Raw genomic sequence first — 119,470 nt, 5'->3', positions numbered from 1 at the left:
TGGAATGACAGTACAAGAACCCGTATAAAGCAGTAGTGCAAATATGGTTTAGCTATATAGCTATATCATATATCTATATCTACATAGCTATATCTATACCATAGCTATATAGCTATGGTATAGATATAGCTTAAGCTACTTTAGTTAACATCGTATATGTTCAGAAAGAGGGCAGGTAGAGCGGCAATTAATTATTATTGTACATTCCTTAATTTACCTGTGATGGGAAGCTGAAATTATAGCTTTTATTTATTTATTTTTTATTAATTTTTCAGTTCACCTTAAAAGCTGCAGACTCTGATGTCTTGTTTCACCAATTTAAGGTGGAATGGAATAGCTAGCTACTGATATGATTTACTTATGATTTTTTTTAAGGTTGTTGCAAAGTAAAAGTGATTCTTTTATCTCTCTGTTTGTAGTGTTCCTCTGAAAAATCTCTGTTTAAAGGAATCTAACCCCAGCTAGCACTGTTGGCGCAGCATTAGCATTAGCCCCTAATCACGTGAATGGCTAGTTCTTTCATCATTCATTGGTTAGAATATTGGACTGTAGTCTGCTGCATGTTTACCGTGTTGAAACAAGCTACGTCGGACAGACCGCTTGCTTATATCACCCTGACTTACCAGAACATTCAGGGTTTCTTAGTGTAGCGCTGTGGCGTAGCATTAGCCGCTAACCACAGCTAGCCTTAGTGGAAATCTGCAAATCTAAGCTTGCTATAAATAAACAGAAGCGCTTTACTCTTTTCTTAGGAGAGAAATCTTTGTAGATTAACATCCAGCGCTCATTTTACTTTAAAAGATGTTACAGTTTTGTTTACTTAGCTTTACATGTTTACAGGAAGGAAAATATGGCCACACTCCTGTTCCTTACTAGTCACATAATGCTCCTTATAATCTGGTGCGCCTTATAGTATGAAAAATACTGTAGTGAACAGTCGGCTGTACACTCATATAGAGAAGTGGAAGACCAGAATCAAAGATTTATTCTGATTTTAAGACAGATAAAGGTTTACAGATGCTGTAGTTTTAGAAAACCCTGCATATAATTTGATTATTACGAAGTTATGCTGTTTCTCCGCTTTGACTACTATTAGGTCATAATCTTGACTCATATAAAGGACACAAGTTATTAAAATTAAACAAATAGAAGGATTTAGTCTTTTAAATGGTATTTGATGGTGAATCCGAAGTTTATTCTGTGTTCAGTTTGATAGTCTGTCTTTTTTCTCTGATCTTTATAAGCGCAGTGTTTCCAGGGTTTGTATTCTGAGTGAGTTTATTTAGTGATCATGTCTGTAGTGACCTCTTCACCTTTTTACCCGTAGGAATGTGTTCCTGACCAGAGGATCTGCTCATTATTCAGGCTTTGGGATTTGTACGATAGGCTCGTATCTCACTCTGCTGATGGAGATTCTGAAATCGGTCCAGTTCAGCTAATATAAGCAGACAGAAACAGAGATAGAGGAGGAATTTCTCACATTACGATGCTGTGGAATGTGTTTTTTCCTGCAAACTCAGTGTTGATTTAGTGGCGATTCCGTGATCAGACTCTCAAAAACATGACCATTAACTAATACACTGCACTGCAACAGTTTCAGCACGACTGACTTTCTGGAGGTCCAACACAACTTAATACAACTTGCTTAACATGCAGTACTGAAGAAAGTATAGGTGCATTTAAACATTTGAAAATTATTGAAAAGTAATAAACAGAAAAAAAAATAAGAGACTGCTTCAGAATTGAGTTTCTTTGATTTTACCAAATTGAAAACCTCTGGAATATAATCAAGAGGAAGATGGATGATCACAAGCCATCAAACCACCAAACTGAACTGCTTGAATTTTTGCACCAGGAGTAAAGCAGCATAAAGTTATCCAAAAGCAGTGTGTAAGACTGGTGGAGGAGAACATGATGTCAAGATGCATGAAAAAAAAACTGTGATTAAAAACCACCAGAGTTATTCCACCAAATATTGATTTCTAAACTCTTGAAGCTCTGCATCTTAAATATGAACTTGTTTTCTTTGCATTATTTGAGGTCTGAAAGCTCTGCATCTTTTTTGTTATTTCAGCCATTTCTCATTTTCTGTAAATAAATGCTCTAAATGAGAATATTTTTTATTTGGAATTTGGGAGAAATGTTGTCTGTAGTTTATAGAATAAAACAACAATGTTCATTTTACTCAAACATAAACCTATAAATAGCAAAATCAGAGAAACTGATTTAAACACTTTATAAACTCTGTTTTACATAAGACCAATTGGTACTTTTGTCAGTGTGGGCAGTGTGCCAAGTCCTGCTGGAAAATGAAATCCTCATCTCTATTAAAGTTGTTATCAGCAGAGGAAAGCATGAGCAAGTGCTGTACGATTTTGTGGGAAAACAAAACTGCACTGACTTTAGACTTGATAATAAAACACAGTGGATCAACACCAGCAGATGACAGACATGTCTCTCCAAACCATCACTGACTGTGGAAACTAAAACCTGTAGAAATTATGAGGTGTTATCTTGTGAGTGACTGAGGCTCGGTCTGATCAGGACGGGATGATTTCAGTTATTTTAGTACAGTATCTGTACTGTACTCTGTGTGTAATTTACTCATCAGGGAAACATAATTATTCACTGGCTCTCTGAGTCACATGGTGTCCGAAAGCCCCTCTGACCACATGCACTGCCGGTCAGCTCTATCACACAGAGCCTGATTGTTCTCCAGAGCAACAGAAGGACTTTGAGCGCTGACCCTTTTATCTCCCAGCAGCACAGCGGCTTTATAACAGTGCGTACCAAAAGAACAGAACCGAAAAAATCACTGAACTGATTTCACTTTCTCTCTCTGACAATACCACAATAACAAATACTTTCACTTTATCAGAAACACCCACCATACCTGGTGTTTCCACCTTATCAGAAACACCTACTGTAGCATTGGGCTTTCACCCACTGGCCACTACAGGGGTTGGAGAATGAAACTGGAACACCTGGTTTTAGAGCACAATAATTTATTGTGGTGACGGACAGTTCTGGTGGAAACAGGAGAGTTGAGGTGCACATTGAATTCTGCGTGATTTTTTTGGATACAATCCGGGTTAGCACCCGAACATCCCTTTCAGACAGCGTCCACAGTTAATCCTGTTGGATGTGGTCGGTCCTTCTTGGTGGTATGCTGACATTACCCTGGATGCCGCGGCTCTTGATGCATCACAAAGACTTGCAAACACCTACTGTAACATTGGGCTTTCATTTACTGGCCACTTTATTACAGTGATTAATACCACTTGGTAGTATTTTTTCTAGTTTTAAGTAAGGTCATTAGTTTTAGGAATATCAGTAAATAATTATATGAATTTTTTGCTGTTATTATGTCATTCAATATTTCGGCACACCCCCAGTTTATAGCGACTATGGTTCAATAAAAAAATATTAATATTTGACGCCACAAATCGATAATGTATCAGATATTTTGTGATATCTGTATTTTGTCCCACTGGTATCCAGTATTTTTGAGTTCAGTACATTTCCTCCACCTGTGCTCTGCTGTGTTGTACTGTGCTGTACTTTACTGTATTGTGCTGTGTTGTGCTAATGTACTAAAGTGTACTGTACTGTATTGTGCTGTGCTGTGATTTTCTATGTTGTGCGGTGTTGTACTGCACTCTACTGTGTTGTACTGTGCTGTACTATACTGTATTGTGCTGTGTTGTGCTGATGTACTGAAGTGTACGGTACTGTGTTTTGCTGTGCTGTGTTGTGCTGTACTGTGCTGTGCTGTGTTGGGCTGTGCTGAGCTGTGTTGAGCTGTGCTGTACTCTGTTTTGTTTAGCTTTGCTGTGCTGTACTGTGCTGTGCTGTGTTGTACTGTAATGTACTGTGTTTAGCTGTGTTGCTGAACCCGGCTCTCTGTAGTGTATGGTACTCTGAGCTGTGTGTGGAATGTGCCAACGAGGCCTTCCTTGTTTTTCCGTCTGAAGGAAAGCCGAGAAACTTTTTCAGGGTTTGGGATTATTCTGTGTGAGTGTGTGTGTGTGTGTGTGTGTGTGTGTGTGTGTGTGTGTGTGTGTGTGTGTATGTGTGTGGATGCATGCCAAACACAATATACACACTCCATGTTTCCTCCTTATGGTTCATACAACACCAGAGACCTTCACTATTTACACAATATTATACACACACACTCCTAAAGCATGACTCACACTCGGCCAAGTCTGAATAAAGTGTGTGTGTGTGTGTGTGTGTGTGTGTGTGTGTGTGTGTCAGACTGTCTGAGCCTGAGCTCAAACCATTAAAGTCCAGCCATTAAAAGCTCTGAGTTACTGACCACACCCTGTTATTATTATTGTTGTTGCTGCTGTTCTTATAAATATAATAAATAATACAACTTTTTTTCAAGAGAGATTTAAAGTTTTAATCAGATATAATATATTTTAGTGAAATTTTATTTTAATTTGAGTCAATTTCAAAACTGATACAGGGTTGTATAGAACATTCAGTGATGAGCGTATGTTCCTTATTATCATTGTGATAATTATTTTTGAAACTAATAATAAACAGCAATTGTTAAAAACTATGCTCATTATGGGATGATGATTCAATAAATCAATTAATGGCACTGCATGTAGCAGACTGCCATATATTAAAAAAACTCATTATCATTATGTTATTTAAATTGTATATATAAAACTCATTCTCATTATGTTATTTAAATTGTATATATAGATTACATAACATAAAGAAAACAAAATTATTGTGTTGATAAATTAGTATTGTTATTATTGTTTATTTTATTTATTTTTTAAAAAGCAAATATTATTTGTATTATTATTTTTTTTAAATTTGTAAATAAACATAAATCAATGTCATCTTACAGCACTTCATGCTTCCCTCTGCTGACAACCTTTATAGAGATGCGGATTTTATTTTCCAGCAGGACTTGGCACACTGCCCACACTGCCGAAAGATCTTACATAATATTCAAATTTTCTGAGACACGGATTTTTGGGTTTTCATTTGCTGTAAGCCATAATCATCAACAACAAAATAAATAAACGCTTAAAATAGATCACTATGTGTGTTTAATACATCTATATAATATATGAGTTTCACATTTTTAACTGAATTACTGAAATAAAGTAACTTTTTTTTCAATGATATTTCATTTTTTGAGATCCAGTACTGTATATATTTATGCATCTACAGCTCTGGAAAAAAATAAGAGACTACTTTAATTTTGACAAATTAAAAAACCTCTGAAATATAATCAAGAGGAAGATGGATGCATTTAAAGTGGCAGGAGTTGCATAAAGTTCTCCAAAAGCAGTGTGTAAGACTGGTGGAGGAGAACATGATGCCAAAATTCATGAAAAAAAAAAAACTGTGATTAAAAACCAGGATTATTCCACCAAATATTTATTTCTGAACTCTTAAAACTTTATGAATATGAACTTGTTTGTTTTCTTTGCATTATTTGAGGTCTGAAAGCTCTGCATTTTTTTTTGTTATTTCAGCTATTTCTCATTTTCTGCAAATAAATACTCTTTTATTTCCTCTTTTCTCCAGAGCTGTATATATACACAGCCTGACAGTAGGGGGAGAAATATACAATAAAATCACCAAAAACGTGAAAAGAAGCAACAGAAACATCATAAATAGTTTTTTTTTTACTAAAACTTCTGAGTCTAGACTGGATCAGTCCTTATGTGGAGATGGAGGAAGTCCCCGTGACGTCACAGAAATTGTCACATCCTGTTTAATCGTCTCCACCCCCGGCTAACATCAACATCAGCGGAGCAGAGCCCAGAACACGCACCTCAACACACACTCCATAACACACTCCTCCATAACACTGGAGCAGCGCGCGCCGGCGAGACGCTACACTGGGACGCTTTGATGTCTTTGATGTAGCGCGCGAGACTGTCTATGAGTGTCTATGGGTGTATGCGGCTGTGTGAGTGTGTGTGAGTGTATATGAGAGTGTGTGTGTGCACTGATTAGAGCTTCTGGACTCTTCTGAAGCTGAAAGCCCGGCAGAACCATGGAGTACCATCTCTTCTGGATCTCCCTAACACTAACCTTGTATCTCCAGCCCGGAACCTCCTTTAATCTGGACATAGAGAACCCGTACGTGTTCTCCGGACCGCAGGGAAGCTACTTTGGGTTCTCTGTGGATTTCTTCTTCAAGCCTTCTGATAAACAGTAAGTGTGTTTAAAAAATGTTGGGGTTCTGATTGTTGTTGTAACTCTGCGGTCCACCTTAAATGCTTAAATGGTCCAAAGAGTACCAAGTACCAAGTACAAAGAAACTTACAGTCAGAGAGTTGGTTGTTGTTGGAACTCTCCAGTCCACCTTAAATGATGCAGAAAGTTCCAAGTCTAAAGGAACTTGTAGTTGAGCCTCAGGCGCTACAGTGCAACTTCTGCACCACTTAAGGTGGAATGGGCATTTACATCAACTTGATCTACAGCTTTCTAGTGAAGAAATGTGTAAAAGCAGACTTTGGCTGTTGTTGGAACTCTCCGATCCACCTTAAATGGTCCAGAGAGTACCAAGTACCAGGTATAAAGAAACTTATAGTCAGATCTAAAGTGGAGCTACAGTGCAACTTCTGCACAGTTTAAGGTGGACTAGGCATTTCCACCAACTTGATCTACAGCTTTCTAGTGAAGAATTGTGTAATAGCAGACTTTGGCTGTTGTTGGAACTCACCGGTCCACCTTAAATGGTCCATAGAGTACTAAGTATCAGGTATAAAGGAACTTATGGTCAGACCCAAAGTGGGTTTTTTAGTTAAGCCTCAGGCTCTAGAGTGCTAATTCTGCACAGTTTAAGGAGGACTGGGCATTTCCACAAACTTTTAAAACAACGTTTTTTTTGTAAAAAAAGTGTCAGAAAGCTTGAGGGTTTGGTTGTTGTTGGAACTCTCCGGTCCACCTTAAATGGTCCAGAGAGTACCAATTACCAAGTATAAAGAAACTTGTGGACCCAAATTAGAGTTTTTAGTTAAGCCTCAGGCTCTAGAGTGCAACTTCTGCACAGTTTAAGGTGGACTGGGCATTTCCACTGACTTTTAGAACCACATGATCTACAGCTTTCTAGTAAAGAAGTGTGTAAAAGCAGAGTTTCGTTGTTGGAACTCTCCAGTCCATCTTAAATGGTCCAGATAGTACCAATTACCAAGTATAAAGAAATTTGTAGATCCACAATGAAGTTTCTAGCTCAGCATTGAGTGCTAATTCTACACAGTTTAAGGTGAACTGGGCATTTCCACTGACATTTAGAACAGCATGATCTACAGCTTACTTATGAAGAAGTGTCTAAAAAGCTTAGTGGTTTGCTTGTTGGATCTATCTGGTCCACCTTAAATGATACAGAGTGTACCAAAGAGTACCAAAGAGTACCAAGTATTAAGGAACTTGTAGTTAGACACAGTGGAGTTTCTAGTTGAGCCTCAGGCATATAAAGTGCAACTTCTTCCCCATTTAAGGTGGACTGGGCAGTTCCACCAACTTTTAGAACAGTATGATCTACAGATGTGGTTTGGTTGTTGTTGGAACTATCTGGTCCATCTTAAATGATACAGAAAGTACCAATTACCAAATATAAGGAACTTGTAGACCCAAAGTGAAAGTCTTTGGCGCTAGAGTGCAGCTAGTTCACCATTTAAGGTGGACTGGGCATTTACACCAACTTTTAGAACCATATGATCTACAGCTTTCTTTTGAAATGTTTTAACTCTGTTGCTTTTGAAACTTTTCGGTCCACCTTAAATGGTCCAGACTGTACCAATTGACAAGTATTAAGAAACTTGTTGACCCACAGTGGAGTCATTTTAAACACATTTTACCCCCTAGTATTACTCAGGAGATACAACACAACACATTCAATCCAAACCCACTATGATTATGTAAAATAAATCAGTAATGGAGTATTTAATCATACTTTTAAAGGAAGCCCAGTGCAGAAGAGTTGTTGTGAAAGCATCAGACTGAATTTATTTCAGTGCAGAATGAAACTGCCCACAGCTATGCTGATGTTTTAAGACTCCGCCCATCACCCACCACATTTTATACCACTAAAAAAGCAAAACATGTCCTGACTCTTACAGGATTAGAACTTTTAATCTTATGTGTTAATTGCTGTACATTGTGATAGAGAACTAATACTGTCACTGTAGTAGAATTACTGCTCTTTTAATTGAGTTAGACTGTGATACATGAGCTATATTTTAGTATAGCATAGTTACTGCTCTTTTAATTGAGTTGCATTGTGATACAGTACTAATACTCTTATTATAGTACAGTTGCTGCTTGTTTTATTGAATTAGACTGTAAAACAGTACCCATATTACCACTTTAGTGCAGTTACTGCTATATTAATTGAGTTACATTGAGATACAGTACCTGTATTTTCAATTTAGTACAGTTTATTTTTTGTTTTGTTTTATTGAGTTAGACTGTGATACAGTATCTACACTTTCAATATAGTACAGTTAGTGTTCTTTTAATTGAGTTAGACTGTGGTACAGTACCCATATTTTCAATATAGTACAGTTACTGCTCTTTTAATTGAGTTACATTGTGATACAGTACTAATACTGTCACTGTAGTGCAGTTTATTCTATTTTAATGTAGTTATATTGTAGTACATTACCTATACTTTCAATATAGTAGATTTACTGCTATTTTAATTGAGTTAGACTGTGATAAAGTACTAATGCTCTCATTATAGTACAATGTCTGCTCTTTTAATTGATTTACATTGTGATACAGTACCTATACTTTCAATATAGTACAGTTACTGCTCTTTTAATTTAGTTACCCATACGTTTACTATAGTACAATTCCTTTTCGTTATTTGAGTTTTATAGAGTATTACTTTAATATTTTTTAATATTAAGTTATTTTTAACTCTAATGTATTGTCATTTTTTTGTCTATATCTTTATTTTTGTGTAATTATATGTACATTACATTAAATCTTATTTTATTTGATACCATTGTAATTGCTCTATACTAATCGATATGTGGACATTATTATTCCTTTATTTTTTTATTTATTCATGTATTTATTTGTATTTTTTCAGGTCAAATGTTCTGATCGGCGCTCCGAAAGCCAACTCCTCATCCTCCTCTTCCTCAGTGACGGAGAGAGGGGTGGTCTACAGCTGTCCGTGGGGGCAGGTTGGGGATTGCAAACAGCTCCTGTTTGATAACACTGGTGAGCAGAACCCACAGTTTTATGTGTCCTTACACACTGGCAGTGTATGTGTGTGTGTTAGTGTAGTGTTATTGCAGAAAGTGTGTGTGTTGGTGCAGTGCTGGGATGGCCTGGGGGGCTGTAGTGATTTATGGGGTTGTGGATCAGCTCTGGCCCAGATATTTAGACTGTGTGGTTTAGAGCAGTTTACTGGAGGCTGAGTTTGTAGTCGAGTCCAGACTCATCCCAGAACTCCGACTTACAGCAGGAGAACAAATTCTACACTGATTATACTGAAATTAATGCTTTTTAATAAGATTTACAATGTAAAAATACACACAGTCCATAAAAATAAGTGCCAAAACTGCCAAATCATTAGCTCAAATACTTTGTTTCCTTACTAATTATCTGATTATCTGTACTTCACTGGAGTAATTATTTTACATTTTCACACAATTATCTGAACTTACATTTTAATAAAAACAGCCTTGTTTCTCCTGTTTCATTTCAGCTGGTTTTCATTCCGGCTTCTCATCATTCAGTAAAACCCCTATCCAGATAAATCTCTCCATCCAGATAGAGTGAATCTGATTGTGATTTGATGTAGAAAAGTATAAACATATAGCATTCCGACTCCCTATTGGTTTATAATGTGATCCATCACACCTGCACACTAACATAGTCATTATAGCTTTTAGAAAAATGTGTTTTGGGGAGGGTGGGGGGGGGGGGGGGATTGCACTATAGGACTCTGTGGGCGTGGCTTAAGCTTTTATTCTTAATGGCTTTATTTTTTTCTCCTTACATTACGTTTACTTTTTTACTTTAAGTAGTTTTGAATCCAGTACTTTTTTTAAAAACACTTTTACTTAAAGAGTAAAAATCTTGAGTTGATTCTTCTTCAACTTCTATAGAAGTATTTTATTCAACTTTATTATCTATAGAGGATTGAGCAGCATTTTCAAGCAAGACATTTGGAGAAAGTGAAAATTAGAAAAACAAAACTGTGAAGAGAAATTTGGGGTAAAACTTTAGTCTTAGCCGATTGACAGTATTTTGGGTGGGTGTTTTTTTTTTTTTTTGAGATCCTGAAAGAACAAAGCCCCATTACAAACCTTCACCAGCCTGGCTCAGCCAATCAGCAGACTCTAATTGTTTTTGTTGTTGTGTGAATGTGAACCCAAAGCCCTTTAATGAAGATCTCATTGGTATTCAGGGAGTGAGAGAGACCTAGTTCAGCTCTATGCAGCTCTGCAATCTCTCTCTCTCTCTCTCTCTCTCTCTCTCTCTCTCTCTCTCTCTCTGTATCTCTCTCTCTCTGTATCTCTATCTCCCCCTTTCTCTGTATCTCTCTCTCTCTCTCTCTCTCTGTGTATCGCGCTCTCTCTCTCTCCCTCTCTCTGTATCTCTCTCTCTCTCTCTCTCTCTCTCTCTGTGTATCGCGCTCTCTCTCTCTCCCTCTCTCTGTATCTCTCTCTCTCTCTCTCTCTCTCTCTGTGTATCGCGCTCTCTCTCTCTCCCTCTCTCTGTATCTCTCTCTCTCTCTCTCAGGAATGTGTGGGGAGTGAGACTGTGTTATCAGTAATACGGTGAATACAGATATCGCTCTTGTTTTTTTTTATTTTCAGTGTTTTTATATTAATCAGCCCATTTTTTGTCTGTTTGAAAACAAGATCTGATAATACTGGTGTGTGTGAGTGTGTGAGTGTGTGAGTGTGTGAGTGTGTGAGTGTGTGAGTGTGTGAGTGTGTGAGTGTGTGAGTGTGTGAGTGAGTGTGTGTGGTGAGGGTGTTAGTTCTCGGATGTCTGTAACATTGTATTTACTCGATGTTCAGCATTCCACTAAGCAGCAGCTTAACTGCACTGTTTTTTGTAGATTCAGCTGTGGACTCGGAAAGACTAGGTCGGCCTGGATGAGCATCAACATTGAGTTTGATATGAATAATTGTAATTGGGATGGATATTGAAATAGATGTGTGTTGATTAGGTATGATTATTGATGAGCATGGTTTGGTATGGATGGGCATGGATTGGTCCATACCAGTGTGTATGATTTGATATGGGTATTGATTAATATAGATGGGTGTGAATTAGTATAGATGATATTGGTGTAGATAGCTATGTGTTTGGATGGGTTTATACAGGTGTGGATTGTTTTGGATTGGTATAGATGGGTAAGGATTGGTATTGGTATAGATGGGTACTGATGGGTATAGATGGATGTGGATTGGTATTGGTATAGATGGGTATGGGTATGAATGGGTACTGATTGGTATAGATGGGAGTGGATTTGTATTGGTATAGATGGGGTGGATTGGTATAGATGGGTACTGATGGGTATAGATGGGAGTGGATTGGTATTGGTATAGATGGGTAGTGATGGGTATAGATGGGGGTGGATTGGTATTGGTATAGATGAGTCTGAGTAGGTATGGGTATGGATGATATTGATTGATTTTGATAGCTGTGTATTTGGATTGGTTTATGTAGGTGTGGATTGTTATGGTGTAGATGGGTATGGGTATAAATTCTCATCTTTAATGGACACCAACAGCACATTCAGGACAGATCTGTAGTTATCGCACAGGGGTGTGTGTCCCTCACATCCTGCCTGTACTGGTCAGGGCAGGGCTACGGGTGGTGTGTAATGACAGTAAAGTGGAGATGTGGTGTTTAACCAGCTGTGTGTGTGTGTGTGTGTAGGGCATATATTGTGGGGAATTTCCCACTGCAGGGGAAGAACAGGGGGCAGCTGGGCTGTATGATACCATCCAAGGTCAGAGTGAGGATACATATTACACAAACTGTTGGAGGGTGTTCACTAGTGTGTGTGTGTGTATGTGTGTGTGTGTGTGTGTGTGTTCACTGAAGGCATGGGCTAGTCAGGATTTTTTAAAGTTATTTAATATTTCTTTTATAGCCAAACTGATAAAAACAAATAGTTGGAATTTTTATTTGTTGCCATTTTTTTAATAACCTATGTGATTTATTTTTTTATTAATACAAAATGACACTTACCCCCTACATTCCCCCAAAGATATATAAAATAAACTGCAACAAAACTAAAGATGCAAACTGAGTGTGCAGTGGATGTGCAGGAGCTGGTCTGAGCAGGAAATTTTTCCAGGTCATGAAAGGGGAGGAGCTCTAGATGTCTCTCCAGGTCAGGTGTCTTCTTGCTCTGTTATAGAGAGCTTAGTTGGTCAGTTGCGGGACTGTACACTACAAAAATAAACACGTAAGAGAACAGCAGACAACAAAAATGGAATATTACTCCCAAAGGTCATAAAACAAGCGTAATTCACTCGAATTCACGCTAAATCAAGAGTTAATTACTTGAATTTCTTGTCTCTTAATAAAGTGTTTGAGAGCATCAGTTAAAGTAAAGTAGTGAAGAGGTAGAGTTACAGGTATACAGTGAATAGTGAATATTTGAGTAATGCTCTAATCCAGATTATGAGAAGGAAAAACTACTCAACTAAGTAAAGAAACAAATACCTTAAGTCAATCTGAAACATTTAAAGAATTTTGAAAGTATCCTCAAGTGAAATCGCATAGACCATCAAAAATGTTTTGATGAAACTGGCACTTATCAGGATCGCTCCATGAAAAGAAGAGCGAGAGTTTCATCAGAGTTACCAGCCTCAGAAACTGCAAGTTATCAGAGTATTTTAGTTTGTTTAACACTTTTAAGTTACTACATGATTCCTTATGTGATTATTTATACTCTAGCCAGCATGCTTATGGTAAGGCCAGGTGAATTATGGGAGTTGTAGGAAGAAAATCCTGTGATCCAGTAGTCCTGTGTTTAAAGCAGTGGTTCTGCTCGGTTCAGGTTGTGGTTGTGTGTAGTTCGTGCTGCTGATTGCTGACTGAGCTCGCACGCTTTGTTTGAGATGTTTTGGACCACAGGCTAATCAGCACAGAGAAACAAGCTGTGACTAATCCCGAGAGCTTTATTTGCTTCTCTCGCTCGGTTCCAGCGCTGGTGAGGTCAGGGTACAGGCCCGGGGGCGTCGGCTCTGCAGTTCAGCTCTTAAACAGAGAGAGTAATCAGTTAAGAATGTCAGCAGCAGCAGCAGTCAGATTGGGTTATGGACTTTATAAACGTGTAATGAATATAAACACCATGTTCACGTTCAGAACCAAACCACAATCAGAACTGGAGTCAGAGACAGCAAACATGTAATCATGAGCGGTAAACTGCTGATTACTGCGCGAGATACAGCGCTTATAATGAAAACTGCTGTTTGTATTTAAGCTCTGATCTTATTTGGTCAAACGGAACCAGTCAAAGCTTTGGACACACCTTCTCATTCAATGCTTGGTAACTCTTGCTCTTCCTTTCCTGGGGCGGTCCTGATGAGTGCCAGTTTCAACATTATCATGTTTAAACATCCCTGTGGTGACTGCACGTGAAGATGCTTTCTTGAAGTTCTTGAAATTCTCTTTTTTTCAGATTGAATTGTCTCTTATTTTATTTTGTGTTTTTTTTTCATCTTTATTTAGATGAAGTATTTATTTATTTCTTCTCATAATCTGGATTCGAACATTACTCAAATATTCACTATTCACTGTATCACTGTAACTCTACCTCTTCACTACTTTACTTTAACTGATGCTCTCAAACACTTTATTAAGAGACAAGAAATTCAAGTAATTAACTCTTGATGAGTTCAGCACAGCTGTTAACTGAAAGCCTGAATTCCAGGTGACTCTACCTTATAAAACTGACTGAGAAAATCCAGCGTTCTTTAAAGAATGTAAAATATAAAACATATTCTGGTTTGTTAAACACTTTTTTTAGATTTATTAAATAATTCCATATGTTTTTCTTCATAGTTTGAATGACATTAGCCACTTTCCTATAGGCTATTTAAAGAAATGGGCGTGGCCAATTTATGGTTCCTATTATCCAGTGGTCTGGAACTCATTCTCGGTGATGTGCTCAGCTGCAGATACTGGAACTTCTCGATGGCTCCTGTGATGCTGGAGAAGATGAAACCGAAACTTCTGGTGAAGCGCTGCTCCTTAGCTCTGTAGTGCATTAGTTTCAGTTTAGGCGTGTGAAAAGTTTAGACCAATGCTGAATATAGATCAATGAGAAAATGGGATTTGTGTTACCTGAACCTGCAGTATTAAAAAACTTTTGAGTCTGCAAATTTCTGTATTAGAGGTCACCTGAGGTATAATATTGGGATGCTTCATGTAGGAGGATTTGATTGTATTGATCCACAACTCATCCCAACATTTATTGAACTCATTACTCTAGAGAACACAGTTCTACTGCTTTATAGCTCCAGGCTGGGGGGCTTTATATTATTCAGGGCTTTTCTGTGGAGTTAGAGTGCATTATTGGCTGGATCAGTAATGGGAGAACATTAAAGCAGCAGAGTTCCCTCATTAGAAATGTATGTACAATTTGTGTGTGTGTATGTGTGTGTGTGTACGAGGCCTAGGCTGTGGAGGTGTGTGTGTGTGTGTGTTGCCTTTTATGGTGTTATTTCAGGCATGACTTTCTCTCTGTTTGGTGAGCAGTTACTTCTTGGCATGTCTGGACTGGATGACGCCACGTTCCTCTCTAAATGGAGCGAGAATTCATCATGCTTTTCCTTTACACTGTCTTTATGTTGAGCCTAGGAACGTTCCATAGGAATAAATGTACAATATATGCTATATATGTCATTAGTCATGGGACAGGACCGGTATGATACCTTGAATTCGGTACCCAAATGGTACTTTTTTCAATAGCTTTTTCTAAATTGCAACCAAAAAATACAAAAAGCAATAATTAAAACATATTTTTTTAAACTAGCGACATGAGATAATCTTATTCTCATACTGTTATCGTGAGAGGGCACCATACTTTTGGATTTTTTTGGAACAAACAAACAATGAGCATGAAGATTGTGGCACTTTATGAAGAAGAAAGCACAAAAACAACAGCGTTATTTTAACTGCTTAAACTACGGATGTTTTTGTTTTTTTCCCCGAAGCATATTACAGGATGCATCTCAGTTTTAAGAGTTCTTTCTAAGAAATATCAGAATTAGATTGTCAAAATTAAATTATATTAGTGGTGTCAATCACTTAAAAATGAAACATTTAACATGAAGGGACAGTAATAATAGTGTGGTGTGGTTTAGGTCTGGCAGACTAGATCATTTTGTACTGTATTATAATATCTTATGAGAGACAAAAATGGAGATATTTGGTTTTCTGACATTACAATTATAAAACCTGCAAAGAACCACCCTGGCTTCACCCATCAGAGCCCCTCCCACTAGATCAGTTGAAGAAAAAACATTTAGGTCATTTAGTTCTGCTGCTTGAGAACCTCAGACAGTACACGGCAGGATTAGCCAGTAGACTTCGTCTGAGGGAGGGATCTGTACCTACTGTCCGTGGCAAGTCATCATATAATGTGTTTTGAGCTTCTAGTTTACAGTTTAGCATAAAGTAGTTTGTTTGTGTATTGCCTTTAGCACAAGCTAACACTAACGTGTGATGGGTAAACGCTCAGCGTAAACATGGGGAGTGGCCAACAACAGCTTATTTGCGTTAAAGTGACGGAGCCCTTAAACGGCTCATTCTGAAAGGGACTGAAACTGGATAGAGTAGAGAAGAATAGAGCTGGTGAGATCTCTTTATCTTTATGTGATAGTGGTTTTGTGTAAAGAACATGTTACATAGACCTCTTCTAAGTATAAGAAGGGAAAGAAACTGTTTCTCAGGGCTAAAGTGATTGAGCTGACTCGGCTCTTGGCTCTGTTGTTTGTCAATCTGTGTTGACTCAGCACCTTCACTTCAGACTGGAAGAGAAGCTGAATCTTCAACGGCATGAAAAACCAGAGTAAAACCACAGAGAAACAGAAGTGCCAAAGCCAAGATCAGCCTTAACCTCTTAGATCATTAATAAAACCGAGTTCTAACAGCCAAAAACAAAGATCTGCAGTGCAGCTCAGTTTCTTTGTTTTTACCAAATTGAAAACCTCTGGAATATAATCCAGAGGAAGATGGATGATCACAAGCCATCAAACCACCAAACTGAACTGCTTGAATTAGTAAAGCAGCATAAAGTTATCCAAAAGCAGTGTGTAAGACTGGTGGAGGAGAACATGATGCCAAGATGCATATAAAGTAAACTGTGATTAAAAACCAGGGTTATTCCACCAAATATTGATTTCTGAACTCTTAAAACTTTATGAATATGAACTTGTTTTCTTTGCATTATTAAAGGTCTGAAAGCTCTGCATCTTTTTTTTTTCAGCCATTTTTCATTTTCTGTAAATAAATGCTCTAAATGAGAATATTTTTATTTGTAATTTGGGAAAAATGTTGTCTGTAGTTTATAGAATAAAACAACAATGTTTATTTTACTCAAACATAAACCTATAAATAGGAGAATGCAGTGTAACACACATGAAATGTCCTTATTATCTTTTTTTTTACTTTTTAGATTAGGGCTTTTTTTCTTTTTTATTGTCTTCTGTTTTGATCTGCAGTGAATATTTGGCTCTGTTTGAAGTTCGGCTCCTTCAGTTCTCTGTTATTGTCCCTCAGGGAGTTTTTATGATTATTTCAGTGTCGGTTTGGATCCGATGCTTCATCCAGTTCCGTTGGCTGCTGTTAGAAACAGCTGGGGTGTTTTATGGGATGTTTGATTGTCTCTGAGTTGAACAGTGATGTAACAGAAAGTTGTCTTTATTCAGCCCAAAACAACAGGAGTACCTCTTTCTTTTTTTCCCCCTTAAATACACCAAACATCCCCATCTCTGAGCACTGATGACCAAATCTGGCAGAAATATGTAGACCAGCCTTGAGCGGGAATCACACTGACTTCTTTGATTTCTATTTAATTCAGTGTTTTAGCTTTAAAGATCTCCTTCCGCTAAAATCCACTTGTTCTTGTTCTTTGTGAAATACTATAGATTAAACTCTTCCTCAATCTCCATTAGTGCTGTGCGATATGATGATAAATATTGTGGGGATGATAGAAAAGTGTTTATCGTGCATCTATTGTCCCTATCGTTTCTGCAGTAATTTCATCAATTATTCATGCAGATATATAAAGTAGGCTACGATTAAATGTATTGGTGTGGTCACTTTGCATAAACTCGGTTTATATAAGTGATAATAAAGTAATCTTTGCAAAAAAAAAGCTTCATAATGTGGTTTTGCGACGTGGCGCTGCTTTACGTTATTTGACGGTCACTTTAAAAAATGTTAATTAAGTTTATTTTGATAACTCAATTTAAATACCTGTATAAAATCTGTTTTCATTTGATACATATATATATATATATATATATTGCTGCACTAAAAGGTAGTAATTCTGATTTGTGAAAGTTTGGTTTAATGTCACTTTGAAATAAAGTTGGAAAAAAAGTAAGCAATGACATTATTTTGTCCTATTTTTCAAAGAATAACTGAAAACATATTTAAATGTGATATATCATGATGTATGTCGTTATGGTGATATAAAAAATTCTATACCGTGATATATGATTTTTCCCATATCGCCCAGCACTAACCTCCATTGTCTGCAGTAACTAGTAAAAAAAAAAAATAGAAAAACGAGTCGATCAGGAAAAACGCTGTGTCTACGTCAACCCGTGAATTAGCATTCATGGCCACGCCCACCTCGGCTCGCGACCGCCTGCTGGTGGTGCTGCTGGTGATTTGATGGCTGGATGTGAGGCAATACAGGAAATGGAGTTAAGAGGTTTTGCTGTGTTAAGGAACACGCTTTCACAACTCTTTTACACTCAGACAGTGACTGGGTGTGGATTACAGGTGTGTGGTCAGAGCGGATATGGGTGAGGTCAGAAGATGAATTTTGTCAGATTATGAAGTTAGATTACAGTGTGTTTAATTCTGTGGCTTCAACAATTAACAGTGATGAAGATATTGAAGTATTAATAAGTAATAATATTAAAATGAGTATTTTATTTATTTCTCTGTCTCTGTCTCAGATGATCGGCAGGAGAATGGCGTCCAGATGGAGTTTAAATCCAATCAGTGGTTTGGAGCTACAGTTCGCTCTGATGGAGAACACATTCTGGTAAACCCACACTGCCTCATGTTTAACAGCACAGTAGCTTCATATTTGATCATCGTATCAGTTTATCCATTATTATTATTATTTAGTTGTGTATATCATTGGAATGGTATAGCACATTATATACATACAGTGCATTTTTTTAATATAAATTGCTTATAAATGCTTATAAAAAGAAATTATTCATAATTAGGGGTGGGCAATATGAAAACATACATTTAAAAAAAAAATGACTGCAAGAATATACTACTGCAACAAAATATTAAATATATATATATATATAACTTTTTTTAATATGATCTACAGTATTTCATAAATAGTAACTTACCAACTTACCACTTTTTTAAGTGCAGCATATTTAGTGCCTAAATAAATATTTAAACAAACAGTAAATAGTGACACAAATGTGGGTTTTTATCTGTTATCACCATAATTGATATTTTTTGATTGTGTCAATTGATTTTTTTTAAGATATGATCTGAAACAGCCACACTCTTATACTAATAATTCAATTTCTTATGAAGGCGATTATGCTGTGTAAAATAAAGCAAAAAAAAAAAACAAAAAACAAAGTAATTGTAAATATGTTTGCATGTACTCATTGCTTTTAGAATTAATTTGAAGTATTTAGCTTTAGGCATTTATCTTAAAACATATATATTTAGTGCAGTGTGTCCAAACTAGGGCTGGGCAATATGGAGCAAAAATAAATATCCCTATTTTTTTCTTATATATATATATATATATATAAGAAATAACACATATATACATACGTATATATATATATATACGTATGTATATATCCTAATTGTTTTTATCCCATAAGATAATAACAAAAAGAAACTTCAGAGAAAAAGCTACATGTTTCATATTTTAAACAACCACTTTCATCTATTGGTTTCAAATCCTGTTTATTACAGTATAACCGTAGGCTAGTAGTTCTAGCATAATTTTATATCCTTAACAACTAAAAGGCAGAATTCAAATTACAATAATAAAAATAATTATGTTATATATATTTTCACGTCAAGAAGCATAAAAACAAGGTACACAAAATAAAATAGTGTGTTTTGGGCAATTGTTTAATCTAAAGTGCTTGAGAAAACGTAAATAAGCAAATAAAAAGTGAATTTTAAGTTTCAGTTTTACTATTTAATTTTCTTTAAATCTAGAATAAAGCGATGTCAGGTCTAATTCTCATAAATATGTAAAGATAAGGAAAAGAAGACCTTTTGGAGCTAATTGGAATGCAGCACATACCGTATTTTTCGGACTATAAGGCGCACTTAAAAACTTTTAATTTTCACAAAAATTGACAGTGCGTCTTATAATACGGTGCGCCTTTTGTATGGATTTTACTCGTCAGGTTGTAAGGAGCAGTAAACACACACTCCGTGCAGCGTTATAGAGAGTTTCAGTGCTATACAGAGTCCAGAGCCGTGCAGCTCCGAGGCTGAGCAGCAATAGCATTAGCTAGATGCTAACCGCTTAGCTAGCTAGCTTATTCACTGTTCAGAGATCAGTATTATCTAAATTTAGCACTTTTAATACTGCTGGAGCAGTATTATTAGAGTTAGATGCTAATCGCTAAGCGTTCACCGTTCAGAGGTGAGTTATCGGCCTGTAAGTCTGTGCTGCTTTGCCTGGCTAGCATTAGCTAGATGCTAAGCGCTAACTCTCTCAGAGGTGAGTTTTATCAGCCTGTAATCTGCTTGTTTACCGTGTTAAAACAAGCTACGGGGGACGAATCGCTAGCTAATATCTCACTGTCTTACCAGAACACGCAGGATTACTCAGTGTAACGCTGTCGTTTAAGTTTGGGTTAACTTTACTAGTTTAGGTGACTAGCTAGCGTGCTAGCGGATAGCTATGCTAACGCTGGTGCAGCAAGCCTTAGTGGACATCTGGAAATCTAAGCTTACTGTAAATAAACTGAAGCACGTTACTCACCCAAATAAACAGTTTTCAGGAGAGGAATCTGTGTAGATTAATATCCAGCACTCGTTTGACTTTGAAAGAGCTAACGTTAGATTTGTATATTGAGACGCTCCACCGGCAAGCGACCACCCCCGGTGGGGGAAGGGAAACATGGCGCCACCCCTGTTCACTTTGATATAGGCACCCTTTCTAGTGTCACTTAACGCGCCTTATAATGCGATGCGCCCTATGTATGGAAAAATAGCAGAAAATAGGCGTTCTTTGATAGTGCGTCTTATAATACGGTGCGCCTTATAGTCTGAAAAATACGGTATATATATATATAAACACATCAATATAAACAATATTTATATTGTCTTCATTTATCTTAAGTTAAATATATACATTTTTGCCAAAAACTTAATGTAAATCGCTCAGCTTTAGTCCAAACTACTCTCTGGTTCAGTAAATCAGTGTGAAAAATGCAGTGTGTCAGGTGAGTGATGGTGTGTAATTATAGTGTGTGTGTGTGTGTGTGTGTGCGTGCTGGTCTTGTGCAGGCGTGTGCGCCGCTGTATCAGTGGAGCACGTACAGTTTTAAGGAACGCGAGCCTGTCGGGACCTGCTACCTGAAGAAAGGATCCACAGTGGTGGAGTATTCACCCTGCCGCTCAGGTAACCACCCACGCACATACATCAGGGGGAGGGGGCGGGGCTACCGGGTCATTGCTGCAGGAAGGAAATGAGGAAATGAGGAAATGGGGCGGGGTTTAGTGTTAGAAGTTTAAATATTATTATATTTTAGCTTAGTGAAGAGATTGTTTAATTCTAAATATATTAAACATTATCACAAGTCACAGTACCTGTTCAGGTGACGTGAGCGGTGATGTCACACTTTCTCACCTGGATGATTAAAGAGGTCACTACAGCTTATATACCATATTTTTCTGACTATAAGGCGCAATTAAAACCCTTTTACAGTGCGCCATATGTATAAATTCTACCAGTCAGGTATTAAGGAGCAGCAGGAGTTTCAGTGAAGTCTCTCCAGCACTAAGGCTGGGTGCAGCAGCATTAGCGTTAGCCGCTAACAGCACTGTTAAGTCTTTTGTCATTCAGAGGTGAGAATATTGGACTGTAGTCTGTAGTGTGTTTACTGTGTTAAAACAAGCTATGCGTGACGAACTGCTAGCTGATATCGCCCAGGCTTATCGGAACACTCAGGGTTCCTCAGTCTAGCGCTAGCGGCTAATGCTAATGCTGCTGCTCCCAGCCTTAGTGCTGGAGAAACTTTACTGAAAACTCTCTCTTAGACAAAATCCTGGAAATCTAAGCTTACTGTAAATAAACGGAAGCGCTTTACTCAATCAAATAAACAGTTTTCAGAAAAGAAATCTGTGTAGATTAACATCCAGCACTTCATTTACTTTGAAAGAATTTTTTGTTTTAAGAATTACAGTTTTGTTTACTTAGGCTAGCTTCCCCCAGCTAGATGTTTACATGTCGTATTTTAGCTGTGTGAAGTAGTAATGGTGGTGTCATGTGACTCGTTAGTGTTACAGGGTTACTGGGTTCAATTTTCTCATGGATATTCAATTGATATTCAACATGCCTCCTCATGGCAAGGAACTCTCTGGGGATGTGAGAAACAGAATTGTTGGCCTAGGCTATAGGAGATTTGGAAAAAAAAAAAATAATAATAATAATTACATTATGTTATTCAGGCTATACACTGACTACATTATATTGTATGAAAGATTGTGGCAGCCAAATTTGAAGATGTGATTTAATCTGCATTAAAAAAAATGGTCTAAAGGTTTTAAATGGCATAATTGATCACTGACCTCAATTGCCAAAAAAATGAGACAAAATTGTGTAAAATTAGTTAATTAGTAAATGTAAATTAAAACACAAATAAAAATAAAATTTGGGTTATGATGCACATTATGTTAATAACACACACACACACACACACACATGCACACACCTGTCTCAGTGTGGTTAAGACGTTAGGCCTGACTGTGGTTTTAAGGGATTATACAGTGGGTAGGAGTCTGATGATAAACAGTGACTCTGGATCAGTGTGTGACTCAGTTCCTCTGTCTGTCGTGTGTTTGATTTGATCTGTGTGTGTGTGTGTGTGTCTTTGATTGTGTGTTGTTTTTTGTCTTCTAGAGCGTTCTATAACACCTGAAGGTCAGGGTTTCTGCCAGGCTGGATTCAGTGCTGATATTATAAAGGTAAGAACTTTATCCTTAAAATCACAACCCAGATAAGCTGAGTTAGTTAATACAGAGCGCGGGCCAAATATATAATATATAGTTTTATCCGAATAATATTTAAATTATTTGTGAAATTACATTAATTTATATCCCAAAGCTGTCGAAATTTACAGGGTTAGACAATGAAACTGAAACACCTGTCATTTTAGTGTTTAATTGGAGCAGCCTGGTGATCAATCTTCATTAATTGCACATTGCACCAGTAAGAGCAGAGTGTGAAGGTTCAATTAGCAGGGTAAGAGCACAGTTCTGCTCTAAATATTACAATGCACACAACATTATGGGAGACATACCAGAGTTCAAAAGAGGACAAATTGTTGGTGCACGTCTTGCTGGAGCATCTGTGACCAAGACAGCAAGTCTTTGTGATGCATCAAGAGCCACGGTATCCAGGGTAATGTCAGCATACCACCAAGAAGAACCAACCACATCCAACAGGATTAACTGTGGACGCTGTAAGAGGAAGCTGTCTGAAAGGGATGTTCGGGTGCTAACCCGGATTGTATCCAAAAAACATAAAACCACGGCTGATCAAATCACGCAGAATTCAACGTGCACCTCAACTCTCCTGTTTCCACCAGAACTGTCCGTCACCACAATCAATTATTGTACTCTAAAACCAGGTGTTTCAGTTTCATTGTCCAACCCCTGTACCTGCTACAGATGGAAACCTTAACTATGTTTTCATCTTTAAAGAGGCACTAAACACTAAACCATATTAATATTTTCATTAATAGCTGAAATGTGTTTCTTTGAAGTAAAAAAAACATACCTGTCCTGCTTAGATTATAAACATTTCCTAACCTTTAGAAAACGCTTTTATTGTAGTGTATTTAATTTCAATCATCACAATATGCAAATCAGTCAATAATCAATAATACCACTCCCCTGCTGACGACGTCCATTCATCTGCATCTCACCCAATGCTATCAGAGGCATACTGCTGCTGCTGCAGCTCAGCCAATCAGCTCTCCCTCCTGCATCACCCCTAAACCCATACATCACCTATTTTATCCCAGTGCTCCGTATGGCTGGTTCATCTTTGTGGCAGGGTTGTTTATTGTTCATGTTTAGCTAAAGGGGGTCTTAGTTCCAGTAACAGTGTGAGAAACTACCTCTACCATGTTTAAAAGCTGTCTTTAAAGGCAAAGTTCATGGTATAAGGAATGAGATTACAAGCAAATAAAAGTAAAAATTAGTCTTCATTTATAGAAAAGAGTTTTTTTAAGGGGCTGTAAACAGACTGTGTAGACTTGCATAGAAATTAGCTTAATACTGTATATATGCATATATTCTAAATATGTGTGATTAATTAACACAAACACAAAATATGTTCAGTTAGTAACACCTAAACTGTTTGTCTCTTCTGTCTGTGCAAGTTATATAATTCTAGATTGATCATTAAGTATAATTAATGCACGATTTCTTATTTTTGGTAGAATAAGCGTGTGGTTGTGGGAGGACCTGGAAGCTTCTACTGGCAAGGTAAGTTTGTATAGTTTTGTATCTTTATAGAAAAGCCCTATACACAGAATATACCAATACACTTTACATCCAAATGGTTGTGCGCATTTAGAGGGAGAAGTTGGGTAGACAGTAGTGTTAGGTTGGGTAAGGATCTCAGTTTAATATCAGCGTATTGATCCCTACATGTTAAAGCCTAATACTGTTTAATATACTAAGATTAATAAAATGTCTGTATCACAGTCAGTGGTCTCTGTCTCTGGGTTCAGTAATAGTTTCCTCTTGCTGTGGAATGGGTGGAATGGGACAGGCTGGTGACTCTGTTCACCACGAGGCTCAGAATGAGGGAAGTTTTATTTAGAGTGAAGTCTAGTCTTTAGTTTTCAGCCTGTTTCCTCTTTCCTCTCATCTGTGTGGCTTTTTATCACACACAGCTTTACATCACACTTCCCACAAGAGCAGTTTCTAATGAAGCCTGGTGCTATAGTGTATATACAGCGTGCAGAAGTGTGTGCACACCTGCTGTCAATACTGTTCAACTGAATTAAAGGGTACTGGATGAATGGAGTTACTGTTTATGACTTAAATACAGTGCAGTTTTTCTATGAATTCATCAAAATTCAAGATTTTCTTACTGTGAACTCTATTCAAGCCAGCCATGGTAACAATTTGATACAGTATGACTGTATGAAAAATTGAAAAGATGATGATATATATTTCTTATATATTCTTTATCAAACCAAATCTTCTTAAAATGGAGACTTTAGCTGGGTCCTGTAGAATATTTGATCATTTGAGTAATGAATGAACTTCTTCTCCAATCAGGTCAGCTGATCTCGGACGATATCTCTGAAGTCATCAATCGAAATAATCAGAAGTTCGTTACACCATACAGCAACCAGATGGCCACCAAGTCGGCCAGCGCCCAGTATGATGACAGCTATTTGGGTAAGTGTGTGTGTGTGTGTGTGTGTGGTATTACAGTGTGTGAGGTGGTCATTATGCTGCAGGTGTTGTAGCTCTGGGTTCTGAGTCATAAGAAAGATGATGAGCCCTATTAATAGTGATCTAACAATCGTGCGAGCTGTCAATCGTCCCCCGTGTCGCTTGCTTTAAAGTGTGTCTTTGCTATCGAAACAGTGGGAAAAGTACTCATTGCATGGTTCGAAATGTACTAATTCTGCATTTGAGCAATGTGACTTGTAATGTGAACGTAGCCTAAGATAAGATAGGGTCCAAAGTGTATTGTGACTTACTCTCCACTCCTGTAGGGGGAGCCCAAGAGCAACAACAACAAAAAAAAAACACACTTTAAACATATTAAAGTTAAAATTGTGCACTTTCTGTGGTAAATGTGGTAAAACTTGGTGTTACTTTAAAAGCATTAATTGATGGCCCAGTTAATCTTAAAATTAAAGTGTTGTCGAAACATTATTTATTTAATTGATCTTTCTGCTTTTTTTAGGGTACTCTGTGGCGGTGGGGGATTTTAATGCAGACGGTACAGATGGTAAGAAAACTATATTCTGTATTTTATACCATAATCACAGTTACTGCAATATGTGTTTGAGTGTGTCTTTCACCAAGAGGTTCACTAGCATGAAGTAGCTGCTCAGAGTCTCCACATTTTAAAGTATATAACATTTTTATATTGAGAACATTATGACATATTTATTATTTAATTCTAAAGCGAGACCAGCAGTGATTTTTATTTAGTTTAATCTTCTGCAGATTCCAATAATATATGCGAAAGCTTATGTATAACTGTAATAAAATATGAATCTTATCTTTTCTATTCTTTTTTTATCTCTTCAGATTACGCCACCGGCGTCCCGAGAGGAGAGAAAGCTCTGGGATATGTGAGTACATGACTTTTTAATAGATTTTAATGCAACCGATGTTTTATTTTTGTGGAATGTTCTGGTTCTGCCTTGTATCTCATTTTATTTTATCTTGTCCTGTCAGGTAAACATTTTTAACGGGAAGAATATGGAGTCAATGTTAAATTTCACTGGCCAGCAGGTGAGTAAACCCCACTTTTACTCACTTATCACTGTCTGTTTCCCTGGTGCTTATGTACTGTATATTCCCAAAACTATAAGCTTATTCACCATTGCACAAATAGATCCCATTCTTAATTCATTGGGTTTAATATGATGTTGGACCACCCTTTACAGCTATAATATCTTCAACTCTCCTGGGAAGGCTTTCTACAAGGTTTAGGAGTGTGTTTATGGGAACTGTGTGTACTGGTGTGCAGTAGATCAGTGACGAACTCTGAAACTACATGAAGTTTGGAGGTGTGTAGTGATGATGTAGTAACTCTGAAGCTACATGAAGCAATCCCAGCATGCCTTGCTGCTGCTTTTATTAAACACCTGTGATCACGGAAGTGATTGGTGAAATAGTAAATATAGTGTATTTAAAGAATAAATGCACGGCTGGGTGATGGTGATGGTGATGGTGATAGTGCTAGTCTGCACTGTGGCTTTCGCAGGTCTGCCTCAGCTTCCCCTCACTATTTGTTCACAAGCCAGCAGTGCATGTCCTAAATCTGCTCACACATCTGGAAACTATTTACAGCCATGTTTCTGGGAGGCGAACGAATGAGTGATGGAGGGAGGGAATGAGAGAAAAAGAGAGAGAGAGCGAAAGAGGCAGTAATGCTGAGTCAGGAGTTAGCATGGAGCCCAGAGTCTGAATGTGGGAGTGCTACTGAATTACTGAACCAGATAGAGCTGATTCACTGTGAGTGTTAGTGTTAGTGTTAGTGTGAGTGTGTGAGTGTGTGAGTGTGTGTTAGTGTGTGTCTCTTTATCTGGGATGAAGCCCAGCGTTCAGGCGGACCACAGGAACAGTGCCAGGCTCAGATATCACAGCCCAACTGGCCGTAGCGTTTTTATCATTACTGTGGTTTAGAAACATTAACAAACTTCTTATGTGGTATTTATTTTTAGTGCAGAAGAAAAACATTATTTCCACTCTTGAACTCTGCAGGCTCCGCCCCAACGAATGGGTCTCTTATATTAAATATTAAATATAATGAGAGGCTGTAGGTCCCCTTCAGTGTATAATATCATGTTTATTCACCTTCCTCCTTCGTGTCTGTTTTCTTTTCCCATGTGCTCCCCTGCACGTGGCCCTGTGTGTTCCTTAACATTTCTGCCCAAGCCCTATGTTCCTCTCTAGACTATCTATAGCTCCGCCCCCTTGTTACCTATTTCCAGGTGTTTCCTTTTTGGAAAAAACTTAGAGAGCACTTCAGTTTCTGAATCAGTTTCTCTGATTTTGCTATTTATAGGTTTATGTTTGAGTGAAATGAACATTGTTGTTTTATTCTATAAACTACAGACAACATTTCTCCCAAATTCCAAATAAAAATATTCTCATTTAGAGCATTTATTTACAGAAAATGAGAAATGGCTGAAATAACAAAAAAAAAAGATGCAGAGCTTTCAGACCTCAAATAATGCAAAGAAAACAAGTTCATATTCATAAAGTAGTTTTAAGAGTTCAGAAATTAATATTTGGTGAAATAATCATGTTTTTAATCACATTTTTTCATGCATCTTGGCATCATGTTCTCCTCCACCAGTCTTACATACTGCTTTTGGATAACTTTATGCTGCTTTACTCCTGGTGTAAAAATTCAAGCAGTTCAGTTTGGTGGTTTGATGGTTTGTGATCATCCATCTTCCTCTTGATTATATTCCAGAGGTTTTCAATTTAGTAAAATCAAAGAAACTCATCTTTTCTAAGTGCTTTTTTTTCCAGAGCTGTATAAAGCCCTTCTACCTACAGTTAGAGTGTTATTAATATATAGAGAAAATAAGTCTTAAATTAGAAACTCCAACAGACTGATCTAAGACTATAATCTGAATTCAAAACAGCTTTTAAAATAGACTGAATAAAAACATCAGCACTGTAATAACCTTGAGCTGCCATCTCTGTGCTTATCTCTCTCAGATGGCGGCTTATTTCGGTAACGCGGTGGAGGTGACTGATATCAATAATGACGGGTGAGTAATGCATGATTCATACTTTCATATTTACTCTCAGACAGAGAGGAGCTGCTCATTAGTTTTAATATTACTGAGTGTTTTTATGTGCATTTCATAATCTGATTATTACAGATTAATAATCTGATGCATGTGGTTACATGAACTTCGTCAATCAGATAATAGGAAAACCTGATAATTCTATTTTTGATTTGCAACCAGCCAATAAAATCACAGATTAAAACCCAAACTTAATCTTAGAGTGTACGGATTATGTTTGGCCCATGTGTTAGTAATGTGTGTATGTGTGTTTCCTACAGGAAGATGGATCTGTTGGTTGGAGCTCCTCTCTTCATGGAGCGAGGTTCTGATGGGAAGCTGCGGGAGGTGGGACAGGTGTATGTTTACCTGGGCAAAGATGGATTCGCCTTCCTGCCCCCGATAAAGCTCACCGGCTCTGAGATTTACGCTCGATTCGGCAGCGCCATCACCAGCCTGGGCGACCTGGACATGGACGGCTTTAACGGTAAACTCACTCTTCACATAATTCATAATTATATTCACTCATCATTGATTTAGAGCATGTCAGTGTGTCTTTTATATCGTAACGACGGGAAAAGTACACCTTACACAAAAGTCATGCACTAATTCTCTTGGTTAATCATGAGTGTGGTTAATTTTGGGCGTAAAGTGAAATAATATAAACCAACCAGAGCGTCACTTGCTCATCATTCTCTTTAAGAGTAGATCAGGTGAGCTCTGACTTTGTTAGCGGATTGCTATTTTAACGGCGCAGCTACCTGGACGTGTTCAATGCTTCTCTTAAAGCAGAGGAAACTGAGCTGCTGCAATTTAGCAGTATTCACAGGAACAGCAATGCTATTTTATTTAGTATTCTGTTTATTGTGTTGCCAAGATAGCAATGAACGTCTGACTGTTGGCGTCTGTCTAGGTTGTATTCAGTCAGTGGAGCTCCTGAGTTTTTCATAGCCAAGATAGAGATAGCAAAATTTACCTGAACACACCTCATTTCCAGAACACCATGTCCATCACTGTAGATATATTCAGAAGCACTGCTGCTATTTAAGAGATGCAGGTGGAATGCTTAAAAAAAAAGACTTTTGGCAGGGTGTAAGATAGCAATGAGCATCACAGCGCACCTCACGCAGGTTGTAAGACGCAATAATTAATATCACACTCAGACTGCTGAGTCCTGACTCTTCTTTTCTTCTCAATGTTTCAGACGTGGCCATCGCTGCTCCGTACGGCGGTTCCTCACGGCAGGGTCTGATCTACATCCATAACGGGCGTCCCTCAGGTCCCGATACTCAGCCCTCTCAGGTTCTGGAAGGGAGGTGGGCGTCGGCCTCAATGCCTCCCAGCTTCGGATACTCCATGAACGGAGCCACGGATATAGATGAGAACGGATACCCTGGTGAGATCCACAGCAGTATTAGGGTTCTCATTGGTGCAAATAGATTAATCTCATCAATTATAGTGATAATTAATATGATACTTTAATTGAGAAGTCTAAAAATCTTATTTCTTAAGCTTATTCTACGTTTTAAGAGTCAGAAATCAATATTTGCTGGAATAACCCTGGTTTCCATGCAACTCTGCATCATGTTCTCCTCCACCAGTCTTACATACTGCTTTTGGATAACTTTAAGCCTTTGAGCTTGGTTTGATGGCTTAAGATCATCCATCTTCCTCTTGATTATATTCCAGAGGTTTTCAATTTGGTAAAATCAAGGAAACACATCATTTTTTATAGCCCTTCTGTTTCTGTATTCAGTTGTCGGTTCTTATGTGTTTAACCTCATCAATTATAGTGATAATTAAAGTGATATTTTAATTGAGGGGTCTAAAAATCAAGCTTATCCTACATTTTTCTCTTCTCTCTCTCTCTCTCTCACTCTCTTTCTCTCGTTTTCTGCAGATCTGCTGGTTGGTGTGTTCGGAGCTGACAAAGCTGTTCTGTACAGGTACGCTCCCAGTTTGAAGCAACATGTGCTGGTTTATGACCAGGAGCCGGATAAGCTGTGAAATGTGTTTCCTATTTAATCCAACGGCGTTTCATTTGTTTTTATGTGCAATTAGTGAGTTTTTGGTAGCAGACACTGCTTCTGTTATAAAATCTGACCTGAAACTGAAGGAAACACACACAGCCTTCCGTTACTCGCTGTGTTACTCAGCCGTGTTACTCAGCCATGGCCCTGTCTGCAGGATTATGCGTTGGTAGCACCAACTGTTTAACCACTTTCTGAAAAAAATATATAATATGCAAAATGTTTTGCATGCTTTTGTATTTCCACTCCAAAAATCCATCCATCCATTTTCTATGAATCACCTGAAAGAGTTTGGTGTCAGGAACCATTTGATCAATAGATCGGTTAAAAACCTCAGACAGTATCATTGCAGGAACAGCCAGTAGACTTCACCTGAGGGAGGCATCTGTACCTGCTGAAGCAGATAAACTTGGGGCATGACCGGTAACAGCTTATTTGCATAAACGTGACAAAGCCCTTAAAAGCCTTTGAACTGAAACTGATAATAAGAGGTATAATACGTCCCCATTAATCATATTTGTGTAAACTGAAACCTGTTCCTTTTGTCGTTTTATTAATAATACTAATATAAGAAGTAGTAGTATAGTATTTTTATCATTTATTAATATTAGTATAGAGCTTTAATAGAGTCGTACAGCTTTAATCAACCAGAATGATATGGTAGGTTTAATGCTAACTTTAAAAATAAATAAGTAATGTTCTGTTTAAATCAAATTTTCTTCTTACATTATTTCCAAAAATGTACATTGTTTTTGTAATGCTATTTATGTGTCACCTGTACTGTAGTATTTGTGTGTAAGAGTTTATTGTATATGTATCACAATATTTTAAAAATATTTAAAAACCCAGTATTAACTTAATTATTGGTTTAATTATGTAAAGATTATTGTCAGGCATTGGTTAATTTGTTAATTGTTATGTTTAAACCCCACCAACTACATAGCAGTGTGGTACTTGTTACTTTATTTTACTCTCTCTCTTTACTATCTCTCGATCTCTCTTTCTCTCTCTCTCTCTCTCTCTCTCTCTCTCTCTCTCTCTCTCTCTTGTGTGATTACAGGGCTCGGCCGGTTATCAGTGTGAACGCCACTCTGGACATCACTCCACAGATCCTGAGCCCAGAGGATAAGAAGTGCCAGTTACCTGGAACCAGCACCCCGGTGTCCTGGTGAGGAACTCTGCACATCTAATACAGCTGGACTTAGACCTGTAGCACCGAGCATGCCGCTGAGCATAGCGCTGAACATAGCGCTGAACATAGCACTGAACATAGCACTGAACATAGCACTGAACATAGCACTGAGCATAGCACTGAACATAGCACTGAACATAGCACTGAACATAGCGCTGAACATAGCGCTGAACATAGCGCTGAACATAGCGCTGAACATAGCGCTGAACATAGCGCTGAACATAGCGCTGAACATAGCCCTGAGCATGCCGCTGAACATAGCCCTGAGCATAGCCCTGAACATAGCCCTGAACATAGCCCTGAACATAGCCCTGAACATAGCCCTGAACATAGCGCTGAACATAGCGCTGAACATAGCGCTGAACATAGCGCTGAGCATGCCGCTGAGCATAGCACTGAGCATAGCACTGAGCATAGCCCTGAGCATAGCGCTGAGCATAGCCCTGAGCATAGCCCTGAGCATAGCGCTGAACATAGCACTGAGCACAACATAGTGCTGAGCATGCCGCTTCTAACTGCTGTCTGATCATATAGCGGCTTGATGTGTTAAAAAAAGCCACAGTGTGAAGTTCGGGTTATACATGATGTTTGCGTCACGTCTTTTTCTGCGAGATTATTGGCTGATTTAAGTAAACAGAGTTTTCCTGTTTTATCTGATTACACAAGTTCATAAAAGCACATGGATCAGATTACTGATCATCTCTGAGGTTCTGCAGTAAACAGATGATGAAGTGCATATAAAACACACTCAGTCATAGATAAATGAATATAGATTTAGTCAGTGTGCTGCTCTGATGCTGTATTGTAAATGTTCATTGTCTATTTCCGTGTGTGTGTGTGTGTGTGTGTGTGTGTGTGTGTGTTCTTACAGTTTCACAGTGAAGTACTGCCTGAAAGCCAGTGGGAAAGGAGCTCCGCCCTCTCTGAGTAAGTATACACACACACACACACACACACACACACACACTCGTTCATCACGTTTACTCACACAGTAAAGCGAGTCCTGCTGGGGCAGGGTTATGGGGTTGCCTGCAGGGTGCGTTTATGTGTTTTTGTGTGTTTTTCTCCTTCACACTTTGAAGCTTTTTTAACCTGCATGTTGTAATTCTGTAGGTAGAAGTATATTGCAGATACTAGTGTTTAAAATATTTCTGTAGAAGTTGAAGAATTTTCAACTCAAGCTTTTTACGTACCTTTAAGTAAAAGTGTTTAAAAAAGTACTGGATTCAAAAAAGTACTTAAAGAATAAAAGTAAAAGTAATGTAAGGGGAAAAAATAAAGCCATTAAGGACAAAAGGTAGCTTAGGCCACGCTCACAGAGTCCTATAGTGCACTACCCTCCTCCCCCCCTCCCCAAAACACATTTTACTAAAAGCTAAAATGACTATAATGTTAAAATATTAAAATGTTAATGTTGATATATATATATAATTTGGGATTTTGCACTAGACTGTTCCCAATAGTGTTTCAGCTGCATATATGCTTATTAAAAATGCTTATTAAATGTTATGTATTTTACATACAGTAGAATGTAAATATATTAAAGAAGCTTAGTTGGACTGGAGTTTGTCTGGAGTTATGACCTCCAGTAAAGTATAGATAACCAATATTTTTGCTTAGCTAAGGTAAAGATGCTCCTGTTGGTTCTGCTTCACAAACCTGAGCAGACCCAGCAGTGATGGCATGTGTTTAGATAGACAGGAAGTGTGTGTGTGTGTAAGTGGTCCTCACCTGTGTACTCGGGGCAGTAGGAGGATAATAAGGGTTTCTGTGGTCAGAAAAGCTGCAGTGATGCTCAGGCACAGCCTGTAGTCTGAGATTAACCCTTACATATCAGATCACTTTGTACTATGATATATATTGTGTGTTTGTGACCTGTGTGTGTGTGTGTGACCTGTGTGTGTGTGTGTGACCTGTGTGTTTGTGTGTGTGCAGAATTCCAGGTGGATCTGACTCTGGATCGTCTGAAGCAGAAAGGAGCGATTAAGCGAGTTCTGTTCTTGCACACTCGACTCCCTCACTACACCAAATTCACCACCGTCTCCAACGGCCAGGGCCCGTCCTGCGAGGAGCAGCAGGCCTATCTTATAGTAAGTATAATATTCAGTTAATACGTTACTTAGATCCATTGTAGACGTCTCATAGATGTTCACCTAACATTGATGTGTTCCTGAACCTCTTCCATGTCTACATGTGTATAAAAGCAGCAGCTAGTCTAGAACCAGAACTTGTTGTATAGGTGTAGAATGTGTAAGACTAACACGTCTCATGGAGGAAAGAGAATAATGACTTATCAATTAACATGACTAACCAGATACTCCTCTCCAGAGTAGCGCAGGAGACTTTTATAGACAATGTAGTGTATATGCCACGCACACTAAATCCAATAACATGAAAATAGATTATATTATATGTAACAAATATTATATGATCACCAAAAACACGAACCTGGCCCAACCTGAGTACCGACCCAAACTTGGGCCTGGTAGGGCCGAGGTTTTCTAATCACTTTTCTGTGACATAGGCATCTGATTTTTAATGCTATTTTTATTTTATATAAAGCTCTGGTGTGATAATCACAATATAACAAAGCAACAAATTAAACTGTGTTTAAAAAAAAAAGTTGCACAAGTTAGAATGTTATAATCATGCAGCTCTGGCTCTCACACACACGTGAGTCCCTTCGCTTGTATGCATTTGACTTGCAGCACTGTGTGAAGCTGTTCTTAAAAAAAAAAATATTATTCTTAAATAATAAGTCTACACTTCTTCAGTGTTGCAATGTTAATTAACGTAATTCTGAACAGAGTTCGCTCATTCAAACAGCTAGAAAATGTTTTTAAAAAGCTCAGATTTCTCAGATTTAACGCTCTGGCTCATAATTGGGAGACACGGTGGCTTATTGGTTAAACGTTCACCTCCCAGCACTAGGGTTTTGAGTTTAAATCCCTAATTGGATGGAGTTTCCATGTTCTTCCTGTCTCTTCCTGAGTGAGTTTCCTCTAGAAATTCCACTTTCCTCCCACAGTCCAAAAATATGCAGATTAGGTAAATTGAATAATCTAAAATTACCCAAAGAAGTTGTGTATATAAAAGGTAAAAAAAAGGTGTATATAAAAAAAACTAAATGTATGATTGGCACTTTGTCCTGGGTAAAATGTTGTAGATTTTGATGCAGTCCTCTTGGTGGACGGTTGTTTCCGGTTGAGAGTATGCTAGGCGCTATTGGCTGCTGCTTCTCGTTGGTGTGTGGATGAGGTTGTGTGTGTAAAAAGTGTAAGTTGTAAAGCGTCCTTGGGTTTCTAGAAAGATGCTATAGAAGTGTAACTTCATTCATTCATTCATTCATTCATTCATCTGGTCAGATTTTTTGGCCCGATCTAAGCTCTACTTCAGCCTGGTAATGTAAAATCAGCTTAAGTCAACTAGTCATTGCATTCTTGCTTCTAACGTTGGATTGGGACGGAGCCCAGCTGTTTTATTCAATTATAAAACTATAACTATGTTTGGTTTTCTTTAAAGAATGTGTTTTTTTCTCTCTTTCTCTCTTTGTGTCTCTGTTGGACTTAAAAGAGCATGAAGTTGTTCAGAACTGACAGAGCTGAACATTCCCAAAGCCTGAACTCATGACCACTCCCTTTATCCTCCCCTCCTCTCTCTCTCTTTTCTCTCTCTCTTTTTTTCTCTTTCTTTCTCTCTCTTCCTCTTTCTCAGGATGACTCTGAGTTCAGAGATAAGATCACTCCCATCTCCGTGTTTATGGAGTACAGTCTGGACTATCAGAGCGCGGCGGATAAATCCGGCCTGAAGCCCATCCTGGACCAGTCCACCCCCGCCAACCTCACCAAGCAGGTGTGTGTGTGTGTGCGTGTGTGTGTGTTGTGTAATGTGTGTAATGTGTGTTCTCATTTGGAAACTGGGTTTATAGGGATGGGTGTTGTAGGGATGTTTTTCCACATGTGGAGAAACGGGTGGATTTGAGGGATGAGTGGATCAGTGTGGAGGTTTAGGAGATCCGCCTTCGCAACTCTGAGACCACACAATACTGCAATATGCAAATGAGTCATCAAGTCTGAAGGCATGAGGTTTTTATTTCGGTCACTTCAGTCAAACAGAAAACCATTCACACTTCATAAAAATAGATTCTGCTTTTGTTAAACATTAAAATAATGTGCTTTACCAGAAATCTCTTTTTTATCTTATTTGTCCACATGACATTTTTTCCTGACATATCGTTTCAATTTATTCAAATGTTCACTGATGCACCCTGAGCCTGCAGGACAGCCCCAATCAAGTCCCACAGAAATTCAAGCTATTTATTCACCATCTGGACTAATATGGTTTAATGGGTGATGGCCTGCCTCACCATCCTGTAATTTGTCTTAACCATTAAAAAAAAATATACTGCAATATAAAAGCAGCCTAAGTCAATCTCATCTGTCCACAAGACCTTTTCCCAGAAGGAATTGTCCTCCTGGGTCTCCTACCATACTGTTTCATTTCATTCAAATGTTGACTAATAGTTCGCACTGACACTGATGCACCCTGAGCCTGCAGGACGACCCCAATCCAGTCCCAAAGAAAGTCAAGCTCTTTCTCCACCATCTGGACTAAAAAATCTTAATGGATGATGATAACCTGCCTCACCTTTCTGTAATATATAAGTCTAAACCATTAGAAAAATCATGTTTAATTTTTTTACACTGAAATGTATAAGCAGCCTAAGTCAATCTTTTCTGTCCACAAGATGTTTCCTCTGAAAGATTTGTCCTCTTAAATGAGAACTCTGGTGTAAAATGGACTTTTGTTGTAGTAAAACATGATAAAAAGTTCTTATCTTTGATGAATAGCACACCTCCACTCTCCCACAGCGTTCAGAGATCCAGAAATTTTAACAGTTTTTCCAAACACCCTTCAGACTGAATTAATAACTTGAAAAGTGCACAAGAAGCTTATAAAAAAAACACTGTTTACACTGTTTAAACACTGTGTGCACTGTGTAAACACTGTTTACACTGGTACATGCGTTTATTACATGTAGACTGGACTACTGCAACTCGCTTTACTCTGCTTTACCAAAGAAATCTCTCCAGAAGCTGCAGTATGTTCAGAATTGTGCTGCCAGAATGTTGACCAATACCTCACTACGTGAACACATCACTCCTGTACTAAAGAAACTTCACTGGCTCCCTGTCCGAGTACGAATTGATTTTAAGACTCTTATTCTAACTTTTAAGGTGGTACATGGGACTGCTCCGGTCTATCTTTGTGATCTGGTTAAGTTTTACACTCCCTCACGCAATCTTCGCTCTGTTAGCCCTTGGACATTACAGGAGCCTATCTGTAAGCTCAAAAGGATGGGAGAGAGAGCATTTTCTTTTAGAGCGCCACGATTGTGGAATGCTCTCCCTGAGGTCATTAAAAGTGCTCCTACCTTGGACTGTTTTAAAAAATTACTTAAAACTCATCTTTTTTCTTTAACATTTAAGAGTGGTTAAGTGTTTTTGTTTATTTTGTTCTTGTTTATTTTACTAATTTTATGTAGCGCTTTGGGTCTTTAGAAAAGCGCATTATAAATGTAAAGTTATTATCCTTTAACACTACTAGCTTCAGCTCTGAGCGCCGCCATCACTGTACTGATAATAACATAGACATATATATACATAGACTCCGCATAGCCTGCCTCCTGGCATTGCAGCTATTTATCAGGGGAAATTATGCCCCGTATCACCCAGTCTGAAGGGTGTTTTGGACAAACTGTTCAAATTGCTGGACCTCTGAATGCTGTGGGAGAGCGGAGGTGTGCTATTCATCGAAGATAAGAACTTTTTATCATGTTTTACTACAACAAAAATCCATTTTACACCAGAGTTCTCCTTTAAGTCTCCTGCCATACTGTTTAATTTCATTCAATTAGTGATTAATCGTTCGTACTGACACTGATGCACCCTGAGCCTGCAAGACAAAAAAAAAATATTATTATATATATACATTTTACATTGCAAACTATCTTGACCATATTTTTATTTATCAGTTTTTTTTCCTTCACACTTGTTTTTGGACCATACAGAAGATGACCATCACACAGCTAATGCTATAATAATAGTGTTATTTTACAGGGTGTTATTTCATGTGTAGATAAAGCCTCACCACTGCTGTCTGAAATATATAAATACATAGATGACTCATCCTGTGTTTGTCTCTGTTCTGTAGGCTCATATTCTGCTGGACTGTGGTGAAGATAACATCTGTAAGCCTGACCTGAAACTGTCTGTGGTCAGGTGAGACAGTGGAGCTCTGAACCCTGAACTTCCTGTCTCGGGAAAAGAGAGCACATCTTACCCATCATCTTACAGATCTTTTTTCTTGTTTAATGTATATTTTTATGCTGTCTGTCTGTAATTGTGGTTTAAATGTATCATCTTGAATCTTTGTGTGTGTGTCTCAGTGATCAGAAGCAGATCTATATTGGAGATGATAACCCCCTGACTCTGGAGGTCACAGCGATGAATGATGGTGAGGGGGCGTATGAGGCGGAGCTTCACGTCATCATGCCCCCACAGGCTGACTTTATAGGGGTGGTCAGAAACAGTGATGTAAATATATATATATATATATATATATATATATTATAAATAAATGTACATGAAATATAGTAGAGGCTTATTGGATCAATATGTATGTATGTAAATCTTAATACTAATGAAGGCTAATACACCCTCGTGTTTGTGTGTTTGTGTGTTTGTGTGTGTTTGTGTGTTTGTGTGTTTGTGTGTTTGTGTGTGTTTGTGTGTTTGTGTGTTTGTGTGTTTGTGTGTGTTTGTGTGTTTGTGTGTTTGTGTGTTTGTGTGTTTGTGTGTTTGTGTGTGTTTGTGTGTTTGTGTGTTTGTGTGTTTGTGTGTTTGTGTGTTTGTGTGTTTGTGTGTTTGTGTGTTTGTGTGTGTGTGTGTGTGTGTGTGTGTGTGTGTGTTACAGACGCTCTCCCGGCTCTCCTGTGCGTATAAGAAGGAGAATCAGACCAGAGTAGTGTGTGATCTCGGAAACCCCATGAAAGGAGGAACCAAGGTAGAACCGTTTAGACTGTTTGAATCCCAGTCATGCAGCTTGCCATCAGCTGCCAGAGCCCCGAGAGAGCACAGTTGTCCTTGCTCTCTCTGGGTGGGTACAGTACAGTAGATGGCACTCTCTCTTTCCCCTCATCACTCCTAGGGTGATGTGGATCAGCAAAAGGCTGCGTCTGTGAGCTGATGTGTCAGAACCGAGTCGCTGAGCTTATTAGTTAGTTAGTGCTGTGATGCTACACGGCAATGCTGCATCAAAAGAGACAGTGTTCAGATTGGGGAATTTTACAGACAATAATCTGTTGAATATGGTTTCACACCAAATCAAGTGTGCCCACATTTGTTAGTTTTTACACAAATTTCTTAGTAAATCTTGTAAAACAGTTGTGTATTTGTTTTTTATGTTTCAGATTATGGCTGGTTTGCGCTTCAGTGTTCATCAGCTCTCAGAACAGGACACCTCGGTCAAGTTTGAGCTGCAGATTCAGAGGTACAGTAAATATGGACATTACTTATTATTGATTATTGATTAAAATTACAGAAACAGTTTATAGAGGCTGAAAAGCATCCCCAGTTGTGTTAAACATCCATAATAACTGCTTCATTACCCACTATCATCTAGTCATTGATTTATTGTGTTTTATTATGTGTTATAATATGAAATTATTATTGCTTACCATTATAGAGCGCCCCCTACAATTCCTGTAGTGTATTACAGTCTGTCAGAATGAGCGTGTTGTGGATCATATGAGCATTATAGAGCATTATAGACCGCCCCCTATGCTTCCTGTAATGTATTACATTCTGTCAGAATGAGCATGTGAATCATATGAACATTATAGAGCATTATAGAGCGCCCCCTATGCTTCCTGTAATTATTACAGTCTGTCAGAATGAGTGAGTGGATCATATGAACATTATAGAGCGCCCCCTATGCTTCCTGTAGTGTATTACAGTCTGTCAGAATGAGCGTGTGGGTTATATGAACATTGTCACACTTTTAAATCTAGTTCCTGGATTTTTGTTAGATTAGTTATCTGAATAATATTCAGTATGCTGCTCGTTATCTCAGTATTCATTACGAAGCCTGTTTCTGGGTTCGGATGTGTTTTCCTGTGTCGTTACGAGGTTATAGCAGTCACCTCTGACCTCCACAGATCTGCTGCTTTCTTCTCTAAACTCATAAAGCAGAGATGTTCCTGCTGGATAACCACTTCCTGCTAAAGCTATTCATTTAACCCAGTTAAAGTCTGCAGAGAGCTGCTGAGGGGGTGGATCTTCCAGCTCCCCGCTGGTGGAGAAGACACACAGTCTCTTTAATTACAGAGCTCTGCTGTTTTCCTCCACAGCCAAAACATTACACCCTCCCTTCTTCAGCCCTCAGTGTAGCCCCGCCCCTCTCCTTTACTCCACTATACTTTATCTATACTTTATACTGGAGTTATATTTTAAAAACAGCCTCGTTACTCCTGTTTCATTTCAGCTGGTTTTCATTCCGGCTTCTCATCGTTCAATTAAACCCCCATCCAGATAAATCTCTCCATCCAGATAGAGTGAATCTGATTGTGATTGGATGTAGAGAAGTATAAACATAAACCAATCCGACTCCCTATTGGTTTATCCTGTGATCCATCACCCCTGCACACGTCCTGCCCCCTTTTTTCCCCCCCTAACATTACTTTTACTTTTATACTTTAAGTAGTTTTGAATCCAGTACTTGAAGAGTAAAGAGCTTGAGTTGAAGTTCAGTAAATATTGTATTGTTTTGTATTGTATTGTAGCTAATATAAAGTATGAATCACAGGGCATCTCACGATAACGATGATCTCACGATATTGAAGAGAATAAAATACTCCTAAATAATCAAATACCAGGAATTATGGATTTATTGATGTTTCAGTTTCACACAATTTAACAACCAATATTCTTTACCGAAGGTTTATTAACACTATTTAGTTTAGAGCTCCTATGTTTCAATAAATATATATATATATATATATATATATATATATATATATATATATATATATATATATATATATATATATATATATATATATATATATATATATATATATGGGAACAGCAACGCAATGGCAGATGGGTAATGGGCTCATTTACACACACATACTAACATTATAGAGCTTTATAGAGTGCCCTCTATGCTTCCTGTAGTGTATTACAGTCTGTCAGAATGAGTGAGTGGATCATATGACCATTATAGAGCATTATAGAGCGCCCCCTACGCTTCCTGTAGTGTATTACAGTTTGTCAGAATGACTGAGTGGATCATATGACCATTATGTCGCACTTTTTATTATTTACATTAGTCAACTGTAAATTTCGTTGTTGACTAATCGTTCGCTTGTAACATTTGCTTACTCACTAAATATCATTAAATGTCTTTTAAATATTATGTTTAGATGTTTTTCTACTTTTAGATATAAAGGATAGACAGAAATAATTGTTGACTAATCAACTTATTGAAAAGATTAGTCGACAGATTAGTCAACTACCAAAATAATCATAAATTGCAACCATATGGTCTCACCTCTAATAATAGCAAACTAATATGTAACTAAATCTGTTTGCATTGTTTGAGTTTTATGTGTTTTGCCAGTCTTTTTATATCTGTTTTTGTTGATAGACAGTGGTCACTGTGTTCACATTCTCTTTATAGAGCACAAAACCTTCCCACAATCCCTCTGTTCCAAATAATTATAGGTTATGTAGCGCCCCTCATATATATTGTTTTAGTGTGTGTGTGTGTGTGTGTGTGTGTGTGTGTGTGTGTGTGTGTGTGTGTGTGTGTGTGTGTGTGTGTGTGTTTGTGTGTGTAATCCCCAGTAGAGACAGTGGTGCAACACTAGGAGTGGCTTGTGGTTAAAGCTTTTTACTCAGGGATCTGTTTATTAGTGTCTTTTTTACTGGAGCAACAGCGCTGCCTAGTGTTCACACACAGTCTTACACCTCCCTCTGCTCTTCCTCCCAGTTCAAACCAGTACAACAACACCAGCAACCTGGTGCCCATCGTCACCAAACTCGCTGTGCTGGCAAATGTGGAGATAAGAGGGTGAGTCACACTTTTATATTTATATTATACTCGTATTTTACAGCATTTGTTCAGACTGTATAGTAAATATAGTTTAGGTAATGTTTCTGTTGTGCCATATTTAAACCAGAAGTATGTAAATTTGGGGGATTTAGCTCCCTCTCTGGTAAGAATGGGTAATTGCGCAGTGCATGCAGAAGAATCATTTTAAACTGGGCGGGTGTGATGCGGTCTCCTTTCAGAGCGGATGAATCCGAGTCCAGGTTATGTTCAGTCAGAGAGAGAGAGAGAGAGAAATAGAGAGAGAGAGAGAGAGAGAGTGCTCAGTCAGAAACTTCACTCCTTCGTTTCTTTGGTTTTACTGGATCTACTGATCTCTGAGTTTCCTCTTCTGAAGTCCCCACTGCTCCACCAGCTGCTCGCGTTCAGTAAAACTGAGCCAGATCCTCTTTTAGAGGCTGTACGTGTGACTTAAGTACGTAAAGACGCGTGACGTGGCCAGAAGAAGAAGAACTCCCACGAAAAAAGCAACCCAACACCCCAGTTTTAGAATGAATATATTAGAATTAGCAGAGTATTTTGTCTCTTCTTCACTCAGAAATGCTTCTGCTTTCAGTTTAGAAACACAATAATATGAAACTGCCACTTTAAGATTACTATACTAGAATAAAAGTGTAAAATATTATATCGCAGTCTCTGTATTAAACTGTATTAAACTGTATATATGTGTGTATGTGTGTGTTCGCAGTGTTTCAGCTCCTGAGCAGATCTTCCTGCCCATTGCTAATTGGCAGCCCAAAGAGAAGCCGGTGTTGGAGGATGATATCGGACCCCTTGTTCAGCACATCTATGAAGTATGAGTTCAGATATTATCAAATACTCTTTATATTGACATAAAGCTCAGGATACATTACAAAATAATCTTCTAACCAAAGATACTAACACCATTATTCTTCAGCACCCAGTGTCTAATTCCCACTATGCATATATCAATAATATCAATAATAATCAATAATGATAATACATTTTATTTATATAGCGCTTTTCAAAATTCTCAGACGCTTTACATACAAAAATAAGGCACAAATTAAAAGGGACAGTCTTTAAATTGAAAACAAAAATAATATTATAGGCAGTATTACCATTGACAATTTACAATATATATATATATATATATATATATCAGCAGAGCTTCTGAATATATCTACATTGATGGGCGTGTTGGTCTGAAAATGAGGTGTGTTCAGTTAAATTTCAGGAGTATTGCTATCTTGGTAACAGAAAACACAGGAGCTCCACTGAAATCGTTCACCATATTCAAAAACGAGTTATTGGGTTATTAATCTGATGTTGGTGTTTTTGTTGTTAGTTGCGTAATAAAGGTCCGAGTACGTTCACTAAAGCCATGCTGGACGTGGAGTGGCCGTACCGCTATAATAACGGCTCCCTGCTCTACATCACCAAATACGAAGTGGACGGAGCCATGAACTGCAGCACCGACATGGAGATCAACCCCCTCAACGTGTCTGTACGTATAACACACACACACACACACACACACACACAACCATAACCTTAACTGTGGGATGTTGGTGGGTTTCCTCTAGGGCTGCAACGATTAGTCGATATAATCGACAAAGTGGATTATTTGAGTTTGTCAACTACAAATTTAATTGGCCACTAATCGTTAATTTGTACAGTACTGCATTACACAAAGTGCTGGGGACAGAAACGCCACAATGGGAGATGGGTAATGGGCTCATTTACACACACAGTTTACACTCAACTTAGTCTTAGTGTCTCCAAAAATGCCCAAACACAACAGATTACATATTTACTCACTAAATATCAGTACTTTTAAGTTTAAACCACATTCATGTATTTACATTCCTTTTAAATCTCATGTTTAGCTGTTTCTGATGTTTTTAGAGATGGAGGACACGGCAGAAATAATCGTTGACTAATCAACTAATCGAAAAAATAATAGTCAGATTAGTCGACTACCAAAATAATCATTAGTTGCTGCCCTGGTTTCCTCACATAAACTGCTCACTTCAGGTCCTCCCACAACAAAGAATTTGACTTGACCCAATTTCGAAACATTAACTTCATTCTTCTTCATCCATTCTTAAGTAGAATGAAATTATGTGCCATAAAACGTTCTTGCAATAGCCTTGTGATAAATTTTAGCAAACTGTTCTTTTTAGAAAGCAATGGCTTTCTTCCTGCAACTCTGCCATGTGGACTCATAAACATTAAAATGAGCCAATGAGAGAGAGGCCTTCAGTTGCTTAGAAGTTACAGTAAGTCCTAAAACGTAATAATGTAATATAAAATCTGTTTGCGTCTTTGTTTCAGAACCCCATGTACTGGGATAAGAACACCAGCATATCTTCAGGTGACCGGGCCGAGGGGGCCAGGAGCCACGTTCACCGCCGGGACCTGAGGGACCAGCAGGCAGAGGGAGAAATGCTCACCCTGGTACTGAAGATGATCTGTTATCTCTTCTGATGATGAATTCATGAGATTATAAAGGAACACATAATGAATCATGTAGTGACTTAAAAACAGTGTTAAACAAACCAAAAAAATACTCTGTGAAGAAGCTTTTAGATGCTCTTATCTGCGGAGCTGTTTGTTAACTTGTAGTTTCTGAGGCTGGAAACTCTGATAAATATATCCTGTACAACAGAGGAAACTCTCGCTCTTCCTTTACTGGGGAGGTCCTGATGAGAGCCAGTTTCATCATTATAATGTTTTTAATGTTATTTGCAGTGACTGCACTTGAGGATACTTTCAAAGTTCTTGAAATTCTTCCATTTTTTTCTTAAAGTTTATTTAGTTGAGTAGTTGTTTCTTCTCATAATCTGGATTCGAACATTACTCAAATATTCACTATTCACTGTATACCTGTAACTCTACCTCTTCACTACTTTACTTTAACTGATGCTCTCAAACACTTTATTAAGAGGCAAGAAATTCAAGTAATTAACTCTTGATGAGTTCAGCACAGCTGTTAACTGAAAGCCTGAATTCCAGGAGACTCTACCTCATAAAACTGACTGAGAAAATCCAGCAGAGATGTTCAAAACTGATCATCTAAACAAGAGGAGCTACTTTAAAGAATGTAAAATATATAAAACATATTCTGGTTTGTTTACCACTGGTTAAACTGGTCCATTATTTTTGTCTTCAGAGTTTGGATGAGTTTAGTATTAATCTACAATGCAGAACATTTTATAATAATGAAAAAACACTGAATTTACAGCGTGTCCAGTTTAAAGTGTGTGTGTGTGTGTGTGTGTGTGTGTATTCAGGACTGTGATAAAGCTCAGTGTTTGAAGATAAAGTGTCAGGTGGGTCGGTTGGAGAGAGGTCAGAGCGCCATCCTCTTCGTCTACTCCAGACTGGCAGTGGCCACCTTCCTGCAGGTCAGTCAAAAACTCATTTATTTGGATTAAACCATTTTCAACATTAACTATTGTTGTGTTAAATGTTCCAATAGTCTGTAATTAGTCTGTGATATCAGTTATCGGGTCGATATAAGCAGAAAATGCTGCGTGGAATTAAGCCTGGACACTTATATATCTGTATAATACTCTGTTCTATATATACACCAAATATCATACTCATATTATATCAAACAACAGAACTTACCATATCTATCTAACCAGCACAGTGACATCATTATGATATCAAACTTCAGCCAATAATTCATCTTGGAAAAACATTTAGAATCACCAGTTTGCTGTTAGCCATTGTGGCTAATCCATGGCCATTTTGGGCTTCATAATAAAAGACCCCAGCCCAGATCGTAACAATGAAAGGACATATAATAAACAAAACAATTCATTTTTTTTTATTTTGACTTTTTAATTTATTTTTGGACTTTACTAACTAAACCTGTGTTCAAATTATGATTAAACACCTAAATTCTGATCTAAATATCTAAAATCTGGAAGGGAAACAGTAGAGTAACGAGTTTATTTCAGGGTGGAAGGAGCTGTGATTAGTATAGCCTCTGATTAAAAAAAAAAAAATATATATATATTTATATATATATACACTGCTCAAAAAAATAAAGGGAACACTCAAATAACACAATATAACTCCAAGTAAATCAAACTTCTGTTAAATTAAACTGTCCACTTAGGAAGCAACACTGATTGACGATCAATTTCACCTGCTGTTGTGCAAATGGAATAGACAACAGGTGGAAATTATTGGCAATTAGCAAGACACACTCAATAAAGGAGTGGTTCTGCAGGTGGGGACCACAGACCACTTCTCAGAACCTATGCTGTCTGGCTGATGTTTTGGTCAGTTTTGAATGTTGGTGGTGCTTTCACACTCGTGGTAGCATGAGACGGACTCTACAACCCACACAAGTGGCTCAGGTACTGCAGCTCATCCAGGATGGCACATCAATGCGAGCTGTAGCAAGAAGGTTTGCTGTGTCTGTCAGCGTAGTGTCCAGAGGCTGGAGGCGCTACCAGGAGACAGGCCAGTACACCAGGAGACGTGGAGGAGGCCGTAGGAGGGCAACAACCCAGCAGCAGGACCGCTACCTCCGCCTTTGTGCAAGAAGGAACAGGAGGAGCACTGCCAGAGCCCTGCAAAATGACCTCCAGCAGGCCACAAATGTGCATGTGTCTGCACAAACGGTTAGAAACCGACTCCATGAGGATGGTATGAGGGCCCGACGTCCACAGATGGGGGTTGTGCTCACAGCCCAACACCGTGCAGGACGCTTGGCATTTGCCAGAGAACACCAGGATTGGCAAATTCGCCACTGGCGCCTTGTGCTCTTCACAGATGAAAGCAGGTTCACACTGAGCACATGACAGACGTGACAGAGTCTGGAGACGCCGTGGAGAGCGGTCTGCTGCCTGCAACATCCTTCAGCATGACCGGTTTGGCAGTGGGTCAGTAATGGTGTGGGGTGGCATTTCTTTGGAGGGCCGCACAGCCCTCCATGTGCTCACCAGAGGTAGCCTGACTGCCATTAGGTACCGAGATGAGATCCTCAGACCCCCTGTGAGACCATATGCTGGTGCGGTTGGCCCTGGGTTCCTCCTAATGCAGGACAATGCTAGACCTCATGTGGCTGGAGTGTGTCAGCAGTTCCTGCAAGATGAAGGCATTGAAGCTATGGACTGGCCCGCCCGTTCCCCAGACCTGAATCCGATTGAGCACATCTGGGACATCATGTCTCGCTCCATCCACCAACGTCACGTTGCACCACAGACTGTCCAGGAGTTGGCGGATGCTTTAGTCCAGGTCTGGGAGGAGATCCCTCAGGAGACCATCCGCCACCTCATCAGGAGCATGCCCAGGCGTTGTAGGGAGGTCATACAGGCACGTGGAGGCCACACACAATACTGAGCCTCATTTTGACTTGTTTTAAGGACATTACATTAAAGTTGGATCAGCCTGTAGTGTGTTTTTTCACTTTAATTTTGTGTGTGGCTCCAAATCCAGGCCTCCATTGGTTAATAAATTTGATTTCCATTGATGATTTTTGTGTGATTTTGTTGTCAGCACATTCAACTTTGTACAGAACAAAGTATTCAATGAGAATATTTCATTCATTCAGATCTAGGATGTGTTATTTGAGTGTTCCCTTTATTTTTTTGAGCAGTGTATATATAAAATATATATAAAATATATATATATATATATATATATCTTCCAAGCATTTTAAACAGTTAAAACATTAAACAAATTTATTTATGTATTATGAAATTTATTTTAATATCATGCAATTCTAATTCTACTTCCTCCAATTAAAATTGAATTGCAATTCTCAATTTAAATTAAAATTAAATTTGAATTCGGGGGTCTGAATTTGGTAAAACCCTGCTGTGGATAAACTATACATTTATTTAGAGTAGGCCTGTCTGTGTATCACTGTAACATTGGTCTTACGTTCTGTTAGTGGTTTAATAAACGTGTTGCAAAAGTCTTTAGACCCTCTGTTATGTAAATGAGCTCTGTGTGATAGTGGTGTTCTCCTGCTGCTCCAGACTCAGAGTCAGAACAGATCCTACATCGTGAAATCTCTGGCCTCCTTCAGCGTGATCGAGATGCCCTACAAGAACCTGGACTTTGAGCTGCCCACCAATAAAACCTCAGTGAGTAGTAGAACACACACACACACACACATACATACACACACACACACACCGGACCTGCCTTTAGAGAATATTTTCCATATAATATTAATTTAAAATAATAATAATACATAAGAATACATAAATACATATTTAACATATTATAAATACATATTTAACCTGTTATGCAGTCACAAATTATAGAGAGCTAGAATTAAGTGGTATATATTATTTTTATAGTATCTTAAAAGTGTCAAACATATCTATTTTCTGTTGTTTAGTTTCTACTGTGAATTATTTAACAACTACTAAAGATTATTCAGTATCTTCTTTGATTTATTGAGCATCATCAGTAGCACTTATATTTTTTCCCATTGTTTACTTTTCTAAATGAAGTATCTAATATTAATTATTCAGGAACACCTTTTTCAGAATCCTTAATAAATTCTTTAATCGTTTTTCTGTGTCCATTTTAACTTATTATATATCAACTAGGAATTATTCAGAAATAAATACAATTAAGAATATTCTACTGTATTGTTCAGGAACTATTGTTAATCACTTTCTCAGGATGCGCTGTGAAACTAATCTGTATTTACGAGCTGTGAAATGTAATTAAACAATAATTAATGTATAATAATAGCAATTAATAATTTGTTTTGTATTGTAATTGTATTTTGGGTTTTATTGTATTATTTGTAAAGTGTATTTTTGGTCCAGCGGACTCAGGCGCTTTCACTATGATCAGGAGATCGCTTTTCCGAATCCTGTTCATGCAGCTTGCCATCAGCTGCCGGAGTCCTGAGAGAGCACAGTTGATCTTGCTCTCTCTCTGGGTGGGTACAGTACAGTAGATGGCGCTCTCTCTTTCCCCTCATCACTCCTAGGGTGATGTGGATCAGCACAAGGCTGCATCTGTGAGCTGATGTATCAGAACCGAGTCGCTGCGCTTTACTTTAAGCGTTAGAGCTGTGATGCTACTCGGCAAAAAAGTTTGAAAAAGAGGCGGAGTCTGACTTCACATGTGTCGGAGGAGGCGTGTGCTAGTCTTCACCCTCCTGGTGTTGGAGCACCATTAGTGATAGGGGGAGTTCTAATGAGTGGGTTGGGTAATTGGGCGTGTAAATTGAGGTATTTTGCATTATGGGATTTTGAGGATGTTGCAGTGTGTTTTCACAGGTCTGAACATCTGAGGCATGGGTTTATTGTGATGTTGTGCTGTGAGTGCATGCTGTTTGTCATGTGATGTGATGTGATTAAGTGTATGTGTGTGTGTGTGTGTGTGTGTAGGCCAGTCTGAACGTGGTGTGGGTATTGGATGGGCCCACTCCGGCCCCGGTGTGGGTGGTGATTGTGGCTGTGTTGTCTGGGCTGCTGCTGCTCGCTCTGCTCATCTTCATCATGCACAAGGTGTGTACATACACACACACACACACACACACACACACACACACACACACACACACATATATATATATACACATTCTCTGCATTTATACACACTGCATTTGTTAACTGTGGTATGAGCTCTGCTTACAGATACTGTATGATTTTATAACATTTTAACCCTTTAATTGTTTTGTAGCATCAGTGTTTTAACTTCTCCTCCAGTCACTTTGTAAATTGTACACAGTTCAGCCATAACATTATGACCAACTCCTGTAGTTGTATAATATATACAGACTGTAGTTCTGTATCTCAACCTCAACCTGCATTGTCTGCAGCAGCTAGTAAAAGAAAATATTCAGAAAAACAAACGAGTCGATCAGGAAAAGCACCGTGTCTACGTCAACCCGTGAATTAGTATTCATGGCCCCGCCCACCTCAGCTCGGGACCGCCCACAGGCAGAGCTGAAACCGGGCAGCGACGTCGTCTCGTCAGATAGATAGAGATAACTAACAGCACTAGGAACAGCATGCAGTTCATTCCTGTGTTATTTGTGTGAATAACACATCAGTGTTTATATACTTTACCCAGTAATTCAGAGCTAAGAAACAAATAGTTAGAATTAGTCTATGGAAGAAAAACACCACCAGCCAAGTACAACTGAGATAGATGTTTAGATGTTTAGAACAGTTCTGTTTACACTAGTTAAAAGTAAGAATTCACTCGGGGTGGATTTTTACTTTCTAGATCTGGACTACCCACCTCTCTGTGTGTAAGTAACTATAGGTTTATATAGGATCTCCGGTGGATTTGGTGTTTTACAGAGACTCTAAGACTGGGTCAGTATAGGCTGAACTGCACTTAGCAGAGCATTATTACACATGTTGTAAAGTAACATATGACATTGCAAAGACTGTTATTAGTGTAAAAATGTCTTTATTTTAGCCAATCAGAGGCCATATGTTTGCATGTATGAATATTCATGAGCAAGATCGAAAATCCTATTGTTTCTCCTGCCCACTCCTCCACCGGACCAAAGCAGCGTTATACTGGATCACCGGAGCCCTTTTTTTTCCCACAAAAACCACAAAACTCGCATAGCATTCATTCATACTAGAGACACAATAAAAAATAAAAAAAAAAAAATAAAAAAATTATACACTCGTACCAGAAGGACCAGAATGCAACAGAAGGACTACAGTCTATAATAATAAAACTACAATAAGTGTCCTCTATGTCCACCAGTCATGTATTTTGCTGCAGTTCATACACTTCGTGGATTCTTGTTATAGTGGAAGTTCTCAAGCGTAACCAGAGATTCAATCCACTAAAATAAATAATAATTTATTATTATTTTGACTTTGACTTTTCTTTTACAGCTGGGCTTCTTTAACCGGGTGCGCCCCCCTCAGGAGGACGGGACGGAGAAGGAGCAGCTCCAGCCACAGGAGAACGGAGATAGAAACACTGAAGCCTGAGAGATCCCTGAACACCAGGAATAACACACTCCTCTTCCTCTCCAAACTTCCCTCCATCCACACCGAGACTGCAGAGACACTCTGACCACGCCCTCACCATGACCTCACCGTGACCTCACCGTGACCTCACTGCGACCAGACGCCCACCGTTACCTCCACAGTCCAGACGTCTCAGTCCAGAGATCTTCTCTGAGTTAGCACTTCCTGTTTGGGATGTTTGGGAAAACTCAATTTCTATAAAAATACACAGTATTTAAGTTTCCAAACACACAAAAATTCTGTATATCGGTACAAAACAAGTTTTTTCTGGCTTTTTCGTAGATTAAAACATAATAATTATTTTTTTTTTATCGTTCTCACTGAAACAACCTCAAATTAATGTCATGATTAATTGAAATTTCACTTCTAATGCGATAAATGGCCGATAATTGCTTTTTTTTATCATTATTTTTTTCCATACAAGCTGCTGCTGCCTATATACGGTAGTATGCAGTGTTTTTTGAGGGAACAGTACAATATTACAGAGTGGGGAGAATGTAAACAATTGAATATTGACTAAATTAAAAGATTGCATCGGTTATTTGTTAATCGATTATGGAAGATTATGTTGGTTCTAAGTTAATTTTTAGTTGATTAATTGCCTTTATTGATTAATTAGGCATGTTTAGGTAACTCCCAAAAAGTTTATACAGATTGATCGATGGCGTTTAACGTTAAATGCTATATAATGCATAAATATATGAGCTGATTTTGCTCATTTCCCAAACTTTCTAAAGCAAATTTATTTCAAATTTAAATAAAATGCATTAAATTGAATAAAATACTTATTATAAAACATTCAGCTTATTCAAAAACACAGTGAAAGAGTAAGTAAAAGAATGCTTAAACAAATTTAATAGCCTCAGCTATATATATTAATATTAGCCACGCCCCTCCCTATAGAGTGCAGTGTTAATGGTGGTTGATGGTGGTGAGGCTGTGTATGGAGGTGTGTGTGTGTGTGTGGGCGATTCTGCAGTGATGATATTGGATTGGACGTAAAGGTGTAAAGTGTGAACTGCAGTGGTGTGACTGAGATACTGAGTTACTGAGATACTGAGTTACTGAGATACTGAGTTACTGAGGCTGATGCCATTCCCTCTCTCCTCCCCTTTAATGATCTACTGCAGCGTTTCCCAGTCCTGCTCCAGTTTAACCAAGTTTTTAAATTCATATAAAATAGAATTCAACACATTTATACTGTGTTTAGATGGTTTAGATTTCTGTCAAAATAATCAGATTAATCAGATTAATCAGATTAATCAGTGTTCAGAATCATTAAAGAATGTTTAAGGCCCTAAATCATGCTGTAATAAATGTAATATATAGATGATATATTTATATACATATATACATACACCACCGGTCAAACACAGTGTTTTAGAACACCCCTATTGTTTAATAGTCCAGTAGCTGCAGTGCAATTATATCTAATGGTCTTATAAAAAAAGTCCTTTATCATGTTAATCTGAGCTAAAGGCTAAAGCTGCCGTTGTGTTTCCATGTGGGTCAGCCAGACGTCTTCCTGTAGCAGTTTTTTTCTCCAGTTTCCAAGACTCTTTTGGCTTCTGTATCTGTAATTTCTCTAAAGAAAAGAAAAGAACTTCTACTTTTAATAGTTACAGAGTTCTCTGTGTTTTATCTGTCTTTTTCTAGTTATTATAATGATAATGATGAAAGTGTGAATGTGCTGTAAGTGTGTAAATGCTGCACTGTTAACCAATGAATTGTTTGGTAAAAATCACCACCCTCTTCTTTTTTTAACTATATATATATATATTTTTTTGTTTTTAGTTCATATGTTTTCCTTGAACATAAAAAATCCTTCATTTTTTTTCTTTAAAACAAAAAAATATACACCGTATTTTGTATCATTTCCGGGTATTGACCGGACCTGAAGAGCTTAAATAGTAAAAAATAAAGGGAAAAAATGGGGGTGTTCTAAAACTTTTGACCGGTAGTGTGTAGTGGAACTCCAGCCACTGTAATCCAGTCCAGACAGTCTAGGATTAGGCTCTAATCCCATGTTTTACAGACTGGTCTGTATAGTATGAGGCCTGGGCTTGTGGCAGTTATTACACTATCACTTTAATTACACTAATTAAAGTGATTTAAACTGATTGCGCTCATTTTACACATCTATTGCATTTCACAATTATATATTTACACCAAAAAACAAAGAAAACACGTCCGGTTTGGACGGAAATCAGGCAAAAGTATTAAATTAAAAGATAAATTTAAGTTAAAAAGCGGTGAAACTTGGTCTCCTGCAGTGAGGCTGGGAAATGCTGCTGTTCTGCACTGACTCTCAGCAGGTTTGAGCTCTCACTGTTAGCTTTAGATATGATGTAGGGATTTGTTTAGAGGAGGGATGCACCGAATATTTGGCAACCGAAATGATTTGACTGACTAAAAATAGGAGAAAAATCACTTTTAATATTCGGCTGAACATCATGAGCTTTGTTTCATCCTAAAATATATACTAATATTGATAATGATAGTATTCAGTAAATTTTCTATTTGGAAATTATTGTTTATATAGTTTTAAATCATACCATATACCAAATGTTTCATTTTGTTCATTTGTGGTGCATCCCTAGTTTAGAGTTTTAGTGTAATTAGTGAAATAATGTAAAAAAAAAAATAAATACAGCTCAAGTCAAAAGTTTGGACACATTTTCATTAATATTTGTTCTTTATTTGTATTTTTTTTTACTACATTGTAGGTTAATATTAAATACCTAAAACTGTGAAGGAATACATATATGATATTTATTTCAATATAAGATTCTTAACAACCTCTATTCATGAATCAATCATACACTGAGTGCAGTGATTAATTATTAATTATTAAAGATTATCTTCACTTTATCAAATTAACCCATAATAATTAGATTTTTATGTTAAAACTGCAAACTAGGGCTGTACGATAAATCATATTTTTAACGTTATCTCAATAAAACCTGACCCAGACTCTAACATTAGTCTAAAACTTAAATCTGACCCTAAATCTAACAGTTAAAAGGTTAAAGTTGGGGTTGAGGGTTAGAATGAATAGAGCCTCATTTACATTCAACTAAGAGTTTAATTGCATTTAATTGACATTTAGTTAATAGTTAGTTGAGCATCTATGGGGCATCATCAGTGAACCATCCTTTTTCTGTTGACCTCATATTTGCATATGCATTCTTTCATAGTTTTGATATATTTAATATTAATCTACAATGTAGAAAACTATAGAAAGTATTAAATGAGAAGAGATGTGTCCAAACTTTTGACTGGTACTGTAAATAAAACTTTAATAAAAACTTTAAGAGGATAAAAAGTAGAAACGTAAGGCGGTGGGGCGTGAGATTACGGTTGAACTGAAATGTGCCATAAAATGACATTTCATTAAAATATATTTGAATGAAATGATCTGCAGTACTTTTGTACACTTTTGTACATTTTGTGTAAAGTGCTGGTGCCAAGTGTGTGTTTTTTTTTCTTTTTTCTTTTCTTTTCTTGTTTTTTTGGTGGGGAAATTGTATTTTTAGAGGTACTTTTAATAATATATTGCTTGGTGGTTTATCCAGCTTCCCGCCTCTCGCTGGACTCACGCTCACTCCCCTTCACTCCCGCTCACTCCATTTTTTTTCCCGTGTGTTGATGGTAATATTTAATGTAAATCTGAATTTGAATTATGCTGTATTTCTGTTTCTAATGTATTTTTTTCTAAATGCAGATTTGATTTGATATGTTTTCTCACTTTAATGCAGAAACTGATTCTTTTCCTGATTTGTTTCACAGTTCACACTCCAGATCATATCAGTTTAAGACATTTTTAAATTGAATTTGAATTGAATTTATATTTTCAAATCTATATTTTCCTAAGAAATGTGGACAGTAAAAGTGTGGGATGCAGGTTTGTCTTGATAAAAAAGAAAACATGTTTATAGAGATAAAGTGAGAGAAAGCCCTTTCATATTTCCGTATTTTAAAGATTTAATCAGTTTTGATTAGAAAAATGCTGAACAAATTTCAAGTAAATATATAATAAATATATTGGATTTACAACAGTAATCAGTTCTACAGTGCTGTGAAAGTGTTTGCCCTGTCAGTATTCCTAAATTCTCAATTTTCCACCTGATAAAATGTGTTTTCTCTGTATCTTACAGTGGTCCACTATAAAATCAGAGAAAATGTGTAGAAATAAAAAAAATTCAGTTCATGGCAAAACACATTTACACAGCACTTTACTGTATGTGCATTATAATACTGTACTTTAATTCTACACAAAAACTTTAAATTAATGATAGGGCTGAGCAATGTGTTTAAAATATTGTATCATGAAATTTAAGTAATTTGCAAAATATAAATTACATTTATTGCAACATTACATTCTTAACAACCTCTAGTCCCTTAATTGATGTATTTAAAAAAAAAATGCTGCTTTTATCAAATAAAAACCATAATAATTACATTGTTTAATATGGCTGTACGCTAAAATGTATTTTTATTAATACTATAAAATTTCCTTCTCTATAAACAGGAAAAAAAGCTGCGATATCGAAATTTAAATTTGCACTACCCAAGTAGTGCTGTATGATAAATCGCATTTTTAACGTTCTCATGATTATGACAATATTATACATAACATCATAAATAACAGCAAACTTAACCTGCACTACCCAAGTGCACAGGGCTGTGTTCAATACATCAGATTTTTATTGGTATCACGATATTCATGTTTCAATGTGCTTTTCATAAAAAAATGTATAACAGGAAAATATAATTTAAATCAATTTAGGATCTTAATTTATGTTGTTTCACATCAATATTGATATGGACGAAATATTGATATAGAAATGACCGACTGCGATATTGCACACATTGTGTTTTTTGGGTTTTAATAAAAGTGTTATTTATGATTTAAAACGCAGTTTATCATGATAAAGTACAATATCTTCACATTGCTCAGCTCTGATTTCCAGCAGTTCCTACTTTTATACTGCATATAGTATAATTATATGTTCTGGAAAAAAATAACGTTAATTTGATTTACTGTTAAATTCACTGATTTTAAGTAGAATAACCTGCATTAAAATCAGCAAGAGGATCGTTTTTATACTTTTCGAAGAGGCTGAATCTGTTCTGTGTGGATTATTATTATTATTATTACTGTTTGTACTGTAACCCTTTAATGCTTGACTTTATAACTGTTTAAAAAAATCAGAAGGTTAAATCTCAATTTAGTTTTTTCAAATATCTTTTTTTTGTTGGCAGAAATACTGTAAATCACTCCTGCACAAAAAACTCCGCCATATTTTATACTAATCTACCCGCTGTTTATAATATCGCTGTTCTTATTCTGCCCGTATGAATTTACCCATATTGGGTTTCAGTAAACGGTTTAAAAATGGTTTAATTCAGATTCTGCTACACATCAAACAACCCAAGCTTCTTCTGATCTGTTTTAGTCTTTAGATTTTTATTTTTAGAAGTTAATAATTGAATAATTGTACGGAATCAGTGTGAAAATCACAGTAATCAACCAATAACTCAAACTACAGCAGTGTGTGTGTGTGTTAATACAGTATACTGGTGAAATCACTATATTGTGCAAAGAACTGAATTTGTGAATTTGATTTGATTCTTTCTCACAGTATCTCAACTTTTAGAACTAATAAAATGTTAGATTTCAGGTTCATTTTGATTTTAATGCTTCCTTAATTAAAATAAAAGAATATATTGAGTTTTGTTTTGAGTCATGTCTGTGTTTTGTTGCATCTCCCCACATCATGAAAAGAGTTTTGCATTATTCTGTAGGAAATACCTGAATTTGTAAAAAATAAAAATATTATTTTTTAATTTTAACCCATTGTGGATGGCCACTGACCCTCCTACTCAATAGGACTCCCATCACTAGTAATGCCCCTGGTGCATGCCTCTTTCAATACTTGTAAAGTTAGGCTCCACCTCTTTTCCAACGAACTGTACTCTCTCTCAGACTCCGGCTGCTGATGGAGAAGCAGCATGACCTACTGTACTCTCTCTCTCTTTCTCTCTCTCTCTCTCTCTGAGTCCGGCTGCTGATGGAGAAGCAGCATGACCTACTGTACTCTCTCTCTCTCTCTCTCGGACTCCGGCTGCTGAAGTAGAAGCAGCATGACCTACTGTACTCTCTCTCTTTCTCTCTCTCTCTCTCTCGGACTCTGGCTGCTGAAGGAGAAGCAGCATGACCTACTGTACTCTCTCTCTCTCTCTCTCTCTCTCTCTCTCTTGGAGTCCGGCTGCTGATGGAGAAGCAGCAGTATGATCTACTGTACTCTCTCTCTCTCTCTCTCTCTCTCTCGGACTCCGGCTGCTGAAGTAGAAGCAGCATGACCTACTGTACTCTCTCTCTCTCTCTCTCTCTTTCTCTCTCTCTCTCTCTCGGAGTCCGGCTGCTGATGGAGAAGCAGCAGTATGATCTACTGTACTCTCTCTCTCTCTCTCTCTCTCTCTCTCTTGGACTCCGGCTGCTGAAGTAGAAGCAGCATGACCTACTGTACTCTCTCTTTCTCTCTCTCTCTCTCACTCTCTCTCGGACTCTGGCTGCTGAAGGAGAGGCAGCATGACCTACTTTACTCTCTCTCTCTCTCTCTCTCTCTCTCTTTCTCTCTCTCTCTCGGACTCCGGCTGCTGATGCAGAAGCAACATGTATTTCACATGGGATAAAAAATGAAGTAACATTAAATACTTCTGGAATTTGCATAAGGCAATTCTAGTAAACCATTTTCCTCAGTTCAGGACTTTAATACAAAAGTTAAAATCACTTTAATTAAACTCCTTTAGTTTAAAACTCATTATTTCCATGTGCAAAAGGCAAAGCACCCAAAAATCCTCCATCAGATAGAGAAGATGCTATGAGTGTTATTGTACATCTGACATTAAGAAGCTCAGATCACTGCCGGGCTCATATTCGCTCGTCTTCTTCCCCCTAAAAACAGTAAATAAAAAGAAACAGACTTTTATATTAAGTGTGAAATTGGCCCCGATGCAAAAGACTAGACTTATAACTTCTTCTATAAATATAGTATTTAATTCTTTTTTTTAAGTATAGCACAGAAGATAGTATCACTATTCAATAAAAAATGAACATACAAATATTTAAAAACTGCATCTTCATACCTACCTGTACTTAACTACAGTTTATAACATTATAATAAAACCATAAAGAAATGAACAATAATATTCAGTGTTTGGTGAGTGTCTACGTGTAATTTAACTCTATATAACATTAGAATACTAAACCCAAATAAACATTAGTAAAGTCAGTGATCAGTAAGAGTGTCTACCTGTAATTAACTCTATATAACATTAGAATAAAGCTGAGTAAACAGTAATAAAGTCAGTGTTAGTGGTAGAGAGTAGTAATGTGCTGTCTCAGTGATTAGTGGAGTTCAATAGTCCTCTGGATTGTGCTGTGTGTGCAGATTGAGGCTGGTAATTGTCTGTAGTCTGGATATATACTCAGGGTATAGATTAGGATTATAGATAAATAGATAAGGTGTGAGATCTTTGTTCTCTGCTCTTTGGATTCAGTGACAGATCTGAGGTTTTACCTTTGGAACAGTCTGGCTCTGGTGCTGCCCAGCAGAGTGGCTTTATTTCCTTCAACCAGCAGCATGGAGCCCTCCCTCAGACCCTGCAAACAATACCATAATTATATTCTTATATATACTGACATATATAATACTAAACAATATCATATACCAACATCTCAACAACAATAACATTAATGCTGTTTATATTCAGTACAGCTCTATGGTAAACTGATTTTTTTTAAATATTGTGATTTTTAAATCATATTAGATTGTTGTTAGGGTACATCTTGGTGGTTGTTATAGTATTTTTGGCAATGTTTATGCATTGCAATCACAAATAATATCATATAAATATTTGTTTTTTGAGTGGTGTTTTGCTCCAGTACAGCTCTTCACATTTATATACAGCTTTGGGAAAAAATAAGAGGTCACTTCATTTTCTGAATCATTTTCTCTGATTTTGCTATTTATAGGTTTATGTTTGAGTAAAATGAACATTGTTGTTTTATTCTATAAACTACAGACAACATTTGGCTGAAATATAAAAAAAAAGATGCAGAGCTTTCAGACCTCAAATAATGCAAAGAAAACAAGTTCATATTCATAAAGTTTTAAGAGTTCAGAAATAAAATAATCAATATTTGGTGGAATAACCCTGATGGTTTTTAATCACAGTTTAGTTTCATGCATCTTGGCATCATGTTCTCCTCCACCAGTCTTACACACTGCTTTTGGATAACTTGATGCTGCTTTACTCCTGGTGCAAAAATTCAAGCAGTTCAGTTTGGTGGTTTGATGGTTTGTGATCATCCATCTTCCTCTTGATTATATTCCAGAGGTTTTTTAATTTGGTGAAATCAAAGAAACTCGTCATTTTAAGTGGTCTCTATTTTTTTTTCTGTATATATATATATATATATATATATATATATATATATATATATTCTTGTCTTGAATCTTATTGGTCTCTTAAATAAGCATCACTCACCAGAACACTGGGCGTGTCGGGCTCCTCGTGATACTGAACAATCCTCTGCTCTCGCGTCTCCTACAGAACACAGACACATAATATATATATATATATATATATATATATATATATATATATATATATATATATATATATTTAATTAGCAAGTTCTTTAAAAGTGGTGTACATCATTATTTCTGTATGTGATTTTATTATGGGATGGACTGACCCCCATGTGTCTGCTGTTGGGGTCCGTATCCAGGTAGTGAGGGTTGATGTTGAATGGGACGAGGCCGATGGCGGAGAAGCTGGGGGGGTAAACGATGGGCATGTCGTTGGTGGTGTTGATGCTGATGGTGGCCACGTTACTGCCGGCACTCGACCCCATGTACGGCACTCCATCCTGTACAGCACACACACACACACAAACACACACACACAGAATTTAGAAATTAGCTTAAGGTAATGCTTGGCTCATACTGCAGGACTTTTTGAGTTGTCAGGTCGTTGTGCTGTTCACACTGGCGACACAAGGTCACTTATTAAATCATTTTCACACTCTGAAACCACTAAAATCATCTGCCTGTTCTCCACAAAAAAACATGTATATCAAAAAAATAAACAAGCCAGAACTAATCCCACATAGGAAATAGTGAAGCCATGCCAGAGATTTTCTAAAAAGGAGAATACCCACCTAAAGTGAGTCCAGAATGAATGGTTGCATATAGACAAATTGAGTAAAATCACAGTTTATAAAAGTCTGATATTTTAATACTGAAATATGTACTTGATATGATATAGTTCTGTGTTGAGGACTTGTTTTAGTACTGTAGACATAATAGTTTAAGGTTTTAAACTCCAGTTATAAACCCTTTATACGTGCGCTTCAGCATCATCAGCTCACTAACAAATCAGCTCACAGTAGCAGTAATGCTAACACCTTTACTGCCTAAAACCTGTTTATTGCAAGAAAAATAAAATATATTGGTTTTATCTTTGCTTCTACTTTCTAAAATTAAAGGAATACTCAGAACTAGTACTTAATTACTATTTAATTATTATTTTTTTTAGCTTTGGACCTGTGGTTTTCTCTGTCTATGTGATTCCATTAGTTGTAGGAAGCCACTGGTCTTTACTCACTGTTGACAACTGGGTCAGATATTGAACCTGCTAAATATTTGCTGGGAGTGTGCTAGTGAAAGTTGTGTAGTGTTAACTAGGCATTAGCAGTAACAATTCAAATTCTTGTTTATTTCAAATTCTTAGAGATCATGTATTACAATTATATCAAACATTTAGTATATTAATTTATATTATTATCCCATGACATTAATAATAAATGTCGCTCATTTATACACACACAAACACACTGTATTTTTAGAAACACCGGCCACATATCCCACTCGTCAGCGCAGTGTTTTTTTTTAGGCTTCCATGGTATATGTGCCAAAAGTCACAGGAAACAGCACTGGCTTTTGGCACATGAGTGTAGGAACACAACTTACCTGAAGAACTCTCTTCCGGATCTCAGTTACCAGGTTGTTGTCGTAGAGAGTTTTTAGCAGGCGGAAGGTGTTCCCTCCACCTGGAGATCACGGGAACCAATCAGGTAAATATGTTAATGAGAATATGTTAATGAGAATTAGGTGTAAAACCTGGCATTTTTCAAATTTTCATTTTTATTTTCCTCCATCAAAATCTCAATTTTTCAGAGACCTTGAATGGACATTGTGTATTTTAAATATATATTTTTAGGTAAAAGAAATATACATTAAGTAGTGAGCACCAGATACTAATTTGTGGCTTGACTTTGTATCTGGTGAATACCACTTTTGTCCATATAGTTATTGGTGTAAGATGCAAAAAAAAAAAAAAAACCAAAAAACATCCTGACTTCTAAAACTAAAATAGGTTTTAAAATCAATAAAGATTATTGATTATTCATACCAATGAAAATGCCCTCAGCTTTCCTCACAGCCTCCACTGCATCTGCAGCCTCATGAACACTGTCCACCTCGTAACCTGCACAAAAAGCACAGCCAGCACATATCATACTGCTTAATATCAATATAACTTCTAATGACACATTTTTATACAAAATATAATGTAAATGAACACATTATTACACATATATACTCTCATCCAAAACTACTGGAACAGTGAGGCTGATCCATTTATTACTGCTATAGACTTTGAATATATAAACATTTGAATTTGACATTCAAAGATAAATATGAGACAAAAGATCAAATTTTCAGCTTTTATTTCCATGTATTTATATCTGGATCTGATACACAGTTCTGAAGATTTCAGCACCTTCTGTCTGAACCCATCAAATTTCCTTCTGAGCAAAAGTACTGGAACAGATAAATTAAAGGTAAAAATAATTAAATATTTAGTTGCAAATCTTTTTCTTGCGATAACCGCAACCTTTGCATTCTTCTTGCTGCTACTTGTGATGCTTTTTTTAGGCTTTCATTCTGCCTCTTTCAGCTGTTTTTTGTTTCGGGGGGTTTACTTCCTGCAGTCTCCTCTTTAGCAGGTTAAACAAACATCTATAGAAGTTTGGAGATTGACTAGATCAGTCTAAAACCTTCCACTTTTTGCCTTTATTGAACTCCTTTGTAGTTTTGGCAGTGTGCTCTGGGTAATTAATTTTCATCTTCAGGTGAAGTCTCTACATGTGAAGAGTAGATTGTGATATCTTCACTCCTGCCCTCTGGAGGTTGTTGCTAATGTAACTAACAGTTGTTTTAGGATTTTTCATTTTTCTTTACAGAACTCACAATGTTCCTGTTTAATCAACTGCTGTGGTTTTCCTTGGTCTACCTATTCGACATCTGTTACTTAGTACACCAGTGACGACTTTCTTCTTCAAGTCCAAAGTGCTGCCTAAAATGTTTGATTCAATTAAATGCCAATTACCTATAACAGAGTGGATGCATGCCGGACAGTAAATAAATAATACAAATATGAAGTCATTAAACTGAAAAATATGATTTTCTGAGAAGAAGAATAAATGTGGAAGGGGTGCTGAGTGGTTATATTGATCATTTCACAAAACACAACTAAACAGGTCACAGGAACTTAAAGTCCAACCTAAAGTCTGGAGTTTGTCTCTGGCGGTCTTGGTGTAGGCGTCTCGATCATGCAGAGCATACGGAACAAACAGGATCCTCTTCACCTGCCTAAAACACAAATATAACAAAATAATTAATCATATATATATATATATATCATTTCAACGTCTGTGCATTAAAATTATCTATAGTACTATATCTACAAAAGCTTGTGGACACCCAGTCCTGGGTTTTCTGCTAGCTAGACTAAAGTATTAGCTTCCCTGTAAAAAGTTTGGGTAGTGCACCTCTTGGTGAGACGTATAGTTGGCAATATTGTACCCTGAAATATGGTGCCATATCAACCACCCCTAATTATCACACCAGGGTACTACTTTTTGACTGTTTTTAGCAAAAGAAAAGTACACTTTTCTCATTTCCCATTAGAATTCTTGTATTTTGTATTTTATGCCATATCATATTTATTTTCATTTTGTTGCAGTAGTTTATTCTTAAAATATATATTTTTATTCAGTGTTTTGTCATCATATCTCCAAGAGTATTATTATTGTGAAAATACCATAAAATATTGTGATATTATCACCCACCCCTAATTACTCAAATATTCACTATTCACTGTATACCTGTAACTCTACCTCTTCACTAATTTACTTTAACTGATGCTCTCAAACACTTTATTAAGAGACAAGAAATTCAATTAATTAACTCTTGATGAGTTCAGCACAGCTGTTAACTGAGCTTCTTAACCTCTTGAGTGTATTTAAATAGCTACATTTAATAGCAAGTAGCTACATTAGTGTTAAATCCAAGTGAAAGACAGTTAATCTGAACTGACTGAAGAGACCATTATCAGTTCTTATTCTTATTATTAAATAATCAATAAACAGATGAAAGGATCTGAGATACTTACTGTCCAAAGAAGTCTTTGATCTGCTGCTGACAGTGTTCTAGATATCCTCCTCCGTGCAGGGTGGAGTTGGACACCAGCAGAAGCCTCCTCTTCATTCTGAGAACCTGAAGAACCCGAAGAACTGAGGAACCTGAAGAGCCTGAGGAACTGCAGCTGAGTCTGAGAGCAGCGGAGCTCAGCAGCACATGACCAGACACTGACCGCACGCTTCCTGCTGACTAACTCATTCAGAGAGTCGACTCTCTGTTCGGAGAACCGACTCCTCTGAAGTCGACTCCCTGCATTATTCTATCTGTCAGAAAAACACCAATTCTACAGAGAACAACAAAAAAAGGGAAATATAAAACCTGTAATTATTAATATTGCTAATATTTTGACTAAATGCACTTTATTTATCTTATTATTTTCATTACATGTATCTATGTGCTTCGTTTTTTTATTATTTAATATATTTGTTCGTCGTGTTTGTCAAGTTTCTTTTTATTTTTTCCCCAAATTAGTATACTTTAGTTATGTGCTTTTATTATGTTTTTAATTATTATTTTGGTATTTTATTTTATTTTTATAATGCTTTATATTTCTTGCACAATTGTTTCTGTAAAAACCTTTTTGCATTTTTTTTGTTTTAATTAACATGTTATCGTGGATTGGATTTATTGTGTTTATTATTATTATTATTATTATTAATAATAATAATAATAATAATAATAATAATAATAATAATAATAATAATAATAATAACCACTCTTATATAGCACTTTCTTGAAATCAATTTACAAAGCAATTTGCACCTATCAAATTAATAAGAAAAAGAAAGTGCAACCTAAAAGTGCTCGAGTAAAATAGCTGTATTATTGCAATATAACTGTTAATCATTTATTATTCCAAGACTCTTGGAATCGGATCAGGAGCCGATTTCAGAGATTGAGGATTCGAACAGTTTGGTCTCTGACCTTTATCTCTGTAGCGGGAGTTGGAGGAGGTGTGTGTGTGTGTGTGTGTGTGTTGGTATCTGTGTGTTGGGTGCTGTTATCTTTGCTCTGATTGTATTGATGTGATTATTGAGAGTGAAGTTGTGAAATGTAGCAGGTTTATAGATCAGTCAGAGCAGCAGATTTAATTACCCCACACTGTAAATCAAGAGGAACAGAACTAAACTATAAGGTTAGAGAACACACACATATTTACATATTTAATAATGCATTTACTTGTGCAATTAATTTTGCATTTATTCGTGCATTTACATATGCATTTATTTGTCTGTTTATTTATGCATTTCTATATGCATTTATTCGTGCATTAACATATGCATTTATTTGTCTATTTATTTATGCTCTTATTTGTGCATTTGTTTATACATTTATTCGTGCATTTACATATGCATTAATTTGTCTATGTATTCGAGTATTTGCATATGCATCTATTTCCCTTTTTATTTGTGCATTTATTTGTTCATTTATTATTGCATTAGTATATGTATGTATTTGTGCACTTATCTGTTTATTTATTAATGCATTTATTTGTGCATTTATTTGTTTATTTAATTGTGCATTTATATATACATTCATTTGTCTATTTATTAACGCATATATTGTGCATTTATTCATGCATTTATGTGTCTATTTATGTATGCATATATTTGTGCATTTATCCATGCAGGTATTTGTGCATGTATGTTTTTGTGTTATCGCGCTTCCGTGTCTTTTATTTTGTCAGCAGCAGTAGCAGCGTCGGGGGCGGGTGGTGTGTGAGTGTCCCGGATGCACAGTCCAGCGTGCGTGTGCGGAGCGTGTGTGCAGAGCGCGTGTTTACAGGATGGAGGACGAGGTGCGCGCGCTGGTGCTGGAGCTGTTTGATGTGCGCGCGGTGAAGTTCGGGCAGTTTAAGCTGAAGAGCGGACTGACCTCTCCTGTTTACTTCGACCTGAGAGTCATCGTCTCCTACCCCCAGCTCCTCAACCAGGTGAGCACCCCGAGAGAGTGAGACACCCACAGAGAGTGAGACACTCACTGAGTGAGAGTGAGAGTGAGAGTGAGCACACGTGGGAGGGAGGGAGTGGTTATCTGTGTTAAAGTTTATACTTTTGAGAGAGTGTTTATGTAAGTAAGTGTGATCAGTGATATTGTACATAGGTTGTTAGTAGGTAAATACAGTCCCCTATAGTCCCCTCCTAAAGTACTGGATCACGTGACTGTCAGGTGTGTTTTGTTGCCCAGGTGTGTCTTGATACATTGATTATTCAAACACTAAACAGCACAGATCCAAAGAGCTGTGTATGGGTGAAAAACAAGCAACTTTAAAGCTGAGAGAAAGTGGAAAATCCATCAGAGGCCAAAACAACAGTTTGTAATAGCCTGAAGAAGAAAGTCGTCACTGGTGTACTAAGTAAAATATGTTGAACAGGTAATATTTAAGGATTATTTATGTATTTTACCCCTCGTTCTCAGGTGTCCAGTTTGCTGTATCAGTGTGCGGCGGATGCGGGGGTGCGGTATGACTGTGTGTGTGGGGTCCCGTATACGGCGCTGCCACTCGCCACCATCATCTGCTCCACCAAGAACTACCCCATGCTGATCCGCCGGAAAGAGGCCAAGGACTATGGTAAATATACATGTTACGTAAGTGTGTGTGTGTGTGTGTGCTAGGGATGCAACAAATTTAATACTAAAAAGAAAAATTGTCTGAATATCACATTCTTTTTAGTTTGCCACTTTTATAACCATTAAATAAATTAAACAGCCTATTTTTTTTTTCTCGTGCTTTTTATTCCAGCAGACAAACAACAATGCAATTCTAGTCATCATATATTTACCTCAGCAGTGCTATTTTAGTCACACATTTACCTCAGCAGTGCTATTCTAGTTATCAATTTACCTTAGCAGTGCTATTCTAGTTATCAATGTACCTTAGCGAAGCTACTCTACTCATAAATTTGCCATAGCAAAGTTGTTCTTGTTATAAATTTACCTCAGCAGTGTTATTGTAGTTATACATTTATCTCTGCAGTGCTATTCTAGTCATAAATTTACCTCAGCAGTGCTGTTCTATTCATACATTTACCTCAGCGAAGCTATTCTACTCATAAATGTACCGCAGCGAAACTAATCTAGTCATAAATTTACCTCATTAAAGCTATTCTATTCATACATTTACCTCAGCAGTGCTACTCAAGTTACAGTGAAGCTAGCTACCTTGTAATTTACAAAGAGGAAAATCAGTACAGATAAACGTACAGACGTAAACATACAGATGTTAAGGCTAGGTTAGCTCTGCTAGCTAATGTGATTATTGTTGTCTTGTACAGCTCCTATCTTTCAGCTGGAAAAAAGGCAGTTGGTAAAGAGATAGTGAGTGTGATAAGTGATGTTTCATTTATAAGATAATTACTATAAAAGGAGTAAAAAATGAACTTAAACCTGCCGTTTGTCGGCTCTCCCTGTTGGCTCTCTTTTTCACTCCCTGCTCTGGGGGTGGAGTTTGGGCTTGCTATTAATCCTTGGAATATCTTTACAATAAAGGAAACACTACAATATAATACATATTGGCTGTTCTTTTCACTTAGATCAAACACTATAATTCTTTGTAATTTTTTGCTCTTTTTGCTCGAATATCTCCGTTTCTCAGGTACGAAGCGTCTGATCGAGGGGAACATTCGTCCAGGTGATAAGTGTCTGATCGTGGAGGACGTGGTGACGAGCGGCAGCAGTGTGCTGGAGACGGCTCAGGTGCTTCAGGCCGAGGGGTTAAAGGTCACGGATGCAGTGGTGCTCCTGGACCGGGAGCAGGGGGGCGGAGCCAAGCTGGCGGACGAGGGCGTCACCCTCCACCCGGTCATCAGCATCTCCACCCTGCTGTCTGTGCTGCTGAGCGCCGGACGCATCGACCAGGGTTAGTACAGAGTCTCTCTGCCCCTTTAAACACTAAAAAACGCTCCAAACACCTAAAAAAATCTGTGCATCCGTTTTTTGTGAATCAGCTGAAAGAGTTGACAGGAATCATATGTATTTATGGGCCAGTTTCTATGCTCCTCCCTTATTGTGACATCACAATAAGAAAATCTGCATAGAACCACCCTGGCTCCACCTCTCACCCATCAAACCCCACCAGAGCCCCACCCACTACTAGATCAGTTGAAAATCCTCAGACAGTACACAGCAGGATTAGCCAGCAGGACTTCTTCTGAGGGAGGGATCTGTATCTACTGGATGTTGGATGTTAGCAGATCAGTTCTTCCTCTCCAAAATACAAAACTTGAAGTTATTAAAAGGACTGTCTGGATACGTTTGGACACACACTGCAATGTGAAACTTAAGGTTTAGACAGTAAAGTAAACTTTTGTGAGCAGTTGGAATATGGACTCACATATAAAGTGTATAGTACAATATTTTACTGTACTTATTTATTTTTCTTTTATTTTAATTAACGCCGTTTTTATATACACTTTTTTTCTTTCTTATGTAGTTTTACTTTATTAAACTATAATTTTTTTTTGTACTTTTATTATGCTGTCCTTTTTTATATCAGCACTTTATTTTCTTTTTCCTGTTGGTCTTACAAGAATGACAAGTCTCTTGGTCAGTTTTCGTAATTTAACTGTAATTTAAACTTTTTATTAACTTAACTTATTATTAACTTATTTCAAGTAATTTACAGTGTTATTAAAGTTGCTTTTTTCACTTAATAAATGAAATCTTCATTTAAAAATGGCTTTTTATATTTACTCAGGTGTGTTCCAATGCGTTTATATTTATCTGAAAAATGTAAGTAAGAAATTTGTAGGGGACAAATACGTTCTTAATTATTTTATAGTATATAATGTTCTTTTTATTTTTATTAATTGTTCTCTTAATCTTCCTTTAATCTAACTGTAATGTATTTGTGTGTGTGTGTTGTATGGGTTTAGAGATGTGCAGCAGTGTGGAGAGGTTCGTGCGGGAGAATCAGACGTTCCGGGCGGGTCAGGAGAACGGTTCTGTGGTGAAGAGGAAGTGTGAGGAGCTGAGTTACAGTGCCCGTGCCGCTCTGCCCGGTGCCCACCCGCTGGCGGCGCGGCTGCTGCGGCTGATGGAGCAGAAGCGCAGTAACCTGTGCGTGTCGGCGGACGTGACGGCGGCGGCGGAGCTGCTGGAGCTGGCCGAGCTGCTGGGGCCGCTGATGTGCGTGCTGAAGACTCACGTGGACGTTCTGCAGGACTTCACGCCGGAGCTGCGTGACCGTCTGCAGGAGATCGCCCACAAACACGACTTCCTCTTATTCGAGGATCGCAAGTTCGCAGACATCGGGAACACCGTGAAGCACCAGTACCAAGGTGAGAGTCGGTGTATCGGTAATGCCAGGTTCACACTTACACGACTTTTCGAGTCATCAGTCATGGTTGTGCTGTAATCGTGAGTTCTTTAGTTGTTGAGACTTTTACACTAAACTACATGATTTCTCACTGTGGGAAATCAGCGACTCACCTGGCTGCTCTCCAAAAACACGAGAACTAGGAATAGAGGAGAATACGCACTTGAAGTGAGTCCAAAATGAATGAGTTCATATGAAGCAACTGAGCAAAATTATTTTATTCAAGTATATAAATGTCTGATCAGTTTTATAATTAAATGTGAAGAATAAATCAGTCTTTTAGTAAACATACAGATGTTAAGGCTAAGTTAGCTCAGCTAGCTAATGTTATTATTGTAGTCGTGTACAGATCATATTTTTCAGCTGGAAAAAAAGGGAGTTGGTGAAGAGATGATAGTGAGTTTGATAAATGATGCTGAAGGCTTTTTAATAGTGAGTAAAAATGAACTTAAACCTGACATTTGTGTGCTTGTGTCCTCAACACAGAGCTATATTAAATGTTTCAGCACTGCAGAAAGTTTTGAACTCCAGGTATAAGCCTTTTAAACACAGCCTTTTAGCTTTTAGCTCTATTCACCCCATTCATAGAGGACTCACTCTCTGTCTGGTTCCCTCTAGAGTTTAACAGTCATTTACTGATATAATCCAATAACAGGGGGACAGACAGTGATCAGACGCTCCATAAACGACTCTGGTAATGCAGGAGGTGCGTTTTGGACCTGTGGTTCTCTCTCTCTCTGTGATCTCATTGGCTGTATGTAGCCGCTGCTCCTGGCTCCTAGTCGCCGACTGAGTCAGATATTAAACATGATGGGTGTTGCCAATCGGCGTCGCAACTGAGCAGAGTTTTTTGTCGGTGACAAAAAAATTGTCCCAAAATCGTATAGTGTAAACCAGGCATAAGAAGAGGGTTTTAGTGGTATAGCGCTAAATAACTAATATATCACAATACTGTGATTCACAGCATAGAGAATAAAACACTCGGAAATAATCAAATACCAGGAATTATTAGACTCTGAAAGGACTGTATAGTTTGTATAATGTGTATAATGTGTATAATGTGTGTGTGTGTGTTTCAGGTGGTGTGTATCAGATCTCCTCGTGGGCACACATAGTAAATGCCCATGCGGTGCCCGGGCCGGGTGTGGTTGAGGGTCTGCGGGCAGTGGGTCAGTCTCTGGGGCGGGGCTGTCTCCTCATCGCTCAGATGAGTTCTCAGGGATCGCTGGCCACCGCTGAGTACACCCAGGCTGTGGTAGGAGCTTTACTAATCAAATTAAATCATTTAGATTTATTAATCAAATAAAATTATATACAATAAAATGTATTTATATAGCACATTTTATAACTCGTGTACTTTGTGCTATCATATTCATACACATGCTATCACATGTACTATCACATGTACTTAATCACGTGTAGTATGACGCATACCATCACATGCCTTATATAATCGCTATAACATAGTATTGCATGTAACTTATGCGTAGTATCACATGTACATGTACTATCACATGCATAATCGCATAATCGTACTTACACATTCTATAACATGTACTATCACATGCACCATCACAAATATTACAACATGTGATCATATTTACCATATATTCACATGTCCTCTCACATACCTTATATGATCACATACTATCACATGTACTTAGTACATTATAGAATGTGTGAGCATTATAGTACGTTTGATTGTACTATCAAATGTATAACATCCTACTATCACATGTACCTTATATTATCACACATACCGTCACGCTCACACATACTATAACACATACTATCACATGTACCTTAAAGTATCATGAGTAGTAGTATAATAGTGGGGGGGGGACCCATCCTCCTCTGGTCAGACAAGATGGGATGGAATGTTGCTGAATGCAATCAAATCCTCACAGCAGTTCTATTAATTATTTATTATTTATTTTTTCCTTTTCTAGGTAAAAATGGCTGAGAGTTTTCCAGACTTTGTGTTCGGCTTCATCAGCGGCTCGAAGATCAGCTCTAATCCGGAGTTAATCCACATGACCCCGGGAGTTCAGATGCAGAGCGGAGGTACAGCACTATAATATCATACAGCTTATTATTATAATTATAATAATAATAAACTGTAGTACAGTTTGATATCAAATAGTCCTGGTGTTCAGAAGAAATATATTTAATAATTAAAAAGACCACTAGAGGGCACTGCAGTTCTAGGAATCAGGTTTGAAAAAGCAGATTATTTATATTACATATATATATATATTTTTTAATACTTTTTTTTGGTCATTGGTAATTTTATTGGTACCACTTTAAAATAAGACTACCTTTATAAAGGGTTTATAAATAGTTTACAATTAGTTTATTAATGGCTTCTAATTAGGTTGTAAATGCCTTAAAAATCATTAATAATCAGTTATAACACATACATAGAAAGGGCAACAATATAGATGGCTGTGGGTTCACTATTTGACAAACAACAGGTCATTGTTGCCCTTTCTATGTATGTGTTATAACTGATTATTAATGATTTTTAAGGCATTTACAACCTAATTTGTAACCATTAATAAACTAATTGTAAACCATTTATAAACCCTTTATAAAGGTAGTCTTATTTTAAAGTGGTACCATTTTATTATACACAAAATTTGTGTACTTTCACCACCCTTGTAAAAGAAAAGTGCATTTAAGTATATTTTTAAATGTCTACTTAACATGGAAAAGTACATACTTTTTAACATTAAATTTAATACATGCTAAACTCGTAGGGCTCAGATTATAAAAGAGTGCAGGGTTCAGGGAGCATTTTTTTTAAATATGAATTTTAGGTGTTTTATCAGTTCGAGGTGTGTTTTACACTCCACTGTTACACCTGTGCGTTTCTCCTCCAGGTGATGGACTCGGGCAGCAGTACACCACTCCGGAGGAGGTGATTGGTTCCAAGGGCTCTGACATCATCATCGTGGGGAGGGGGATCATTGCCAGTGAGGACAGGCTGAAGGCAGCAGAGGAGTACAGGAAGGCCGGCTGGGAGGCGCATCTCAACAGACTGTCCGCATCCAGCTAACCAGAACCAGAACTAGAACCTTCTCAAATAATCCAGATCAAGATCCTGATTCTCATTCTTAGTCTCATTTCTCATTTCTGCTGCTTCTGCTTTCTGCTCTGAAAGCTTCAGAAAACAAAGAATAAAGAACTTTCCGTTTATTAGTGTTTATTAATAAGGGTTTAATCTACAGTTACAGTAGATACAGAATCACCAGCACCGTAATCTGTCAGATCTCAGCACAACACCACTTCTTTTTCTTCTTCTGTTGTTTAATAGTTGATTTATTTTCAGACTCAACCTCCTGTAACTGGTCTAGAAAGTAAATCTGAATCAGCTAGAAAAGTGATTTATACTGCAAACGAACAGGACTGTGATTTAGTTAATCTAGACTGAGAACACCTCTTTTGATTGGACCTAATAATTGGTCCATAATTGTGGTCTGGACCAATAAGAAATCTGTTAAAACTGTGTTGAGTACATCATGTTTAGAAGAGCTGTTTATTTTGTATTCAGAAAGTTACCAAAAGGTATTAAAACTGGTTTAAACACATTTCAGATGTTTATTTCAGGTTCATTTCACATCTGCCTTGTGATTTGTTTAATTTTATACAGTTTCTTGATGTTAATAACGACGAGGATGATGATGATGATGATGTTAATTTGTTACTGAGCTCACACTGCTGTGCATGTAAATGCCTTTAATGCTGACCTGAACGTGCATTTAGACTTTTTGTTATTTTGCCAAATAAAATGTAATAATTGATCGTTTTGTTTAATAAATCTCAATAAAACACTTAATGCAGAGTCTACATTTTATTTGCCTTCATTTCTGACTAACCAAGTTTGTTTCTTTGTTGCTTTTGTTTCATAAAGTGTCATAGTTGTGTTCAGTGATGCACGAAGTTTAAAATACTTATTCCCATTCTTATTTTTCATCTGTTACATCCATTTATGTTGTTATTTATAGCCGCATCCACCTCTAGATAAAACCTTGTATTAAATGGGTTGAATATGCAGTACTGAGTATTTCTTATTGTATTAGTGCATCTCAAAAATCATATATGTGTGATCTATTTTAACATTTATTTTATTGTTGGCTATCTACTATTGCATTGCACAAAATTTCATTTTTCAGCAGGACTTGGCACACTGCACACACTGCCAAAAGTACCAGATGGTCTTACATAATATTCAAATTTTCTGAGACACTGATTTTTGGGTTTTTATTGGCTGCAAGTCTCAATCACCAAAGCAGCGTGTAAGGCTGTAATGCAACAGCAGCAACAGCAGGGGGCGGTGTGTTCCTGAAGCTGAACAGGTTCTCATTAAAACACCTTGATTCAACTTCTTTGGTTGACCACGGGGAGGCATGTGCAGAGTAGAACCCCTCCTGGAAAAATCCAGTATGGTTTTGGTCTCTTCTTATAGGCAATAGGCGGCCCGCAGGCCAGATGTGGCCCCAAAGCATGAAACATCTGGCCCTTGAGGTTGTTTGATAATGAAAAAAAAATGAAAAAAAAAAATTATTTGGGGAGCTTTTGTTTACAATCCTCCCCTCTCTCTCTGTTGTGCTTGGCGTGTCTTTAGTTTCTGCCCGTTCTCGTTTTTCTGCCTTTTCTCGGGCTCCCTATTTCCTTATAAGGTGTTTTTTCCCAGTTGTTTCTCAATTCACTAGCCGGGGCAGCGGTAGTTTAAAGTACCGTGACCCTGACGACACGGGTTCGATCCCCACACAAGGTGCGGTGTGTTTATTTATTTGTTTTTTCCTTTCTTCCTGGGTTTACCTGCTTCATTTTCCAAAAACAGATTTATTTTTTTGTGTAGCCCACCACATAATGGCTTGGAAAATATCTGGCCCGCGGCCAAAACTAATTGCCAACCCATATCCTCTGAGAGTTCTTTGCCATGAGATGCCATATTAAAGTTCTCAGATTCTCTGGTTCTCTGTAGTTCTCTTCTATAGATCTCAGTTCTCCATGTGGTTCTTCGTAGTTCTTTTCTATGAATTTCTGTTCTCCATGTGGTTCTAAGTTTTTTTTGTATGTGGTTCTCTGTAGTTCTGTTCTAAAGTTCTCAGATCTTTCTTTAGTTCTCAGTTCTTTCTATAGTTTTCTGTTTTCTCACATCATTCATCACACCATCTTTATTTTTTTTTTGCCACACCCCTTCATGCTTTTAGCCCCGCCCCCTTCATATATCTGACAGTGTATTGCAGTAAAAGCTCCAGTTGTGTGTGTGTGTGTGTGTGAGTGAGTGTGTCTTTAAGAGCGGTGTGTAAGGGTGTGTATATAACCCCCCCACCACACACACACCTCAGTCTGAGGCTCCACAGAGCTCATCCCAACACCAGGTGAGTTCACACACACACACACACACACCTGCATCAGCTCAAACACTCTCTTACCTGCTTTACACTCTCTAAAACACACCTGTGTGTGTGTATATATATATATATATATATATATATATATATATATATGTGTGTGTGTGTGTGTGTGTGTGTGTGATTATATTTCTGATTATATATTTTGTCTCTTTAGGACGGTGAGTGGAGGCTGATGGACCCCTGGCTCTTCCTCGGTCTCTGTATTTGCTTCACGTTGAGCCCCACGCACAACACCTGAGCTGCTGTTTTGTTCGTTCGGCTCGCGTTACGCAAATACAGGTGTGCTGCAGGTACGGAGGACTGTGTGTGTGTGTGTGTGTGTGTGTGTGTTTTACACGGACAGCACTCAATCACACTTTAAACTACTACATTTGTCTTTATTTTATTGCCTGTTGCTGTTTTTTATTGTATTTATTGACCTGTTATTATTAAGTTGTATTTATTATTTAGGTGTTTCTAATTCTTACTAATTATTACTTATTATTTAGCAGTTATTACTAAATATGACATATTTAAGTATTGTTATTATTACTTAAATGAGAGCTTAAAAAAATAATACCATTATTATGACCCTATAAATGAAGGCCGTCTACTTTTGGGTTGTAATAACACCTGCATAAGCATGTTATAATCTAGTAGTATGTATATAAAGCAGCCAAAAGTGTTGGGACATCTTCTCATTTATTGTTTTTTTTCCCACAAGTCAATGGTATTTTGAGGAGTTTATCCAGCTTTTGTTGGAGTCTAACGTCCAGAGAAGACTAGATTTCTACTTGATTTTTTTTTTGACCAATTCGTTGTGAGAATTTGATTGCACTCATCCACATGTACAGGAGAGAGTGTGTAAGTGTGTAAAGAGAGTGCAGTAACTCCATCTATTTCAGCAATACTGCTTTACCACACACAGAGGATTTGGAAATTGCCATTTTCTATAGTTTCTTGAAAATTCCTTGTATATTTTGTACTATTTCAGGTTCTTTCTTCACCTGATGAGCTTAAATACACTAAAAAATAAATAGAAAAAGACTGGGGGTGTTCTAACACTTTGGTTAATATTATTTTTCTTATTATTATGGCAATAACTAAAAAAAACTTGGAAAGGAAATGATGGTCAGTCAGCTTAAAAAACAGTATGATGAAACTGGCACTCATCAGGACTGCATCGGGAAACTGCAAATTAACATTTAAAGCTTATCATTTAATGCTATATGATTCCTTATGTGTTCCTTCATAGTCTGGATCACTTCATTGAATGAGATAAAACATGTAATAAGAAGGTGTGTCCAAACTTTTGACTGATACTGTACTGTATACTAAATTCTACCTATTAAATTTAGTTTGATGGCTTTAAAATAATTTAGAAAACTTAACAGAATGTTAATCTAGTCATAAAAATCCAAATTTTGCTTTATAAATACATTATTTGATGGTTATAAATGTGTAATAAAGCCTCTATGTAGGTAGCCATTAAATTAATGATAACCAAATGATCTATATACTGTAACTGTTGCACCAAAAAGCCAAAAAGCTGTATAAATACTAAATAGTGGTTCTTCTCTTAGAATTTAACCCTTTTAAACCCTGCGTCCATTACAATGGACATCACATTTTCTTTTTTAATGTTATGTTGCACATATAACACACTAATTGATACTCATTGTTGTCCATCCAGCCAATTAACAAGTTTACAAGTCAATGAAACAGTAGCTTAGCCCCGCCCACTTCACTGAAATAAATAAAAAAAACGACAGCTCAGTCGTTAGAGTGTATCAGAACTCTAACTCTAAGACAATGAGGAAAAGTAATAAGAGCTATTTTTTGCAAATTTTATGTGATTTAGACACTTTAATCATGTTTATTTTAAAAAGGTCAAAAACAAATATAAAATAAAAATGTTAAACACACAGGCTTTCAGTACAATGGACATTAAAAACAAGTAAATATTTTAGTTTATAGAATTTACATGTAACTGGACTTTATATTAGAGTATTAGATTTTTATTTTGTGTGCATTACAGGCAGAAAATAGCATTTTTATATTTTTCCATTTCTGGAATATAACTCAGGTATGAAAGGGTTCAAAGATGGGTTCCGCCTGGTTTCAATCTACTCCCTTACAATGATGGTTCCTCTAGGTTTTTTTTAAAAGCAAGGGTTATACATGGAACTCAACGAACCAGTTGAGTCCTTAATTGCTTCTCTATCTGGTTAAATAATGGAGAATTAGTTTGATAGGCTATTAACCTCATAGCTTACCTAAACAGTGCAAACAGCAGCCAGAGCCTTCTCTACATATTTCCTTTTTTAATGTTGTGTTGCACATAACACATCAATTGATACTTACTGTTGTCCATCCAGCCAATGAACACGTTTACAAGCCAATGAAACAGTAGCTTAGCCCCGCCCACCTTACTGAAAAAAAAACAACAAAAAACAGCAGCTCAGGCATTAGAGTGTGTCAGAACTTAAAATAAAGGCCTATATCAAAAATAAAATACAAATGTTAAACACACAGGCTTTCTAAAACAATGGACATTAAAAACATTAAATATTTTAGTTAATTGGATTTAACTAGACTTTATATAAAAGTAGTAGATTATTCTTTTGTGTGAATTACATGCAGAAAACTGCCTTTTTTATATGTACATTTTTCCATTACTGGTATACAGTGTAACTCAGGTCTGAAAGGGTTAAAACATGGTTTCCACCAGATTTCATTCTAATCACTGAGAATAGTGTTTTTTTCTTTTGTAAAAGCAAGGAATATACATAGAGCTTAAAGAACCATTTGGGTTCTTTACTGGTTCTCTGTTAGATAGGCTTTTTAAAGAAACTTTTCACATGTGGTTTCATATATCAATATATCAACCAATAGAAACGTGATACTGAAACGTTAAAAAGTGCAAACAGCAGCCCGTGTTTTCTCTTCTGTAGTTTTAAACAGAATCAGTCTGTTTAATTGCGGGTTCTGCCTCTGCAGTCGTGCATTAAATCCACAGGTTAGTAACAAAACAAAGCAAGATCAAATATTACACATCAGACCTGTTCACTGTTCAGCGTTCACTGTTCACTGTGCGCTGAAGGCTTGGCCTCTGTAAGATATGCAAAACTCCAACTGACATCCTGGATCTGGAGCCAACGTTCATCCAGAGCTACAGTCAGAGTTTACTGCTTACTTTTTTATTTATAAATTTATTTATTTATTTTTATTTACGGTTTACCCCTCTATGGCATGATGTTGCCCTCAACAAACCATATGTCCATATTTTGGTTATTACACCATTCAATAACATAGCTTCTTTTTACGTATTTATTCATTTTAATTTTGTTTTTTATATATATTTATATATATAAGTATATATATATATATATATATATATATATATATATATATATATATATATATATATATATATATATATATATATATTATATATATTTATATATATTTTTTATATAATTCATGCCATAGAGGGTCCATATCTGGATTAAGTGTTATATTTGGCTTATTTGTCTTTTTTTGCCTTTTATTGCTGTGAAAATCAAATAAACTTGTTTAAAATACTATTAACATTTCCTTTTTTTAATTTTATTTGTTTTAACCCTCCTACTATCCTCAAATTCACTAACAATCTTTATTATCTGGATCAATATGATCCCAGCTATTTAAAATCCCTTTATTTAAAAAATTAAACAAACAAATTAGCAAAGTTTAATAGCCAGTCCACTAAAATACTGGTATAACTGGGCTGATATGATCAAATCTCCTGTTTTTAGTAAGAACCCTAAAGCAGAAAAGCTTCAGTAGTGTATTTTTCTGTATATTAACGTGTCTTTGGGGATTTCCGCTGGTGTAAACCAGCAGTGTGTTAAAGTTTAGTGCTATAAACAGCCTCTGCCTGACCCTCTGTACATATTTACTCTAGATCAGGTGTGAACTCTCCCAATCATCACCACCTATCCTCACACAGACAACACCTGACCATATCATATCACTACCACTGAAAAAGGTTATGAACTGAAAAACTCTGGAATATAATCAAGAGGAAGATGGATGATCACAAACCATCAAACCACCAAACTGAACTGCTTGAATTTCTGCACCAGGAGTAAAGCAGCATAAAGTTATCCAAAAGCAGTGTGTAAGACTGGTGGAGGAGGAGAACATGATGCCAAGATGCATAATTAAAAACTGTCCTTAAAAAACAACCAGGGTTATTCCACCAAATATTGATTATTTCTGAACTCTTAAAACTTTATGAATATGAACTTGTTTTCTTTCTTTGCATTATTTGAGGTCTGAAAGCTCTGCATCTTTTTTGTTATTTTAGCCATTTCTTATTTTCTGCAAATAAGTTTATAGAATAAACTATAGAATAGTAGTAGTTTATAGAATAAAACAATAATGTTTATTTTATACAAACATAAACCTATAAATAGCAAAATCAGAGAACATACTTACGTGCTGTATAACATATACGCTATACAGTGTATAGTATGGTATATTTCAAAAAGTATACAAAATACTGTATATAAAACACAGTGTACAGTATAGTATATTCCAAAATCTTTATAATATTATAGAGTGTATAATATCATACATATCATATTTCACAGTATTGCACAGTATATACTATAGCAAAGAATAGTTTAAAATCAATATAAACTTTATATAAATATAAACTAAATAGTTTTGAGGGTTTTTTTTTTGTTTTATACAGAAGTGATGCATTATAAATTACAGAAATATGTTAGAGTGCAGCCAAAATAATCAAAAATAAAGAAAACCTAAGTAATTTTTAAAAAGTTATTTGCATTGTAGCTCTGTAGTTTAAGCTAACGCTAATAAAGCTGAGTGATGGTTGATGGGGGAGGACTGGGCTGTAAAACACTCACTGGGTTTTTTTGCCTACGGCTGTAGATTAGATAGAAGAGACAAGACACTGTGTACCTGGCAGATGTGATCTCTCTCTCACACACACACACACACACACACACACACACACACACACTTACACAGCCATGCGTAAAGGCCATTGGTGGAGCAGATGCAACCTGCACGGGCTGTTCCAAACCGGTTCAAATTCGTCCTGAGGAGGATTAGTGTCCATGGTGACCTGAGGAAAACAAGCAGGACACGTCATTTAGTGCACACTGATTATTCACACTGACCAGCCCGGCGTCAGAGCTCACTAATGGACCTTTCACACCTGAGCGGTACATCAGCCGGGTCAGCGCACCACAACCAGAAAGCTGATACAATCATTTACACCAGCAATAAAACCTCCTACTGACCAGACAGCCGCTCACAGGAGACACATCTCCCAGACTATCAGACTATCAGTCTCTTAGTGCAGGAGAACAACTTACTGTATATACAGCTATATATCTCAAAAAAATCTGAATATCATTTAAAAGTTGCCTTATTTCAGTAATTCAAAGTAGTACAAAATGTGAAACTCATATATAGATGTATTAAACACAGAGTGATCTATTTTAAGCGTTTATTTATTTTATTATTGATGATTATATCTTACAGCCAATGAAAACCCAAAAATCAGTGTCTCAGAAAATTAGAGTATTATATAAGACCAATTGGTACTTTTAGCAGCAGTGTGGGCAGTGTGCCAAGTCCTGCTGGAAAATGAAATCTGCATCTCCAAAAAAAGTTGAGATGGTGTTGATCCACTGTGTTTTATTATCAAGTCTAAAGTCAGTGCAGATTTGTTTTCACACAAAATCTTACAGCACTTCATATCTTACAGCTTCCCTCTGCTACTGACAACAAATCTGACAACTTTTATGAAGATGCAGATTTCATTTTCCAGCAGGACTTGGCACACTGCCCACACTGCGAGAAGTACCAATTGGTCTTATTATATAATCTTAAATTTTTTTGAGATACTGTTTTTTAAAAAAAAAACTGAAGACACGAACTGCTTCATGTTTAAAGATTAATTTTAATCAATATTAATTTCACTTAATATTAATTCTAATATTATCTCCACACTGAGCTTAAAGCTGAAAGTTGTAAATCTTAAGTTTTATTTGACGCTGTTGCAGTGAAATATCACAGTAACAAATTTTGGCAATAGCCAGAACAACCGTTTGGAATGTCCTGAAGAAGAAAGTCATCACTGGTGTACTAAGTAACAGATGACAAACAGGTAGATCAAGAAAAACCACAGCAATTCATAAAACAGAAACATTGTGAGTGCTGCAAAGACCCTAAAATAACTATTACTGACATCAACAACAACCTCCAGATTGCAGGAGATAAGGTCTCCCAATCTACTGTTGACAGAAGAGTTCATGAACTACAGTACAGAGGCTTCACCAAAAGATAAAAACCCTATTAATGAGATGAATATAAAGACCAGGCTGGAACAAATATGTTCAGTCTCCAGCAGAAATAAAGGATTTAGCCTCTCTGATCCAGTACTGTTGGAGCTGCTGCAGGAGCGCAGTCTTCCTGATATGTAAATCAGTCATTTGCAAGTGAAATGGATCTGACTGTTACTGAGGCCTGAGGAAGCAGCTGCACTGATCAGGGTCAAAGGTCACAGGCAAACACCGCACTCATAAACCTGCTGCCGGAGATTCATTATTAACTGCTGTATCTATCAAACACACATATATTTACTATTTTCTAACATTAATACAGATATTAAAAACATAAAGTAACAGACACACTTTTCCATTCAATGTTTTTATTTTTATTGTTCCCGATTTTAAAGCCTAATTTAAACCCCACATTCTTTTTGTAGGTAGAGCGTTAAAACTGAGATTTTTAAAAACCTTTTTTTATATATTTTTGAGTAAGCAAAATCTGATTATCTGATCAGAATGTTGTTATTTAACATTGCAACACTGAATAAGCATATACCTATTTATTAAGAACAGATCTCTGAAACATTAAAACACCAACAATGAGAACAATGATCCACAGGCCTAAACATGGGTAAATTAGATTAAATGACTTTAATCGAATATAATTTAACATGCGTTAAGAATGTAAAATAATTTCTAAACAAACTTTCTTTTTATATTGAGCTTATAGCCCTTTTATAGCCTTTTTATAGCCTTTTTGTAAAACACAGTTTGATTTGTTACTTTGCTATATTGTGATTTTCACGCCATAGCTTTATATAAAATTAAGAAAATCGCCTACATCATAGACTATTTTCCTGAGCCCGACCCGACCCTGCCTAAGGAAAGTGGTGGTAAATCTTGGCTCGACTCGGGCCGGGTTGGGTTCTAAGCTCTAATGTGGAGTAATGAAGCAGTAACTTTAAGTAAGTCTAATTTGGTGCGAGTCTTAGGGACTTTAGAGCTCCTATGTTTCAATAAAAATGCAAAATATTTATATTTGACGACATTTATTGAGAAGGTATTGCAAAATGAAACCGATATGATATATTGCAATATCAATATTTTGTCCCACCCCTACACACACATCTATATCTGTATTAGTATGCACACACACATGCACACACACACACACACACACACACAAATAAAAAGCCCAATCATCAGTAGTCTATATGAGCTGATACTCTAAGCTGATCCGCTGCACTGTGGAGTTGTGGACTGAAGGTGGCGGTTTGATGGGATGGAAATGAGCTGTAATTTAGCAGGGAAATGAGCAAAGATCAGATCATACACACACACACACACACACACACTCCTCACACACACACACACACCTGCCTCTAGGCAAACAGATCCACACACACTGAGCAAACAAACACACTCCAACGGTGTGTGGGCTGAGCAGGAGGTGACCGGTTCTGTGGAGGAAAAGGGGGAGGGGCTATTATAATGAAACTGTCTGTATAAACCACAATATATATTCAGCCAAACTGACAAAAGTCTTAGGACACCAACCTACAGTCTTCAGATTATTTAATATACTTTAATATCAGACAAATATAACTTGAGTAAATATAAAAAGCACTTTTTAAAAGATGATTTTATTTATTAGGGAGAAAAACCTATCAAAACCTCAAAAATCTAGCGCTGTGTATATGAGTTTTCCCTCATATATATTTACTGTGATTATTCACACTTTTTGTAAAGCTGTGTTCAAATTTCACTACTAACCACAACCACCCTTGTGAAGGGGAAGTATACTTAAGAGCATTAAAAGTATGTTCAAATTAGGTTATGAAAATGTACAGTAAATATATGTTCTCTGTATTTTCATAAAATGTATTTTTAAGCACAATGCTTTAAATTATTAGTTGTGTTGATAGAGAAAAATGTATAGTGGCATTAAATACTGCTTATAGTTTTTCAGTAGCATTAAGGTGTACTACACAATGTGTGCATCAATACGCAACTTAGTACATGTACAATATATGCTCAAAGTGTATTAAAAAAAGATGTTTCAAAAACACAAACTTAAATCTACTTAAGCACAATTGAATGCTTTTATGTTGTATTCAAATACAGTATAGATTAATTACAACTGAAATATACTTGAAATATAGTTGCCATACGTTGTCCCAAAATAATACATGTAGTATGCATTTAAGTACATGTTTTAATTTTAAAAAGTATGCACTTTGCAAAAATATAGTACACGCTATGTACAATATATATCATCGTGTCCAATAAAACAAAAAACAAGTATCTCCATTTTTGTTGAATTTTAGTTTACTACATAATAGAAATACTTTAAAATGACCTGAAATAAACTTTTTTTTTTTACATTGACTTCCTTTGAAAGTTTAGAAGGTTTTTTCTCTCTCCTGTAAAGTTGCTGTTTTGGAGACACTTGTTTTTCATTGGACATCGACAATATGATATATATATATATATATTTATATATTTATTTATTTATTTTTTAAGCATACTATACTATACTATACTATACTATACTATACTATACACTGCACACTATATTCTATATGTTATAGAGTTTTTGGACTATACTAGGATATACTCTCTATACAATATCTGATCAAAAATTGATTTATGGCCAGAATTTGACCATTGATAAAAGTCTAGAAGACATTTAACATATATTGTGTATCAGCAGATGATCTCAAACAGTTTCTTACTGAACTCCAGCAAGGTGGAGTTGCAAGTGAGGGGTTTCTGATAAAGTGGCCACTAAATTTGTAACACATTTTACTGGCAATAAATCAAAAGGCCACCAGATGGCACCCCAGACATCCATGGGAACAGGTTTCAGCAGGTGGAGCTTTCCAGAAGGCCCAACAACACTATAAATACATGGTATATCTGTTTAAATAAAGTCTGTATGAAGTTTTAATGAATTGAAAAGTAAACCTGGTGTGGAAACATTCAAGTCTACCAAAGAACAGATCTCAGAATTTCTCAGAACTTCTGAAAACAGACTGTAATAAACTCTTTATTACTGAGCCACTCTTATTCACAGCAGAGCGAGTTGCTGACACTGGAGCTCTACAATAGGAAGCATGGCCTCTGGACTGAAAATGGACACAAAAACTTTTTTTGAACAATGCACAAAAGCACTCAACAGAAAGAAAAGGACAAAAGTAAGGTCAGCATAATCAAATGAGCACTTCAGACATTGGTTAAAATAGTTTTATGTTTGATTCTAAACTCATTTAGTCTGTTTTGGTAGCTCTGAAAGTTCTAGACACAGCTTTTATTTATTTATTCATTGTTCAAACTGACTTTCTGTTTGCAGAGAAGCAAACTAGCTATAAAAACCCTAAAGAAATCTTTAGATTTGTATTCTTTTGTCTATTCATTGTATTTAGACGATTCCAGACTATACAGAAATCCTATTTTCCAGTTTAATCACTTTATATTTCCACTTTTTATGCTTAAAAATGGCCTGTTTTGTTTAAATAGCATCAGTGCTTGTAAATATATCTACACTCATGCGCGTGGTGGTCTGGAAATGAGGTGTATTCAGTTAAATTTCTGGACTATTGCTATCTCTATCTTGCCAACAGAAAACACAGGTGCGCCACTGACTGATTTGAACCCTGACAACAGTCACAGGTCAGACGTTCATTGCTATCTTGGCAACGCAGGTGCATCACATGGACATGCAGCAGTACAGAACAGAATACTAAATAAAATGAAATCGCTGTTAACTGTTAAAAAAAGAGTTGTGATTTTCACAGCATTATTACTGTACAATGAACAAATTTCCTCTTTAAAACCTACAGTTTATAAAACAGCATATATAAGTTTTTTTTATATGTAGCTAAGGGTGCCATTTGGGTTCATGTTTTAAATGTATCTCCTTCAACCACAGATGCAGCGCCTCTTCTCTTCTGGTGGATTTAAGTATTTAAATATATATATATATATATATATATATATATATATATATATATATATATATATATATATATATATATATATGGAGTCTTACTTAATATCTCTGTTTACTGGATAGAGTGCTGAGCTTGTCCAGCTGAGGAATTGAACCCTGGTCCACCACATCGAAGGAGGTGGTGTTAGCCACTACACTACACCAACCATAGAGGTGACTAAAGTGATTCAATGATAAAACATTACAGGGATGTTCTTTAAATTATCTCATGTGATTGAGGGTCAACGTAAATATCAGGTTAAGTAAAATCACTATAATCAATATTAAACAACATCTACTGTGATCAGGAGCAAAAAATACCAGTTTAAAACACTACCACCTTTACCCCATACCACCCAGCCTAATCTCCCACAGTTCTGCTATTCTCTGCTCCGTCCAATCAGGGCGAGCGGTGGTTTCTGTGGCATTATGGCCGTGTTTTTGATGAGTCAGTGGGTCTGAGTGCCGGACAAAGGGCCGCTCCGGGCCCCACAATGGCCGGGGCTAATGCAGTCTTTCTGTGAGCGGCTGCTGAGTGTGCACCCTCGTGCCCCGGCCCGCGCCGAGCCGAGAGCATGCCCGCTATAAAAACAGCGGGGCGTCGGCCTGCCCGCCGCATTCATTATACCGGATCTGTCCCACATCAGTGCGTGAGTATCCACACCTCCACACCTCCACCCCGAACACGGGGGCTACACCTGTACCTGCACCCGGCAGCGTTGCCCTGACCTGACCTGTTCATAGATCTATATATCATCTAATTATCCATCTTTTTTTAACTGTGTTCATTTATCTGTTTACCTATTTATTATGTTTTTTATCTGTCTTGTTGTGGACATGTCTATCTGTCTAATGAATTGTCCATAAATCTATATAGCTTCCTTGAAGCAAACTTTCTAATTTCTAATGAGTCTATGTATCTTTTTAATTCTCTTTTGGTCTATGTATCTACATAATTGTCTATAGGTCTGTGTGTCTACTTCATACTATATAGGTCTGTGTGTCTACTTTATTCTCTATAGCTATGTGTATCTATTCAAGTATCTAAAGGTTTATGTATATAATTAATTCTCTATAGGTCTATGTATCTATTTCGTTTTCTATGGGCCTGTGTGTCTACCTAATTCTCCACAGTTCTGTGTATCTACTTTATTCTCTATAGCTTGACATATCTACTTTATTTTCCATATGTATCTACTTTATACTATATAGGCCTATGTATCCCCTTTATTATCTATAGGCCTATGTATCAAAGTATCTAGAGCTCTATGTATTCACTTCTTTGTTTATATGTCTATGTATTTACTTTGTTCTCTATAACTCTACATATCTACATAATTCTCTATAAGTCTATGTGCCTACTTAGTTTTTCTCTATAGGTCTATGTATCTACTTCATTTTCTACAGGTCTATGTATCCACTTTATTCTCTATAGGTCTATGTATCTACTTAATTCTCTATAGGTCTATGCATCTAATTCTCTATAGATATATGTATCTACTTTATTCTCTATAGGTCTATGTATCTACTCAATTATTTATAGTTCTGTGTAAATACTTAATTCTCTATAGGTCTATGTATCTACTTCGTTTTTTAGGTCTACGTATCTACTTTATTCTTTATAACTCTATACATCTTCTTTATACTCTATAGGTCAAATAATCTACTTAATTCTCTATAGGTCTACATATCTACTTTATTCTCTCTATGTCAATTAATCTACTTTGTTCTCTATAGATTTATGTATTTACTTAATTCTCTGTTATGTGTTTACCTTTTTCTATATAGGTCTATGTATATTCTTTATTCTCTTTTGGTATATGTGTCTACCTAATTATAGCTCAACATGTCATACAGGGAGTAAATGATTACAGACAGTAGTGATTACAGACAGTGACAATTACAGACAGTAGTGATTACAGACAGTGTTGATTACAGACATTAATGATTACAGACAGTAGTGGTTACAGACAGTAGTGATTACAGACAGTATTGGTTACAGACAGTAATGATTACAGACAGTATTGGTTACAGACAGTAGTGATTACAGACAGTATTGATTACAGACATTAATGATTACAGACAGTAGTGGTTACAGACAGTAGTGATTACAGACAGTATTGGTTACAGACAGTAATGATTACAGACAATATTGATTACAGACAGTGTTGATTACAGACAGTATTGATTACAGACAGTAATGATTACAGACAGTAATGTAGTGTTTGGCAGTAAGTTGATGGTGTTTGTGGTGCTTCTCTCTGGTAGAAAACTCAGTGAAGGACGGCAGCCATGAACCCGCAGCAGCAGATGGAGCAGAGGGGACAGTGCCAGTGGAGGATCACTGTGTTTGAGGAGGAGTATTTCCAGGGTAAAAGCTGCGAGTTTACCATGGAGTGCCAGAACATTCTGGACAGAGAATTCAGAAAGATCCGCTCCATGAAGGTGGAGAACGGCCCGTGAGTTACCTTTACTCTCACCTGAACACCCTCACTCTCACCTGAACACATTCACTCTTACCTGAACACCCTAACTCTCACCTGAACATCTTTACTCTCACCTGAACATCTTTACTCTCACCTGAACACCCGAACATTTTCACTCTCACCTGAACACCTTAACACCTTTACTCTTACCTGAACACATGAACACCATTTTTACTCTCACCTGAACACTCTAACTCTCAACTGAACACCTTTACTTTCACCTGAACACCTTTACTCTCACCTGAACACTCTAACTCTCAACTGAACACCTTTACTTTCACCTGAACACCTTCACTCTCACCAGAACACATTCACTCTCACCTGAACATCTACACAATCACCTGAACAACTTTACTCTCACCTGAACACTCTAACTCTCACCTGAACACTCTAACTCTCACCTGATCATCTTTACTCTCACCTGAACACCTGAACACCTTCACTCTCACCTGAACACCCTAACTCTCACCTGAACACCTTAACACCTTTACTCTTACCTGAACACATGAACACAATTTTTACTCTCACCTGAACAGCTTTGTTCTTACCTAAACACCTGACCACCTTCACTCATACCTGAATAACTTTACTCTCACCTGAACACCTTAATTCTCACCTGAACACCTTAACACCTTTACTCTTAACTGAACACCATTTTTACTCTCACCTAAACAGCTTCACTCTCACCTGAACACCTTTACTCTTACCTGAATAACTTCACTCTCACCTGAATAACTTCACTCTCACCTGAACATCTTCACTCTCACCTGAACACCTGAACATCTTCACTCTTACCTGAACACCTGAACATCTTCACTCTCACCTGAACACCTTCACTCTCACCTGAACATCTTCACTCTCACCTAAACGCCTTCACTCTAACTTAAACACCGTCACTCTCCCCTGAAGACCTTTAATTTCACCTGAACATCACTCTCACCTGAACACCTGAACACCTTCAATCTCATCTGAACACCTTCACTCTCACCTGAACACCTGAACATCTTCACTCTTACCTGAACATCTTCACTCCAGGGTGGAATAACTCTGGTTTTTAATCACAGTTTTTTCATGCATCTTGGCATCATGTTCTCCTCCACCAGTCTTACACACTGCTTTTGGATAACTTTATGCTGCTTTTTCAGAGGTTTTCAATTAGGTAAAATCAAAGAAACTCATCATTTTAAGTGCTCTCTGGATTTCTTTGATTTACTGATGTGTAAGCATAGTAAACTGTGTGTATGAGACGGAGTGTGTGTTGGTGTGTTAGAGCAGGTGGTTGCTCTGGTTTTATACAGACTGAACTGAGTGATGAACACCGAAGCCGAAGATCTGATTAACCGTCGTAATTAGAAACCCTGCCGAGTGTAGTGAGCGCTAATGAGAGCCAGCGCAGAGATAGTGTGTGTCACAGGCCAGCAGCTGCTTACTACAACACACACATACACACACACACACACACGCAGGAGCTGATAAGCTGATAATGGAACAGAGCAGCTCCATTCAGCCGCCTCACAGCATGTGATGTTTGCCTTTCATTTGTGTGCTGATCAGCAAAGCCTTTACTAGAGCCATATAAGGACACACTGCTTTGTGTTCATTATCACTCACACACACACACACACACACACACACACACACACACACACATACTACACACACACACACACCCCATATAAACCTAATACACTCTTCATACATACTATTAAATAGACTTAAGTACGTTTATTTTACCTAATTTATAATGTTATAATAATCTGAACAATAGAAATGCTCAAAAATGACCTGTTATTAAATGCAATTAAATATTTCTCTCTCTCTGTCTGTCTCTATCTCTCTCTCTCTCTCTCTGTTGCTAGATGGGTGGGTTATGAGTATCCTGAGTTTCAGGGTCAGCAGTTTGTGTTGGAGAAGGGAGATTATCCCTGTTATCAGGCCTGGAGCGGAAACAGCAGCTACAGGACAGAACACCTACTGTCCTTCAGACCCATCAAGTGCGCTGTAAGATCACCAGCAAACACACACACATACACACACACACACACACACACACACACACTGAATATACACTGTTAAATAAACTAAGTGCATACACACTATACACAATGCACATACACCCTATATACACTGCATACACACTGCATATTTACTCCATTTACACTGTATACACACTACATATACACTAAGCACATACATACTATACACAATGCATATACATTGTATAAACACTATATACACACTAAATATACACTGCATACACAGTACATACACATTGAATATACACAACATACACACTGCACATACACTATATACACATTGCATATATACTGTATATACACTCCATATACACAGAATATACACTGTATATACACTGCATACACACTGCATATACACTAAGCACATACATACTATACACAATGCATATACATTGTATAAACACTATATACACACTAAATATACACTACATACACAGTACATACACATTGAATATACACGACATACACACTGCATATACACTATATACACATTGCATATATACTGTATATACACTCCATATACACAGAATATACACTGTATATACACTGCATACACACTGCATATACACTAAGCACATACATACTATACACAATGCATATACATTGTATAAAAACTATATACACACTAAATATACACTACATACACAGTACATACACATTGAATATACACGACATACACACTGCATATACACTATATACACATTGCATATATACTGTATATACACTCCATATACACTAATTATACACTGCATATACACTGTATATACTCTACATTCACACTGCATTATACACTCCACATACACTGTACATACACTACATATACACTACATGCACAGTGCATACATACTATACGCAATGCTCTAAATACACACTCCCCAAATACTCTGCATAGACACTCCATACAAACTGCATGCACACTGCAAATATATTATACACACTGCATATACACTAACTGCATACACACTATACACACTACATATTATCACTCTCTAGAATAGAATAGAATAGAATTTCTTCAAAATGACCTAAAATAAATTATATTTATATTGATTTCCATTGAATGTTTAGAAGATTTCATATCTCTCCTGTAGAGTTGCTGTTTTTAAGCTACGTGTTTTTTAACTGGACAGCAATAGTGTACACTACATACAGCTTATACTACTACTACTACACACATACACACACAGCATACTCACTGTATATACACTATATACAGAGGAGATACACATCATATATACATTTCATTACTACACCTCTGTGTAAACACTCCTCACACTCTATATACACACACCACAAAGCCATGTACACACAGTATACGCTACTGTATACACAAATTACACCTTTCATCTCTTTCTCTCTCTCTCTCTTTTATTCTCTCTCTCCTGCAGAACCACAGTGACAGTAAGATAACGCTGTACGAGTGTGAAGACTTCCAGGGCCGTAAGTTCGAGATGTGTGATGACTACCCCTCCCTGCAGGGTATGGGCTGGTGCAGCAAGGAGGTGCCCTCTATGAAAGTCAACTCTGGAGCGTAAGTCCCGCCCCTTTACACACACACACATATACAAACATACACACATATACAAACACACACACCTGCTGTATTTGAACTTATCTGTACTACATACTAAAGACCTGTTTACCTTCTGACTAAAGACCCAGAGGAAGATCTGGACTCCAGCTATTCTATCAGAGCTTTAATGGCCTGATACAGTCTGACCTCATCTGTTCTCAATATAATCTGGAGTAATAATACTCTTATTGACACTTTTAAACTCTATTACACGTCTATTTCCTTTTTGTAAGTTGTGTTGCACATAACACTAACTGATACTCACTGTTATCCATCAGAATAAAGCATAAAATAGCCAATTATCAAGTTTACAAAGCTGACAAAACTGGAGCTTAGCCCCGCCCACTTCACTTTAAAAAAAATGGCAGCTCAGACATTGGAGCATGGCAGCACTCTAAAGCCAACAAGGAAAGTAATAAGAACTAATTTTTTGCTTATTTTTTTTGTGATTTAGACACTTAAATCATTTTATTTTACTGTGTGTGAATGGTTTCTGACATAAAAAAAACCAATTAAATATTTTATTTATTTGTATTTAACTGGACTTTATATTAGAACTGAAAGTGTTGACACAGCATTTCTAATGTAGCCCTAAACATATAGCTCACTTATTAATTCTAATGCTGAAACTTGGGAATGCTTAGGCAATAAACAGAAACTCTTATGGAGTCCCACAGGGCTCTATTTTAGGACCTATTAAATTGATGCTTTTAAGACAACAGTTTTGGATGAGATCTGACTGATTTTATTGTTGAATGTAATCAAATCCTCAAAGATTTGTAGATAGACTCAAATCCCTGGACTCTAGAGACAGTTACTTCAACAAAAGCAATACCCTTGATTCCAGAAGAAACACTAAACAAATCTTTAAAAAAGTCAACGTAAAGGTGCTTTACACTCACATTTCCTTAAAAAAAATTCTTTATGGAACTTTATGAAAGTATTTCCCCCACAATATGAAGTTTAAAGAACCAATAATACTGTATATACCATGAACATGTATCTAGACAGTTTTAATCCAGTTTATTTGATCCAATTTGCTGTACAGAACCTAAACCAAGGACAACATTGACTTTTTTCAATCTCTCAATCTCTCCACAGCTGGGTGGCCTACCAGTTCCCCGGATATCGTGGATACCAGTACATCCTGGAGAGAGACAGACGCCAAGGAGAGTTCAGAAACTACAACGAGTACAGCACCCAGGCCCACACCAACCAGGTCCAGTCTATCCGCAGAATCCAGCATTAAACCCCCCGAGAAACCCGTTTAACCACCTCCCACCAATCTCACACCAATGTACCCCAATAGACAATAAAGATGTTCCTAAAATTCTGGAAAAATCACAGAGTGGCAATTCTTTTGCTTTTTTAAATAAAGACAAATGCTTCCTCAACATGTGGACCTGATAATTGTGTCTAAGTCTCATAATGTGGTCAGGGCAATTTTAAGGCATTTAGGGGCCCCAAACATATATATATTTTTAGTAAAAAAATAGCAATAACGTTATAATAAATAACGTCAGATCAAGTTTAGCTCAAACAGCAAAGCAATGGTAAAAATAAAACACATCTTAACCATCATATTTACTGAAATGTAATATTGCTATTGGACCAAGTTTGAGGCAAAATGCGCTGCACCTCGTCTTTATCACAGCGTACAGAACTGATTTATAAAACTTCAATAAAAAGTTAGGTTAAATAAACTTAAGATCAGTAAGCACAAAAAAATAAAGTTAATCAAATATGGTCAAATATAAAGGATAGGTATTTTATTCTAATGTTAATAAAGACGTCGTGTTAAAGTCGGTGTGTTTGAATACTGCTGAACATGTTCCAGTCTGGTTGTATGCTACTATCAGTGACTAGTAGGAGGCGTCACCTTGAGGGGAATTTGCCTGTTGCACCAGGTCTGAATGTGGTAAATACACAGAATACAGCCATAACATTAAACCACCACCAGGTTAAGTCAGTTGCTGAAGTTGATCAATCCATGTAAGCTGGTCTACAAGCTTGACCAATATGAGATCCGTACGGTCAATCAGCATTATCAGCAAGAACCATCTAATTGATCAATATGACCAGCCTAATCAAAGTCAAATGCAACATACATTTTACAGTATATACCGAGAAGCATAACCACCAATGGCCTTATTTTACCAATGTTTAGGAGTGCAGCATGATTTAGGGTCTTTGCTATCGTAACAATGGGAAAAGTTCACTTTGTGCTGCTCAAAAAAGGCGGCACAAAGTGTAAAAGGCGCATACTAATTCTCTTCATTAATCATGGGTGTGTTTTGGGGCGTAACATGAAATAAACCAATAGTCCTTTGTCATTTTTGACGAATTGCTATTTTAATTGTGCAGCTACCTGGAAATGTACAACGACTATGAAGGAACACATAAGGAATCATGGAGTAAATTAAAAGTGTTAAACAAACCAAAATACTTGATTTCTGAGGCTGGTAACTCTGATGAACTTGGTCCTGATGAGTGCCAATTTTATCATCATATTTATCATTGATGGCCTTTGCGGCTGCACTTATAAAACATTGAATTTAAAAATGTGTCGGATTGACTGACCTTCATTTCTTTACTTAGTTGAGTATTTCTCGCTTCTCATAATCTGGATTCGAACATTACTCAAATATTCACTATTCACTGTATACCTGTAACTCTACCTCTTCACTACTTTACTTTAACTGATGCTCTCAAACACTTTATTAAGAGACAAGACATTCAAGTAATTAACTCTTGATGAGTTCAGCACAGCTGTTAACTGAAAGCCAAATTGAATTCCAGTAGTTTGGATGAGTTTAGTATTAACCTGCAATGCATATATTATTTTAATAATATACAGCTCTAGAAGAAAAAAATAGAGACCAATTAAAAATGATGAGTTTCTTTGATTTTACCAAATTGAAAACCATTGGAATATAATCAAGAGGAAGATGGATGATCACAAACCATCAAACCACCAAACTGAACTGCTTGAATTTTTGCACCAGGAGTAAAGCAGCATAAAGTTATCCAAAAGCAGTGTGTAAGACTGGTGGAGGAGAACATGATGCCAAGTGGGTGGGAGTATCCAGGGACTCTCAGGTGATGCACATGATTGGGGGAATGTCTTGCATTTCCTGTTAAAGTTTCAAACACACCCCTCCCCCCGACCTGTCCTTTCCCGTCCTGTCCCCGTCCCGTCCCGTCTCCGGGATCCTGCTCTGATTCCGTGTCCTGTTTGTTTGTGGCGGAAGCGGCACACGCCCGTGAGGCCCGTGAGTCGCCCGTTACAAAAACACACTCATACACACCCAGTCCAGGATCTGCTAATAAATGTTCAACCACACACACCTTTCTCAAATATACATTTCAGCACAGAGTATTAAAACTGCTGTGAGTGTGAGTTAGTGAGTGAGTGTGTGTGTGTGAGGTGTGAGGTGTGGTGAACAGTCAGCAGTCAGGTGTGGGATGCAGGTAAAGGTTTACTCCAAAGCAGACTGGAGGGTGAGTAATTTTATTTATTTTATATATTTATCATTATTTTTGTGAGGATATATGGTTATAAATATATGAATTTAAAAAAAAAACCAATTCATTATTAATATACTGCAATGGTAACACTAATGGTGCGCTACTGATAGAGATAGAATTTCAGATTATAAATTTCCCTAGGTTTACCATTTACAGGCAAATATCTGATAAAATAAATACATTTCTTAAGATTTATATACTGTTCACTACATTTCTACCAAATTCCAAAAGAACTTATTGATATTTAGATTTACATTTATTAGCAGAAATCTGCTTAAAATCAAGTTAATTATATACACTAATTGAAAAACATTCACAATTGTAATGTTTTAATGTTAATAATTGTAACATAGTTGTTATTCACAGCTTGTATGTGTGTATTGGCATGCTCTCCACCAGTCTTACACGCTGCTTTAGAGTGATTATATGCCATTCCTGGTACAGAAATTGAAGCAGCTCAGCTTTGTCTGATGGAACAACTGGAATAAATGGATGTCTCATTAAATGTTGATGAATATATGAAGATATTAAAGTTATTTAGGAAACAAAATATGTCTTTTAAGTGTCACTTGGAGAAACACTTTTTACTGTTTACAATGTAATTCCATATGTGTCCCTTAATTGTTTTCATGTCTTTAAATATTAGAAAATAAATAAAATAAGGAAATAAATGTGTATTTAATAAATGTGTAGTTACACATAGTTAACAATCTATGTAACAACATTTATACTACTGGTAGATCACTTTTATTAGTTTTTTGGTGAAATGTAATATTTTGAATACTTGGATTGGCCAGATTTAGTACATACATTTACAGTAGCTTCATATGGATAAAACACATTTCAGCTGTGTGTAACCACTGTCTATCATTAAGTTAAGTTTATTGGAAGTGTTATTATTAATGGATATTTTTTTAGACAAAAATTGTCAATATTTATCAAATATTTCTGATCCTGAGAGCTGATCAGATTATATTTTTGAGTTAGGGATTACAACAGCTCTGTTTGTCGCTGATTATACTCAATCTAGTATATGTGTAGAATGTGTAAGACTAACGCATCACATGGAGGAAAGAGAAGAAAGATTTAACACTTAACATGATTAACCAGATACCCCTCTACAGAGTTCATCACCAGCCCAGTACAGTGGGTAGCTATTAGTACAGCAACAAAGCAGAGCTAACAAACACCACTAACCACACAAACCACATTTACCCTAATAATGTAAAGAGTAGTACATTATAAAATTCCTGTAAAATTATGTATTAGCTACCAGATTTGGCTGGAAAGAATAATGTTAAAATAGAAGCTAAAAGATTATCAGCATTTAAAATTAAAACTTCCCAACATTTCCACCAGATCTGAGATTCACACCTTTCAGACGCTAACACACCTAACAGCGCTCTGTTATTGTGACTGTAGCCTCCTAAAGATGCTTTATTAACACTATCACTCATCTTTCATTTCAGCTGGGGCAGCCGGAGGCGGCTCTGTCGGGTTTTCGGGGCTTGTTTTAAGTTGCCTGCGAACTGTATTAAAACCTCAGGCAGCTAAAGCAAGTCTGGAACACCTGGACACACACCAGCACACCACCACTGACTGGTTATACTGGATCCCAGCAAACATCAGCACGTCACCACCACTGTTAATTTATCAACAACAATGGAGATAAGCAGATATTCAATATTCAATAAAGCCGGAGAAATATACCACAGAATACAGCTGATATTCCATTTTATATATATATAAAAAAGTATATACTTACCAATCTAAATCTCTGAACTGTCCACATGTGTATAAAAGCAGCAGCTACTCTAGAACTAGAACTTGTACATGTGTATAATGTGTAAGACTATTAAGACTATTAAGACTATTTAAGACAAGTAACCAGATCCCCTCTCCAGAGTGCATCACCAGCCCAGTACAGTACAGAGTAGCTATTAGCACAGCAACACATGCTGGGACTGCTTCTTCAAACATTAGTGGACGAATGTGTCTCAGGCTCTCAGGAGCTCAGTAAACTCCAGCACTGTGGTACAGTGATAGGATGCAACAACAAGTCTGTTGAAATTTCACTACTCACTACTAAATATTCCACAGCCAACTGTCAGTGATATTATAACACAGTGGAAGAGACTGGGAACGACAGTGACTCTGTGCTCTGTCAGTATAATATAACAGAGCGGGGTCAGCGAATGCTGAGGAGCATAGTGCACAGAGATCATTACTACACCTGTGGGTAGGAGTGTGTAATAGATTGGAAGACAGTGAGAGATTATCCACAGTGTTTAAAAACTCCTGCAGCACTGCTGCAGTATCTGATCCACCCAATTATCTCTACTAATAGACTTCAACTTGGTTTCTGACACTGTATAATTTACTATAACCTATAAATATTGACTAAAACTCATTGTGTATCTATATATACAAGATTATTTAAACACCTGCTCATTGTTTAATTAAATACATTAGGCATTCGACAGCATGGTGCCATTAGGTTCATATTTGTTTATCTGCTCTAGAGAGTCTTATTCTATTGGCAATAGCTTTTCCTCAATGACAAACAAGGTTGTGTCAGTCAGCAAAAACTTCTTTAATTGAATGAATGCATTAATTAGGGGTCATAGAACATTATTTGAACATGTATTTAATCTTGCCAATACTGTTCATATGTTATATCAGGATTTCTTAATGAATAAACCAATAAAAATGCTTCAAAGAGTATGGGAATCAAATATTTTTACTTTGACCTCTATTGACCTGCAAGTGGCTGATGTTTTTTTCTTGTCCTCTAAAGTTTGTGGTTTTGTCATTGGTTAATCATCATCATTATCAGAAAGGGTGAACACAATTATTTGTACATGTTTTGTGTAAGTTTTTCAGTCTTGTCTTTCACATAATATATATATAGCAGTTGTTCTTCACATTGTGTAATCAATTTTTAGAAAGAATGGCCCAAAACTGGGAAGTTTTCTAAAATAGAGAAATGCTGGGGACACACTTAAAAACCAAAATTTCCTGTAAAGTTGGTGGTTCAAGCTCTTATTCTTTATATTTAATGAGGAATGGACCAATAGAAATGCCTGTGGAATTACTTGGAATATTTTTTTCATCATAGACTCTTATAATGTTTAATTATAAGAGCCTGTTTGTCCTGTAAAGATGGTGGTTTAATCCATTATATTATGTTTTTGTCTATAATAATATTTTCCCATTGACTTCAATTGAAAGTGAAGCAGTTTTTGTTATTATTTTTCTTTTTTGCAAACTTGATGGATGAAACCCTCTTGCCATGTCTTTTGTCAATGGCTAATTAATATGATCATGGGGTAAAAAGCCTTTTAAATTTATAGCCCCCGCCCTGGAGCTCTGGTGGTGAAGTTGGTGGTCCAACCCCTTTGTCTTGTTTCAATATTTATATATATATGAATTTTATTAAGGATGGACATTCAATGACGTAAATTGAAAGTGAAGCAGATTTTTTTCGGTAGTTAAAGCCTCCCATGATATATATATTTTTTCAATTTAAAAAATATAATTTTATGAAAATTAGAACAATAGAAAATGTATTGGAACCAAATCTTTTTCTACTGACTTCCATTTCAAGAGAAGCAATATTTTTGCTTTTCTTGTATTTTATTAAGAATGGACAAGTGGAAACAAATATGAATAGGAAACAAATATTTTTGAAAGTGAAGTAATTCTTTTGGGTATTTTATTTTTCCTGTAAATTTGGTGATTAAAGCCCTCTTGCTATGTCTTTTGTCAATGGTTAATCAATATGATCATGATGTAAAAAGCCTTTTAAATTTATAGCCCCCCGTCCTGGAGCTCCGGGACACAGTGTTCCCGGTGTTTGGCCGCGCGCGCCGGAGCGTGCCTAAAAGGTAAACAGCGGGCAGCAGGCCGGCTCTGTTTGCAGAGAGGCGAAGCGGCGGAAAAGAGAGAGGATCTGAACTGGTTTCCATGTCAAACACTTCAATTCTCCATAGAAACTCCGATCTTAACGCTGAAACTTTATTAAAGGCAGATAGCGGTAAGCGATAAGCGCGCGGTTTCTATCGGTGTGTTTTTTATTGCGCGCGGGGAGGGCTGACAGAGGTAAATTGCTCTTTTAATTAAAGCAATGCTCCAGAGGAAATTGCTGTCTGAATATTGTCTCAGAGATGGGCGCTGCTGACAGTTGCCTGGAAACTTCAATCTGTTTCACATTTATTCCAGATCCCAGTTTTGAGATAAAGTTTAATAAAAAATCTCCCCCTCAATGAAAGCCTAAGCCCGCGTGCGCCTGCAGCACAATGCCCCAGCGCTGCGGAGGAGGAAGCCTAGTGTTTAACATGTATCTCTCAGGTACGGCTGGATCTCTACTTACTAACACGCTATTTACTACCCAGCAGAAGATGCTGAGCTCAGGGCCCTGATCATCCCTTCCCTTTACCTCTCTTCTTCCCTCTCTTTCCTTCCTTCCTTCATTTCCTCTCCACCTTTCTACATCATCTACTTCTCTGAGTTTTCCTTTATTATTCATCTAGTTCCATTCCTTTCCTATGTTCTCAAAACTTCTACTTTGGTTTATTTAGTAGTTTTTCTTCTTTTCTTTCATTATTTTCTCATTTTGCCACCTTAGTTTTTTCTCTTTCCACTGCCCTCTTCTCTTCTCCACTCCTCTGAAAATGCTCTATTCTATTCCCTCTACTCCTCTTCTTCTACTTTGCTTTCTCCTCCTTGTATCTTCTTCTAATTTCTTTCCTCAGGTAAAGTCCCTCTTCTGAGATCTTCTCTTTATGTGTATTTTGAATCGTTATTCTTTTCTCATTTTGTCTCCTCGTCAATCTTTTCTTCTCCTGACTTCCTTTTTCATTTTCTCAGATCTTGTGTCTTCTCTTCTCTTCTCTTCTCTTCTCTTCTCTTCTCTTCTCTTCTCTTCTCTTCTCTTCTCTTCTCTTCTCTTCTTTTTTGTATTTTTATTTCTCCATTCTCCTTCCAACTTCACATCTCCTTTCCTATTTTCTTGTCTTTTCTTTTCTTCTCCTTCTGTCTCCTTCTTCTCTTCTCTTCTCTTCTCTTCTCTTCTCTTCTCTTCTCTTCTCTTCTCTTCTCTTCTCTTCTCTTCTCTTCTCTTCTCTTCTCTTCTCTTCTCTTCTCTTCTCCTCCGCGCGCCTCTCCGAGCTTTGGCGCGCGGCTGCTCGCTCCGCGCGTCTTTAGGCGGGAGGTTTGGAGCGGATGTCCTTTTTCCTGGACGCGTTTCCTGACTCCTCTGTTGAGATCCAGCAGTGAAATCTTTCACTACAGACTCACTGCACTGTTTATCATCAGCTCCTCCACACATTTAAACACACAGCTGATGGAAACGCGGAATGATCACCTTTACAGATCACAGATTTTCCCTGAAATTGGAAAAAATATATATATATTATTACTGAGTCTGTTTTCCCATTTTTTCATAATTAAACGGATGTTTAAGTTGAGTTGGGTGGATGAGTGAACTACAGTAATCTGTTGTACTTTAGATCCTACAGAAAACTTACTGAAGGACACTAAAACATCGTCGTGGAGCCCCATCAACACAGGAGTGCAGAAAGGTAAGAACATCCGATAAATATAACGGTAAATATTTTTAACATTAAAATATTATCATACTGTTCTCTAAAATGATTTAAAAGTACCTTTAGATTCTTTATTTACTCCCCAGAGAATAAAAAAAACACATATATTGCTTACTTTGTGTAAAGGTAAACGAATATCGCATATATATTTATGTTCTTTAAGAATTTTGTTTGGTTTAATGGTTTATTACTGATAAACATAAATAAGAGCTTGTATTAAAAGAGGGTTGAAATAGTTTTCATTAATACAAACACAGTAATACAAAATTAATCCACCTCTTTCTGATTTTCACTCATTTGTATATCCATACTTAAAATCAGATCGCAATTTTTACATTTCATTTGCATTTGATCATTATATAAAATCGGATTTAAAAGCTCTTTTTTATCGTGTCAGATTATTAAAACGTATTCATTATTAGTTCTTTGTATTTTTACTGCTTAAAAGACGCCCCGGGGCCTCTCCCGTTTTAGATTTATACATTTATACTTATAAGCAACTGGTTTTATGGACCATTCTTAATAAGTATAAAACGTACTGCTTTTATGTTAGTTTAACATGAGTATTAATTTATAAATAATCGTTCCATTTCGTGTTCCATGAACGGATCAATTTAGAGATGGATATTTTATTCCTTAAATAGTGGTTGAACTGCGAGCTTCTATACTATTTATAAATCATCATTTTGCTATGGTCAATAAAATCTAACTACATTTTAGTTTATTTAAACGTGAATTAATAAAACCGAAGCGTGTTTGGAGCGCTATGTTTTATCGGAATGTTAAAAAAAAAAAAATCTGCACTTCCTAAATAGGTAACGCGTTAAAAAAATACTCAAATAATATTTATCTATAGTGACTTTGATTAAATGATTTCGTTCGGTTAAGGAGAAATTTAATGATACAGATTCATATTAATAATAATTGGGAGCTCGTGTGATTTTAAAAATAATGCTTATTTATTACTGAATAGCGCAAAAACAGTGGATCTGTAAAAAATAACAGTAGCAGAACACACACATTCACTGTAGTTTACAAACAAATAATAATACAAAAACAATCTATGTAAACATATACATATATAAACATAAAAATACTTTAAAAATACAATGTGTAGACAGAGGTGTAAACATAAGCGTGCAACTGAATGCATTAGTTTATATGCATTAGTACTACGATCAGTTTACACTTTACAATTTAACACTTTATGATGCTGTTTGTTCTGCTTTTGTTCACTCTCAAACATAAGTGTAATATAATATTGTACTTAATGGCAGGCCTGGTTTATTGTAATGTATTTCGACGTGATTTTTCTACACTGCAATGTTATAACGCAGTAAGCTCAAAGAGTACGATTAGATAACTAGTGCCAAATAGCGCTCTTTGTGTGGAAATGTGGAACAATATGTGTTTGTTTAGTGCTATAATGTTTCATTTAGTACCTTATTATCTTCTTTGGTATTGTGCTTTGTTCGTTTAATATTGTGTGGGGTCATTCAGTACTATACGTGTGAATGCCTACAATATTGAAGTAATCCATGCAGTGCTGACTACACATTTTTGATGCACTAAAATACTAAATTAGAACTGCACATTAATTATAAAATGCTTACAGTACTTCATCAATACATATCATTCTAGACTAAAACCTCCAGTACACACTAAGAAAAATAAGTACAGATTGGTACTTAAAAGAGTATAAAGCTTGTCGCTGGCGCTGTACCATATTGAGTTACAAAAAAGTACCTTTCAGTGAAAGTCCTTTTTTAGCCATGTTTTTTGTGCAAGTAAAGATTATAAAGATTGTAAACATTATCATCAACTGAATATGTGTCAAGAACTTGATCATCCAAAATTGATACAGAATACTGAATGTACCCTTTGGCTGTTTAAATGGTACAACTCTGTACTTATTCCTGTTAGAAAAGACTTTGTACTTCAGAGGGAACAAATCTGACCTGTAAAGACCAACATTGTACCTTTGAAGATACAATTACAAATAATTTACCTTTGAGTACAAAAAGTACTCATATCCTACCTCTGTTGTTTAGAGTGTACAAGACATCTACTTATATCAATGTGTTAATTTAATACTTCGTGCTAATTCAGTAGAATGTGTTTCAGTAATAATGTATGTGATGTGTTCATTAAGTAGTTTAATGTATTAATACAGTGCTGTGATATATTATTTTAGTAATGTAAAGTGAGTTCAAAATAACGATCCCAGCTGGCATTTTGACGTTGAATCAACGTTGAATCAACTGTTTTTAACGTTGATATAGCAACGTTCAACCTTTAATAAACCATACCTCACTAAAATGAGAAAATGGTTCCTATAGTTAACAAAGTGTTAACAATAAGCTTACATCACTGTAGTTAAGCTGAGGATAACGAAAGTGACCCACCACCACCAATATGATTCAACATCTGATCTCAAAAACACTAAAACAGTAAAACTAATAGAACATAAACATGATGTTAAATTAAAAAGCAGTTACTGCAAATAGAAGTAAAACACTTTTTCATTCCTCCATCCAACCGTTTTTAGAAATTATATGGTGATGGTTGAAGACATTATGTTGATTCAACGTTAAAATGTTGGCACAACCATTGAACATTAAATGTTGATTCAACATTGTTTCAACGTTGAAACAACAACATACATGACTTTAGTCATATTTCAACCACATGTCAACGTTGAAGGTCGGTTGTGTGCCAGCTGTCTCAACTACTATGTGGGACATTACAGAAGCATTTAACCAGGTTTATTACAGTGGTAAGTGCTGTTAATTGTGAACCTTTATTATAAAGTATTTATGAAAGTTCTGATCCACAGCTTTATGTGCACGTGTTCCCGCAGGCAGTGGTCAGATCCAGCTGTGGCAGTTCCTGCTGGAGCTCCTGTCCGACAGTTCCAACACCTCCTGCATCGCGTGGGAGGGAACTAACGGCGAGTTCAAGCTGCTGGACCCAGATGAGGTCGCGCGGCGCTGGGGGGAGAGGAAGAGCAAGCCCAGCATGAACTACGACAAGCTGAGCCGCGCGCTCCGCTACTACTACGACAAGAACATCATGAGCAAGGTACACGGAAAGCGCTACGCCTACAAGTTCGACTTCCACGGCCTCGCGCAGGTGTGCCAGCCCACCTCCACCGAGCAGGCCCTGTACAAACTGCAGACCAACTTCACCCCCATCCCGTTCTCCGGCATCCCCAACATCTCCAAACTCAACCTGGGGCCCCCTGGCTTCTCCTATTGGCCCGCCTCCCCCCAGGCCCTGTACCACAGCCACGCGCTGCAGCCCGGCGGCGCCTTCAGCACCGTATCCCCCGCGCACCTGAGCTGCGTCAACAACCTCAACAACATCAACAACCACTACAACTGAGAGAGAGAGAGAGAGCACCTGCACGCACGCGCAGCGGCTAAACCCCGCCCACAGCTCACAGAACACACACAATACTAAATTACCGCATTATAGTACTAAATAATACTCAATTACAGCGTTACAGTACCTAATTATTACTGAATTACTGCATTTTAGTACTGAATTATTACACACAATATTCAATTACTTAATTATTACACACATTACACACAATACTCAGTTCTTGCATTACAGCACTGAATAAATACTGAATTACATTACAGTACTGAATTATTGCACACAGTTCTGAATTAACACTGAATTACTACATTGCAGTACTGAATTATTACACACAGTACTAAAATAATACTGAATTACTAAATAACAGTACTGAATTAGTACACAATTACTGCATTACAGTAGTGGGTTAGTGATGAATTTCTGCAATAGAATACTGAGTTAATATTACATTTCTACATTACAGCCCTGGATTATTACTGAATTACTACATTACAGTACAGAATTAATCCTGAAATACTGCATTACAATACTGGATTTATACTGAATTAATACATTGCAGACTGAATTAACCCTGTAAAAACTGAATTACTGCATTACACTTCTTAGTTAATACTGAATAACTACAATACAGTACTCAATTAATGCTGTCACAGTGAATCAGTGCTGTAAATTGTTAATTCAACACCATGACATTTATTCGTACTTTTACGTTTTGATTTAGTAATAAAACATATTTATTCAGTACTTTAATGTGTTTATGGTGCTGTGGGAGGTTTTGCTGTAGTGTTTTGCTCTGATTCTGGACGTGCAGCTGAGATTCGGCTGGTAAAGGACATGCTGAGGTCTTCAGGTCTGCTGAAGGTTGTGTGAAGGTCGTTTGAAGGTTGTTTGAAGGTCGTGTGAAGGTGAAGGTGATGGACTCTGACATAGCTGAAGAGTTTCATTCAGAAATCCTTTAATCCTGATTAAACTCCACAGGCTGGTGAGGATTAATGAGATAATGTGGCTCCGCCCCATGAACTGAAAATCAAACAAAAATAAGCAGCATTTTATCATTAATTTAATTGAAGTTTTGTCACATTTAGCCACTTTATTATATTTATTATATTATATTTATTTAGTAGTCTGAGCTACTTTAATATGAACATGGAGGATAATTGAGTTTATATGTTTTTTTTCTCATCCAGACCCCAGTGTTGTATATATTTTTGATATTTTGAGTATTTCTGTACTGTAAATCAAGGAGTTTTTGTTTTATTCTGGGGTTTAGTGATATAGGTAGTTGTATAATATGTTTATTGTTTTATTATACGGACAAATTTCATGAAGCTTTAAAGCAGGCATACAGTAAGTGATTAAATCTGCATTTTGAATATTTAAATTTTACTTTAAATTTTAACAGTGGCTGTTTTGTGTTTTTTATTGGTTGAAATTTGCTGTTGAATAAAATTAAGTTTAAAACATCAGATATTATTAGATAAAAAATATTCAGACACAACATTTTTAATCTATCTACCAGATATTTCACCTCTGGCCTAAATTCATATTTCTGAGTTTATGAACCTTTTACCTTTTTTTTTTTTTTTTTTTTTTTTTACATTTTTAACAATTTTGAACCTGAATTTTGTTCATCTTAAAATTTTAGATCTGAGTTTTGTAGATGTAAATGTAGTTTTATTTTTTTTAATCCAAACTAAATTGGATCTGATTTTTTTATTTAAAAAAAAAATGATATTCCAAAGTTTCTAATAGTTGAAAATTCTAACGTTATTTTTTTATCTGAAAATGATGAACCTGTTTTTTGTTTATTCAAAAATTTAAGATCTGATTTTTTAAATTACATAAACAAATATTACAGCAAACATCACATGCTCAAAACACAAAAAAACTGCATTTGTGAAAAGTCAAATTTTTGAATTAAACCATTTAATATTTTAAGTTTATTAAAAGTCAGGTCATAAAATTCACATATAAAAATGTAAACTGAAGTGCTTAAATAAGCTTTGAAGCTCCATAGAATTTGCTGGTGTTTCTATAAACTGACGCTTCTGACTGTTTCTGAATGAGCCCTGAATGTGTGAAATCCAGCTCAGATCTGAATATAAGAAACCAGAATATTCAGCCTGTATTTAAGGCTGATGAATTCTGCTCTGGGTAAATGAATGATGTGAAATAAAATAATAAACCATGTAAAACACACCTGAATATATTGTTTTTTTTACTTTGAGCTGGAATACGGCCAGTTATATATTTATATTTTATGCATATATATTTATGCATGCATTTTTTAAATATTGTTATTGTAAATAGCATTGCTCTATGATATTGAAATACATATTGAATTTAAAAATACACCTATGCATATAAATCATAGATATATTTCAAACACGTTATATTGATACATGATATTTATATTGATATTTCAACATTCAGTCAGGACTGTGCTTATTAAGTGTTTAAATTATTTAGTATTTCATCAATCAGTACCAGTCAAAAGTTTGGACACACCTTAAGTTTACATTTTTTATAATTAATACTAAAGTGATCCAAACTATAAAGAAGAAAAACGCCTGTAAGTATTTATTATACAAAAAGTGTTAAATAACCCAGAATATATCCTAGTTTATATTTTGTATTTTTAAAAAGTATCTCCTCTTGTTTAGATGATCAGTTTTGAACATCTCTGCTGGATTTTCTCAGTCAGTTTTATGAGGTAGAGTCTCCTGGAATTCAGGCTTTCAGTTAACAGCTGTGCTGAACTCATCAAGAGTTAATTACTTGAATTTCTTGTCTCTTAATAAAGTGTTTGAGAGCATCAGTTAAAGTAAAGTAGTGAAGAGGTAGAGTTACAGGTATACAGAGAATAGTGAAGATTTGCAAAGACCATCGAAAACGTTATGATGATGAAACTGGCTGGTTGGATTTAGCCACAAGGTGGCGCCACACTTCCACTTTATTCACCATCATCTAAATGAACAGTACAGCTCTTTATAAAAAAAAAGAGAATAAAAGAAGAGAGAAAGAGGGATATTTTTGTTTTATTGTAAACCATGTTCTTCAATACTCAGGACTTTATTATTATTATTATTATTGGTACAGTGAGTGGATCAGATACAGCAGTGCTGCTGGACTTTTTAAACACCTCCGTTTTACTGCTGTAACCAGAACTATTCAGGAAACAGTGTAGAGTATTGAAGTACAGATACAAAACTACAGTCGGCAACTACAGAGTAAAATGTGAAAATATGTGAAATATATGAAATATATGTGAAATATGATCAGTGGAGCTGATAAGATGAATAATGGGTTTAGAAACAAGGAGGTGGTCATAATGTTATGGTTGGTCAGTGTAAACACCTATTACACAAATAAAGAACAACACTGAACTGACCTCACTCACTGTGTGTGTGTGTGTGTGAGAGAGAGAGAGAGAGAGAGAGAGAGAGAGAGAGAGAGAGAGAGAGAAAGAGCGTGTATGTGTGTGTGTGTGTGTGTGTGTGTGTGTGTCTGTGTGTGTGTGTGAGAGAGAGAGAGAGAGAGAGAGAGAGAGAGAGAGAGAGAGAGAGAGAGAGAGAAAGAGCGTGTATGTGTGTGTGTGTGTGTGTGTGTGTGTGTGTCTGTGTCTGTGTGTGTGTGAGACACAGGGTTGTTAAGCTGTGTGTGTGTTCTGCATATTAATGGACAAGCCTGGACTCTGCTATTGAAGGCTACACACTCGCTCACCCTCCCTCTCTCTCTCTCTCTCTCTTTCTCTCTCTTTCTATCTCTCTTTCTCTCTGTGTTTATCTCTGTCACTCTTATTCTCTGTCTGTATCTTTCTTTCTTTCTTTCTTTCTTTATCTGTATCTTTCTTTCTTTCTTTCTTTCTTTCTTTCTTTCTTTCTTTCTTTCTTTCTTTCTCTGTATCTGTATCTTTCTTTCTTTCTTTCTTTCTTTCTTTCTTTCTTTCTTTCTTTCTTTCTTTCTTTCTCTCTGTCTCTCTCTCTCTCACACACACACACACACACACACACAAACAAACTATTTTTCATTTCACACTCCTACACATGTACCAGCTTTACCCACCCAGTGTCTATGTATATGGTGTATTAATTTGTGTGTGTGCATGGTGTGTGTGTATGAGTGTGTATAGTATGTGTGTGTGTGTGTATGGTGTGTGTGTGTGTGGGCTGCAGCACGATTCTCTCTGAAACATTCATACCCATTCAGAAATTATGCAGCAGTCTCCCTCCAGTGTGTGCATATCTGTGTGTGAATGTGTGTGTGTGTGTGTATGTGTGTGTGTATGTGTGTGTGTGTGTGTGTGTGTGTGTGTGTGTGTAGCTGAAGGCGTTATCTGCTTACATAACCCGTCCTGTCCACCTGCAGACCTGAGTGACAGAGCAGTGATTAATGCAGCAGTTTATTACTCAGGATTATTAAAGGCTTTAAAGGGCCCACAGCCCATAATAACCCAGAGTAACCCAGAATAACCCATGTGTGTTCAGATATTAAAGAAACATAATAAGTTTAAACTCTGGTATCTCTAGACAGCAGAGCTTCAGACAGTATGTTCTTATTTTGAGACCCACTGCCTCTCTGCCAGTCTTATTTCCACACCCTGGGCTGCCAGGTATGGAACACAACATCAGCAGAGACAGTTCAGGAGAATAAACTGTGAATCGGTTTCTCTGATTTTGCTATTTATAGGTTTATGTTTGAGTAAAATGAACATTGTTGTTTTATTCTATAAACTACAGACAACATTTCTCCCAAATTCCAAATAAAAATATTTTCATTTAGAGCATTTATTTACAGAAAATGAGAAATGACTGAAATAACAAAAAAGATGCAGAGCTTTCAGACCTCAAATAATACAAAGAAAACAAGTTCATATTCATAAAGTTTTAAGAGTTCAGAAATCAATATTTGGTGGAATAATCCTGATTTTTAATCAAGTTTTTTTTATGCATCTTGGCATCATGTTCTCCTCCATCAGTCTTACACACTGCTTTTTGATAGCTTTATTCCTGGCTGTGATCACCCATCTTCCTCTTGATTATGTACCAGAGGTTTTCAAATTGGTAAAATCAAAGAAACTCATAATTTTTAAGTGGACTCTTATTATTTTCCAGAGCTGTATATCGGTAAGGCATTTGATAGGTGGAGATGCTTAGAGTCCAGAAGGACTACAAGACAGTTGCTAAGCTGCTAATTTTCTCTTGCACAAGTTAGCACTGTGCTTCAGCTAAGATTAGCTAACCTTAAATGTGCGACAGGATGTGAAAGTTTAACTCTACGTTTGTTTAATTTAGCTCAGAATGTGAATACACATTCCCAGTGCATCAGTGTCCTCAACCTAAATTGATAAAGCTAACTGTATACCATATTTTTCACACTATAAGGCACACTTTGAGTCCTTTGATTTTCCGAAGAAGTTGCCAGTAATCCGTTGCACCTTATGAATGAATTCTACCAGTCAGGTATTAAGGAGCAGTAAAGACACTTTGCTGAAACACCTGTCATCATTTTAGTGTGGGATTTTAGGTTTCATGGCTAAATTGGAGCTGCCTGGTGTTCAATCTTCATTAATTGCACATTGCACCAGTAAGAGCAGTGTGTGAAGGTTCAATTAGCAGGGTAAGAGCACAGTTCTGCTCTAAATAGTGCAATGCACACAACATTATGGGGGACATACCAGAGTTCAAAAGAGGACAAATTGTTGGTGCACGTCTTGCTGGAACATCTGTGACCAAGACAGCAAGTCTTTGTGATGCATCAAGAGCCACGGTATCCAGGGTAATGTCAGCATACCACCAAGAAGCACCAACCACATCCAACAGGATTAACTGTGGACGCTGTAAGAGGAAGCTTTCTGAAAGGGATGTTCGGGTGCTAACCCGGATTGTATCCAAATAACATAAAACCACGGCTGATCAAATCACGGCAGTTTCATTGACCAACCCCTGTACCTAGTGCAGTTTATAGTGAGAAAAGTACAGTAAATGCTGTCCAGTCATTTCAGCAGGTACGTCATTCCTCCGCTGTCTGTCCAACATGTCCACAGCAGATGTAGTTCACAGTGAGGACACGGCGTCTCACCTGAAGACTGGAAACTCCCAGAGCTTAGCGTTCCCTGCAGGGCCGAGGGGGGGGCGGGTTGTTTGGAGGAGCGTTAGCGCTAATCTGAGCGTTATCTGTGCTGTTCAGCAGCTCTTGCGTAACCGGGTCTGTGGATTGGATCTGCTGCTCGGCTCCTCTCTGCTCAGGGGTGAATTTAAACAACACGTCCAGAACCGTTAACCCTGCTTCAGTGATCCAAACCCCCCCCGACTCACTCTCATACAAACTCCCCTGCTAACCACCTCAACAGCTCATCAACCCCCTCATCAACTTCCCTCAGCTTCAGGAGAGAGGAGCTAAACAGCACTGCAAAAGTGGGATTAAATACAGCAGTTTAATTATTCCAAACCTATTTAACACAAAGCCAATCAGATCTTTCAGATCTTTCAATAAGTAACCTTTTAATAAACAAAAGACCCGTCTCGCATGGTTACGGTTGCTATGTGTGACTTTGAAGCTTTGAAGCTCAGCATATCAAACACATGATTTTTAATGACAGATCAAAGCAGACCATCTCCCCTCTGCTACAGTTTATACTTTATATATTTATGCTTTATACTTATACTTTTCTATAATCCAGTTATTTTTTGTAGATTATATAATATAATAGAGAAACACATTAAAGACTCAAATACAACAAGAACAACAAGTAATATTTTTTACAAGGTTTCACAATGGGTTGCCCTCTTCCGAGTCAAAATAAAGGTTTATTGATTGATTGATTGATTGATTATATACCAGTTTAATTTCTATAGTGTTGATGTGAGGGGTTAATGCACCTTTTGTTGGGTGCTGTAGTCAAAGGTGTAGGAAGGGGTTTGATATTGGGGGACACATTCGCTAAAATTAATCAAAGCCCTCCTATAGTGACTTAGAACAACATTTGCGGAATTACAGTTAATCACAAAAAAATATTATTTTGTTTATTATTAGTTAAATCCAACCAAAGGTGACTTTACAACCTAAACATGTTCCTCCACATTACATTTACATATTAAAAAATATATGTGTGCAATGTCTGAATTATATACATATATGAGAAAAACTGACCGGTTATCACCTAATATTTATTATTATTATTATTATTATTATTATTATTATTATTATTATTATTATTATATATTGGTATGTCAATTATTTTATATATTTACATTTTCTCCACTCTTTTTTTTTAAATCATTAGCATTGGGTCATGTGTTTTTATTTTTTTTTACTGAAAGCACTTCATACGGTGGTGTCCTTAAATTAAAAGAATGTACCTTTAGGTTTTATAGAGATCTTTGGCAGCAGTTAATATAAACATTAATATAAACGATAACCCAAACCCTCCCAGTCTGTTAGCAGAACAAGACATTATCCAGAAACTTTTTTTATTAGAGTGTATTGTTATTGTTGTGATTCATTAGTCTCATCGTTGATCTCACTTGTAAAACCGGTGTTGTGGCGAATTCAGAACCCCCGCCAGGAAAAGCACCACCTCTCGGCAGAGCACATATGCACCGTCTTCTTGAGAAAAGCGGAAATAATTGCTTTCACTACCTTTCTTAAGAAAGTAGAACCTCCAGAGAGGAGGTGCTTTTCATTGCGGGGTTGCAGATTTCAGTGTGCTTTCAAAATAAAAGTTTATTTAAAATAATTTTTTGCTTTTTCTGCGATATCATTTTTGGTATTTCTATGCCAATGACTGTCGACATTTCTCCACTGTGGCTCGGCACAATAGCAGGAGCATAAATCAGTGCTGTAGAGCTGGTGTGAACACTGTTATAGTGAATAGTGAGAGCGTTATAGTGAAGGGTTGTCTGGCAGCTCTCCAGAGAGTCTTAATGAAGAGCGCTGCTCTCAATCTGTCGTTTTCATCCAGTCACTAACGTTTCGTCAGTGGGCGGCTCTGAGCGCCTCTCCATTCATCCCTCCACCTCCACCTCCACCTCTCTCTGCTAAAGATAGACAACCTGCTGCTTCTCACTGTTTACAGAGAGAGAGAGAGAGAGAAACTACGCCAGTGTCCTACTTACTTACTCTGCTCTGTTTTCCACTCATAACTAGGGATGCTCTGAATATAAAACAACTGTAATTATTCAGCTAAAAATGGTGCTTTCAGCCAAATGAAAAAAAAAGACTGAATAATTAATACTGTAGCATCACTGTGGTAATGAGTGATGACTGAGATCAGGCCATTATCCCATTCAGCAACTTTATTAATAGCACTTAACACTTAATGATCATTGGTTCATTCATAAAAGTACAGCTCAAAGGTGAACAAGGAGACCTTTATTCACCTTTTAAACCAACATCAAAATGTGTTGATCTAGAGGGCATATCATTATAATGTATTGCTAAAAGAGGCACACCGGGCTGCTTCACATCTTTTTTGAAACTTTTGGAAGATTTTATAATTCCCCATTCTAAACTGAATGGAGTCACTCCCATTTGACATTAAAATTAAATTCTAAGCTAATCTCTCAACACACGTCACTGGCAGATTCAAGGGGGTGCAGGGAGTGACACAGCCCATTCTGATACCCCATGGTTGCTGGTATGGTCACTGTATTGGTTGCTAGTTCAGTCACTGAATCAGTTGCTGGTTAAGTTACTGATCTGATAGCTGGTTTGGTCGCTGGTTCAGTTGTTTGATTGGTTGCTGGTTGGAGTGCTGATTCAGTAGTTGGTTTGGTCGCCGGTTCGGCCATTAGTTTGGTCTCTGATTCTGTTGTTGGTTTGGTCACTGGTTCGGCCATTAGTTTGGTCTCTGATTCAGTCATTGGTTTGGTCGCTGGTTCGATCATTAGTTTGGTCTTTGATTTAGTAATTGGTTTGGTCACTGGTTCGGTTATTAGTTTTGTCTCTGATTCAGTCATTGGTTTGGTCGCTGGTTCGGTCATTTGTGTGGTCTCTGATTCAATAGTTGTTTTGGTCACTGGTTCGGTCATTAGTTTGGTCTCTGATTCGGTTGTTGGTTTATTCACTGGTTTCACTGGTCATTAGTTTGGTCTTTGATTCAGTCATTGGTTTGGTCGCTGGTTTGGTCATTAGTGTTACCTCGATTCAGTCATTGGTTTGGTCGCTGGTTTGGTCATTAGTGTTACCTCGATTCAGTCATTGGTTTGATCGCTGGTTCGTTATTTGTTTGATCTCTGATTCAGTCATTGGTTTGGTCACTGGTTCGGTCATTTGTGTGGTCTCTGATTCAATAGTTGTTTTGGTCACTGGTTCGGTCATTAGTTTGGTCTCTGATTCGGTTGTTGGTTTATTCACTGGTTTCACTGGTCATTAGTTTGGTCTTTGATTCAGTCATTGGTTTGGTCGCTGGTTTGGTCATTAGTGTTACCTCGATTCAGTCATTGGTTTGATCGCTGGTTCGTTATTTGTTTGATCTCTGATTCAGTCATTGGTTTGATCGCTGGTTCGTTATTTGTTTGATCTCTGATTCAGTTGTTGGTTTGCTTGCTGCTTCAGTCACTACGTTTTATCTCTGATTCATTTGTTAATTCACTTTGCACCAGAGCCTTGTTTTTTAAGTGCTGAACTCTCAGTCTGAATGAGGGATGGACTTTTGAATCTGTTCACTGGTGGTAAGCTGGTGTTAAGGATGAGTTAGATAAGGAATGTTATATATATATATCAGGAGAGCTGAGGGTGAGTGTCAGGCTGCAGGTCACAGTAAGAGTAATCTCATTTCACACATTAGGGAACTGGTATTTTGGGTAAAGCGAGCGCTAATCTCTCAGTGTGTGGAATCCCATTCAGAACATATCCAGCAGAACAGCCTGAAACAACCTGATACTCAAAATATATTCAGAAATCAACCTGTGGAGAGACAGAGTGATGTGTTTCATCTTTATTTGTTTAATATGATTTTATTATATGCATTTTATTGTCATAGTTTTATTTCTATATTCTATATTATTTATTTTATTACTTCACTTTTTGATTTTCTACATTTTTCTTAATATATTTACATTGTACTTAAGTACATTTATTTTCAATGGGCATATATGCAGCTGAAACAGGGAACAGCCTAGCCCATTATTATTTTAATATAAAATTACATTACTTTTACTTTATAACTAATATAAGTAGTTTTGAAACCACTACTTTTACACTTGGGTACTGTAGGTATTGATGTGGTACTTAAGTGTTATTATGGTACTTTAGGAGACCTTTTCTCCACCTTAATGTATAGTACCGTATTATAAATAGTCAGTAGTAATAATACATTGACATTAATATATTAATAGAAATATTGCTTCAGGTTCACTTCTGACCGACTCTAACCACTGTGTGTCCCTGGTGATTGTGTTGGGTTACTGTGGCAACAGGATGGCATGAATTTAAGCTGTCTGTCTGTCTATCTGTCTGTCTCTCTGTCTGTGGTTCTGGTGTGCTCTCATTCGCCCTGACTGTAAAAGCTGCTGTAGCTCAGACTGCAGCAAATTCCCACCAATCAGCTGCGGGATCAGCTCACGTTCTTTATTCACAAAATTCGAGCACCGCTTCATTCTGGATTTCAGCCTCCGCTGCACTGAAACACACACACACACACACACACACACACTGCTCTACTTTCAGCACATGTCTGATTTTTTAAAAGTAGCTCTTTGTCTTTTTTGTTTTTGGTCTGTTTGATTTATATTTTGTGGCATTCTGAGAAAAGTAACATCAGGAACAAAGTTTGACCATTTTAAGAAAAAAAGTATTACATTTGTTTTTTTCTCCACCCACCATGTCATTAGTGTTCCCACCTGTGTCTCATTTGTAACCCAGCCCCCTCGTTATCCTCCCCAGGTGTTCCTTGTCTGTGTCTGTGTGTATATATATCCCCTTTGTTTCAGTCGTCCATTGGCTGGTCTTGTGCGTAGTACATGTCAGTTCATGGTTGTTCTTAATTTGTTTCTAGCTACTTTTGTTTAGTGATGGCAAAAGTGGAGCTTTCAGGAGATCTAATCAAATTTGAAAGATTTGAAAAAAAAAAAGATTCATATTTTGTAAGAAGTTCAAATGATTTGGTGGGAAATCAGTCACTTTACCTGATGGTCTATAAGTTCAAGATGATCCTAAACAGCAGCCCTAGGTCTATTTTAAGGTCTTTTACTTAAATAATTAAGCAATGCAAGTGTGGTAATGAGTCATGTTGACAACAAATACAGTTCTGAGGTCAACTAACTGACCAACCAACCAACCATCTAGCACCTAACTAACCAATCATCCTACCAATCAATGATCCAGCCACCTAATTAACCAACTAACCAACTAACACACCAACCAACCAACCACCTAGCACCTAACTAACCAATCATCCAACCAATCAACAATTCAGCCACCTAATTAACCAACCAACCAACCAACCATATAGCACCTAACTAACCAATCATCCAACCAATCAAAGATTCAGCCACCTAATTAACCAACCAACCAACCAACCAACCAACCAACCAACCAACCAACCAACCAACCAACCAACCAACCAACCAACCAACCAACCATCTAGCCACGTTACTAATTAACCAACCAACCATTTCAAAATATACTCTTTTTATTTAATGTTTTATTTGGCTCTAAAATGCTATTACGGATTTGCCACAATATTAAAGCTTAATAAACAGGTTTAACCACAGGATGGATAATTATCTTTGAGTCACATTCAAATCAGTTCTATATGTAGAATCACTGCTGTATTTTTAGCTTCTGCAAATGATTCAACAACAAAGATTAAAGAAACCAGAAAATAGCACTTATTCTTTTTATTTATAAACAAAGACAAATGTGAAACCAGGTCCAGTTCAGGCTTTTACAGTCACCACCAGATATACTGGGATTTCTTTCATTCAAGCAGTAAAGCAGTGAGAGAAAGTAACAGTAACAGTAGTTAAACTGACCCTTTTAGAACAGATATCATACAAAATAATACTTTATTCTCTGGATCTTATATTGATTGGCACAATGGGAGACGTTATATATCTCAGTGCTGATGGACTGATACTACAGTAGAAGTGAAAGTGACGCCCATTGTTTTGTAACGGAGGGCAGGCGTTCAGCACCGCGGAGAGCGCCAGACGACCCAAAACGACAGGATATTGAACTAAACGTGTGATTTTAAAACATTCACATCTTTTTTTCCACTTGTGGAGCTGTGGACGCTCAGGTAGTTTATGACAGATAGAAATACAGTACGTCTACATGCATCAAAGTGTGCAGCTATACCCGTAACCCCACCCTGAAAACACAGCAGTTCACTGTAACGCCATTTTCACAGGAGAAAAAAAAATATATGTATATATACACACTGCTCCAATTAAGTGGGATGTGAAGATTTTACTGCTTTCAGGACAGATATTGATATATATTGCATTAATAGTTCTGTACTTGCTGGGATTTGATGGGAGTCCTTAAGGCAGATGATCTCCTTACTCTTAATGAGCAGCAGTTAGATCGTAGGGCCGGTCTAGAGCTGCGAAATTCACAGCTCTAGCATGGAGGGACTGTCTAAGTGCCTGATTGCGCTTAAGGCACACTTAAAATCCTTTAATTTTTCCAAAAAATCGAAAATGCACCTTATAATCTGGTGCTCCTTATGTATGAATTCTACCAGTCAGGTATTAAGGAGCAGTAAAGCCACTCCACTGAAGTACAGGAGTTTCTCCAGCTCTAAGGCTAGGTGCAGAAGTATTAGCATTAGCCGCTAACCACAGCACTAGCTCTTTCGCTGTTCAGAGGTGAGTATATTGTCCAACAAATTTGGTAGAAGAATTAAAAGAAGAAGAAAAAACGATTTTTATTTAGACACTATATGTAAGAATGTTTTTTACACACAAAAGTTCATGTGTGCGTTTAACATTTAATTTTAATTGATTTAATTTAATCCAGTCATTTTTTTGTTTCACACTCTAGTTTTGTGTCTTTGTGACCCTACGTATTATTTTATATTGATTTGTTTCTAGAAGGTGCCTTTTTTCTGGTCTTTTGTCCAATTTTGTCTCCCAATTCCCTTCAAGTGTAGTTTTGACCCTCAGCAGAATAAGTATAACAGATTCCCCTCGGATTCCTTTTATTTCTGTTAAGGTTAATCTACAGTTACAGTAGATACAGAATCACCTGTTTATTGGGGTTTATTGGTGATGATAGCTTGACTCAATGTGCTGTAATTGTATTGAAAGTCTGAAACATCTAGAAAAATGTTTTTTAACCATGTTTAATTAGATATGAGCTTTTGGTTGCACCTTTGACACTTGCTTATTTTGGTTTAAACTAAACTAGCTCAACATCATGGAATGCTTTGTAATCGTACATGATTTTTTGTTTTGTTTAAAGTGTAGAGAATTACATCCAACATATTGCTCATATTAATCATCGGAGTTGTGCAAATATATATATTTTTGTTCCTGTGGAAATGACGCACAGTATGTATCCGAGTCAAGTAAATTCAATCTCTTTTTTTTGTTCAGTGCATTCGCTATTGTTTTGTATCCAAGTCCTTTTACCAATAGCGTGAAGACCATATGAACCCCGATGCGAACCAGAACGTCCAGTCCAGGCTCAACTAATCAAGTAAAGTAGTGCTTTGTAATGAAACTCATCATGCACATTGTTCTTGTCGATTGTTCCTGCTGATTGTTCCTGCTGATTGTATTTGTATTGTTAGCGCTCCACGTCGCTTCCGTCCTTCTTGGTCTCGCCCTCGTTCTTGAGGTCCTGGAAGACCTGGGTGAAGTACTGCGGATCCATGTTGATCAGGAGCATTTTGTCGCTCGTGTTGTCGATGACGCCCAGCGACTGATCCCAGAACACGTCCTTATTGCCCTCGCTGATGAAGGGCTTCAGAGGGTAGGAGATCTCGTTGCCCAGGTAAGAGTAGGCCAGGTACAGGCAGGTGAGGAACATGCCCTGCAGGTGGCACTGGCTGTCAATGTCCTCGCTGACCGTTTCCCTGCACAGCAGGTAGACGAACACCAGCGTGGCGGGCGTGATGAAGCCCTGGTCCTGCCAGCCCTGCATCAGCAGAGTCCTGTCCACGTTCCTGAACCACAGGATCACCTCGTTGGGGTTGAGCTCCTTCAGGCGGAAGCAGCGGCGGCACACGAACTCGCCCAGGCAGCGCAGCAGCTCCCCCGTCGAGGCCTGGACCACCACGCGGGTGATCAGCGAGTTGGTGCTCGCCTGCTTCTGGATTTGCTTCTGGGTTTTGACCTCGGCTGGATCCGGCTCCACCTTCTGGGCTGGAGGAACGGTGGGAATGGGCACGGCGAGGGGCTTCTTCACCACTTCGTTCTGCAGAAGTGAGAAACATAATCAGAATCAGTATACTTTACATTATGCGATCCTGACTGAAGGAGTGGGTAAAGTGAAATACAGCTCTGGAAAAAAAAACTCTGGAATATAATCAAGAGGAAGATGGATGATCACAAACCATCAAACCACCAAACTGAACTGCTTGAATTTTTACACCAGGAGTAAAGCAGCATAAAGTTATCCAAAAGCAGTGTGTAAGACTGGTGGAGGAGAAAGAACATGATGCCAAGATGCATGAAAAAAAACTGTGATTAAAAACCAACCAGGGTTATTCCACCAAATATTGATTATTTCTGAACTCTTAAAACTTTATGAATATGAACTGTTTTTTTTTTTGCATTATTTGAGGTCTGAAAGCTCTGTATCTTTTTTTGTTTGTTATTTCAGCCATTTCTCATTTTCTGTAAATAAATGCTCTAAATGAGAATATTTTTATTTGTAATTTGGGTGAAATGTTGTCTGTAGTTTATAGAATAAAACAACAATGTTTATTTTACTCAAACATAAACCTATAAATAGCAAAATCAGAGAAACTGATTCAGAAACTGAAGTTCTCTCTTAATTTTTATGATTTATATATAAAATGGTTTAATCATCTGGTTAACAGATGGTTAACTGTCAGCTTATTCTTTATTATAGCCATATTTATCCATATCTTTCATACTGTAATATAGTTCGGGGAGTGCACTCCACTAGCTTTAATAATAAAATTCTGGTTCTTCAGAAACAATTTGTTTGTATTGCAATGCTATCTAATTTATACATGCAAATGTACATGCTATTCTAATTCAGAAACTCCAGATTCTCTCTATTTCTAATTATAATAATATATTTTAAGTATGTGTTTCTATTTATACAATATATTCAGATGATGGAAATATCCAAGAACAATTTATACATTACCTTACAACAAATTCAGGGATTCAACACCAGTTTTTATATTGTCATTTTCCTTTATTTTATTGTAGAGTCAATTTTCAATAAGATATAGCGTCGTAAATTTTGCAAAAAGGTTTGACTGCTCAAACAGAAGGCTCACCCTGAACACCCGCCACCATGTTTAACAGAAACAGATCAGTTCATGATACAAGACAGCATCACCCTCAGCACTATATTAGCTGCCCATGTGTAATTAACTCTATATAACATGAGAATAAACTTAAATAAATATAGAGTCAGTGGTCAATGAGAGTATCTACCTGTAATTTACTTTATATAACATTATAATACTAAACCCAAATAAACATTAATATAGTCAGTGGTCAGTGAGAGTGTCTACCTGTAATTAACTCTATATAACATTATAATACTAAATCTGGATCAACATTAATAGTGTCAGTGTCCAGTGAGAGTGTCTACTTGTATCTAACTCTATATAACATTAAAATGAACCCAAATAAAATGGTCAGTGTTCAGTGAGAGTGTCTACCTGTAATTAACTCTATATAACATTAAAATGAACCAAAATAAAATAAAGTCAGTGTTCAGTGAGAGTGTCTACCTGTAATTAACTCTATATAACATTAAAATGAACCCAAATAGAATAAAGCCAGTGTTCAGTGAGAGTGTCTACCTGTAATTAACTCTATATAACATTAAAATTAACCCAAATAGAATAAAGTCAGTGTTCAGTGAGAGTGTCTACCTGTAATTAACTCTATATAACATTAAAATTAACCCAAATAGAATAAAGTCAGTGTTCAGTGAGAGTGTCTACCTGTAATTAACTCTATATAACATTAAAATTAACCCAAATAGAATAAAGTCAGTGTTCAGTGAGAGTGTCTACCTGTAATTAACTCTATATAACATTAAAATGAACCCAAATCAAATAAAGTCAGTGTTCAGTGAAATTAAATTGATTATTTTACATTAAAAACAGCAGTCACGCTGGATTGTTTACTTGTTTATTTGTGTTAATCTAATTGCTTTTGCCACACATAATACTTAATGCTAAAATAAGCAGCTTTACAGATCATGTTCTCACATGGAGTAAGATTATTACACAGTACTGTACATACTGTACACACTCTAATATACTAATATATTACATATAATAACCAGTATATTATATTATTATTTGTTAAAATGCGTATTGAAAGTTTCTTGGCAAAGAATCAGACTTTAAATGTATCTGATGTATCCTTATTAATATTAATATATTATTATTATTACTACCTATATCTAAAAAAAACATTATAACTAACTTTATACTATGTTCAAAAAATATTTAGCAGAATATTTAACAAATACATTTATGCTGAATGCACACAATAATTAAATAACTGTTAAATAACAAAACAAATACAAACTAAACTTGATTCAGGGCAGCATGATGATATTATCACAGTATTCATTACTCTGTAGGTAGAAATATAATGTAGATACTCGGGTTTAGTAAAATACTTCTGTAGAAGTTGATAAAGAATCAGCTCAAGCTTTTTACTCTTTAAGTAAAAGTGTTTTTAAAAAAAGTACTGGATTCAAAAAAGTACTTAAAGTATAATAGTAAAAGTAATGTAAGAGGAAAAATTAAGAAAA

At 36.9% G+C, this 119,470-nt stretch overlaps 6 protein-coding genes across 7 annotated transcripts in view; 4 read left to right on the top strand and 2 right to left on the bottom strand.

Annotated features, from left to right (window-relative positions):
• Window positions 1–5,765: 5,765 nt before the first annotated feature.
• itgav (integrin, alpha V) lies at window positions 5,766–56,047 on the top strand. Its single transcript, XM_049484987.1, has 30 exons — window positions 5,766–6,195; window positions 9,083–9,216; window positions 18,171–18,259; window positions 20,734–20,848; window positions 22,349–22,413; window positions 23,895–23,940; window positions 24,745–24,867; window positions 25,385–25,429; window positions 25,735–25,778; window positions 25,885–25,941; window positions 27,886–27,938; window positions 28,238–28,443; window positions 29,161–29,352; window positions 29,857–29,902; window positions 31,047–31,154; window positions 32,050–32,105; window positions 33,114–33,268; window positions 34,893–35,030; window positions 37,392–37,459; window positions 37,627–37,774; window positions 38,154–38,243; window positions 38,650–38,729; window positions 41,232–41,312; window positions 42,040–42,145; window positions 42,661–42,819; window positions 43,650–43,772; window positions 44,609–44,722; window positions 47,318–47,425; window positions 48,695–48,814; window positions 50,171–56,047. The coding sequence occupies exons 1-30, from the start codon at window positions 6,035–6,037 to the stop codon at window positions 50,267–50,269; spliced, it is 3,129 nt and encodes a 1,042-aa protein (XP_049340944.1). The 5' UTR covers window positions 5,766–6,034; the 3' UTR covers window positions 50,270–56,047.
• Window positions 56,048–57,101: 1,054 nt separating this feature from the next.
• Window positions 57,102–63,038, bottom strand: si:dkey-69o16.5 (Alpha-aspartyl dipeptidase-like). Its single transcript, XM_022686666.2, has 8 exons — window positions 62,837–63,038; window positions 61,946–62,034; window positions 60,794–60,868; window positions 60,352–60,431; window positions 59,076–59,249; window positions 58,865–58,924; window positions 57,895–57,977; window positions 57,102–57,269 (listed from the first exon to the last, which is right to left on the bottom strand). Exons 1-8 carry the CDS (start codon window positions 62,929–62,931, stop codon window positions 57,203–57,205), a joined length of 723 nt encoding a protein of 240 aa, XP_022542387.2. The 5' UTR covers window positions 62,932–63,038; the 3' UTR covers window positions 57,102–57,202.
• Window positions 63,039–63,862: 824 nt separating this feature from the next.
• Window positions 63,863–72,026, top strand: umps (uridine monophosphate synthetase). 2 transcript variants are annotated; one of them, XM_049484990.1, is made up of 8 exons: window positions 63,863–64,000; window positions 64,556–64,798; window positions 65,284–65,437; window positions 66,461–66,724; window positions 67,740–68,144; window positions 69,262–69,437; window positions 70,132–70,246; window positions 71,065–72,026. In XM_049484990.1, exons 2-8 carry the CDS (start codon window positions 64,652–64,654, stop codon window positions 71,238–71,240), a joined length of 1,437 nt encoding a protein of 478 aa, XP_049340947.1. In that variant the 5' UTR covers window positions 63,863–64,000; window positions 64,556–64,651; the 3' UTR covers window positions 71,241–72,026. The 2 variants fall into 2 exon arrangements, with proteins under 2 accessions (XP_049340947.1, XP_049340946.1); XM_049484989.1 differs by having other exon boundaries at window positions 64,553–64,798.
• A 12,458-nt stretch (window positions 72,027–84,484) lies between these two features.
• cryba2b (crystallin, beta A2b) lies at window positions 84,485–91,417 on the top strand. Its single transcript, XM_022686665.2, has 5 exons — window positions 84,485–84,578; window positions 86,197–86,387; window positions 88,274–88,415; window positions 89,839–89,981; window positions 91,125–91,417. Exons 2-5 carry the CDS (start codon window positions 86,221–86,223, stop codon window positions 91,270–91,272), a joined length of 600 nt encoding a protein of 199 aa, XP_022542386.1. The 5' UTR covers window positions 84,485–84,578; window positions 86,197–86,220; the 3' UTR covers window positions 91,273–91,417.
• Window positions 91,418–95,032: 3,615 nt separating this feature from the next.
• Window positions 95,033–104,740, top strand: fev (FEV transcription factor, ETS family member). Its single transcript, XM_015601996.3, has 3 exons — window positions 95,033–97,901; window positions 99,062–99,133; window positions 102,018–104,740. Exons 1-3 carry the CDS (start codon window positions 97,850–97,852, stop codon window positions 102,539–102,541), a joined length of 648 nt encoding a protein of 215 aa, XP_015457482.3. The 5' UTR covers window positions 95,033–97,849; the 3' UTR covers window positions 102,542–104,740.
• An 11,452-nt stretch (window positions 104,741–116,192) lies between these two features.
• cdk5r2b (cyclin-dependent kinase 5, regulatory subunit 2b (p39)) overlaps window positions 116,193–119,470 on the bottom strand; it is a 4,798-nt gene continuing 1,520 nt past the window's right edge. Inside the window, exon 2 of the mRNA XM_049484993.1 lies at window positions 116,193–116,890. Coding sequence (XP_049340950.1) covers window positions 116,279–116,890 — 612 coding nt within the window. The 3' untranslated portion in view covers window positions 116,193–116,278. The remainder of the gene's footprint in view (window positions 116,891–119,470) is intronic.

This window comes from Astyanax mexicanus, chromosome 11, assembly GCF_023375975.1.
Source record: "Astyanax mexicanus isolate ESR-SI-001 chromosome 11, AstMex3_surface, whole genome shotgun sequence".
NCBI lineage: Eukaryota > Metazoa > Chordata > Actinopteri > Characiformes > Acestrorhamphidae > Astyanax > Astyanax mexicanus.
The sequence above is the reverse complement of the archived record's forward strand: the minus strand, read 5'-3'. Positions and strand labels throughout refer to the sequence as shown.

What these genes read in the sequence shown, in the direction of transcription:
- itgav (XM_049484987.1), top strand. Translation starts at nt 6,035, where the DNA reads ATGGAGTACCATCTCTTCTGGATCTCCCTAACACTAACCTTGTATCTC. An exon ending in AGGGAGAAATGCTCACCCTG is followed by an intron (nt 43,773 to 44,608) that starts GTACTGAAGATG and finishes GTGTGTATTCAG; the next exon opens with GACTGTGATAAAGCTCAGTG. An exon ending in CAGTGGCCACCTTCCTGCAG is followed by an intron (nt 44,723 to 47,317) that starts GTCAGTCAAAAA and finishes CTGCTGCTCCAG; the next exon opens with ACTCAGAGTCAGAACAGATC.
- si:dkey-69o16.5 (XM_022686666.2), bottom strand. Translation starts at nt 62,931, where the DNA reads ATGAAGAGGAGGCTTCTGCTGGTGTCCAACTCCACCCTGCACGGAGGA. An exon ending in AGACAAACTCCAGACTTTAG is followed by an intron (nt 60,869 to 61,945) that starts GTTGGACTTTAA and finishes CTTTTTGTGCAG; the next exon opens with GTTACGAGGTGGACAGTGTT. An exon ending in CCGACACGCCCAGTGTTCTG is followed by an intron (nt 57,978 to 58,864) that starts GTGAGTGATGCT and finishes TATTGTTTGCAG; the next exon opens with GGTCTGAGGGAGGGCTCCAT.
- umps (XM_049484990.1), top strand. Translation starts at nt 64,652, where the DNA reads ATGGAGGACGAGGTGCGCGCGCTGGTGCTGGAGCTGTTTGATGTGCGC. An exon ending in CGCCGGACGCATCGACCAGG is followed by an intron (nt 66,725 to 67,739) that starts GTTAGTACAGAG and finishes GTATGGGTTTAG; the next exon opens with AGATGTGCAGCAGTGTGGAG. An exon ending in CTGAGTACACCCAGGCTGTG is followed by an intron (nt 69,438 to 70,131) that starts GTAGGAGCTTTA and finishes TTCCTTTTCTAG; the next exon opens with GTAAAAATGGCTGAGAGTTT.
- cryba2b (XM_022686665.2), top strand. Translation starts at nt 86,221, where the DNA reads ATGAACCCGCAGCAGCAGATGGAGCAGAGGGGACAGTGCCAGTGGAGG. An exon ending in ATGAAGGTGGAGAACGGCCC is followed by an intron (nt 86,388 to 88,273) that starts GTGAGTTACCTT and finishes CTCTGTTGCTAG; the next exon opens with ATGGGTGGGTTATGAGTATC. An exon ending in TCAGACCCATCAAGTGCGCT is followed by an intron (nt 88,416 to 89,838) that starts GTAAGATCACCA and finishes TCTCTCCTGCAG; the next exon opens with AACCACAGTGACAGTAAGAT.
- fev (XM_015601996.3), top strand. Translation starts at nt 97,850, where the DNA reads ATGCCCCAGCGCTGCGGAGGAGGAAGCCTAGTGTTTAACATGTATCTC. An exon ending in GTTTAACATGTATCTCTCAG is followed by an intron (nt 97,902 to 99,061) that starts GTACGGCTGGAT and finishes GTTGTACTTTAG; the next exon opens with ATCCTACAGAAAACTTACTG. An exon ending in CAACACAGGAGTGCAGAAAG is followed by an intron (nt 99,134 to 102,017) that starts GTAAGAACATCC and finishes GTGTTCCCGCAG; the next exon opens with GCAGTGGTCAGATCCAGCTG.